Raw genomic sequence first — 126,596 nt, forward strand, 5'->3', positions numbered from 1 at the left:
TTTTGCGCTTAGAATTGAATAATCGAGTTGGGATGAGACATAAGGCCTTGCCCATAAGCATTCCCCAACCTCCAAGAACTGAACCTACCTACCTGAATGAGATTTTGTAGGCCGCTGCTTCCCCCTTGCGGGCTGAATAAAATAGCCGTTGGGTGGAACATACAATTTATCCGGCTGCTGTGGCTTCTTAGGAAGATATCCTAGTACTTGTTTACCCACTTCCAACTCCAATGGTAATTGGCTGGCGTGCTCTAGTGGTTCCAAGCTGTACGTGTCATAATAGAGCCTTAATGACATCACAATGCAGCTTTATAGAACATGTTGGGGCATGTTCAAGGGCGTCCGATGTTGATGACATCAGTGATGACATCACAATAGCAGGTGGCTTACTTATTCGATCTACGTGGGGGGGGGCGTAACTTTCGACGACGCTCGCGCGCCATTTATCGTAGGATATTTGTACTATGCCTATAATCTTCCCAGGAGTGTACTCAACAACTTCCCAAAGTTTCATGGCGATCGGATGAATGGTGTAGTAGCGCATAAAGGACAAACACGCACGCACGCACGCAGACAGACATACATTCAATTTTATATATATAGATTTATGGTGATCATCACCTCCGCTCCTGAAGAACTGTCCCCAACCAGGACAGGGAAAGGCGTCGAGCACTTCTGTACGATCGAACAAGCACTCTTATATGATCGAGTACTCTTACATCACTTACTTTACCGCATAATTACCCAAATATTAACACCCACAATCCCAGAATAAGGATTGGGTGAATATATTGACAGTATCGGACCTAGTCAAGGTTCAACTATTACTCAAGATTTCCCATTTCCTCTCCTTAACAGCGGTACCTCTAAGTTGCGTACTTTAATAACTACAAGTGGAAACACTTTATTGATATAGCTTCCCTAAAGTATACAGGGGATTAGCTATTTTTTCGACCAACCTACCAGGGTCGTTTCCTCATTTTAATTTTCTTCGTTAGTCCTATGTCTGTAAGTGTTATATGTTAGCCCACGATTTTAATTTCTATCTAATAAAATTCATTAAGTTTTATATCTATATCCGTGAAAGGTTACTTGTTTGTGCACGGACGGCCTAACCCTTTAACCAACACATGCATAGCATGGCAGAATGGGGATGAAGGGGTTACATTGTATCTGCTATTTTGTCTTTCAGTTTCCCACCAATTCAAAAATCCCTGCTTGCTGTCAGTGAACGGAGACATTGTTGTTTACATCCAGAGGTTGAAAAGTGTGCAGAGCTGCTACTTCTTCCAGCCGGATGCTAGGGGACCCTTCACAGGGTGGAATGGGGTCTCACTCACCCGGGGTCTGTGTCCGGCGTATTACGTGCGCACTATTCACTTGTGTAATGCGCGGCGCTGGAAGCCCAGTGATTTCTCTTGGACCCCTCAGTCTTGTGTTTTTTAAAAGTGCGTGACAAATCCCCGCTGCTGCGCAGGACATATCCGCCGTGTGAGTGAGCCCTCAGTCCCTGCGGATATTCCTGCGTCACAATGTCCTCCCTGCGGGGCTTCAATTCCTCATCTGTTAAAATCCGTGCGTCTTTACTTCAAAACCGCAAGATTAAATTCCACTGCGGAATGAAGGACGTCTTGCGTAATTGTTGTTGTGGGTTTCTAACGTACAGGAAATGGAATCACACAATTAGTCTGTGTAACAAAATGCAAGGAATTCCGCAAGACGAGCCGCAGAACGCACTGCGCAATTATAAACGGAAATTATATACAAAATCTGCACTCATTGACAAAACCCCCATCTGCGCTGCGGCTGGCGGACAATTCCGTCCCGTCTGAAAGGTCCCAAAGCAGCCAAACCCTCTGTGAGCGGAACGCAGCAGCAGCGCCGCCCCCTTGTGTCCTGACAGTTCGCTACAATGTATGATACAAAGTATCAGCCTGCAGTGCAGACTGTCCGCTCTCCGGTACCTCCTGTCTGACCTGAAGACGGATCCGCTGTTTCCTCGCTGTTGGATCCCGGAGATGTTTACAGAAGTGGTTCAAGAGTCACATGACATCATCAGGGGGAGGAGCCGCGTTCCTGAGCTTGTTGGAAATGTGCCGGTTCAGATCTCGTAGAAAGAGCGGCTCTTGACACTTTTTAGGTTTTAGGGCAGCGTGCGTTGTATTACTGACGCACAGAAGAGATTTAACCCCTTAAGGACGGCCTTTTCTTTCATTTTCGTTTTCTCCTCTCCACTTTCATAAATCATAACTTTTATTTATCCATCACCGTCTGCAGGTTGTTTTTTGTGGGCTGAGTTGTATTTTTCAGTGACGCTATATAATGTACCATAAAAAGCACTGAAAAACCTTTTAAAAATTAGAAGTGGAGTAAAATTGAAAAAAAAAAACGTTATTCCGCCGTCCTGTTTTTATAGCGCACACACTGCAGCAAAAAGGACCTAATAGTTTTATTCTGCGGGTCGGTACAATTACAATGATACCCAATTTATATAGATTTTTTAGCTGTATTAACGTATATACTCGAGTATAAGGGTGGCTTCATACGAGCGTGTTTTTGCGCGTACATATGTGCGCACCCATGTACACGCAAAAACACGTGTGAATGCAGGTCCGTACAGCTTTTTCAATGGTGCCGCGGCTGGTTCCGGTCTGCTGGCACCCCTGCACCCCTGCTTTACATATAAGTCCTTCCTTGAAAAAGAAAAATTTTAGGATAAAAAAATAAATTAATTAAAAAATGTACTTACCTCTCCACCGGTGCCGTGACCCCCGCGGGGATGAGGAACACGGCAGATGTTTCCTTCATCCTCGCTAGTTAAAAGAATTCTCTGCTGCTACATCTGCCACATCTGTGACAGATGCAGCAGAGGAATTCTTCAATTCTCCATCACAGCTGTCACACATGTCAGCTGCGGTAGAGGATTCTGCTGCCAATTGATTTCAAGGAAGGGCTTTAAATATAAGCCCTTCCCTGAAAATCAAGTAAAAGTGCTGTAAAAACAAACCAAAAAACATACCTCCCTTCGGCTGCCGGGCTCATCCGCATCTTCTCCTGGCTGTCCCCGCCTCTCTAGTGCTGATCTTTCACCAGCTGGGGATTTAAAATCCCCACCTGCTGAAAAAGCTGTTTGTGATTGGCTGACGTGCTCAGCCAATCACAGGCAGCTCTGGCCGAATGAATGCCGCATGCGGCAGATGTGTTCTTCATCCCCGACGGGGTCACGGCAGCTCTGGCCGACAGGTAAGTATATTTTTATTTATTTATTTTTTTACACTAAAATTTTTCTTTTTCAGGGAAGGGCTTATATTTAAAGGCCTTCCCTGAAAAAGAATGCAAGGAGACGGCAGCTCCATTGAAAACAATGCGTGCATTCCCAATGGTGCACGCATGTCCTATCTTTGCAGGCGCACGCCTGTAAAGCACGGACATGTGCACACACCATAGGGAATGCAATGTTGCAAATACAAGCATGTTTTTGTGCATGCATAAGCACGCACAAAAACACGCTCCTGTGAAGCCACCCTAAGCCGACTTTTTCTGCGCATTTTTTATGCTAAAAAAGCCCCCCTCGGCTTATACTCGAGTAAGCGGCCCGTGCACCATTGCTTTCATTGGTCTGACGGCAACCCCTGCAGTGAATTTCGGGGAAGGGCTTTAAATATAAGCTCTTCCCTGAAAAATCATCCCTAAAAAAATCTATACTTACCTCATCGCCGCTGCCGGGGCTCAGGCGCATCCAGCTGCTTGGGTCCCGTCACTGTAATGACGATCTTTCAGCAGACGGGGATTTAAAATAACATATACCCAACACTCCACCAGATGCAGCAGTGGAGAGTAAGGGTTAAGTGGATTTAAGTGCAACAGCCCATAAGTTCAGGGCACAACTTGTAGCACAAGCAGCTACATGGATAGAGGCAGCAATGGTAAGTGAAACTAAAGCTCCAACTTAAATACTTCTAGCTCCGCCCACATTGGTCATGTGGGGATGTCTCTGGCCCCAATCAGGTCCTTAGGATTCCAACACACCCCCCCCCCCTGTGACGTCAGTCCGTCGTTGCATGATCAGATGATCATTCCGAGTGCCTCCCACTCATCTCCTCAGTTCGTACAACGTGACCGCGTCATCACGCATGGCCGTGCCACGTCATGACGCCAGCGCCCTATCCCACTACAGGGGATGCGTTGCCAAGACGTCGCGTAATGATGCGAACATACTGCGACGAAATCCGTCGCGGCGTCAACGTCATCGATATCCACAGCCAATGGGAGTAGGTAACCACCCCCTCCCATGTCTTCGTATCTTAGCGCATGCGCATGACGCGAAGATACTGCGACGAAATCCGTCGCGGCGTCAAAATCATCGATAACCACAGTTAATGGGAGCAGGTAACAACCCCTCCCATATCTTCGTATCTTAGCGCATGCGCAGACCCTCCGATTGTAGACTTAGTCTTTGATATGTTAGCGCATGCGCATAGAGTTTCTAGTTGAACTTAGTTAATTGTCCGGTACTTGGACACATCCTTGATGCCGGAGATGTCCTGTGTTGATGAAAATGACGTGAAGGGGTAGGTGTTGTGCCTAGAGACATCTAGGTCCACAGTCCAATAATAAAAGAGGTCACAAATCTCCGTGTCTTGATTTCTTTAATTTAAATTTATGTCGGAATACCTGCACACATAAAGGTAAGTTTAATAATCCAGCCTAATATAAATAATAGCTGGAATATCCCACCAGAGTGTTACTTTTATTCTCTACATCATTTACCTAATCTATAATGCCCTCACTAGGGAGAATACAGCAGCACACGTAAGTTGAGATGGAATCTTAAAAGGGTCCGTTTTATGGACACCGATACATGTGTGTATACATAGTTGGTCATGGCCCTATGGTCTCAGCAAACTTTCATAGAGTAATGTACATTCATGGAAAAGGAGATAAATTAATCCCATTTCCATAGCATCATTACGGGGACTTTTATTACCATGCAATGAATGCACAGTCAAATGCAGGGAACAATGTATGTAAAGATATAGTTTGATGTTATAGTGATTTTCAAATGAATGAGGTAAATGAAAGGGTCTCATTCAGGCCCTTAGGTGCACATGTATCCAGTCTGTATATCCATGTGCATTCTTTCTGTAATAGCCTTTTGTCCAAATTACCTCTTCTTCCATTGTCCTAACGCATTCAATGCCTCGAAATGTCACCAGATCCGGATTACTGTCATGTACCTCTTTCATATGTACTGCTAAGCTTGTTTGCTCCTTTCTATTGATGTTCCCAATGTGAGCTAACACACGACGCCGTAGTTGCTGTTTAGTCTTCCCTATGTATACCAGAGGGCATGGACATGAAGCCAGGTATATTACTCCGCTCGTACGACAGTTAATGAACTCTCTAATACTGTACATTTTCTGTATGGAAGGGCTTGTGAAGGTAGTACTTTTTTGCATGTACTTGCATGCTTTGCAGCTACCACATGGAAAAGAGCCCTTTGGGGCTTCGACTGGAAGCCATGTTGGATTTATTGGTATATGGGACAGATGACTGTGTACGAGTCTATCCCGCAGATTTCTACCTCGTCTGTAGGTTACAAGAGGCCTACTGGGCAAGAATTCTCTCAGATCACTATCCTTCATCAGGATATCCCAATGTCTCGTAAGTATGTTTCGAACATCTTGTGATTTATCGTCGAAGCAACCGATAATTCGCGTTGACTCAGATGTGGATTTTTGCTTAGGTTCCAGTAGATCTTCTCTCCTCAGTTCAGTAACCATCCTCTCTGATTTTGTAATGACTCCTTCTGGGTATCCTCTGTCTCGGAATCGTCTATGCATCTCCGCAGCCTTAAGATTATAATCGCTCTCATTGGAGCAATTACGCCTTGTTCTAATAAATTGGCCTTTCGGTATTCCGCGCTTCAGCTGGATCGGATGATGGCTGGACCAATGGAGCAGAGTGTTTGTAGCCGTCTGTTTCCGAAAGATTGTGGTCTCAATGCAGTTATTCTCCGTACGTGAAATAGCCAGGTCCAAAAATGTTATCTTATCGTGGTCAATCTCTGCTGTTAAGAAGAGGTTATGATCGTTTCTGTTCAAATGTTCCACAAACTCAAAAAAATCCTTTTCAGGGCCCGTCCACAGTACAAGGATGTCATCGATGAACCTTATCCACAGTTCTACAAATACCGTCCATTTTTCATTTTCCTCACTGAACACCTTCACTTCCTCCCACCAGCCCAGGTACAGATTGGCATAACTGGGGGCACACGGGCTCCCCATAGCCGTACCCCTGGACTGGTGGAAGAACTTCCTGTTAAACAGGAAGTAGTTGTGTTTCAGTACGTATGACAGGAGGTCAAGTAATAAGATGTTATGTTCTTTAAGATGTAACCCTCTCTGTCACATTGGGAACATCAATAGAAAGGAGCAAACAAGCTTAGCAGTACATATGAAAGAGGTACATGACAGTAATCCGGATCTGGTGACATTTCGAGGCATTGAATGCGTTAGGACAATGGAAGAAGAGGTAATTTGGACAAAAGGCTATTACAGAAAGAATGCACATGGATATACAGACTGGATACATGTGCACCTAAGGGCCTGAATGAGACCCTTTCATTTACCTCATTCATTTGAAAATCACTATAACATCAAACTATATCTTTACATACATTGTTCCCTGCATTTGACTGTGCATTCATTGCATGGTAATAAAAGTCCCCGTAATGATGCTATGGAAATGGGATTAATTTATCTCCTTTTCCATGAATGTACATTACTCTATGAAAGTTTGCTGAGACCATAGGGCCATGACCAACTATGTATACACACATGTATCGGTGTCCATAAAACGGACCCTTTTAAGATTCCATCTCAACTTACGTGTGCTGCTGTATTCTCCCTAGTGAGGGCATTATAGATTAGGTAAATGATGTAGAGAATAAAAGTAACACTCTGGTGGGATATTCCAGCTATTATTTATATTAGGCTGGATTATTAAACTTACCTTTATGTGTGCAGGTATTCCGACATAAATTTAAATTAAAGAAATCAAGACACGGAGATTTGTGACCTCTTTTATTATTGGACTGTGGACCTAGATGTCTCTAGGCACAACACCTACCCCTTCACGTCATTTTCATCAACACAGGACATCTCCGGCATCAAGGATGTGTCCAAGTACCGGACAATTAACTAAGTTCAACTAGAAACTCTATGCGCATGCGCTAACATATCAAAGACTAAGTCTACAATCGGAGGGTCTGCGCATGCGCTAAGATACGAAGATATGGGAGGGGTTGTTACCTGCTCCCATTAACTGTGGTTATCGATGATTTTGACGCCGCGACGGATTTCGTCGCAGTATCTTCGCGTCATGCGCATGCGCTAAGATACGAAGACATGGGAGGGGGTGGTTACCTACTCCCATTGGCTGTGGATATCGATGACGTTGACGCCGCGACGGATTTCGTCGCAGTATGTTCGCATCATTACGCGACGTCTTGGCAACGCATCCCCTGTAGTGGGATAGGGCGCTGGCGTCATGACGTGGCACGGCCATGCGTGATGACGCGGTCACGTTGTACGAACTGAGGAGATGAGTGGGAGGCACTCGGAATGATCATCTGATCATGCAACGACGGACTGACGTCACAGGGGGGGGTGTGTTGGAATCCTAAGGACCTGATTGGGGCCAGAGACATCCCCACATGACCAATGTGGGCGGAGCTAGAAGTATTTAAGTTGGAGCTTTAGTTTCACTTACCATTGCTGCCTCTATCCATGTAGCTGCTTGTGCTACAAGTTGTGCCCTGAACTTATGGGCTGTTGCACTTAAATCCACTTAACCCTTACCCTCCACTGCTGCATCTGGTGGAGTGGTGGGCATATGTTATTGAAATCTATATGTTAGGTCAAAAACTGCTTAAGACTGAGAGACTATTCATCTAAGTCCCAGCCTTAGAGTATTGCTTTCTGTCCTGATGAAACAACAGGCGCAAGTACCTGTTGCGGAAACGCGTTGATCAGAAAGAGATTAACTAGAAAGAGATTAGAAAGATAGAATCACTAATATAGTTGGTGCAGTAACAGTAAGGAGTGTACTGAATGCAGTGATACCAGCCTGCATATTGGTACACTTAGTGCAGTAATACAAATATACGTGCTGAATAGGTGTACCTAATGCAGTAATATCAATCTGCATTATGCTACACGAGCGTCGTTACCTAGGGCTAGCGGAATAAAAACATACCCAACGGAGATACAGGTCATATTCGCCTCTTTGAGCATCTACTATCTAGGAAGTTTACCCTAGGGTCAACTGACTGTGAACCTTAGAGGTGACAATATAGTTCTGCTTTGCTCTATAAGTGAACCCTGATACATCCCACCTAAGATAAGGGGAGATGAAGGAGGCATAACCCATCGATGCATTGCCTCTTTACAACTCTGAACATTACCTTCCATATATACACTACAATTAGAGGTCTGTAGCCACACGTGAGAATATCACGATGACGTGTGACATATAGACAGTAGGTGATGTATGTTCAAGCACTTTGTGCCTGAGGAGTGACTCAGGTCTTAAACACAAGGTTGCGCTCATCACCCTTGGGTGCTGGATTTACTTTCTTTTAAATACTTTGTGTATGTACTCGTCCATGAATTTTATTTAATTATTGAATAAACGTTACGTTTTACGTACTAGTCAGACAGTTCTTCTCGGGGATAAAATTTGAATTTTGTTTGGAAGTATACTGTTGCCACGGTGATAAGCTTTGAAGACTTGCTGAATCACTGCACGCTCTGCTGCACTCCAGACACAGGACCTCCTCCTTTGACACCTCGTTGCAGACTCCCCTTCACTTCCCTTCTCTTCACGCACTTTTCTCTTCTCTTCCACCTCTACAAATTGGTTCTCTGTAGTGTTTCCTGCCTTGGGCTCTCCCACCAATTAGTGGAGGCATGACATACAGCCAATAGGCAGCCAGCTGATGACAAGCTCTAAGCTTCTAGCTTAGGAAGAAGAGAGAAACAAGGTTTCTCTGACGTACGGTACCTCATGGAAGCACATAGACAGGTGTGACAGGACAAATGAGTGCGACTATTCTGGGGAAACCCTCTGGGCCACTACAGTGCCATCCTGGATTCTGAGCTTCGCCGCAGCTCCACACCGCTATGTTCAGCAGCACACAGGTGGCGGCACGGCTCTGACAGACCACCAGAGTGCAGGGAGCTCCACTGACATGTTGGGGCTTGAACATATGATTGTGTTTTTGTCTTGTTATATGGCGGTGATAATTACGGACGCATAACGGGACAAAAAAACCCACTGATTTCAATTGATTTCAGTGGTTTCATTTTCACTATTGGAATTCTCGCCAATTAATTGTATGGCTGAGAAAAGAAGGGACCTGCCTTATCTTCCCCGCACGGAGTATTAACTAATCTCGCACTGTGCTCTGCCGTTCGCTCCCACACATATGCAGATAAGCTACTTGAATCTGTTGGACAGCTGATCTGCACTTGTGCTGGGAGCCGATGGCGCAGCGCAGTGCGAGATTTCAGAGTGGTGCGCAGTTGGCGCCAACTACATCACCGTGCATAGGGGCTGGAGAGGCAGACCGTGTTGAAATAGATGCAACTTGGGAGCTGGTTGGGCCCCAGACCGCTCGGCCTCATTTACATACGACAAAGGAGATTTAAAGCATCAATTATACAGGAATGAGTTTATTATCAACATTGATAGCAAGACCAGTGCGGTAATCACTGCAGCTCCAGTAATGCAGTGCGGTATTGGTTAATGTCTTGGTGTCAGGTTCCCTTTAATACAGTTTTCTTATTACTTTCTACTGTATACTTCAGGTAGTCACTACAAAACGTAATATGTGTCGGTGATAGTAAATACAGTTATATAATACACTCATTGTCAGGAACATCCCTCCCCTAGAAGTTGTCGGCGTGGAAGGACGTTTTCTCTGTGTGATTCAAACATTCATATAAGTAAGTGATTACACTATCATGGGCGGGCATGGAGGCTCTAGTACCCTGTTGTACCACCTCTAGCTTGGATTCAAAATGTGATACAGGGGGCATGGAGGCTCTAGTACCCTGTTGTACCGACTCTAACTTGGATACAAGATGTGATACGGGAGGGCATGGAGGCTCTAGTACCCTGTTGTACCACCTCTAAGTGGGATGGAAGATGTAATACAGACGGACATGGAAGCTCTAGTACCCTGTTGTACCACCTTAAGCTCAGATACAAGATGTGATACGGGCGGGCATGGAGGCTCCAGTACCCTGTTGTACGACCTCTAGCTTGGGTTCAAGATGTGATTCAGGCAACATGGAGGCTCTAGTACCCTGTTGTGCTGCCTGTAGCTTGGATACAAGATGTGATATGGGTGACATGGAGGCTCTAGTACCCTGTTGCACCATCTCTAGCTTGAATACAAGATGTGATATGAGTGGGCATGGAGGCTTTAGTATCCTATTGGGCCACCTCTAGCTTAGATACAAGATGTAATACAAATGGGCATGGAGTCTCTAGTACCCTGTTGGGCTGTCTATAAATTAGATACAAGATGTGATTTGGGCAGAAATGGAAGCTCTAGTACCCTTTTGTACCGCCTCTAGCTTGGATACAAGATGTGATACAGATGGGCATGGAGGCTTTAGTACCCTATTGGGCCACCTCTAGCTTGGATACAAGATGTAATACAGACGGGGATGGAGGCTCTAGTACCCTGTTGGGCTGCTTCTAGCCTGGATCAAGATGCGATACAGGCGGGCATCGAGGCATACAGGTTCCGCATGGTATCCTGCCGCATATTGGTCCAAAATAGATGGAGCTACTCGTGCTTGTCGCAAGAACAGATGCTCCTCTCTACTGGTGGTCTGTAGGGGGCATCCTGAGCCTGGTTAGCTTGTGCGCCCTCACACATCCACTGGTCCCAACACCTCCTAACAGTCTGGTCAGATGCTCCTCTCTACTGGTGGTCTGTAGGAGGCATCCTGAGCCTGGTCACCTTGTGTGCCCCCATCCACTGGTCCCAGCACCTCCTAACAGTCTGGTCAGACGCTCCTCTCTACTGGTGGTCTGTAGGGGGCATCCTGAGCCCGGTCACCTTGTGTGCCCCCATCCACTGGTCCCAGCACCTCCTAACAGTCTGGTCAGAATGGCCGATGGCCGAAATTCATCGATATGACCATCCAGCTTCTCACATCCCAATAATACGCCCCTCTCAGACTCTGGTAACGGGGTGAAATCTTTTCTCTGCATCGTAGAGGCATCTAGTGGTCAACAAGCTCTACAAGCGGAAGAAGAGGTCACTACACACAAGGAGCCTCCGAGAGCCTCTTATAGGCCAAAGGGGGAACCGCTTTTAGGGCCTCCGGTGACAAGACCGTTCATCTAATCACCATAACTCTCATCATTTGTATATCTGCCTGAGATGGAACTGCAGGACGGGGTCTGCAGCAAAATGACAACTTCTTCTGGGGGCCGGATTATTTTTGACAGTGTATATGCTATAATGTTCCTTTATGACTAAAGGTTTAAAGATTCACTGCAGTTACTAGAAATGCTATAAGTCACAGGTTGCATCCAAGGATCTTGTAAATGCACTGGAGTGTATTCGTCTTGCTGTATGACAACGACTAATGACTTTCTGTCTGTGCCTTTAAGTCGGACGTTGCGGCTGCTGAGTAGTCGGGAGGAACATCTCTGGTTGTATCAGGTACATTCACAGTCGTGGTTTGATAGATGACGACAGTCTGCAACAAAACACATTTCATTAGCCTTATCTGTATAATCATGGAACTCTATTGGATGTTGTGTGGCGGTAGGGAAGGGGACAGAGGGATCAGTGCGGTGCGGACACCGGGATTACAAAAATATATATATTTTTTATTTGAACAAACTTGTAGATGAAGTTGCTGTAGCTTGAAGCTTCTGGTAACAGATGAGCAGTATGGGGTTATTCAGTAACATTAGACAACCTGTCTGACTCTATATGATTAACTCCACCGTAAGTGGGGAATGGTAACAATCTGTTATACATCACAGACATCAGCAGCACACCTCACTGTAGAACACGTGGTAGTATCACCCAACGTTGCATCCCAGTAATGGCGGCCGCCCGCACACAGTCCAAAAGTAACACAAGTGTCTAATAACTTGTCTGCAACTGGCGGATGTATATGTCTTCCTCTGGCCTGCGTTCTAGTCACTGGTCGTGTGCAGACGTCGGGCCTTTTCCTGAAGGCCCACCTCACTTACATATGCCTGTTCAGTACTCTAATGTAAGTTACGCCTCTTTGAACGTCTATTGGGGCGAGTCGAAGAGCTGCAGGACGATGTAAACCTTTGTAGAAGTCTCTCCGGCTGTAGTCCCTGCAGCTTTGTTCTCTTAGCGGGTTCAGTTCTGGTGCGTTATGGGGCTGCGATTCTCAAACACCGGCTGCCTCTTTTTTTGTGCCTTTCTAAACAGGCACATATTCTCCAGAACACGTCCTCCATGGCTCCCTGGGCCGACTCCTCACTCCTTTGGCAGCTCTCTCTCCCGGCAATGCAGTCTCTCTTAAGGCTCACTACCACGGACATTGCTCCCCAGCTTGCAGCTCTCTGCGAACTCAAGTCCTCCAGACCTCCCACCTGACCTCTGCAGCCAATGGGTAGTCAAATGCAGCACTCCATAGAGGTAGACATAAATTGCAGTAATGTAGAATGGCCAGTAGAGGTCACCCTTATACCATCCAGATTGCATAACTATAGGAACCATAAGAGAGCTCATTACAGCACATACATAAACCTGGGCTCCTCCTTACATATTGTTAGGATACCAGGGAAAGCAGAAGACGGAGTTCCGTGCCACGTAGCCCACAACCCCTATCCCTGCCTACTTGTCCCCCTGAGCTAGGCCGCAGGGCGGCAACTGGGAGTTGGTCCCTACATTGAGATAGGGAAAACGACATAGGGCACACCAGTCCCTGGAAACAGAGAACGAAAATGCAGACAGACAAACAACCAAAGCGTAGCACCAAGGGAAGCAACAAACCAGTTCAGGAGCAAGCAAAAGTCCAAAGTACTAAAGTCAGTCCAAGAAGCGGAGTCAGGTCAGGGGGAAAGCCGAGGTCAAATACCACTATCAGTCAGAAATAGCAGGGAACGCTGGTGAGTGACAGGAAGCCTAATCAAACACTAGAAATGACAGGAAGAAACTGAGGGGTTTAAATGCTGTCAGAGCTCCCACCCCAGCAGCCGATTGGGCGGGGAGCCTGACAGCAGGAGAGGAAATCACAGAGAGGTGAGGGTACCGCCCCCAGCACTAGCAGAACAAACTAAGACAGAGGAGGTGCAGTTGGCTTTCATAGTAACATGAATGCGGTGCCGGGCAGTAGCTGCCACGCCCCTAGCACCTAGGAGCCACGCGGCCAGGAGTAGTAACCAGTGCCGGGGTAACCCTGCGCCGCACACCAGTCGCAGGAGCGACAGTACTAGCGTTGCGGGCACGGCGACCCCGAGAGCCGCCAACCCTGACAGTACCCCCCTCTTACGGGGGAACTCCGGACCTGGCTTGAGGGGGTAGGTCCTATGGAACTGGCGGACTAGAAGTGGAGCATAGACATCGTTGGCCGGAACCCAAGACCCCTCCTTGGGCCCAAACCCCTTCCAGTGCACCGGGCTAGTTGAGAGATGGTACCTTCAGCTTTAAATTGTTAGTGGACAGATAAACTAGTTGACCCACTACAAAAGGGTCAGACACAGTGCATTTCCCAGTGCCTTGTGTCCGTAACTTCTCCTGCGATTCCAGTAAGTTCTTACGAACCTGGACCCAGACTGCGTCCAGCCCCTCAGTAAAGAAATCAGCCAACAAATGATCCAACGGCGAGCAGGCAGATAAGGTAAAGCAAGGGTGGAACCCGTAGTTGCAGAAAAAGGGGGAACCTGTAATGATGAATTCGTATGGTTGTTTAAAGCGAACTTGGCCAAAGCCAAAAACTTCACCCATTGTTCCTAACTGTCCAAGACAAACAAATGAAGGTACTGAATAAGTTCTTGATTCATACATTCTGTCTGTCCGCTGGAATCTGGGTGAAAGGCAGAGGAAAAAGACAAGTTATCCTCGATGTGGTTACAAAAAGCCTGCCAGAAACGTGCTATGAACTGTACCCCCCCCGATCAGAAACGATATCCTCTGGGATACCGTGTAAACGGACAATCTCGTTAATAAACAGGTCAGCTAGGTCCTTAGCCAAGGGTAATTTACTCAATGAGACAAAGTGGGCCATTTTAGAGAACCTATCGACCACTACCCAAATAACAGTACCACCCTGCGATGGGGGTAAATCTGTAATGAAATCCATGGACACATGCGACCAAGGTTTAAACGGAGTTGGCAGGGGAAGAATAGGACCTTCAGGGCATCTCCTAACATTCTTTCCCCGAGCACAAACTGCGCAGGCCTTGAGAAAAACACGGACATCTGGGGCCACCAGTATAAGCAAGAACATAAATCCAACGTCCCCCTAATGCCAGGATGACTGGTCAGGACCAAAGAGTATCTCTTCTAGAACCCGTAGTCTCAGGGAGAGAGCAACAAACAGTTTGCCCTCCGGAAGAGCCTCCGTGGCAGCTTGCTGGGCAGCGTATAGCTGAGACAAGAAATCGGAGGTCAAGGCCGCTAAGACAAATCCCGGAGAGAGGATCCCCTCTGGCTAAGAATCCACAGGCTCGGGCACATCGAAGCTACGAGACAACGTGTCAGCTTTAATGTTCCTTGATCTAGGCCAGAACGTGACGATGAAATTGAAACGAGAAAAAAAACAAAGCCCAGCGTGCTTGCCGGGCATTTAGTCTCTTAGCCGACTCTAGGTACACCAAGTTCTTGTGATCTGTGAGAACAGTAATCTGGTGTCTGGCTCCCTCAAGGAAGTGCCGCCATTCCTCAAAACAATTCCAACAATTCTCTATTACCTATGTCGTAGTTACGTTCAGAGGGTGAGAACTTTCTGGAGAAGAACGCACAAGGTCGGAGGTTAGAGAGGGTTGCCGATCCTTGCGACAGGACGTCGCCCACGCCAAACTCGGAGGCATAAACCTCCACAACAAAAAGACTGGTTAATTCGGGTTGTATGAGGACTGGCGCAGAGGAGAAGGCTTTTTTAAGACACAAAAAGGCAGTGACTACCTCCGGTGTCCAACTGCTTACCTAAGCCCCCTTCTTGGTTAGATCAGTTAATGGTTTGGCGATCACCAAGAAATCTTTAATAAATTTACGGTAGAAATTGGCAAAACCCAGGAAACGCTGTAAAGCCTTCAGGTTAGTAGGTTGCGCCCATTTCATTATCGCCGTAACTTTCCCTGGATCCATTTGGATGACAGAATGGGTAATTATGTACCCTATAAACGAGATCTCCTGAACCCCAAACCTACACTTCTCCAGTTTCACAAACAGCTGGTTAGCCCAAAGTGGGGTGAGGACTACCCGCAAGTGACTAAGGTGTGACTCCCAGTTGGCGGAGAACACTAGGATGTTATCTAAGTAAACCACCAAGAATATGCCCATGACATTCTGGAATATAGCATTCATGAACAAACCGAAAGGCATCACTAAATACTCAAAATGCTCCAATGGTGTATTGAACGCCGTCTTCCATTTGTCTCCCTCTCTTATCCTGATCAGGTTATAAGCTCCTCTCAAGTCAAGCTTGGAGAACCACTTGGCTCCCGTTACTTAATTTAGGAGATCAGGGATCAGAGGAAGAGAGTACTGGTTATGGATTGTGATCTTATTCAAGCCTCTATAGTCGATACAGGGCCAAAGGCCGCCATCCTTCTTCTCTACAAAGAAGAAACCTGCCCCAGCAGGAGACTCAGATGGGCGGATATACCCCTTAACCAAACTCTTGGAAATGTATTCCTTCACAGCTTCCCCCTCCGGTACAGTGATGTTGTATATACTACCCTTCAGAAGTTTTGCCCCGGGAATAAGTTCGATCTTACAATCCCACTCTCGATGAGGTGGTAATGCCTCGGACAGCTGTTTAGAGAAGGCACCAGCAAATCCGGCCCAATAGTGCGGCAGGTTCAGATCCTTACATTCAGTAGAATGGACCGGAACTGAAGGCATGTGATCACTACACCTTGACCCCCATCGGACTAGCTCCATGGTCTCCCAGTTAATAACTGGGTTATGAATCTTCAACCACAGTAGACCAAGCACCACATCTACAGACAAGTTTTCCATGACTAGAAAGGTACAAAACTCGGTGTGCAAGGCCCCCACGGAAAACTTAAGCTCTGGAGTAGCCCGAGAGACCCGCCCTGCTAATAAGGGTGTAGAATCGACGGGAGGCTGGACGGGAGGCTTAAGGTTTCTTAACACCTTCGGTATGGGCGCTATGAACTCAAAATTAAAGGGGTTGTCCCGAGGCAGCAAGTGGGTCTATACACTTCTGTATGGCCATAATAATGCACTTTGTAATATACATTGTGCATTAATTATGAGCCATACAGAAGTTATAAAAAGTTTTATACTTACCTGCTCCGTTGCTGGCGTCCTCGTTCCCATGGAGCCCGACTAATTTTCGGCCTCCGATGGCCAAATTAGCCTCGCTTGCGCAGTCCGGGTCTTCTGTAATCTTCTATGGAGCCGCTCGTGCCAGAGAGCGGCTCCGTGTAGCTCCGCCCCGTCACGTGCCGATTCCAGCCAATCAGGAGGCTGGAATCGGCAGTGGACCGCACAGAAGAGCTGCGGTCCACGAAGACAGAGGATCCCGGCGGCCATCTTCAGCGGTAAGTATTGAAGTCACCGGAGCGCGGGGATTAAGGTAAGCGCTCCGGTAAACTTCCTTTACTTCCCTGCATCGGGGTTGTCTCGCGCCGAACGGGGGGGGGGTTGAAAAAAAAAAAAACCCGTTTCGGCGCGGGACAACCCCTTTAATGAAATTGGCGGCTGCCCCGGAATCTATGAAGGCCTCGACCAGAAAGAATTGAAAACAATAGAACATGGTAGCAGCAACTTGGAACACTCCGGAAGTATATGAGCTTCTAAGCGATCCTCCTAGGAGCGGAAGTTTTCCTGCCTCTTCTCGCAGGATGCAACCCGGTGTCCTGGTTCTCCACAGTACAGGCACAGTCGGTTCTTCAGATGGAACTCTTTGCGTTGTCTTGGAGACATGGACCCCAGTTCCATTAATTCTGGGGGTACGGCTGGAGAACCCTGGATGTTGGTCCCACGAGCTGATAATGCAGTACTGGTCTTGGGAGTGTGTCTCGCCCTAAGGCGATGGTCAGCCCTAATGGCTAGCGTCATGGCTTGCTCCAAACTGTCTGGCTCAAGATGGGAAACAAGGAGGTCCCACAGGGCGTCAGAGAGACCCATCAGAAATAAGTCCTTAAGGGCTCAGTCGTTCCAACCGGACTCAGCGCAATACTGTCGAAAGTGGGAACAGTACTCCTCCGCTGCACGTCTACCATGTCACAGTGCTAATAACCTGGAGACCGCATATCCGGCCTGATCTGGCTCATCATAGATCTGGCCTAGCACAGTAAAGAATGAGTCCAGGGACTGTCCAATAGGCGAGTCAGCGGGTAAAGAAAAAGCCCAATTCTGTGGGTCACCTCTCAAACAGGATATAACAATCCCAACTCTCTGGAAATCAGTTCCAGAGGAGTACGGACACAAACTGAAATACAGCTTACAGCCCTCCCAAAAAGAGAAAAACTGTCTCCGATCACTGGAAAAGAAATCAGGGAGGGTAGCCTTGGGCTCAACCTTAACCGCATGAGGCGGAACAGCCGGGCCGCTGGCCGCGGCCTGTTCCTGCTGTTGGAAGCGAGTGGTTAAATCTTGCACCATCCCTGTCAGGACCTGTTCCTGATTAGCTAAAGTTGTAACAGTCTCCATAGATGGACTAGTCTAGCTGGACGAATGTAGGAACCTGAATATGTTTGGGCCAGTGTTTCTGTCAGGGGACCAGGGAAAGCAGAAGTGGGGGGTCCCTGCAACGTAGCCCACAACCCCTGTCCCTGCCTACTTGTCCCCCTGGGCTAGGCCCCAGGGTGGCAACTGGGCAACGGTTCCTACACTAAGCTAGGGAAAATGACGCAGGACACCACAGTCCCTGGACACACAGAATGGGAATTCAGACAGACAAAACAACCAGAGCCTAGCACCGAGGTAAGCAACAAACCAGTGCAGGAGCCAAAGGTCCAAGGCGCTAAAGACAGTGCAAGAAGCGCAGGACGTGCAAGGGAACAACGGAGTCAGGTCAGGGGGAAAGCCGAGGTCAATACCACTATCAGCCAGAAATAGCAGGGAAACGCTGGTGAGCGACAGGAAGCCAAATCAAACACTGGCAGTGACAGGAAGAAACTGAGGGGTTTAAATGCTGTCAGAGCTCCCACCCCAAGAGCTGATGGGGCAGGGAGCCTGACTGCAGCAGAGGAAATTACTGAGAGGTGGGGGAACCGCCCCAGCACTAGCAGAACAAACTAAGACAGAGGAGGTGCAGTCGGCTGTCATAGTAACAGGAATGCGGCGCTGGGCGGCGGCCGCCACGCCCCTAGCACCCCTGCGGCATATAGGAGCCGCGCGGCCAGGAGTAGTAACTAGCGCCGGGGTACCCCTGTGCCGCACACCAGTCGCAGGAGCGACAGTACTGGCAGTGCGGGCACGGCGACCCCGAGAGCCGCCAACCCTGACACATATACTTTTGCTTATACTTCAGTTTACAATGTAGATAAATCCGTGTCTTGCCAACTGGAAACCATAATCAAGCATGTTAGAGTCTGTTCATAATCATATTTATTTATTATTGAAGTATTTAGCACTTGGCCATCTACACCCTTGGGCACTCAGTATGCTTTGCAGGTATGGTTGGCTCATTAAAGCAACCCTCCAGTCTTGGAGAGACATAGATGGCGGCACCGCTTCTCCGACTACCTGATGCACACTGTAATCTTAGGGCTCATTCCCACAAGCGGGATTTACTGCGTCTTACGTGCGCAGAATACTCAGTGAATGGAGTCAATGAAAATACAGTGATTTTCATTGATCCATTCACATTCGCATATTTACATTGCGTGTAACCTCGCATTTATTACATATTATTCACATGCAGTGCGGCTTTAAACGCCGGGGAAACCCAGGGTGGCAGGACCAATGTTGTTCACTTTTTAAGGTGCAGAGCAACTCACCGAACTATTATGGCGTCATTAATAGGTTGCTGGTCTGCATGGTGAACTACATGTATCAGAAGGTCTGGCACTCTGTATCTACTCTGTGCAGGAGTACACACCAAGCAGCCACCCCCTCTATATAGGAGGCTGTGTGAGTGGCTGTCTCATCGGTGTCCCTCACAGGTGTAATTGGCTCCCTCATTTAGCATATGGCTGCCTGCATGCTGAGGTTGCGCACATGTTTGCCCTCCTGTGTCAGTAAGTTTTCAGTGATTGTGTGTAATACGTGCATGAAAAAGATCGCAGCATGTTCTATTTTACCGTGTATTACGCGCGTACAGCCCTATTGTTCTTTATGGATAGCGTATTCCACGCTGTCCAGACGCAATACATTGCAAACACAACACAACTATGAGACAGAGCGGGAAATAATAGAAAAAGTCACACTGCGCATGGCCGCGTGCGTGAGATATGCTGTCATACGCTGCGATAGCCGGCTCCCACAGCTGTAAAACGCTGCATGATATGTCCGTGGGAATGAGCCGTAAGACACTGGACCTGCTTTGATTGACCAGAGCTGTTCATGTGAGCTGTTCTGGCCAATCAGAACAGCATGAGGGGTCATGGGGCGAAAACCTGTGATAATCACGGCCATATAAATGGGACAAAAACAAAACCAGTGATCTCCATAGGAATTCAATGATTTCATTTTCACTCCTGGGATTTCTCAGCCGTGAATACTACAGCCGAGAAAATATAGGACTTGCGCTAGTGAACATGGTGCAGGGAATATTGGGCAATACCTATCTTCCCGCCTCTTTTTTCAAACTCCTGCGCTCTGGCGCGGAGTTTGAACTGCCGGCAAGGGAGAGAAATGTTTCCCCGTTGCGGTGCAGCTACGCTCAGTACTGCCCAGTATATTTGCGCATACGGCAGTGTGTTTTAAGACTTAGACTAATGATGCGTACTATGCGCAGCGTGCATCAGGCAGTCAGAGAAGCAGTTCAGCCATCTTTGTCTCTCCGGGACTGGTGGATTTTCCTAAAGAAGAATCTCTCAGATCGGTCGGCCACCCTCTCTCCTAGCGCTGACTACCTGGCTTCAGCAGCGACACTCTATCCCCCGACTCAGGATCTCAATAAAGAGGTGGCCACTCATGCATTATCTAAGGAACACAATTAGGTCCAGCAGATAAAGAAGTTGCACTACAATTACAAGTCATCCCTTATGACGGGATAGGGCATAATTTGCTGATTAGTGGGGGTCACAGTGCCGAGACTCCCACTGATGTCAAGAATGGGGATCCCCTGTCCTCCTCACTGCACCTCCACAGTGAGGAAAAGACTGAATGTAATGTTGGTCCCACAAGTGCACTAGCGCCCCATTCACAATCAATGGAACTGCTAAGATAAAAACATTGAAATGAATGGAGGGTTGCTCGTCTGGTGCTCCATTCATCGTGACAACCCAGGGTGGGGAGAAGCGATCTCCACAGTAATAGGAGAACAAGATGTAGTGGCCCATGGACCACAGAGTGGTTGGATGGGCAGCTAGGGAAGCAGCGGTGTCTCCGCTACACTCCCTCTTGCAGCACAGTAACCGCAGGGGAACTGCTGCAGTGTGAATTGGGTGTTTTGGTTTAGTGTTTGGGTGCTAGACGCGGGGTCACATAGGGCAAAGTGGTAAGGTTATCAAGTTTGTGACGCTAGTCCATATGTAGGCTGAGAAACAGGAATAAAAGTAACAGAAAAAAAGGGAATGGTCCTTTTCCCCTGAAGTGTAGTGTGGTACCTCAGTGCAGATGTTAACGGTGGTGAGAAGGGACTCCAGGAGGCATGATTAATGGTAAAACAATAACAAGCTTTATTTTCTAGAGGGAGAAAGGCTGTTCTTCCAGATACTTCACACAAACAATAGACCTTACTTTTTGAGGTAGATAATTACAGGCAGAGTCATGCATTTAGACAAATTACATGGGAAGATAGGGCCTAGGGTCAGATTCCTTTTAGCCTTTTTCCTTAACTGTCCTTTTTCTTTACCCACTTTGCTATTCCTCTTCTTCTTCTCTTCTTCTCTCTCTGTCTATTTCTCTTCCTCCACCACAAATTCTGGGCTCTTGCTACTCACACTTTTCCCCTTCTTACTGCACTATCTCTTCTGGTCTTCCTTCTGCTACTCCATACTCTGAGCTCCCCCTTAACACCTCCCACTCTCTCCTTTTATCTCCCTGCTTTCCACCAACCTGTGCCGAGGACCAATCCCCCAATCACCAAAGTTCTTTCTCCCTGCTACCTTACTAGCCACTCCCCATGCTGTTGCTAAGTGATGGGAACCCAATGGGAATGGGACCTGTCAATGAAACGAGGGCCAGTGGTGAATGGAGAATCAAAAAATTTTTAGAAAATAAGTAGCAACCATTCAATTTAACATGTACAATAAATGAACACATTTACAGCAGAAGTGACCATATGGAGTGCTGTATTGTCTCAAAGCCAGTACACTACAAAGATACGGGAGTCCTGTTCTCGAGTTCGGCGTGGGTCTTAGTGGTGAGACACCCAAGGATCAACAAGTTATCTTCTATCTTGTGGATTTCCTGTGGAGGGGGATGGCTGGTAATTGTAGTACAACTCCTTTAAAGGGATGTTCCCATCTCAGCAAGTTATCCACTATCTACAGGACATTCACCGATCTCTAGCCTTCAGCCCTAAATCTTCTCGGGTTTTAGCACTATTAGATTAGAATCCTTAAAATATCACCTTTATTATGATTAAATAATAAACACCCAACAAAACAAAATCTGAATTAAAATGAGGACCCAGACGAGAAGCTGCAGTCTGTATGGACTCCTATAAAGCTGGGTGAAGTCACCACTGCAGTCGGGACCGGGCCAGTAATTATAGAGGCATGTGGAAGCCATGATTAAAACGCAAAAAGCCCCCCCACATGTTTCGCTACTAACGCAGCGTCCTCAGGATAACATACTGGGCTATAAGCTTCACCTTTATAATTACTGGCTTGGTTTTTGACATTTTACTACTTTTGCATTCTAAAAGTATTTTTACCAGAAACCCCCCCAAAATTCTATTCTGAGAGCCGTAACTTTTTCATTTTCCCATCGATGGAGGCGGGTGGGGGCTTGTTTTTGTGGAATGAGGAGACATTTTTCTCGGTTTCATTTTGAATACATACAACTTTTTGATCACATTTTGGCCTCATGCCTTCAGGCATGCACGGATTCTGCATTGACTCCTCCCGTGCCCGCTGCCTGCGACCCTGCGTACCTGTCAGAAGTCCTCTTCGTTGTGTATGCGGATGTGCCGCTGGTGCACATGTACAGTGTAGAGGATGCCGTCGCCTAGACGATCACGCGAATCCGCAACACTGCTGTAATGCTCGTTGCAGAAGTGCTGCGGCAGAGACGGCTTCCATTGACTTCAAGGCCTCCATACGTCCTGCATATCTGCTCTAAAAATAGAGCATGCTGCGATTTTATCTCGTCATGCAGCGGCAGCAAATAAAATCTGCTGGTGTGCGTAGAGAGAGGAATCTCCACCCACATCAATGGGCACATTGAGCAGCCGAACGCCCACGCCTGCTAACAAGTGCAGGATCCGCTGCTCAGTTCGCACCGTATGCATGAGGCCGCTATTGTGTTTATTTTGGAAGATGAAATAAACAGCTATTTTGCCCTTTTTTACAGCATTCACCATCTGGGCTGAATAAGGTGATCGTTTTATAGTTAATCTATTTTTGTTCAAATAATAAGCAGCGTTTTATTGGTAAAATGTTGATTTTTAATATATTTTTTACTTGAATTTCTTACTCTTGGAAATATTTTTGGTACATTTTTTTACATTTATTATTCCCACAGGGGTACTTTAAGATGCAATTGGTTGAATGCTTACATAATGCGCTGCACTACTTATATAGTGTAATTTGTTGTTTTTGTTGGCTGTTTAGTCGATCACGACCCTCGGCGACCATAAAGGTGAGCTCCCTCCATGTTTTTGGTTTTGCACGGTCCCAACCCCTCCAAATAGGCTTTCAGTCGTGTGATATCCAGTATCAGCTTTGACAGTATCAGCCATCGTGTCCTTTGGCCCCGGGTCTTCTTTTGCCACTGATCTACAAGAGATGGGCGTATCGGCACATCTAGTCAAGCTAATAAAATCACTTTAAACCAATGAAGAAGCCACTATGAGAACATATTATGAGGATATAGATTGGTTTGGGATCGGCAAAGGCGTCCGACAGGCCTGCATCCTCTCAGCCTTCTTGCTTAACCTATATGCGGAAGGGATCGTGTAAAATGGACCTAGATGTATTGGAAACCTGGGTGGAAATAGGCGGAAGAAACATCAACAATCTCCGTTATGCAGATGACACAACTCTGCTTGCAGAAACAGAAGCCAGTCTGAAGCCACTGATATGGAAGATTAAAACTGAAAGTGAAAAATGGGTCTAAATGTAAAGACTAAAATTATCTCAACTGGAAAAAATGGCCAAATTCAAATCTAAATCGACAATGAAGACACAGAATGTGTGCGAGACTTCATCTTCCTTGCCTCAAAAATTGACCAGGCTGGAGAATCTATGCCAGAGATAAAATATAGGACAGCATTGGCGCGAAGCACGATGTTAAACATAAACAAAATCTGGAAAAGTAGGGACATCGGTAGAGTAAGTAAACGCAGGAGAGGGCAAACCAGTAGCCATGTATGGATATGAAAGCTGGAGTGCCAAAAAAGGTGATAGAAGGAGGATTGATGCGTTTGAGCTGTGGTGCTGGCGAAAGCTGCTGCGTATGCCCTGGACAGCGAAAGTAACAAACAGAGAAGTCCTGAATCGAATAAGACCCGATATATCACTGGAGGGCAAGATGACCAGACTCAGGCTTACCGGAGGGCAAGATGATCGGACTCTGACTCATGTATTTTGGCCATGTGTTGAGTAGAGTTGCTGGAAAAATCTACAATGCTTGGACGGATCAGCCGCAAAAGAAGACCCGGCGCAAAAGAACACGATGGCCGATACTGTCAGAGCGGATACTGGCATGGATATCTCACAACTGAAAAAAGCAGTGCAAAACCGAAAAACATGGAGGGAGCTCGCCTTTAGGGTCACCGAGGGTCGTAAACGACTAATTGGCTAACAACAACATAATCAGTAACTTACCGTTTCTTCAAAAGACGTTCGGCAGACAGTTCTGCAGGCGAACACACTTGTGGATATACTAATGCACAACATCAGCATGTACAGCAGTATAATATTCGACACAAGTCCGATTCCAGCAGGCTGAAAGAGAGAAAAAGGAGACGTTCTGTAGACACACAGATAGGAATCTCTTCTGGGCTACTATATATGAAGGAGCAGTCAGGAATCTGCACACAGTGCAACAAACTGCAACTGTGAAGGAGCTGCACAAAACCATCATCCGCGGGAAGCTCAGGAGGTGCCCAAATACTTCGGAAGGTCACCCTGTCCTCTAAACTTGCCCTCTTTACTGGCATGAGGCTGAAATGGGAAGCTCCAGCGGTGGATGATCTCTGTCTCACGCAGCGCTGCCAGCAAGGCCCCAAGGCTTTGCGTAGTTGGAGAGTGCGACTGGAGAGACCCTGCAGGACAAGAACCGGAGAGCCATGAAAGGACAGTTCTTTGGCCCCTCTAGCCCTTTGGAGGATCTGATTCTTGATCTTGTAGAAATGGATTCTGCAGGCAATGTCCCTAGGTCTATTGAGATCCGAGGGTTCAGGGCGGGGTTTTGCGTGGGCAGCTGTTGTCTTTCCAACAAGGATAGTAATTCTTAGCCTTTTTGCGTTCTCTGTCTTTGTTCCTGCCCTCCTATTTTAGTGTTTCTTTTCTCTAGGCTTTTGGCCTTAGTTTTATTTGAAATGTCTTCCTCCTCTTTCCTCCCCTTCCCACCTTTCCGCAGGGTGTTGGGCGCCTGTTTTCGGGCTTTTCTCCCACACGGATATCATGGTTGGCATGACATTCTGTACTTTTAATGCAAAGGGCCTCAATATCCCCCAGAATAGGAGTCAGATTCATTACCATTTTCACAAGAAGGGGGTGATGGTGGCCATGTTCCAGGAAACTCATTTCTGAGCTGACGCTGTCCCCTCTTGCAATTCGAAATATTACCCTTCTTGGCATCATGGTCCCAACCCCTCCAAATAGGCTGGAGGAGTATCCATAGCCTTACACAGGGGGTTTCAGCACCAGGTCCTGTCTCCCAGGGTCAACCCAGAGGGGCGTTTTGTTTTCCTTAAAATTGACACTGTAGGGAATATACTAACTTTCGCAAATGTTTATTTACCTAACCAGGAACAGGTCACTTGCACCATCAGAGTTTTGAAAGAGCTGGCAGAGTTCGCAGGAGGGTCAAAGATTGTCCTGGGAGGCGAGCTTAACCTGGGGCAGAATCTGGAGCTGGACACGTCATTGGGTAAGTCCGCTGTCTCCTGAGCAGCTTTATGCTCTCTCAAAACAGCCCTGGATGCTGTACATTTGGTGGACATGTGGAGGATCCTTCACCCGGGGGTCAGGAACTACACTTTTTACTCCTCAGCCCACAACTCATATAGTAGAATTGACTTTTTTTCTGGTGTTACATAGTTTGCTTGATTGCACCCAGAGATGCTCTCAAGGGGACTTTATCTGGTCTGACCACGTCCCAGTTTTTAGACAGTTCCCTGTCTAGGTAAGAGTCCCAAAAGCCATTCTTGCAGGCTTAATGATAATCTCCTTAACGACCCTCTGTGTGTGCTTGACATCAAAAAAGCAATTGCGGATTTCGGAGATTTCTACCAAACTGATCCCACGGGAGCCCCCACTCGGTGGGAAGCCCTGAAATGCGTTCTCACAGGGGTCCTGATTTCCCATTGATCGAGGCTCAAAAAGGAGAGGTCTGCTGGTTTGTGCAACTTATTGGCAAATCTTCAGATCAAGGAGGCAGCCAACAAAAGCATCAATAGGATGCCCTTAAGGCAGAAATCTCTTCCCTGAGACAGCAAATCCTGGGAATTCTGGACCAATGCTCCCTTGTCTTTATGGTTCAAAATGTTTTTTTCATTGATTTATGCTTATTGATTAAGTTAACTAACACCATTAGCCATTGAGAACAAAATTGTTACATTACGCTCATCTCTAGGCAAGAAAACTGGTTTAGGGTGCATTCCCACGAACGTATATCGGCTCGGTTTTCACGCCGAGCCGGTATACATTGTCCTCGTGTGCAGTGGGGGAGGATGGAAGAGCTAGGAGCAGGAACTGAGCTCCCGCCCCCTCTCTGCCTCCTCTCCACCCCACTGCACTATTTGCAATGGGGAGAGGCGGGACAGGGGCGGGGCTAATTCTCAGAACCTAGCCCCACCCATGTCCCGCCTCCTCTCATTGCAATTAGTGCAGAGGGGTGGAGATGTTAAATCAAAAGAAGTAAAAAAGAAGAAGCATCACTACTTTCAAAAGGATATGTAGAGAAAGAAAAAGGAATTAAGATATAGAGTTGGGAAAGTAAAGGACTAGGACTAGAGGAAATAGGGAAATGGGGGATAAGGGTGTTACAGGGAATCCAACCTTTTCATCATCGCAAATGAAGCCCGGTGTTGTGGTGGACCATCCCTTCTCCCGGCTTGTCAACAGCAAATACATATGTCTGTTATGATCTAGGATTTAGGGCCCTAGCCAAACCTCTACCGCACTTGTCTCCAAATTCGTAAACCCCCCTTTTATTTTATCCCGCCGACATAGCGAGGCCTGATTCAGTATGCGGAGAATGTCGACATGAGTTGTTGAGATTTCTGCCACAATATTATCTGCAGGAGATGACTTGTTGGTTGTCTCTAACTTATCGAAGTGCGCTAACATAACAGCTCTTCTAGCCTAGCCGTTCTAGCCTTTTTAAGCCTGGTCCCAAGAGAAATAAAAATCCCTTCGGAGAACACACTTGAGGGCCTCCCATTTCATGGGGGCCGCGGTGAAGTCTGCGTCATGGTCAGTCCTAAAGTTATCTATGGCCTGCTGAATCCCCTGTATGCAAACTGCATCGTCTAGCAAGTTATCGTTCAAACACCAAGTAAAGTTCGCCCTGTCCCTCTGACTTGCCATCAGAGACCCCCAGATTGGAGCATGATCTGACCATATAAAGGCTCCTATTGAGGAGGAAGGGCACCTATCTAGCAGCCTGTGCGACACGAATAGGTAATCCAGTCTGTGGGAACTATTGTGGGCAGGAGAATAGAAGCTGTAGTCTCTCTTCCCTGGGTGTATTGTCCTCTACAAGTCCACCAGCCTAAGATTTGCCAGTTCCATTCTAGGTCTGCATGTTACCGAGGGGAAAACCCCCGACTTACCCCCAAGAGGAGTCGCGGGCAGGATCCATGCTGAGATTAAAGTCTCCTCCGAGGATGATTTTAGACCCATCTGCGAAGGCCGCCAGGGCCCCCAACACCCGGACTCCAAAACGTTTCTGGTCCTGATTCGGGAAATAAACGTTAGCCACTATTAGCCACTTCATCCACCTCTAAGGATAAAAGCTTATGTGGCAGACATTTCTGTATGGCTATGGAGGTGCCTCCCTCTTTCTCCGTTGGGTGCGGGCTGTGGTACCATGTAGTGTAATGGTGATGCTTGCATTTGGGGATTTTAGAATTTTGGAAGTGCGTTTCTTGAATAAAAACAATCATTATTCTTTTACGATGTAGATGATCTAAAATTTGCCCCCTCTTGGCGGATTTATTCAGCCCCCTCGTGTTAAAGGTACAAAAAGTTAGATTAGTCAACTGATTCTAGTGATAGAAGGTGTAACTGCAGGTCGGCGTCAGAGAGATGGTAGGGAAGGAAGAGAAAGGGAGAAAAAAAAGATGAAAGAAAGAAGGTTTATCATGAAAAACCTTGTGCAGCATTAGGCAGCTGCTAGTGCCATCTGAGTGAACTGCTGGCCTATTTATTGCCAGCATGCACACTAAATGCGATTGGTCACCCTGAGTGGGAAGCGTAGAAGTACAGACCAGGACAGGCATGGACCCCGTGCATCCCCCCCAGGACAATAAGACATAGTAAATGCAATAGACCCTTGTAAGAGGCCTTGGATGAAAACTCTTGAGGTACCAATATTAACAAAACAATACTATTGTCTCTGGACTCGCAGGAAAACATAGGGATAGCGACAGAGGAGTAACTTGAAGCTTCTGGGCCCCAATGCAAAACCTGGAATGGGGCCCCCAACTATAATGCTTTATTCATAGTACTGGGCTTCCTATATGGAGAAGAGAGGCCTTATGGGCCCCCCAAGGCTCCTGGGCCCGGGTGCAACCGCATCCCCTGCATCCTCTATAGTTACGCCCCTGGATAGCGAGGAACATGGGACAGGGTGACTCGAGGAGGAGAGCCTGGCGCCTCTCAGCTGTAGAACTGAGCGTAAGTAGACAACCACTGTTTAAGCCAGAAGCTATACGGCCTAGCTCCAGGCCAGATGTCTAGCATCAAACATGGTGTACCCTCTTCTTTCCCCGATCCACCCGACCACCACCCCCTGCACTATCAGCAGGAAAGCACAGAGAGAGGCAAGAAAAAAAAGACACCGCCATCTCCGCACCAACTGAACTTTAACTGTAAATGGAAATTGAAACCGAAGTCCCCTTCTGCATGTTCCATAGAACGTGAACACCTCTCAAGTGTCCATAAATTGCGCATTCAAGTGTTCCTCTCTGCTGGGGCATGTCTCTCCCGACGTGGTTGAGGCTGCATGGTCTGCAATTGCTCCTGGGCCTGAGTTTTCAGGGTCGTCAGGAGTGGTCTAAGGGCCCCTCTTAGGCGAAGAATGTGACAAGCAAGGTCCTGGAGTAGAAAAATAACCCTGCCTTTATAATGCAAGTCCCTTTTTTCTCTGGCCTTACGTAGGATTGCATCCTTAATTTTAAAATAGTGGACCCTGCAGATGATGTCCCTGGGCCGATTGGGGTCGGTGGACCTGGGTCCCAAGGCCCTGTGGATCCTGTCAATCAATATGGGGCTTTCTGGAGGGCGGTCTAGTAATTGTTGGAAAAATGATTGCGCCCAAGTATCAAGGTGTTGCCCCTCTACCTCCTCCGGCAGACCCCATATGCAAAGGTTATTCCTTCGGTTCCTGTTTTCCAGGTCATTGAGGTGCATGATGATGCCTGTTATTTGGTTGGCTTGTGCTTGGATTGCTTGCCTATGTGTTTCTAAGATAGCCGCCGTACCCTCTTGAGCCTCCTCTATTTGTAAAATTCTATGGCCTATGTGCTGCATATCAGTGTGTATATACGCTCAAGCACTTGTTTGATGCTTTGAATCTTTGGAAGAATTTATCGAGTTCAGTTTTTGTAGGGATCGCCATTATGCAACTTTTCCAGGCCTCTTCCTCCACCCCACTGGAAGAGCTTCTGGCCCCATTGTGTTCTGAGCTGCTGGAAATGCAGGGACCTGAGGTCTGAGACCACAAGGGGGGACTACTACTCCTTTCCTCTGCAGGGGTCTGTGCTAGTGAGAGTGGTGTGCTGTGCTGTATGCTGGGGCTGCTGCTCAGAGTACTCACTGCTCCCCCTCCTGGTATGCTCTCCGGTGTCTCCTGCTCCAGCGTAGCAGTTCCTAGGGGACTTCCTTTTGGCCTCTGCCTGCTAACAGGCGACTGCTTATGGGCTTCAGCCCGTTGAATTGTCCCCCTGCAATGCTGCTCCATCTCCTCCGTTGTGGAAGGCTCTGGTTCCCGCTCCTGTGATCTCGCAAGATCGGGCACCATCTTGGGCCTCGCGGAGGTCTCTCCGAGAAACTTCTGCATTGAGCCTCTTCCTCTGCTCGGTGTGAATGGCTATGACTGCAGCGTCTTCCTCTTCACCATGCTGTGTCATGAGGTGAGATTGCGCTGCTCGCTGGTGTCTCAGAGCTGCAGGCCGGGTAGTGGATGTGGGAGCTCGCCTGATGTGCGACCTATCCCACCATCTGCTGGACACGCCCCCTCCCTGGTCTTTAGAGACAAGTTACGTTTGGGATCCTTTGAGTATGGGGACAAGGGTGGTAAATGGCTAGCTAGAGCTCTCCACCTAAGATCGTCTCAGGCTCATATCTTTAAATTGCAGTCCGGTCGGAGGGGTTGCGTTCACTCCACTACAGATATCCTGGAAGAGTTTAAATCTTACTATACCAAGCTCTATAACATCGATGGGGATGTACAGACTAGACCCCAGAGTGCTGTGGATGAAACCGAGGCTTATCTCTCTGACAATGCCCCTAAACCCATGACATCGGAGGAGTAGGGGTACCTAGAGTTGGGCTTTTCCTCTTTAGAACTCTCAGAACTTATTAAAGGCTTAAAGGCAGGCAAGAGCCCGGGACCTGATGGTTTTACCACCAGGTTCTATAAAATGTTCCGGGAGGAGATCTCACCTCTGGTGTTGAAATCCTTTAACATGGTGGGCCACGGATGTCCATTCCTGGCCCAGGCCCTGGAGGCACAAATAACTGTCATCCCCAAACCGGGCAAAGACGCCTCGGTTTGAGGCAACTATAGGCCAATACCTCTCCTTAACCTAGACATCATACTATTTGCGAAATTAATAGCCTCGCAATTCCAAAATATAATCCCACGTTTGATCCACAGGGAGCAGGTAGGTTTTGTCCCTGGCAGAGAGGCAAGGAACAACACCATCAAATCCTTATCATTGATTGCTCGGGCTAGACAGTCGAGCAGCCCTTTGTGTCTCCTGGAGGTCGACACAGAGAACGCGTTTGACAGGGTCAGTTGGAACCTCCTCTTTGCCACCCTGGACAAAAAAGGTGTAGGCCGCGCATGCGGGATTGGATTTTGGCCCTTTATCATAGGCCCTCAGTCAGGATCAGACTCAATGCTGCTCTGTAGGACCTCTTTCTAATACGGAACAGGACTAGACAGGGTTGCCCCCTGTGCCTGTTCCTCTATGTCCTGACTATTGAGGCCCTTGCCAATGCTATTTGACAAAATGAGTGGATCGTGGGCATTCGCATTGGGAACATGGAACACAATATGGCACTCTTTGCGGATGACCTTCTGCTATACCTATCTAACCCACGTATAGGTTTACCGGTGCTTCTCCAAGAATTCAAACGGTTTGCCAAGCAGTCCCGGTGAAGCTTCCGAACACCGTCCTGAAGCGGCTGCACACCCTCATCACCTCGTTCATGTGGAGGGCAAGGAGACCTCGGATGCGCCTGTCCCTCCTCACGAGGTTCAAAGAGAGGGGAGGCCTGGTCCTTCCTGACTTTTCCCTCTACTACAAGGCTAGTATTGCCAATTGCATACTAGATTTACTCAAACACGAAAGTTCCAAGCTGTAGGTGGAGGCGGAGCACGCGTTAGTCCTGGGGTACCTATGGGGTGCCTTTTGGATCCCTGCCAGGTTTGTGAGTTCAGTGTCCAACATCCCACCCTTCCTTAGTCAATTAGTTGAATCCTGGGCAAGGTTTGTGCCTCCCAATGGCCTAGTTACGGTCTCTGGACCTCACTCCCCTGATCACCAATCTGCAATTTGCAGCGTCCATGTAGGATCCTCCCATTTTGGAACTGCCTACTTCCCCGATTCCTCGGCTACGGGACTTAATGTCACACTTGGCCTTGAGACCCCTAGTGGAAATCACAGGTGAGGGAGTGTGTGTCCCCAACCCCCCCCCCCCCCCCCCGGCTCATGGCTGCAATATTTCCAACTGAGCAGCTTTGTGGGGTCCCTGACGCCCTGGGAGAACCTGTTCAGGTCCCTGACTCCATTTGAGCAAATATGTGTGTTCCCAGTTTCTGAGTGTCACATGATATCCAGATAAGCTGCTGCTGTCTCGGGAGACAGGGGACAGGCCCCCAGGCTATGTGGAGGCCTGGGAAAAGAAGTTGGGTAGAAGTATCCCATAAGGAGATTGGGAGAGGGCCTGGGTCTTGTGCCACAAACTTTCTTCTTCTTGCAATACAATACAAGATCTTAACTTTAAAATCCTGTCCCGGTGGTATAGGACTCCAGACCACCTACATAAAATGTATCCTCAAACCCAGCCCACATGTTGGAGATGTAACAATGACAGAGGCACTATGTCTCACATATGGTAGGACTGCTCTCCGGTGGCTGTCTTGTGGAAGGAAGTAAGGGAAGTATATAACCATATCTGTGTTATGAGAGTGGGGTTGACCCTGGAGCCGGCCCTGCTTTTAATGTTCCCATGTTCTATCAAGACAGCCACAAGCAGCCTGCTGAGATTCTTCGTTTTGGCAACCAGAAGGATTATCTCCAGACTGTGGTGGTCTTCGACCTCCCCTACAAGAGTGATGTGGGTGGAGGAGCTTAATGACCTCATGCGCCATGAAGAAATGGGGCCTGTCAAGAATGGTGCCCATGGCGAGTACTACAGAACCTGGCAGGTTTGGATCTCGTTACGGTCCTCGGATAGGTTCAGGACCTGGATTGACACCGGTCAGCTTTAAGCCAAAAATTCATTATGTCCTGCCGCTGCTCTGCATGGGTGTCATTTGAACCAGACCTCGTTTTGAAATATGACTAATGCAATTAATGAATGTGATCTGCTGCAATACCAGAAACAGCCAACGGACAAGAGTAGCGCTGTTTCTGGAAGACAACAGCTGGGTTTTTCTAGACTTATACAATTTCTTTAAGTGGTGCTGCTCACAGCTGCTGCATAGTGACGGACTGATATAAGGGAATGATTCTTACCCAGGGAGTGAATGCTCCGAGGCACTGCGGATCATTATGATAAGATGCACAATATGTCCACCACTGATATCGGGTGCCGTAAGACCGTTGTATACTTAGATCAATTGCAAAAAGTATTACTCCACAGGCTGCGGCTAGAGAGCTGAAGATGTTCATCACCAAGCTGGCGGTTACCTGGAACACAAAACAACAATCATTACTTAACCTCTTAAGGTCACGGCCTTTTTTTGGCCATAAGGAAGCAACAATTTTGGGGGGATTTTCATCTCCACTTTACAAAAGCCATAACTTTTTTATTTTTCCGTCAGCACAGCTGAGGGCTTTTTTTTTGCGTGGTGAACTGTAGTTTTTACTGGTGCCATTTTTGGGTACATAGACTATATTGTAAAATTTGTATTATTTTTTTTATGATAGCAGGGAGAGAAAACGCATCCATTCTGCCATTGTTTTTTTTTTACAGCGTTAATCATGCAGCATAAATGATACAGAACATTTTTTTTGCGGGTCGGTATGATTACAACGATACCAAAATTCTTTTTTTTTTTTTTAGGACTTTCCACTTTTTCGCAATAAAAACGCTTTTTTTGGAAATGATTTGTTTTTCTAGATCGATGCATTCAAAGTCCTATAACTTTTTTTATTTTCCCATGGATGGAGCTCTGTGAGGGCTTGTTTTTTTGCGTGACAAGCTACAGTTTTTATGGGTACCATTGTGGGGTACATATGGCAGTTTTGATTACTTTTATTGCTTTCTTTGGGTGGCAAAATGAAAAAAATAAGCGTTTTTTATTTGGTTTATTATGCTTTTTGCCGTGCTGGATAAAAGTGTGTTTAATTTGTTGTACGAGTTGTTATGGATACGACGATACCAAATTTGTGGTATTTTTTTTTACTAATAGGAGGAAAAGCACAAAAGGGGGGTTTTGACATATTTTTTTTTTACTTTGTTACACTATTTTAATCTTTTTTTACACTATTTATGTCTTTGTAGGGGACTTGTACCATAGCACCTATAATTGCTATGATTGCTATGATAAAGCATTGCAGGACAAAAGTCCTGCAATGCCTTATCGCTTCTAATTGCAATCATAGGCAATGGCAAAGCAGGACGCCTGTATCTGACGTCCTGTTGCCATGGCAACCCGTCGGTTCTCCGCGATTACATCGCGAGCCCAATGACGTCACAGAGGGAGTGCCCATCCTCTGAGAGTCCTTTACATGCCACGATCTACATAGATCACGCGGCATCGAAGGGGTTAACGGTGGGGGTTGCTGTCCCGATGCACCCCCGATGTTGCAGACAGAAGCCGGCTATCGGTGACAGCCAGCTCCCACTACCTGATAGCGCGGGATCTCTTCTGATCTGGCACTATCCACGGGACGTAAGTGTATGCCCTGTTGCGTTAAATACCCCGCTGTCAGAACGTACACTTAAGCCCTGTGGCATTAAGGTGTTAAAGAGGTTCTTTTGTTGAGATGTCTCATTTTCACACATCCTACTAGGGATATCATAGAATGGTAGAGTTGGAAGGAACCTCCAGGGTCATCGGGTCCAACCCCCTGCTCAATGCAGGATCACTAAATCATCCCAGACAGATATTTGTCCAGCCTTTGTTTGAACACTTCCATTGAAGGAGAACTCACCACCTCCCGTGGCAACCTGTTCCACTCATTGATTCCCCTTACTGTCTAATATCTAATCTGTGTCTCCTCCCTTTCAGTTTCATCCCATTGCTTCTAGTCTTTCCTTGTACAGATGAGAATAGGGCTGATCCCTCTGCACTGTGACAGCCCTTCAGATATTTGTAGACAGCTATTAAGTCTCCTCTCAGCCTTCTCTTCTGCTAAACATTCCCAGATCCTTTAACCGTTCCTCATAGGACATGATTTGCAGAAGAGTTACCAAGATGGTGAGCGGTCTATGAACTTGCTCCAGTTTGTCTCTGTCTTTTTTAAAGTGGGGTGCCCAGAACTGGACACAGTATTCCAGATGACGTCTGACTAAGGAAGAGTAGAGGTGGATAATTACGTCACGTGACCTAGACTCTATGTTTTTCTTAGCTATCCCTCCTAGCTTTGTGTCGTCAGCAAAATTAATTAGTTTCCCCCCAATTCCCTCCTCCAGGTCATTTATAACAATGTTGACCACCACTGGGCCTAGGACAGAACCTTGCGGTCCCACTTGATACATTCTCCCACTTGGATGTGCAGCCATTTATGACCACTCTTTGAGTACAATCACTCAGCCAGTTGTGAATCCACCTCACAGTTGCCTTGTCAATCCCAGATTTGGTCATTTTTTCAATAAGTATAGTATGAGATACTTTGTCAAATGCTTTACTAAAGCCAAGATATACTATATCCACTGCATTTCCCTGATCAACCCAGTCGGTGATTCTGCCATAGAAGGAAATTAGATTAGTCTGGCATGACTTGTTTGTTACAAACCCATGCTGGATCTGGTTAATTACTTCATTTTCATCCAAGTACTTGGATACATGCTGTTTAATAATTTGTTCAAAGATCTTTCCCATGTATCGCCATAAAGGGGTTTATAAACACAACCATCTGTCTTATTAAAGTATATAGACATCATAATGAAGGCCACCAGCTCTGGAACCTCCTATGTAAGCCAGATTGCAGAACAACCTTGGACCCAGTGTGTCAGTGTGTTTCGTAGACAACTTTTTGATTTTAATGAATCTTGTGCAATACTTCATTTCACCTGTGGAGGCATTGTAGGGAAATTCAACACTTGCTGTCAGATCACTTACACTTTTTAGAGATCTTTTTACAAGAGACTGAGCAATCGGGAAATAATTTCCTTATTTATCATTAAACATGCTGACCAGCGATGACCTACTGAAGTCACCAACTAAGAAAAAACACTCTCTAAAGAACTATAATCGCAACACTTGACTACAAAGTGTCCAGGTGTAGCTTAAGCTGGTAGATCTCTTGGACTCTCAATGCATCAGGCAAGGCTATCGTTGAGGCTGCTGGTAGCCACCATTAGGCAGATCTTATCAAAGCTATATTAAGAAATTAACCCTTTAATAACTGTCCATACTGCGGTCCGTGTTTTCCTCAAGCAGTCATGTTTATTTCTTTCATTAGAAAGGCATCAGTCAGAAATTCCGGTATCAGCTCCTTGGCAAATTGAAAATTCACTCTAATCCAAATATGCACCCTCCTTGATTGCTTCTCCTTAACCCCTTCAAGACCAGAGATTTTTAATTTTCATTTTTTCTTTGACACCTTCCAGGTAAGGTTGGGACATCGAAAACCGATATATCGCTAATGCTTTGCTGATACTTTTCATCTATATTGTTATGTCCGATATATCGGTAACATTGAGAGTTTAAGGCGATATAATGTGGTCTAGTGACCATATTTTCTTCCTTTATATTCCGCCCTTTCCTTTGTGTTGTACAGGATGTAGTTTTGCACTAATGAACTTATAAACAAGTTCTAGAAACTTTTGGAAAGTGTGAGGTGACTCTTTGTCACCAATCAGGTTTGCTGCAGGCAAAACGACTCCCAGAAAAAGTGGGGTCTTCGGCCCCTCCTCCACATGCGTTTGTTCTTCGCGTTAGACCCAGGCTCTGAACGCTTGCGTCTAACACGATGGCTGTGGGCAATGCTTTCTAAATGAAAGATGGAGGGCTGCGCTGAAAAAACTTTTTTTCGTATAGCTAATTTTAATTCTAGGTTTCTTCTGTAAATTCTTATTTTCATTTGTAACTTTAATATATTTTCCTGTTATTAATAGTTTTATAAGTTAATAATAAATTCAGCAGTTTAAAGTTTTAAAAGAAAACTATAATTTGTTTGTTGATTATGTTGCCTTAGTAACCCTAGGAACTGTTTTATTTTTATACAGCATTTAAAAAATTTGATATATCGAAATATCGATAGTTTTCCACTGATATTTTATAATAATCGATAGTTTGTTCAGTGATAGTCAATACTATCGACTATCGATATTTTTGTGTCGATGTCCCAACCTTACTTCCAAGAGTCATAGCTCTGTTATTTTTCTGTTGACCTAGCTGTCGAAAGCTTGTTTTCTTTGCTGGACAAGTTGAAATTTTAAATAATACCACTTAATATACCATCAAATGCATTAAAAAAAGAGGGTGAAATTAGAAAAAAAAAAGCATCTTTTAAAAAAACCTTTTTATTTTGGGAGGGGAGTTGTTTTTTAATGGCGTTCACAGTGCAGTAAAAATGACATGTGCACTTTGTTCTGTGAGTCAGTACATTTACCAAATTTACTTATTTAATGTTTTACCGGTTTTATAAAAAGACAGCTTTTCTGTAGAGATTACAGAAAACAATGAAGATTTATGAAATTATCTGTGGTACTAGTGCATCTTGTCTCCACCACAAAAATGGGTGGAGACCTGGGATTGTGCTGTGGGAGGTAAAGTGTACGTCCACAGCTGCTGATTGGCTGGGCTCCTGTCTCGGCTGTATCTGTGATCTGGGTGACCGTCCTCTAATTGTGGTGATTCCATAATCTTTACCGGGGGTTGTACGCCCATAGTATCGCAATGTGGTAAAAACGAGCTGTTCATTGTATTCTGTGGTTCAGTACAATAACAGCGATACTGAATTCAGTTTTTGTTATATTTGCTTTTTTTTTTTTTTTTAATTATTTAGGAAAAATTTGCTTTTGTTACCACATTCTGACCTCCATGACTTGGTTATTTTTTCAACCATGGAACTGTGTGTGGGATTTTTTGTTTGCTTGTTTTTGATGGGGTGAGCTGTAGCTTCTAGTAGAACCTCGATGGGTTTCAACTTTTTTTTTGCATCATGGAGTCACAAAGAAACTGATTCTGGCATTACAGATTTTTTTTCTTATGGTGTTTATTCTGTTAAATAGTAAATGTTTTATTTTGATAGATCTGACTTTTATGGATGCGGTGATACCAAATACAGCATTTAGATTTTTTTTTGTTTTGATTTTTTGATATTAACAATGGGAAAAGGAGTTTTTTAAACGTATAATATTTTTCGCAATACTTAGAAAAAACTTAATCACAGAACTGGACCAAAACAAAAGGCAAAAAATAAATTCCCTAAAATGTAACTTTTGTTAGTATTATTAAAATGAAGACACTCGAAACACAATAGTCAATGGATAGCTGGAATGTGAGGCCGCCCGGCCGCGCAGTATCTCACAGTGTGGGCCAGCTGTTATGACAGATACTCCACTTCAGCTCTAGACACAACAAACATGGAAAAGATTTAGTTTTTTTTAACTCAAATATTCTGAAAAAGACTCCAAGCGTTCCTGTGTTGATGTAGCGACACGTCATTAGGAGTCGTTTACATAACCCGTCACTTAGTAAATACGGTGGACTGTAAAGAACAAATAAAGAAGCCATTCACGCTGATCTATTAGGCTGGGTTCACACAGGGCGGATTTGTGGTGGAATTTCCCTGCAGAATTTCGCCGCGGCAAATCCGCCTGCGGCCGCTAATCCCGGAATAAGGCAGCCATGTGCGTGAGATTTGTCAAAAAATCCATCCACGCGGGGCAGACAATCCGTTGCGGCAAAGCCAGCATTAGCCAGCGCTGCGGCGCGGATTCCCGGGATGTAGCATGTCATTTCTTTTTTTTTTTCTGTTGCCGCCTCGCTCCTCTCTATGGGAGAGTCGGCCACAATGGAACAGCATGTGGCGAAGCCGCTCCAATGCCCGTAGCAGAAATCTCGCGTTTTTTCGCTGCGTCCCTTGTGAACCAGCATTAGGGTTCAGTCTCTTATATGTTGCTTGTCAGGAGGCTCAGCCCATATTAACTGACATTATAAAGGGAAGCCAATTAGAGACCTTTTACCATCTTCGTCTTACCTTTCCCACTGTTGGCTTCCTTGAAGCAGAAATTGATAGCGATCCGGAGATGATAAACTGTAAGGATGAATTTGACAAAATTAGCTCTTATTTTACAGCAGAGACCAAGAAAAAAAATACTTTATCAATTACATAAATTCACGGAAATATCATCCCTTAACCCATTCCTAACCGCATAACCTAAATATATGTCATGTAGTCGTGAAGGGTGTATGGAGTGGGCTCAGGACCCAAGTCTGCTTCATACTCAGTGGCTACCAGCTGTTTTTGACAGCAGACAGTTGTCGGAAACTGCGACTATCAGCATAGGTCCTGATTGCGGTAGATGCTGTGGTCGGAGCTGACCGAACGTATGAACAGTCATTGGGAGGAGGATTCCTTCCCATGCCCATTATTACTGTCTTGGGTAATATAGAAGGAGAGTCTGTGTCAGGGATCAAACCCGGGGCCTCCTGTGCTCTGGTTTGTAGTTCTCCCCGCTGAGCCATTCAGCCCCTGCATAACTCTTTACCTTGTTCCCCGATCCTGCATACCCAGCCTCTTAGGCTCACTATAAAAGCCTGGCCCTGCCACTCCCTCAATGTATGATTATTGTGCTCCACAGCCTTGATCAAGCTTCACTTCTGCCTATTGCTCTGCTATTTCAACAAGACCTCCTGGTACAGACCCCTGGCTTTCTTCCTGACAATGTTACCCGCCTCCTCCATTTATACAGCGACACGAGACCTACAGTTACTGACTACTGGCTTTCCTTTATCATTCTCCAGACGTGTGGCTACTATACCTGCGGTTATAACCCCAGTGCCAAAAACACCACAGTTGTGCAAAGGACCCCCCTGAGGAAGCTTGGGGCGAAACATGTGTTGGCGTGCAGGTGGTAAGGTGGGCTTTATACATTATGTACTGCTGCTTATATGTATAGATTCAATGCTTTGTATGCTCGATGTGTCATTTTATACGATTAAATGTTTGTTGATATATAATTTTGCATATCTCTTTCACTGCGGCAGAGGAATCAAAAATATCTATATTAGATTCACTGCGTTACTCCTAAAAAGCAACTTTTATTAAATAATCTAAAATATTCAGATCATAGGGACTAACAACATATATAGGAAATTTGTTCCTATAGAAAGGTAGTGGTGAGGTCCACCAAAATAACAAAGCACCAGTCAAAGCCTATAGCCTCCGGTCATCAAGACTATTTTGGTGGACCTCACCACTACCTTTCCTACTTCTGGCTACTCAGTCTATGACCTTGTTCTGATAGTAGTGTAGGCATTAGGATAGTAGTGTTAATTAGAGATGAGCGAGCATGCTCGTCCGAGCTTGATGCTCGTTTGAGCATTAGCATACTCGAAAGTACTCATTACTCAAGCGAGCACCACGCGGTGTTCGAGAAAAGTTCACCCTCTCCTCCCCACATGTTTAGCGGCTTTTTTAGCCAATGAACATGCAGGGAAGGCATTGGCACCACCTGCTATGACGTGCCAACCCTGTGCACATCTATAGCAGTGATTGGCTGGCCGGATCAGGTGCCCTAGGATCATAAAAACTCAGGTCACCTGATGTTCGCCTCACACGGAGGCTGGATTAGCTGCGGGACAGAGCTGCTGTGAATGAGGGAGAGCATTAGTGTAGGTTAGAAGGAGTGTTTAGGCAGGGATCCATCTTCAAAGAAGCCAACAGTCCTTTATAGGACTACAACTCCACTTTTGTGCATCATCAGTTTGGCTGCCTGGGACTAGTAGTGCACACAAAGCATTCACAAGCATCCCGGCTGTATACTGCATACTGTTACTGGTTCTATACAGTATACTGCTACTGGTGTACACAGACTATATAGGAACTAACAAAACTCCTCTCATTTTTCATTTTTTTATTTGTTTTTGGCTGAAAGCATTTGCATAATAGGCCCAAGTGTGTCCTCTGGATCCGCACTATATAACGAGACTGTACACATTTTTCACTCTCTATTTTTGGCTTAAAGCATAAAGGGTCGAGGATGAGGATGTGGGCGTCCGAATGAGGGTGTAGGCAGAGGCCGAGGTCCTGGGCGGGGGTGAAACAGTGCCTGCTGCTGAGGGAGAAGTAGAAGGCGCGTATCTACACTCCCTAGCTTCATATCACAGTTTGCCGGTCCGTGTGGTAGACCATTATTAAAACCACAACAGTGCTTTCAGGTGATGACGTGGATAGCGGATAACGCGTCCAGTAATTTATCCACCACCCAGTCTTCCACGCAGTCCACTCACGCTAGCCAAGGGACTGGACCTGTGAATCCTCACGCTGATTCTCCTTCCTCCCAGCCTGGTCACTCCAGGAATACAGATTTAGAACAGGCAGACTCCCAGGAACTGTTCTCAGGTCCCCTCCCTGAGTCGCAAACAATGGTTCATGAGGCACCTGAGGAGTTTGTCGTTACCGATGCCCAAAATTTGGAACTTTCACAGTCTCAGGGTGATGAAGGTGGAGACTTCCAAGTAGTGTCTCAAGAGGTATTTGTTGATGATGAGACACAATTGTCTGTCAGTGTGGTTGTTGTTAGGGCATTAAGTCTTAGGGAGACTGAGGATTCTGAGGAAGAGCTCGTGGATGATGAAGTGACTGACCCCACCTGGGTTGGTAAGCCTACTGAAGACAGCGCTCCAGAGGAGGAGGCAAGTGCAGCACCAGAACAGGTTGGAAGAGGCAGTGGGGTGGCCAGAGGGAGAAGCAGGGCCAGAGCAAGTAATCCCTCAACTGTTCCCCACAGCACCTCGTCGCGGCAAGCTCCCGTGCAGAGGGCTAGGTGTTCGAAGGTCTTAAGGTTTTTTAATGAGAGCGCAGATGACCAATGAACAGTGGTGTGCAACCTGTGCCGCACCAAGATCAGCAGGGGAGCCACCACTACCAGCCTGACCACCCCCAGCATGCGCACGCATATGATAGCTAAGCACCCGATGAGGTGGAACGAAGGCCATTCACCACCTGCGGGTCACACCACTGCCTCTTCCCCCGTCTCACATGCTGGCACTGAGATGCAATCCCCCTCCCAGGACGCAGGCACGAGCGTCTCCTGCCCTGTATCCACCCCTTCTCCTGCACGGTCCTCCACTGCCTCCACAAATGTGTCCAAGAGCAGCGTTCAACTGTCCATAGCACAAACATTAGAGCGCAAGCGCAAATATGCAGCCACCCACCCGCATGCACAATCGCTAAACGTGCATATCTCCAAACTGCTAAGCCCGGAGATGCTGTCACATAGGCTGGTAGAAAATGAGGCTTTCCACAACCTCATGGCGGCGGCCGTCCCTCACTACTCAGTCCCCAGTCGCCACTATTTTTCCTACTGTGCCGTCCCCGCCCTACACCAGCACGTGTCACGGAATATCAACCGTGCCCTCACCAACGCGGTTACTGGGAAGGTCCACTTAACCACCAACACGTGGACAAGTGCTGGCGGGCTGGGACACGACATCTCCCTGACGGCACATTGGGTTAACGTGGTGGAGGCTGGGACCAAGTCTGACCTTGGGTCCGCTCATGTGCTACCCACACCGATAATTGCGGTTCCTACCTCGGTCATGGTTTCTCCGATATATTATGCCACCTCCTCCAACCCCCCTCCTACTCCTCCTCGACCTCTCAATTACCATCTGTGAGCACGTCACCTTCAGTCGGTAGCTCGAGGCGCTGCAGCACTGCCATGGTGAAGCGTCAACAGGCCGTGCTGAAACTTCTGAGCTTAGGTGACAAGAGGCACACCGCCCAAGAGCTGTTACAGGGTTTGATAGAGCAGACCGATCTGTGGCTTTCGACGCTGAACCTCCAGCCAGGCATGGTCGTGTGTGACAATAGGCGTAACCTGGTGGCGGCTCTGCAGCTTGGCAGACTAACACACATGCCATGCCTGGCCCACGTGTCCAATCTGTTGGTTTAGCGCTTTCTTAAAAACTACCCCAATTTGTCTGAGCTGCTCAGCAAGGGGAGTCGCGTGTGCGCGCATTTCAGAAAGTCCACCAGAGATGCTGCCACCCTCAGAACACTGCAACATTGCTTCCAGCTGCCAGTTCACCATCTGTTGTGCGACGTGCCCACACGCTGGAATTCAACTTTGCACATTTTGGCCAGGGTTTACGAGAAGCATAGAGCCATTGTTGAATACCAGCTGCAACATGCCTGTCGGAGTGGTAGTCAGCCTCCGCACTTCTTCACAGAGGAGTGGTCATGGATGTCTGACATCTGTCAGGTGTTAGGAAACTTTGAAGAGTCAACACAAATGGTGAGCGGCGATGCCGCCATTATCAGCGTAACCATCCCACTGCTTTGCCTGCTGAGAAGGTCGCTGCTAAGCATTAAGGCCGACGCTTTGCGGATAGAACAGGAGATGGGGGATGACAATACGTCGCTTGATAGCCAGACCACCCTCAGGTCTGTTTCTCAGCGCATATTGGAGGAGGAGGGGGAGGGGGAAGAGGAAGAGACTGCTGCCCACACTGCAGAGGGTACCCATGCTACTTTCTGCACATCTGTTCAGCATGTATGGGCTGAAGAGCAGGAGGAGACTGAGAGTCATAGCAATGTGTTGCATACTGGGACTCTGGCACACATGGCTGACTTCATGTTAAGCTGCCTTTCCCGTGACCCTCGCGTTAGACGTATTCTGGCCAACATGGATTACTGGGTGTTCACCCTTCTTGACCCACGGTATAAGGAGAACCTTTCCACTCTCATTCCCGAAGAGGAAAGGAGTACGAGAGTGATACAATACCACAAGGCCCTGGTGGAAAAGCTGATACTAAACTTCCCATCTGACAACGCTAGCGGTAGAGGACGTAGTTCAGTAAGCCAACTAGCAGGGGAGATGAGGGGAACAGGCAGCATGTCTAGCGCAGGCAGGGGAACACTCTCCAAGGCCTTTGTCAGTTTTATGGCACCCCAGCCAGACTGTGTCACCACTCCCCAGTCTAGGCTGAGTAGGAGGGAATACTGTAAAAAGATGGTGAAGGAGTACATAGCTGACCGTACCAATGTCCTCCGTGATCCCTCTGCTCCATACAACTATTGGGTGTCAAAGCTGGACACGTGGCATGAACTTTTGCTGTACGCCTTGGAGGTGCTGACCTGCCCTGCCGATAGCGTGTTATCAGAGAGGGTGTTTAGTGCTGCTGGGGGATTATCATGGATAAGCGTACCCACCTGTCAACTGACAGCGCCGACAGGCTTACACTTATTAAAGGGGTTGTCCCGCGATAGCAAGTGGGGTTAAGCACTTCTGTATGGCCATATTAATGCACTTTGTAATATACATCATGCATTAAATATAAGCCATACGGAAGTTATTCACTTACCTGCTCTGTTGCTGGCGTCCCCGTCGCCATGGTGCCGTCTAGTTTCAGCGTCTAATCGCCGGATTAGACGCGCTTGCGCAGATGGGTCTTTTACCTTCGGCTCCCTCCGGCAGCAGCGCCGTTTTGGCTCCGCCCCCTTGTACGCGTCATCGCGTAGCTCCGCCCCGTCACATGTGCTGATTCCAGCCAATCAGGAGGCTGGAATCGGCACATGTGACGGGGGCGAAGCTACGCGATGACGCGTACAAGGGGGCGGAGCCAGAACACCACTGCTGCCGGAGGGAGCCGAAGGTAAAAGACCCATCTGCGCAAGCGCGTCTAATCCGGCGATTAGACGCTGAAACTAGACGGCACCATGGCGACGGGGATGCCAGCAACGGAGCAGGTAAGTGAATAACTTCTGTATGGCTCATATTTAATGCACAATGTATATTACAAAGTGCATTAATATGGCCATACAGAAGTGTATAACCCCACTTGCTGCCACGGGACAACCCCTTTAAGATAAACAAAGCCTGGATTTTCCCAGACTTCTCTTTTCCACCGGTGGAAAGCAGCTTAACATAAAGTATCTTTAAGCTGGAACTGGAGAACCATGCACCCTCTATCACCCCAAAAAAGGGTAGAAGTAGCTTGGTCTATCCTTCTCTGATCTTCTTCCTCCTCCTCCTAAACAAGCATGTCAGCACGCGGAACGCCAATTCTTCAGAGGGCCAAAAGGCTCTGTAAAAACTATTTTTTTCAGAGGGCTGTCCCCAGGCTTTGTCAAAACAATTTTTTCTGAGGGCCGCCTCCAGGTTTTCGCTCCCAATTTTGAAGAGGTTCACCACTAGAGTTCAGCAAAATGCTGGTTCCAGCTACATACGCCCACAGAGTCCACAAATGTATCCCAGCACAGTGTCCAGCTATCTGACACCGAGACAGAATGAATTGTCCTGGCTTGGCCACTCTAATTTCTTCATAGTACTGCTGTCTTTCCCTGGGGCATTGGTTAAAAAGCCCCTCGAGGAGAGGCAGGGGCTGGGACAGGCGGTAGCTTGCGTGTCGGTAGATCGCCACCCGGATCTCATTAAGCAAGTGCAAGCTCTATGTTAAAAAAATATTTCAGGGGTTCACCTGCACTCTGGGTAAACAAATCTTTCAGGTGTTTGCCTATACACTTGGTACACAAATCTTCCAGGGGTTCGCCTATACTCTTAGTAAACAAATCCTTTTAGGGGTTCACCCAAACTCTGGGTAAAAAAATCTTTTGTTTGAGAATGGGTTGTTGAATTGCGGAGATGTGTAGAAGTGCTGGCATCTGAGTCCCCTTTATGCCCACGTTTGTGGTTCATGAAATTTTGCGACGGAGGTGGCATGGGATTGGAATTATGCTCATACGTTAATTTATTAGCAATTCTCATCAGCATTGGGGGCTATCGCCCACAATTTCAAAGAGGGTCGCTGCCAGGCCCTGCCAACCCTCTGCAGTGTGTGTCTCCGGTTCCTCCTTATCCAATACGCACTTATAAATAGACATGAGGGAGGTGTGGCTGTGAAGCGCCCATGTGGCATGAGGACAGCTGAACGCTGCCCTGGGAAAAATTTCAGTACGCTGTAGACTAATGAGTAGGCGAAGGGGCGCCCCTTACCCCATCTGGAATGGGGATAGCTGGACACTGTGCTGGGAAAAATTTCAGTACGCTGTGGACGCAGGCTCATGCCTGTGTCCTGGGGGGGACTGGACAACAATGCCAGCATGTAACACAGGAGAAGAGGCAGTGGTATCCCTCGCAGGCGGTGATTGGCCTTCGGTTCACCTAGTGTGGTGCTTAGCTAAGATGTGCCAGCGCGTGTGCCTTGCTGATTATGGTCTGGCCCAACTAAATTGTTAGGGGGGTGACCACCAGGCTCTTGCCCACAATTTGGCTTAATAGTGCAACCTGGGAGCCTCAGATGCTTCCATGCATGCTGCCCCTGCTGTTCCTTATCCATTTCTGTGGTGTTTCCATCACTTTCTGATGTTTTCAGGTGAATCACACAACCTCCCCTATGCGGAGCATGGGTCACCTTGAAAAATGCTCGAGTCTCCCATTGACTTCAATTGGGTTCGTTACTCGAAACGAGCTCTCGAGCATCGCGGAAAGTTTGGCACAAGTAACGAGCACCCAAGCATTTTTGGGCTTACTCATCTCTAGTATTAATGTTAGGGGGGTACTCTCTTTTTTTCATACTGGCTTATATACTGATTTTGGCCAGTTCAGGAATTATCAAGCTCTGTTTTTTATGATCTAAGGCTACTAATTCGTCTGATCACTTGGATACTAAGTGGATTTATATCTAAAAGGACACCCACACAACATAGTGGGAACGGCCCTTGGTATCCACCTGGTTGCCTTTACCCCTGTCATTAAGGCAGCTCATATCTGAAGAATTTCTTTACCTATGTGGGTTTATTTTCTGCTTCTACCTCACAAGGACTAAAGTGCAGAGTGGTTCATTGTTCGTTTTGCACTTCTATCATGATATAGAGGTTCTATTGTGGTTCCTGAAGAGCCAATTGTACGGCAGAAACGCGTTGAACTAACTACTTGAAGAACCATACACTGCCCTCAGAGTTCACACTGTGTAGGCAGTGTGGTTTGGTAGGGTATTTGCCATTATTAACCCTTTAATATACTAAGACTTTAGTGGACGTTTTAACTATGTTGGGTTTTCTACCTTTTATACAAGTTCCATCTTCGCTACTCTCTTTTTTAGTCCTTCATTATTCCACTATTTACCTAGTGTAAACCTCAGTGGAAATTTCCTATATAGTTAGTCCCTTTGATCTGAATATTTTAGATTATTTAATAAAAGTTACTTTTTAGGAGTCACGCAGTAAATCTAATAATTTTGCATACATTCATTTTTTGAGCATATATTTAATTCTATGACCTTGATATGTTGTATGCCCTCCTTCTGCCTGTCTGCTGCACATTGGAGACTCATCTCTGTTGTATTGTAACATTTTTTTTAATTGTAATGAGTAAAATATAGAAAAGTTTTTTTCATGGAAGCTTTGCATGCTGACCTATTATTTTTGGATTGATTGTGCGGCACAGCGTGTGCTGCTGGTTGTGAGATGCAATCCTGATTTATTATATTACAAAGGTGTAGATAATGTAGTGAGGGTTTGGTAAAACAAGGAGCCAAAGATGTCTGTCAAATTCTGCAGAGACAAGTTGTGGTCGGGAGAAGTCATCATTGTGGTCTGGGCTGGATACAGAAGAAAAGGGAAACTGAACTCCAGTCAGGGAGTACATCACCTGTAATCTCTGGATATAACAGTACTCTAATCACTTTTATGGTCTGCAAAGCACCTGTGTTGAGCTAGTACCTACTGTTACATAGCCACTGTATGCACTGTTGCAGATTTACTACCGCATGTGTCGTGGCACATTGCAAAGAAGCCCACTGAGACTGTTGGCCTGGGACTCATGTAAGCCTGGAGCTAACCCTAGTAGTCATGTCCGCTGCCTCTATTAAAGGTTTAACATTCACCCCATAGCTAATATATATAGAATATAACAATGTAACTGATATAAAAAGCAGCCAAGTCCTGAGGGAAGAAAATAGCAGGTAAGTGGCACAACTAGAAGTTCACTTTACATGTATGTATCTTACCAGTATTCCAGACCATATTGGGGCCCCAGTCACAGTCACAACTCCAGGGGGATCAATCTTACTCTCCACTATTAGCAAGACAATGCCGATGCTCAGAAGAAGAATCCCTACAAATATCTGTGTTGTCTGCAGAATAAGAGAAATTCATTTTGACCTTTTATAGTATAACTGTAGGAGACCAACAGGCGATACTATAGAAGTAAGGATACAAGCCCATAAGTATACTAAATGTGCAGCCATTACAAAATGTATAGCGTCATTATATGATGTAGCGCTGAATAATCCGGCAAAAAAAACGGGATAAATATAATACAAATACAATTTTCAGAACAAAAAACTGGTTTGAAACCTCATTACTGTATATCCACATTTACAACCATTGTAGGTCTCCAGTGCGCGGTACACAACTAGTGATGCAACTCTTCTAGTAACCTTCAATAGAAATATCGTACCATCTTGTGCCTACAGCTCCTATGCAGACCTGTGTATCTCCATGGTAACAGACTACAAACTAGTTTTGCATAGACTGATTCTGTAACCATGTTCCTTCTGTCTGCCCTAGCTTCTTCCTAAACTACCAACTCTATGCTAGGAAAATGTAGGACAGATTGAAGGAGTGGCATACATAGAAGTCATGGGGCCCCGTAACAAAATTCAGAATTCGACCCCCACTTTCCTCAAATAAAAAGTTTCTTTGCAGACAGCATATCAATAACACTGTTGCTCGTGCAGCAGGTGGATTGCAATTGGGTTCAGAGTAATAGCGATGAATAGTCTGTGTGATGTCTGATGTGACACCAGTGCCTTTGAGCAGGTGTGTTCTTGCAATAACAAAATAAAGAAACAAGTCAGCGAGGGTTGTAATAAACTAAAGGCACACAGTTTACTGATTCTTAAGGTTTAAAGTACAATGTACATATTTGGCAGTTTAGTTGGTGGTAGCAACTTCAACAATTCTTCAAATGCACGTAATAGCAGACAGCACCTTACCCATAGAATTATAGAGTGGTAGAGTTGGAAGGGACCTCCAGGGTCATTGGGTCCAACCCCCTGCTCAGTGCAGGATTCACTAAGTCATCCCAGACAGATATTTGTCCAGCCTTTGTTTGAACACTTCCATTGACGGAGAACTCCCCACCTCCCGTGGTAACCTGTTCCACTCATTGATCACCCTCACTGTCTAATATCTAATCTGTGTCTCCTCCCTTTCAGTTTTATCCCATTGCTTCTAATCTTTTGTTCTGCAAATGAGAATAGAGCTGATCTTCGACTTGCTCTCTCTCTCTCTCTCTACCGAGGTGGATGCTAAACCAAGTTAATTTCTGGTTGTGTCCAGAGGTTATTTGTGGAGAAATGGAGGGACTAGCACAGACTCACTGTAACCCCACTGACTTCTAAGTACTCAGGGATGAATTACACTCACGTTTGAGCTGACCACTCTCCGTGCAGCCTCCGCAGGATTTGCCCTGGCTCCGGTTCCTTCCAGCAGGAATGAAAAAGACTCCACTCCCACTCCGGGTGCTGTCGGACCAGGGTGCTACGCTTCTGCACTTCTCCAATGCTCTCCAGCTCCTCACCCAGCCTCCTCTTCTCTTACTCTCTGTTCTCCATCTGCGGACTTCCTCTCATTTCCAACACTTTCTCCTCTCTTGCTGACTCATTTCCTCTCCTTCTAGCTTACTTTCCCGGGCTTCACTCATCTCCTCCCACTGCCAGCAGCTAACCAGATAATTAGCTGTTGCTAGGCAGACTAGTTTTAACCCATGGTTCAGGGAAAGACAGTGTCTTTCTCCTGCAGGGTTCCCCCTATGTCCCCTAAAGGCTCATAGCCAGTTCCCTAGGACTTATTAACCCTTTTGATTACCCTGTCGCACCCTCCAGGTCACTACATGGGCTTGTGTAGTGGCCCAGAGTTAACGGGGGCCGTCCATAAGTATGCATATGATTGTCTCGTGCCTTCGTATTGTCAGTGTCTTCTATGTGTATGTATTTGTGATGTGTATTGCACCTTTGCAGCATAGAATGGGTTATGTCTGAAAAATGTATCATGTTGTAAATCATGTGATCGTGCTATGTATATGTGATTGTAAGAGGTTGTGCAAGTCAGTCAGTGCAAGGTAAAGAGTTTAGAGTTTGTCTGACAAGTCTGCAAGTTAGGTGGAGAGGAGTCTTCTTCTTGCAAGAGAGAGGGAGCCTTTTAGTGAGTAGGAGAAACTGTGCCTTGTCCTACGAGGATCCCCAAGATCAAAGAGGCTGAGCGATGGCCTAATGTCTACTCTGGAAGCAAATCACCCAAGCCTCCTTGGTGCTAAAATGGAGAACTGAGAGATAGTAAGAGGAACCACCAGGCAGCACTGAGTGTAACAACTAACTGTGAGTGTGGACCGGTAGAGAGCTGGATAGAGTGAAGGGAGTTGCAGGGAGCAGAACCCCACAGATAACTGGGACTGTGAATTTGTTTGCCATCCTGTGAATCCTCCCTGTCACACCACTATTGTGTTCACACCAGTGTCCTGCTGGCTGATGTAAAGTTTGTGAACTGTTGACTGTTTATTCAAGTAAATGGGTACTACCGACCGTTCCTGGTTTTGCTCAGAAAGTTATCCCTGTGTGTGGACTATTTTATTTTCAACGTCTGAATTCACTGCAAAGGACGGAACAGTGGCGTCACAAATGGCTAAAGACCCTAAGGTAAACCGCCAATTATGTTTCTCCTGTGAAATTCCCCCAGCAGTAACTTGGTTGACTCCCGTGCTACCCCAAAAGGGAGGAGATGGTAGATCCCCGTGACAAGGCCTCAATCTACCCTGCTATCTCCTCGGCTGTGGGCCTGCTCCTCAGCTGCTGCACGCGGATGCCAGTCAGATTTCAGCTCTACACAGTGATAGTGATTAGAGTGCAGTTACCTCCAGTGTTCATAGGGAAAGTCTTCTCTGATTGGTGACATCCATTTCCCCTTTTTGTCATGTTGTGCTACTGGGACCTGTAGTAGTATGGGTTTCCAGGAGCACACTTCCACAGGTATGAGAGGATTGAGCTGACTGATGGTGTGGAGTTCTCCAGCCAGCCAAACACCATCAGTCTGTGCACCCTTACTAGAGGGTGCTGGTCATTTATCCATTATCTCTTTCCCACACAGACTTTTGGGTTATGCATGCTACTAGTTGTATTTGCTTTACTAAAGGAAGCAGCAGTGGAAATTGCTGAACCACTCACCGGGATCTTTGAAAAATTCTGGAAAACAGGAGAAGTCCCAAAAAATTGGAAAAGGGCAAATTTTGTCCCTATCTTCAAAAAAAGGAAGAAGGTGGACCTAGGAAACTACCATCCTGTGAGCCTGATGTCTATACCGGGAAGGATCTTTGAATTATTAAACAGCATAAGATATAGTATGTCTTGACTTCATTAAAGCATTTGACAAAGTATCTCAAGCCATCCTTATTGAAAAAATGACCAAATATGGGATTGACAAGGCAACTGTTAGGTGGATTCACAACTGGCTGAGTGATCGTACTCAAAGAGTGGTCATAAATGGCTGCACATCCAAGTGGAAGAATGTATCAAGTGGGGAACCACAAGGCTTTGTCCTAGGCCCAGTGTTGTTCAACATTGTTATAAATGATCTGGAGGAGGGAATTGATGGAAAACTGATCAATTTTGCAGACAACACAAAGTTAGAAGGGAAAGTTAACACTAGGGAAGAGAGAGGATTCAAAAAGATCTAGAAAAGCTTGTACAGTGGACAGTAAAATACAGGGTCCTACATCTGGACAAGAAAAATGAAAAAAAGCAAATATAAAATGGGGGAAATTGAGCTAAGCAGCAGCACATGTGAAAAAGACTTGGGTATACTAATAGATCATAGACTGAACATGAGTCAACAATGTGATGCAGCAGCAAAAAAGGCAAACACAATTCTGGGATCTATTAAGAGAAGCATAGAGTCTAGATCACATGAGGTCATTATCCCCCTCTACTCTTCCTTAGTCAGACCTCATCTGGGATACTGTGTCCAGTTCTGGGCACCCCACTTTAAAAAAGACATAGACAAAGTGGAGCAAGTTCAGAGAAGAGTTACCAAGATGGTGAGTAGACTGCAAATCATGTCCTATGAGGAACGGTTAAAGGATCTGGGAATGTTTAGCAGAAGAGAAGGCTGAGAGGCGACTTAATAGCAGTCTACAAATATCTGAAGGGCTGTCACAGTGCAGAGGGATCAGCCCTGTTCTCATTTGCATAAGGAAAGACTAGAAGCAATTCGATGAAACTAAAAGGGGGGAGACACAGATTATATATTAGACAGTGAAAATGATCAATGAGTGGAACAGATTGCCGTGGGAGGGGACGAGTTTTCCTTCAATGGAAGTCTGCAAACAGAGACTGGAAAGACATCTGTCTGAGATGATTTGGTGAGCCTTCATTGAGCAGGGGGTCAGATCCAAGGTCCCTGGAGGTCCCTTCCGACTCTACCATTGTCAGGACTCGAGCCCAGGGTCTCTTGTGTGTCAGACAATTGCTCTCCCCAGTGAGCTATTCATCATCCTGGACAGCTCCCTTGCTGAATCCATCCCTGGCTTTTGTTCCTGCAAGTCTGGTTCTTGTTTTCCATTTAGCTCCCCCTGCACTATTTGGACATCCTATATAAACCTGTCCCTGTCCCTCCCTCATTGCATGTTTATTGTGTTCTGAGCCTTTAACCAAGCTCTCTCTCTGTGGACCTGTCTTTCTTACAGTGGATCATCATCTTAGTGTACCAAACCTTGGCTGCCTCCCTTGACTACATCCCTGCTTAAACCCTTTGTGCTGAATCATCATCTCTGTGCACTGGACCTCTGCCTCACTCGATTACGCTACCCCCCAGCAGCGGTTACAATCAGGAGAATCCAGTCCTGCGCCAGAATCGTGATAGAATAAACACGCCTCCCTACAAACATGGAGTCCATCATAGCCACCAAGTTGCGGAACTGCAAGACCTCTGTGCCACCTATCAGGAGAGGGTTACAAAAAGAGATAGATATGTTACAGCGACAATTACTTGAGTTGCGCTCTTCAGATGCAGAGGTTTGCATGCCTTTACCATCAAAGTTTGGTGGGGACCGCCGCCAGTACCGAGGATTTCTGAATCAATGTCGCATTTATTTCCACATGAAACCCGTTCCATTTATCAATGATAGACAAAAGGTGATGTCCATTATTAACCTGTTAGGAGATCAAGATGACTGCCCAATTGAGCTGCTTCCAGGAACCTCTATTTCGTCTGGGCATAAATACAATCTTTCGGAACCGTAGTTGAAGGTTCTCCGGGAATATTTCTATGAAAATCTACAGAAGGGCTTCATTCGGCCCACTTCCTCGCTGTCTGGGGCATCCATATTTTTCATAGAGGAGAAAGACTCCACTCTTCAACCATGCATTGATTACCGGGAACTAAATGAAATTACTATTAAGAATCGCCACCCCCTCCCTTTAATCCCAGAATGGCTGGAGAGGCTCCATGCAGCTACAATCTTTACCAAATTGGATCTCAGAGGGGCATATAATCTGGTGCAGATCCGCCCCGGGGATGGAATGGAAGACTACTTTCAGAACAAGATATGGACATTTTGAATGTCATGCCATTTAAATAAAATAAATAAATCTTGGTATTTGTATAGCGCCAACTTATTCCGCAGTGCTTTCAGGTAATAATTACTTATTACACCCTACCAAGCTGGGTTCTCATTTTACCAACCTCGGAAGGATGGAAGGCTGAGTCAACCTTGAGCCGGCTACCTGAATCATGCGGGGATCGAACTTGCAGCCTTCAGGTCGTAGGCGAGAGCTTACACTCTGCACCACACGAGGCCCTTTGGCCTTTGCAATGCTCCTGCCACCTTTCATCATTTTATTAACAATGTGATTCAAGATCTGTTGGTGGCCTACTTCGATCTCATCCTTATTTTTTGGGATATCTTGGAGGAACATCATAGCCACGTCCAGTTGGTGTTCGAGCGACTCCGGAAGAACTGTCTCTATATCAAATTAGAGAAATGTGTATTTGAACAGACCCAAATGCAATTTCTGGGGTATATCATCTCTCCAAACAGTCTGAGTATGTGATTGCTTCCCCTCCCCAGCTGGCAGAGCTAGCCATTGTACTCTCTGGCGCTTTTACCTCCCAACTATCAAAAGAATCATAAGGCTTTCACTTATCCATTGGCGTAGCTGTCTGAGAGTTGTTTTTTGTGAGAAGAGTTGTATTTTTAATGTTACTATGTAATGTACCAGAAAATGAACTGAAAAACTTTTAAAAAATTTGTAAGTGGAGTGAAATTAAAAAAAAAATGAAATTCCACTATTTTTGGGGGTAAGGAGTTCTTGTTTTAATGACGTACATACTGTGGCAAAAATTGCATAACTTTATTATGTGGTTCATACCAAATTCTGATAGTTTTCTTTGCTGTACTACTTTAAAAAAAAACAAAAAAACTTTGGAAAAACATAAATTTTCTACATAACTTTTTTACTTTCCATTCGCAATTGTGTGAGAGAGATTTTTTTTTTACTGGATGTCCTGTAGTTTTTATTGGTATCATTTTGGAGTGCATGCAACTTTTAGATTCATTTTTATTACATTTTTTTCTTGGAGACTGGGTGACCCCCCCCAAAAAATATAACCCTGGCATTGTGTATTTTTTTTTCCCCAGACGACATCCACTGTGTGGGATAAATAATGCACTACTTTGATGGATCAGACTTAGGGCGCCCACCCACTGGCGTTTGCGATTTCCGTGCGTGAAAAACGCAGCGTTTTCGCGGCGTTTTTCCCGCATTTTTCGTGGCGTTTTTTGCCGCGTTTTCGCGGCGTTTTCGCTGCGGTTCCATTAATTTCCATTGACTTTCATGGGTGCATTAGGAGAAAAATAAGGACACATATGCAACTGACAGTTCCTATGTTAAAAAACGCCACGCAACGCAACGCAAAACGCCAGTGGGTGGGAGTACATTCAATTCTAATTGCTCTGCAGAAAAAACGCAAAACGCAGAGAAACGCAAATCGCCAGTGGGTGGGCGCCCTTACTCGTATGCAGCAATACCAAATAAGTTTTTTTTTTAATTATAAATATGAGGAAAAGGTTTTTTTAAAAATAAATAATAAAACTTTATAGACTCATTTTTAGATTTCTTTCTTAGGCCTTAGTCAGATGGGCGTTTTTTCGCGCGATTTGCGCATCGCATGTCGCATGCGCAAATCGCGTGACCAGAGGCGAAAAATCGCGGGAAAAATCTGCACCTAGCCGCGTTAATTGTCGCAGCAAAACGCCCGTCCGACCGGAGAAAAATCGCCGTGCGCATCAAAATGCGCATGAAACTTAGACTGGCCGGCGAAAAAAATGATTTTGGTGCGCTCATAAAACGCAGAACGCAGATAGGCGCGATCTGCGAATCGTCGTGTCCTATAATTTTTCACATATCCGCATAAAAAGCGGACATGTGACTGATACCATAGCGAACCATTGGTTCTATATATGCGCGAATCGCATGCGCAAATCGCGCGAAGAAACGCCTGTCTGACTAAGGCCTTAGGCCCGGTAGGGGACTTGAACTCATCATCTTTTTTTGTTCTCTACTGCAGTATAATGTGATACCATAGTATTACATTATAATGTATTCTGCCAGGCAGTCTATTTGCAATGGTAGCCTTGGGGAATTCTGGCAGTCCTGGCTGCCATGGCAACCAAACGGCACCTCACAATCTCATCACAGGAGGGCTGTTCGGGGCCCTGCAAAACTGATTTGGGCATTATTTACAGGGTTCACAGCCACAATCCGTGTTAATGTTGATCATGGCTAATGACAATAAGTGTCAGCTATGAGAAACAGCCGGCTCCCGCATAAATATACGTCCTGTGTTGTTTAGGGGTTAAAGGTGTCATATAAGCAAAATTTTCCTACATATTAACCAGCAACCCAACTGTTACGGACGTGGTGTAGCTCGGCGAGAGTGGTCGGTCTTGGCACTAGTCACTCTACTTAGTAGAGTCTATAAGAGCTCCTGGTCTTCACCCTTGCCCACCTCCAGGATGGTTGGATGTGGCTATAAGGGGCCTCCTGGTTACATCGTAATACAACAGCGAAGCTCAATAAGTCACCGGATGGTTGCATGACCATATTTGCCGATCGGAACGGTGAAGTAAGTCTGTGACGCCAGTGACCATCTCTAATACCAGCTATGTAACAAGCACTTACCCCCAGAACGTCCGGTTCTCCGCTGTAAAATCTAAGAAGCGGTTTGGGTATGTTGGCTGGAGCGTTGTGGGACTGTCCGTCAGCATTTTGTGGTCTCACTTGAGAGATAACCACAGATCCTCCTGCATCTGGTGCGACCGCAGACATGGCTCTGCAAATGCACAGACAAGCGGGGGACCAAATTAATGTTACACATAAAAATCCCATTCCTGCAGCCCATCTGGATTCTGTTACACATGGAAATGGTTCAACCCCTTCCTGCAAAAGCGCATATTACATCCCATTGTGCTGCACTGAATCCAATAGGGCATAATAGTATGTCCAGGAGCCATGTCCATGCCATCAGGGGATCAGGGATAACTACAAGCCCAGGCATTTAACCCCTTAGAGCATGTGTGTCAAACTTAAGGCCCAAAGACTGAATCCGACCCCCACGTAATTTTATGTGGTCCATGACAAGGTCTAGATGCAGAAGGAGCGGCTCTCCACTTTCCCTGGAGGACACCGCCTTCACTTGGCAGAGGGGGCAGCACCAGCAAAGGGGGTGGAGACAGTCTTTGATTCTGAGCTCGCACATGGGGGGAAAAATGAAATTAATTATTACATGTTATTCCAATAGGTAATTCCTGAACAAAATCACCCAAATACAAGACATGCTGTCATTTTTCTATCGCAGACTTTCGATCCAAGAGAAAATCCATTCATGTGTATAAATCCGTTGAAAATAATGGGTTCTTTACTCATGCGAGTTCCGTCCATATTACAAGTATCTCACCCATGTAAATACACCCTAAAGTAAAAGATATTCAAAGACACACATACAGGGTTATTACAAATGATCTTCCCGATGTGGAACCCTCATAGCTGTTTGATGACACTCGGATATAAAAATTTAATATCAATTGAAACAGAAACTCCAAAATTTTCAATTAGCTAAACTGTCTATTTGGAAGATGTCCTTGTTGCCCAGCCAATCACAGAGCAGCTCTTATTTCTCAAACTGCTGAGATAAAATGAAAGCTGTGATTGGTTGCTATTGGCAACAAGGACAGTCTTACTGTTAGAAGGTTTGGCTTAATGAGGCCCAAAAAGTTTTATTCTGCCACAGGCATCACTAGGGGAATATGAGAGAAAATGACTGCGACACAAAGATAGGAGACCAGAGATGTAGCTAAAGGCTCAGGGGCCCGGGTGCAAAAATTCAGCTCGGTCCCGAACCCCTTTACCGCACTTGATGACTGCTAGTCGTGGTCTGCTAGGAGCTTTCTACAGCATCACTGGGTCTCTTAAGAGGCAACACTAGAACCAGGGATGGTGCTAAAGTCTGAAAAGATTAAGGGCAAGAACTCCAAAATTCATCACATCTCCTCCTTCACCAGTATAATAAATAAATACACACCCTCTTTCTAGCTATACCTTTTATCTATCTATTGTTTTAGTAACCCTTTAAATTTAGATTTGGTAAGAAGGTTACTGGGACCGGAGTTCTCTCATGTGTCCAAATAATTAATAATGATCATTGGGGAAAGAGCAAGAGACATCAACTGTGTGAAGTCACCACTGAGCTCTTTCCAAAGAGTCCAACCCAGTTTTACCTTTATTTATAGTGTGAGTAGACAAACACTAGTAGCCTATCATGGTGGAATGCCTGGACTTAACAAATCATGACAAAGTCTAATGAATATTTATGTGACTTGTTGCCCACACCATCCTAGTAAATGAATGTGGACACAATGACCAAACATGGTCTTCAGGGAACACAGCTTCTACTAGTTTAAAGAACAGCTCAGTGAGACTAAATATTAACACTTAAATAAAAATGTAACACAGATCATATTAATACTTTCCGACTATCTATTTACCTACCATCTCACAGGCACCATATCTACAGGATAATTTATATAACAGTGGGCTTAGTTAGATCCAATGGGTTAGCTCTAGGATTTTGAAAAATGCAGTCACCATATAAGTCAGACATCAGCTCTATACAGTGAGCTCTCTACATACCCAAAACATACAGCCTGCGGTCATCTGCACCCATACCTAAACCATACAGCCTGCAGCCATCTGCACCCGTACCCAGACCATACAGCCTGCAGTCACCTGCACCCGTACCTAAACCATACAGCCTGCAGTTATCTGTACCCATACAATACAGCCTGTTATCTAAGATATCCAGGTTATACCAGCATGGCCCATATCACTATATACAGCAGATGTATAACATATACCAGATGTGTATATATACAGGGGAGTCACCGCAACCCTGGGTTATTATCAGCAAAACCCCCGACCAATCCTCCTGATTCCCCGAGACATAACACCCCAAGTATTGCTCCAGACTCCGGTTGCATCTCTCTGTCTGGCCATTAGTCTCTGGATGATATGTCTAGGAAAAAGAGCTGAATTCCCAACCAAGAGCAAAGAAAACGCTGGAATCTAGAAGCTGGACCCCACGATTGGAGACGACATTTGCTGCTAACCCATCTAATCTCACAATATGAGTAATGAACAATCTAGCCAAGGTTTTAGCATTAGCAAGACCGGGAAGAGCCACAAAATGACACATTTTACTAAAATGATCAACCACAATGCAAATGACAGTGTTACCCGCAGAAGGCGGGTTCTGGCTCCGCCCCCTTGTACGCGTCATCGCGTAGCTCCGCCCCATCACATGTGCCGATTCTGGCCAATCAGGAGGCTGGAATCGGCACACGTGATGGGGGGGCGGAGCTACGCGATGATGCGTACAAGGGGGCGGAGCCAGAACGCCGCTGCTGCCGGACCGAGCCGAAGGGAAAAGACCCATCTGCGCAAGCGCATCTAATCGGGCGATTAGACGCTGAAGTTAGACGGCACCATGGCGACGGGGACGCTAGCAACGGAGCAGGTAAGTGAATAACTTCTGTATGGCTCATATTTAATGCACGATGTATATTACAAAGGGCATTAATATGGCCATACAGAAGTGCATAACCCCACTTGCTATCGCGGGACAACCCCTTTAAACCTAAACCAAGGAAAAATCTATCCACAGAGGACAAAGCTTCAGAGAAGGGAGGCAAGGAAAAAGCCCATGCCTGGACTTCCAATTACTATTGGAAATGAGGATGCCCACCTTCTGTAACTTATCCCCCGAGGAAACAGGACGCAACCTGAAGTAAAGCCTGCAAGACTCTCTGAAAGAGACAAATTCTTGTCTATTCCTAGAGAATTGGTCAGGTAACTCAACCTTAGGCTCCTTAACTGTAGCCACCAAAATCTGATGCCGCTGCTAACTCTCAGCAACTTCACTTGCCAGCATGCTTAGCTGGTCTGCCAAAACCTTAATGGGATCCATACCAAGATGAAAGCAAAGGTATCCCACCAAGTAAGTGTAGGCGGTTTATGATGCCGCATCTAAACATGATGTGCTGGATCCGTAACCTAAAATAATAACGCAATGCTGCAACAAGGGAAATACTGTCCCTAAAGAACCTATCCAGGGAAGGGACCTGCCTATACACAGGTAACCCGCCCTGACAAGGGTGAACCTGACCACATACATAGGACACTAGCTGTCCCTACGAGGAATTGGAGAATACCACAGCAAAGAACATGTAACAGATAATAACCGCTGTACTTAGCTTCGTGAAGACTCAGGTAAACAGGAGAACCAGCTGCAAGCTCTATCTTCCTCCACAGCCAGAGGAAAACTGCAAATAAACTGCACTGAAGCCAAGCACCAGGTTAGTTCAAATAGTCCTGACAAATTACCCACAGGTGAGGCCAAGCACGTCTCACCTAACATCACTCCCACCAGAGCCAGAAGATGGAGAAACACCTACAAGACCGGTACCAGATTACTTAGACAGGAAGCGGTCCCAGAACCACCGCAACAACGACTCTAACAACAAGACAGCATGCAGGACTCCAACCACCAGCGTTCTGAGAGGAAATGGATAATGAGCAGCGCACTATAGCAAGAGAGGCTGGTATTTATATAGACAGAGGCATGGTGATAGGTTGGCTGGAGAAATCCAAATTCACAGCCAGCCAAATCAACCACATCTACAGCAGTGTGCTCCTGTAAACCCATAGCACTACAGGTCTTAGGAGCACAGCCGGACACTAGAGTTGGGAGGAGGTGGTGTGCTGGGGGAACTTTCAGAGCAAGCAGAAAATTGGACGTCCCACAGCCGACTGTGTGGAAGATTCTGCGCAAATGTTTGGGATCTTATCCCTACCGAATGCAGTTTTTACCGGCCCTGAAACACCAAAGCACGGCAACGTTCTTTCGGTGAGAATATACAAACTTATGGAAAGCGATGGCTTCATGGAGTCTTTAGTGTTGTGGGATGAAGCCGCCTTCCACCTTTCGGGCAACAAACATTATGTTAGAATGTGAGGGAGGGGAAACCACCTGTCTACATGGAGTGTATGCGCTACTCCCCCAAGGTGAATGCGTTTTGTGCTGTAACTTGTAGGAAAGTGTGCGGACCCTTCTTTTTCCATGGGGAAATGCAGCATCCTGTAGGGTGACCCCGGACACAGGGCATACGTTGAGGAGCAGGGAGGGTAAGATGCTGGCTTGTCACAGCGGCACTTACCATGCTCCCTCCTGGTGGGATGCACGTAGCCTCAGCCAGGGCAGTGCTGGGCCTCTTCCGGATACCCCTAGGAGAGGGATGCCCAATAAACGGTAGAACAGGGATAGGTATTGTCACGGGTGACGCCACCATTCCATCACACACTGGAAGGACCTTCGGCGAAGAATAAAGGAGCCGCAGATAGATATAACGTACCTCAGGTCCCTGGGAACGGTCAGGGCCTGGCAAAACTTTACTTGAATAAAACTCCGCAGTACAAGGCAGAATAAACAATGTTCCAAGTGCAGGCATTAAGACAGACTTGAGTAAGAGTACCTCCACAGGGTGATCCCTGACTTTAGGATGCCCATGTGTGAACAACTAAAGACGCGTACCTCCACCCAGCGATCCCAGACTTCAGGGCGCCGGATGTGTGAATTAAAGAAGAGTACCTCTACCCTGGGCCTTGGGAAGAACTCACTCACACTCTCTCTCCACTTAGGGGCTCACTCTTCTCTCATGCTAGAACAGTCAATCCTGGAAACCTCTCTTCTTCTTCCATTCTTGAAGGTTGAAGGTCATGTAGCTGGCACTCTGGATCAGGAACCCAGAAGACATGGACCTCTTCCCGCTCTCAGACACTCCTATTTATAATCACACTCATACTATGTGACAGGACAGAAACTGATACATTCACAGGCAATCGGCAGGCTTTTGCAAACACTTAACCCCTCACATGCTGCAGCTGGCACACGCTCACAGGCAGCGCTCAGCTGTCAATCAATACCTGAGCGTTGCCTGTAATTGGCTGAGCGCTCAGCCAATGACACCAGCGCTATCTGGAGGTGGGGATTTTTCAATCCCTGGCCTCCAGAACACAGAAGACAACTACCGGGGCAAGAGAGAAGAGATGGACGGCTCTTCTAGGTGAGTATATATATATATATATATATATATTTTTTTTTTTTATAGCTAGCCATGATTTTCAGGGAAGGGCTTATATTTCAAGCCCATTCCCGAAAATCATCGCTGCAAACCCACTGCTTTCAATGGCACTCGATCTCGCATCGCTAGAGAAAAAAACGCTAGTGGGTAGAAGCCCTAAAAAAGTCGCTTGGCTTCCTCCATATTCTCCACACACCCGCCGATCTCACGGACTCTTGCAGTCTGCAAACGCATACATAGAACATCATCACGTTATCACAAAGCGTTACACCAAATACGATACATTTTCCAGACAGAACAGAGCAGAACATACCAGACAGTTAACCCTTTCAGTCCTGCAACCAATCAATCCACCTAATGCATTCCACAAATAAGACACTGACAAGACATTGACACAAGGCAGACACAGAACATTATGGAGGGTCCGACTAACTCTGGGCCACCACAATTGTTTACGGCATCAGCCATTTTTCCCTGGTAACACTTAATGTACCATATAATGTACTGCAAAAACTATTACAAATTTCTAAGTGGAGTAAAATGAAAAAAAAAAAAACAATTGTGCAATTTTATTGTTTTCGGGGGTGGGAAGTAGTTACAGTGCTCAAAATTACATGACAACTTTAATCTGTGGTCCGGTACAGTTACGATGATACTAAATTTGTATCAGTTTTTTGGTTGTACTAATTAAAAAAATATATATATTTTCTGTCGCCATCTTCTGACCACCGTGTTCTGCAGACGTCACCAAGGGGTTAACACAATGCATGCACGACAATTAGGCCACCTGCACATGGGTGAATTTTTGCTGCAGAATCCGGTGCGGGCATCCGCTACGCAGACCCTTAGCATGTACCATCCATAGCATGCTATAGGAAATCGATTCTTCCTGCACACGAGCAGAAACCAATTGCGATTTCCGCTCGCGGAGGAAAAATCGCAGCGTGCACGATTTTTGTGCAGTTGAAGGCCTCATTCACCCGAGTGTGTTTAGGTGCGTACATACGCGCGCACAAAACCACGCGTCTATTTAGAACCATTGGTTCCCTATGGTGTGCTCACGTGTCCGTGTTTTACAGGCGTGCAAATGCACGTACCTGTAAAACATAGGACATGCGTGCACCATAGGTTCATGCTGCGTGTCAATATTCCCTGTGGGAAGACCCCTTGTCACTGAACACTGTGACAGCAATGTCACAGTGTTCAGTGACAAGGGGACTCCCCACGGGGAGTAAAGAATCCCGTTACAGCTGTGGCAGAGGATCGCGATGTTCTCCCATTACACTAAATGGGGCCACCGCTGCTGCCAGCGGCCTCTTTAAAAGCAATGGGCTCCCGGCAACCCCTGCAGTGATTTTCAGCTGAAGGGCTTTAAATATAAACCCTTCCCTGAAAATCATCCCTGGTTTGTGTAAAACATAAAAAAACATACACTCCCCTCTCCGCCACTGTCGGGGCTCAGGCGCGTCTAGCCACTTGGGTCCCCGGCAGTGTAGGGAAGTTCTTTCAGGAGGCGGGGATTTAAAAAAGGATTGTATCTGATTGGCTGAGCGCTCAAAGAAAGACCTCTGTAGTACGTCCCATTCAAAAGAATGGGGTTCACATAAGTGCGAGATTTATGCATCTCGCAACATACAAATTTTGCGTGATTTTCCCGGCCGTGTGATGCCAGCCTTAGCAGAGCGTGTAATTTCCAAACAACACTATTTTTTCCCTACACTTCATAAGTATTTCTGCAGTGAGCTCAGTTTTGGTGCTGTAGCTTTGTAGTAAGCTCGGTTCTGATACCATATCTATGCAGTAAGCACAATTCTAGTCTTATCTGTGTAGCCTGCTTAGATCTGGTATCGTATCCATGTAGAAAGCTTGGTCGTGGTATCGTATCTATGTAGTGAGCCTATTTCTGATACCGGTTTAATAAGCACCAGATCCTTTTAAGCTTCAGGTTGGTAGAGGCTCACATTCTTCATACAGCCCAGCGCGCATACAATGTGCCAGGAAGGGCTTGTTCACATCTGCCTAGGCCGGCCTTTTACAAGCGGGTCAGACTCTGTGTGTGAAAATCCACAGCAGAAGACCTGCAAGTGATCGCACAAACAAATTCTGGTCATGTATGCATGCGGTTTTCTGCATGGATGTACGTGGATGCGCAGCATATCATCTGCGTGGAAGAGAGATCGCAAGAAGAGAATGACATCATGAAGTTGCCCCCCCCCCCCGGAAACACTCTCGGACCCCCCATCTATCACTCAGGTGACATTCTCTTGTGCTGTCGTGGTGAGTTGTTCGGAGAGCCCTGCATCCATAGAGATCAATGGAGCTCAAACACGCGGAATCCACGATACAACCGAGCGTGCTGCGATTTTTCTTCCATTCGCAGAATCCGCAATTCCTACCCGCAAGTGTAAGCGACCCGGCGGAAGTCAATGCATTTCAGTGCCCGTATGTTACCGCGTATCACATTCACAGCCGCTGATTATGGAATACACGATTTAAATCCGCCGTGGAGACCCCTATAGGGCTTTCTGTGTCTCTGTTTCATTTCTGCATTTTTTGGTTTCAATGGGTTTTCAGAAAAAGGGAACGCAAGCAGCTTTCAGTTCACTTCTGTTCCATGTTGGTTCCTGTTTTTTGCACAGATCAGACAGCAGAGGGCGCTATTAGTCTGCAGGTGGCACTGAGAGGGTCAGTAGCGGCTGGATAGGGAGAGCATGCAGAGCTGACTGGCGGCTGGAAGACGTCATAGCGGTCAGAAAGAAGAAAACCAAAAGTGGACGATGCCGATAAAAGTTAGCTTCACCTGTGATCCGTTTACTAACAGATGGATCCTGTATAGAGATGAGCGAGCACGCTCGGTAAGGTCAGTTACTCCAGCGAGCATCGCTCTTCTCGAGTAACTGCCTTCTCGTCTGAGCGTGCTCGGGGGAGGGGGGGGCAGGGGGGAGAGAGAGAGAGAGATCTCTCTCACTCTGCCCCCTTCTCCCCTCCGCTCTCCCCCGCTGCCCCCCTGAGTACGCTCGGACGAGAAGTCAGTTACTTGAGAAGAGCGATGCTCGCTGGAGTAACTGACCTTACCGAGCGTGCTCGCTCATCTCTAGTCCTGTAGCTCTATTTTGCCCTTCTCTTGGCGGGGTGATGCATGTGTTCCGGAGCTCGTGCCCTTAATCTTTTAAAACCCTTTAAAACCCTCGCTGTTAGTTCTGCGTCATTGGGGCGCATTGGAATTCCAGAGATGCAACATTTCAGGCCACGGGGGCTAGGCGCGCAAACATCACGCACATAAAAAAAACTTGTGGCTATTAGAACCAATGGTTTCCCGTGGGAACATTCAGATGAAGGAATTATAGCCACAAGTTTTTTACACGCGTGATTTTTGCGCACGTAGGTCTCCGTGTGAAAGTGGCCTTAGGCGGATCACAGCGTTCTCCTCGCACTGTAAGCAGCAGTCCTTCAGTCTCTGCATGCATTTACACGGGACGACTATCGTTCAAGACCCCGCGGGATGATCAGCCCGTGTAAATGGGCCTTAACTGTATAATACTAGATGTCTGACTAGCTCGGCTCTGCTACATCCGTACGTCAAAAACAAGGTGATGGCCGCTCCTTTACGGAGGCGGGAGAGAAACTGGTCAGCGCAAAAGCATCTAGTAAGAACTTGTAACCGGAGCTACACTGACAGAGTATCACAGGGTCTCCCGAAGGGGTTTCTGTTTATTTGGGGGACATTAATAATAAAAACAGAAAAAGCTAAATAAACACATTTGAAAGAAGATTAAAGGGGTTGTCCCGCGCCGAAACGGGTTTTGTTTTTTTTCAACCCCCCCCCCCCGTTCGGCGCGAGACAACCCCGATGCAGGGAAGTAAAGAAAGTTTACCGGAGCGCTTACCTTAATCCCCGCGCTCCGGTGACTTCAATACTTACCGCTGAAGATGGCCGCCGGGATCCTCTGTCTCCATGGACCGCAGCTCTTCTGTGCGGTCCATTGCCGATTCCAGCCTCCTGATTGGCTGGAATCGGCACGTGACGGGGCGGAGCTACACGGAGCCGCTCTCTGGCACGAGCGGCTCCATAGAAGACTGCAGAAGACCCGGACTGCGCAAGCGCGGCTAATTTGGCCATCGGAGGGCGAAAATTAGTCGGCTCCATGGGAACGAGGACGCTAGCAACGGAGCAGGTAAGTAAAAAACTTTTTATAACTTCTGTATGGCTCATAATTAATGCACAATGTATATTACAAAGTGCATTATTATGGCCATACAGAAGTGTATAGACCCACTTGCTGCCGCGGGACAACCCCTTTAAGGGCTCATGTCCACGGGCAAAATATGATTTAAGATCCGCAGCGGATCTCCCGCATGCGGATCCGCATCCCATAGGGATGCATTGACCACCCGCGGGTAGATAAATACCCGCGGATCGTCAATAAAAGGGATTTTAAAAAAAATGGAGCATGGAAAAATCCGGACCATGCTCCATTTTCGTGCGGGTCTCCCGCGGGGACGGCTCCCGCGGGCTTCTATTGAAGCCTATGGAAGCCGTCCGGATCCGCGGGAGACCTAAAATAGGAATTTAAAGTATTTACCATCCGGCGCGGGCGGGGAAGGTCAGCTGTTCCTCACGGCCGCATCTTCCTTGCTTCGGCTCGGCGGATGTGCCCGGCGCATGCGCGCGGCACGTCGGCGACGTGCCGGCGACGTGCCGCCGGCGTCAGGAATTCATCCGCCGGCCGAAAATGAAGATCCGGCCGTGAGGAACAGCTGATCTTCTCCGCCCGCGCCGGATGGTAAATGCTTTTAAATTCTTATTTTCGGCGCTCATGTCCGCGGGGCAGGAGGGACCCGCTGCAGATTCTACATGGAGAATCTGCAGCGGATCTGATTTTCCCCGTGGACATGAGGCCTAAGTCTGTTGTGCGGAAAAGACTTAAAAATCACCTTGTTTATAAACAAAGAGGATAGATTTTAATAATCCTATCTCCCGTGGGCGGCTGCACATGATTTCCCATTGGGGAATCCGCGGTCGTCACCGGCGCGGGCAATTCGTGGTATTCCACACCCACTGTAAAAATAGAACATTCGCATTCACACCCCAATAAGCGGACAGTGATTTCCGTGAGCGAATCTATAATCGCAGCTTTCTTTATTTTTGTGCGGATTCTGCGCAGTCGGCTCCCCTTGAAGTCAATGGAATCCGTTGATCTACAGCCCATCTGCAATTGACATTGCATATGGGTGCAGGTACCAGCGTCATCACCTAGCAACGGTGCGGGAAAAGCAGATATTAAAAAAATAAAAATCTATTCTGCGCTTAACCGACGGCAAGGGGCCGCGGTCATCTGCAGTACAGGACAAAAAAGGTATGTGGGGTCGCCGGCTGGGTCAGAGCCGGACTCCGTTGCGGGGTCCTGTATGCCAAATCCAACTTGTTTGTGTGCAGACAGCCTAACAACCAACACATGCATAGCATGGCAGAATGGGGATGAAGGGGTTAAATTGTAGCTGCTATTTTGTCTTTCAGTTTCTCACCAATTCCAAGATCCCTGCTTGCTGTCAGTGAACGGTGACATTGTTGTTTACATCCAGAGGTTGAAAAGTGTGCAGAGCTGCTACTTCTTCCAGCCGGATGCTAGGTGACCCTTCAGAGGGTGGAATGGGGTCTCACTCACACGGGGTCTGTGTCCGGCGTATTACGTACGCACTATTCACTTGTGTAATGCGCGGCGCTGGAAGCCCATTGATTTCTATTGGACCCCTCAGTCCTGTGTTTTTTAACGTCTGTGACAAATCCCCGCATGCTGCGCAGGACATATCCGCCGTGTGAGTGAGCCCTCAGTCCCTGCGGATATTCCTGCGTCACAATGTCCTCCCTGCGGGGCTTCAATTCCTCATCTGGTAAAATCCGTGCGTCTTTACTTCAAAACCGCGAGATTAAATTCCACTGCGAATGAAGACGTCCTGCGTAATTGTTCTTGTGGGTTTTTAACGTACAGAAGATGGAATCACACAATAAGGGCTCCTTCGCACAGACAGATTTCCGCCGCGTTGCCCACAGCTATTAGGTTCTATTGAATTCCGCACCGTAAAATCACCCGTCCTCACCCGCAGCATGCTCTATTTGCCGCGGGCGTATGCACGGACAGCTTCCATTGCAGTCAATGGTAGCCGTCCGTTCACGCTATCGTGAAGCCACCTCTCCGCCTACCGCCAGCCGCATCATATTACGCGGCCTGCGCATCATGTGACGCTGTGGGCGTGTCATATCACACGGACGGCGCGTCACGCGCTCTATTGCGCATGCGCGCCGAAGCGTCATGTGGGATGTGGGACTCCGGAAGTATTGGGGTCTCTGGGGGGCGCCGTGACGGGCTCCTCCACGTAATTCCGTGGCAGAGCCCGTCACTGCCATGTGAAGTCGGCCTTAGTCTGTGTAACAAAAATGCAAGGAATTTTGCAAAACGAGCCGCAGAACGCAATTATAAACGCAACAAAATCTGCACTAATTGACAAACCCCCATCTGCGCTGCGTCCGGCGGACAATTCCGTCCCGTGTGAAAGGTCCCAAAGCAGCCAAACCCTCTGTGAGCGGAACGCAGCAGCAGCGCCGCCCCCTTGTGTCCTCACAGTTCGCTACAATGTATGATGCAAAGTATCAGCCTGCAGTGCAGACTGTCCGCTCTCCGGTACCTCGTGTCTGACCTGAAGACGGATCCGCTGTTTCCTCGCTGTTGGATCCCTGAAGCTGTTTACAGAAGTGTCACATGACATCATCAGGGGGAGGAGCCGCATTCCTGACCTTGTGGGAAATGTGCCGGATCAGATCTCCTAGAAACATGTGTACGTCTATTGTATAACTGACTCATGGAAGAGATTTAACCCCGTAAGAGCCGTTTTTTTTCATTTTCGTTTTCTCCCTTCACATTGATGTCTGCGGGTTGTTTTTTGTGGGCTGAGTTGTATTTTTCAGTGACGCTATATAATGTACCATAAAAAGCACTGAAAACCTTTTTAAAAATTAGAAGTGTGCCTATAGCCTAATGATAAGGAGGGGGCCTGAGGGAGGCATCGACCTGCCCAACATAAGCGATTATTACAGGGCTTCACAACTAGGTTACTGGATGAATCTAGTGAACCCGATAGGAGACAAGTTACTAGCAGCAATGGCCCTGCAATATAACAGGGAGGCTTCGGAGGGGGATTTATGGCTACCCGAAAAAACCCGCTATAGAGCACAAAACTTTAATCCCTTGCTGAGAGGCCCGTGTGAAGTATGGGACGGGGTAAGAGAGAGATTGGCTCCGTCACCCTCACCAACCTTTCCCCTGAATACAATACACAAATTACTGGACCTCGGAGCTGATCCAGTCACTGAGTCGGTCTGGAAAAAATTCAGAACCCTCAGGATTGGAGACTTGCTTTCCATAGCGTATCTTTCCCCTTCAGAGATACTCCAAACCCTCCTGCCCTCGCATAAGCTATCTTTTCTACACCAAGCAATGGTGACCAGCGTAATAGGAGAATTCATTAAGAGATATAAAGGGGCTAGACCTATGCTTCCCTTTGAGACTACCCTGAATAACAAAGACCCAAAAGTAAGGAAAATTGCTCCTCTACGTAAACGCTACATAACACCTCAGAGTAAAACTAAACCAGCTTTCATTAGCTCCTGGGAGAAAGAGCTTGGCGTTTCTTTATCCCAAGAAGACATCAATTCAATATTAGCAACTTTATTTGGTATCTCCCCCTGCATTATGGCTCAGGAGGCGCACTATAAACTGCTTGTAAGGTGGTATAAGACCCCGCAGTGGCTCTATGCTTATAAATTAGCCTCCCACGATAAATGTTGGAGGTGCGGTAGAGAGGAGGGGTCATACCTCCATCTATGGTGGAACTGCCCCCCCCTAAAATCCTACTGGAGGGGAGTTGAGGAGATCCTGAGGAAAATTAAACCAAACTTCACACTCTCACCAGAGATTCTGTTCCTCTGGAGGCCTTCCGCAACTTTCCACCCCAGAAAGGACAAACTGATGGCATTCCTGATAGACTCAGCTAAAGCATTAATACCACTGCACTGGCAATGCGAAGCACCCCCCTCACTAAAACAATGGAAAGAAAGAGTAGATAGTCTCTTTAATCTAGAAGAGCTGTCGAGTTGGAAGAATGGCACACATAACAGATTTACCAAAATCTGGAACCCCTGGCGCAGCTTGAGGCTCCTGGACATCTTTTCTCATAGAGGTACCTCTCCTACTACCACCACCACCTGAACTCCCCCCCCTTCCCTCCCGTCCCCCCTCCTCCCCCCCCCCCCCCATTTACCCCCCCCCCCCCCAGTCTCCACTTAATTGTTTATTAAGAATTTTATGTTTGATGTTTTACCTCAACGCCTTGGTCTCAGGATTAGCGCTAAGTAGCGCGAAGCACCGGGATGATTGAGATGCAAAATGCGTACTTAGTATGAATGTAAGCAAACAGCTATACCTCAACCTAAGCTTGTAATTTGATCCAAATGATTGTTTGTTTCTTGCATTGAGTGAAAAGATAACTGTTTTTGATATCCTAGACGATTTGTCTGTTAGAAAACTTGAATAAAAATTGATTTAAAAAAAAAAAAAAATTAGAAGTGGAGTGAAATTGAAGAAAGAAACCCGTAATTCCACCGTCTTGTTTTTATAGCGTACATACTGCAGCAAAAATGACCTGATAGCGTTATTCTGTCGTTACAATTACAGCGACACCAAATTTATATAGATTTTTTTTGCTGTATTACTTAAAAAAAAAAAAATATATATATATATATATCTTTGTAAGGCCGCCTGCAGACGGGCAGGTCGGATCCGGCGACGAGGATTCTTGCCACCAGACCCGACCCGAGTGCCTGCAGAGAGTAGCGCGTACTCACCTGCGCCCCGCAGCTCCGGCTCTTTCATGTGCCGGCTGCCGGTGCATGCGCAGACCGGAGCCGGCGGCGGGTGAGTGACGTTTCTGTGTGGGGCTCTGCGAGCCCCGCACAGTAATAGAACATGCCGCGGTTTGTGTGCCGCGCGACAAAAAAACTAAATATGTAAAGCGAAGATCAAGATTGCTAAGGAGGAGGCAGAAAGACTGATCGCCAAAAAGAGCAAAAACAACCCGAAACTATTCTTCAATTGTATTAACAGTAAAAGGATTTGCACCGAGAGTACTAGCCCTTTAACAAATAATACAGGAGAGATCATAGAAGACAATGGGGGGGAAGGCAAATCTATTAAATAGTTTCTTTTCAAGCGTATTCAAAAATGAAAAAGAAATGTCACACGAGATACAGGGGAATAAAATGACCCCCCCCCCCCCCCCGCTACATATTGCATGCCTAACACAGGAGGAAGTGCAGAACCGGTTACAAAGGATTAAAATAGATAAATTGCCATGTCCAGATGGAATACACCCAAGGATTCTAAGGGAACTAAGTGATGTGATAGCTAGGCCGCTATTTCTAATATTTATGGACAATATCAAGACTGTGGTTGTACCATTGGATTGGCCCATTGCAATGTGGTTCCAATTTACAAAAAGGAGTCCAAAAGAGAGCCTGGTAACTACAGGCCAGTAAGTCTGACTTCAATAACTGGAAAAATATTTGAGGGACTTCTGAGAGACGCCATCCTAGAATACCTCAAGGAGAACAACAGAATAACTTGTCACCAGCACGGGTTCATGAGGGGTCGATCATGTAGAATCAATTTGATCAGCTTCTACAATGAAGTAAGTTCTAAGCTGGACCTGGGAGTGTCTATTGATCTTGTATATCTGGACTTCTCTAAAGCATTTGACACCGTGCCGCATAATAGGCTGATATATAAAATGAGGCAGCTCGGATTGGGTGAAAACGTGTGTATCTGGGTAAAGAACTGGCTCAGAGATAGAAAGCAGAGGGTGGTAATAAACGGTTTGTACTCTGATTGGGCCACCGTTGCTAGTGGGGGCCACAGGGCTCAGTATTAGGCCCCATTCTGTTCAATATATTTATTAACGACTAGAGATGAGCGAACGTACTCGTTTCGAGTAATTACTCGATCGAGCACCGCAATTTTCGAGTACTTCAGTACTCGGGTGAAAAGATTCGGGGGGCGCCGCGGGGCGGGGGGAGGCGTGGCGGCGCGGGGGGTAGCAGCGGGGAACAGGGGGGAGCCCTCTCTCTCTCCCTCTCCCCCCCACTCCCCGCTGCAACCCCCCACTCACCCACGGCGCCCCCCAAATCTTTTCGCCCGAGTACGGAAGTACTCGAAAATCGCGGTACTCGGGCGAAAAAGGGGCGTGGCCGAGTACGGTCATCTCTATTAACGACCTGATAGATGGTCTGCACAGTAAAATATCAATATTTGCAGATGACACAAAATTATACAATATAATCAATGCAACGGAGGACAATGTGCGGCTACAAACGGACCGAGATAAGCCGGGGGCTTGGGCAGAAAAATGGCAAATGAAGTTCAATGTTGATAAATGTAAGATTCTGCACATGGGCAGGAGAAACGGATGTCACCAATATACACTAAACGGGGTACTGCTAGGGAAAAGTGATATGGAAAAAGTCCTCAGACCGTGTATGTGTGTATATATATTTGTATTGTGTAATTGTAATTTTATTATGAGCTTGAAAAAGGCAGTTATGCCGAAACGCGTTGCTCTACGTATGAATAAAATAGTGTCTGACGTCATCGGGCATCTTTTAGATTCATTGATAGTCAGTCCGATCCACATGGGCGCAGAGCTCCTTTTTTACTTTCTTGGCCATTCTGATGTTGTGTGTTTTTTTTCCGGACGACTTTCACCTTGTGGGATAAATGCGTTATTTTGATAGATCGGACTTTTACAGACGCAGCGAAAACAAATATGTTTTTTTTGTTTGATTTATTTTTTTTATTAGAAATATTATTATAAATATTTTTTTAATTTTACTACCTTTGTATTTTTTTTCTAATTATTAAAACTTTGTAAAACTAACTTTTACATCTTTTTTTAGTCCCCATAGGGGACATGAACTTGCGATCATTTGATTGCTTCTACCAGTGATTCCTAAGGCTGTATTTGTCTTCAGTATTTAGTGAGCCAAAACCAGGAGTGCAGAGAAAGTATAATGGAAAGATTTGCATTTCTTCCGTATTTTGGATCCGCTGCTGGTTTTGGCCCACAAAACCCTGAAGACGAGTACAGTCATGTGAATAAGCCCCTCGGGGATGTTTACGGGGGCAGAAATGCTGCAGATATTCCACAGCGGAAAGGAAACACCACAGAACCATAATACGCGCCATCAGAGTGGATTTCCCCTCAATTAGCTTCGCTTCTACAGCTGATTTTGCAGTGACCGAGGAGCAGGCCCTCAGCCGAGGAGACACCGGGGTAGAGAGATAACCTTGTCACGAGGCTCTACCATCTCCTCCCTAAGGTTAGCTCGGGACCCGACCTCGCTACTGCTGGGGAAGATCACGGGAACAGTAACCGTGGTTACCTGTAGTCCAACTTGTCACTAGTGATGCCAACGTTCCATCCTGTGCGGCGGATTTCCTCTGAAGTCAATTCTGGGAAATAAAGTAGTCCACTCACAAAGTACACTTTTCTGAACAGGAATCGGGAACGTTCGGTTCTGCTCGTTTACTTAAACAGGTAGAAATGCTAACAGTCCAATGATTCTTACAGTGGTGATGCAGGGAGGATTCACGGGGTATTTATATCTCCACAGTCCCAGTTATCTGTGAGCATTAACTCTACTGGAAACTCTCTCTCTCCTGCCAGTCACTCACACGTCTCTCGCTTACTAGCGGTTCCTTTCTCCCTCTTTGGACTCATGCGGTTTCCACTCGTTAATTCCAGTCCAAGTACATTCACTTCTTCTAGAAATGGAGGCTAAGGGGAGTTCCTTTGAAAGGGCTAGGCCCAGGCGGGAGCAATGGACCACCTCTCGAACTCATCCATTTTTCCTACTCCTCCGCATCTCTTCCTCAGGCCAACTGACTCCTACACCGACTCTCTCTCTTTCTCTCTGGCCTGGACAACAGCAACAACTGCAGCAGACTGACAGACTCGGAACCAACTTACCACACATCACATGGCCATACTTTTATATCACACCAGACAAAACGATACATTTACCAGACATTAACCCATTCATGCCTGCAGTCATCCAATACACATAACTGATGTATTCTACAAACAAGAAAATGCACGAAAAAAATCTAGAACATTCCTAAGTGCTGGAGGGGACCCCATTAACTCTGGGCCACTACAATTTCAGAAGCTAGCGCACTCCCTCTCGCGTCCGAAGTCTTTGCGCTCTCGGCGCCTCCTTCACCGGGCAACCGGCGGCCTCTATGTCAGATGATGGGGAAGTGGCCAGCGCCATTGCCCTCACTACAGGCGACCAAACAATCACGATGGAGGGGGGGGGGGGCCTTCAGGATCCCACACAACAGATCAGGGGATTTAATGCACCAATACACATGCATATTTATCTAGTCCATAGCACAAATAAATCGCACTGAGGCGTGCACATTTGCGCATAAACTTGTCTGAAGGAGCCCTAAAAGCACAGAAATGATTATCGCTGGGACGAGCTGTCAGGCATCTGCCTCACATAGATCGTCCCATGTAAAACATCCCTAAGTCAACTTGGCCCCTGGACCACAGAAATTCCATGTTTCTACCTTCTTGTATTCCAGCCACAACTTTGTATTTTTCCCCATTTATGGCTGCATGAGGTCTTTCTTCTCTTCTTCTGTGGGATGTGCTAAATAAATTTTAGGGACCATTTAGAGCTCGTGTGGAACCCGTCAAGGCCCGCGGGCCGAATCCCATTTTATGTGACTCATGATGAGGTCCAGATGCAGAAGGACCGGCTCTCAATTTTCCCAGAAGAAGCAGCCGGCGTTTGGCAGAGGGGGTGGTGCCAACACAAGGAGCGGGTGCCATCCTGGATTCTGTGCTGTGGCGCACTACCACATCGCTCCGTCCAGCAGCTCCCAGATGGCGGCACGGCTCTGACAGCCCACCATAATGCAGAGAGCTCCACGGACATGTTAAGGAGGAATTACCTTAAGAACTCATTCACACGGGCAGATGGAGTTTTGGTTCATGAAATGCGTATTTAGACCTTCTTCCTGTTTTTGTGTTTTTCCTCACGCACTCACTGTGCAAAAAAAATGCAAGAAGGTCCCATAGACTTCTCCTGCCTTCATGAGTAAATACATATACATGAGTATTCACTGTGTATGTATGCAATCCCATTGACTCTGATGGACAATTTTGGTCTGTAATATGGACCCAAGTGGGACATGTGATTTTTTTTCACCAGCGTATAAAGCGTGTTTTTGAATTCCCCAGTGCAAATCAATGGAGAATAAACTGTCCATATTATATGTGTACAGGAGTGTGTGCGTAATACAGAGCGCAAATATATCCGTGTGAGTGAGCCCTTAGAAGTGACGCTGTGAAGTCAACCATAATGCTGAAGCGGCCTTAGTTGGCAGAGTGAGATTCCACGATGGTGCGTGGATGACGCCAACTATGTCCCCATGCACAGGGGCTGGAGGGGCGGACTGTGTTGAAATAGACACAACTAGGGGAGCTGGTCGGCCCCCAGACAGCTCGGTCTCATTTACATACGACAAAGGAGATTTAAAACATCAATTATACTAAAATGAGTTTATTATCAACATTGATAACAAGTCCAGTGCGGTAATCAGTGCAGCTCCAGTATTGCAGTGCAGTATTGGTTAATGTCCTACAAACTGGTGTCAGGTTCCCTTTAATGTTTTTTATGACTTTCTACTGTATACATTGGATAGTCGCTACAAAATATAATATGTGTCGGTGATGGTAAATACAGCTATATAATACACTCATTGTCAAAACCCATTCCTCCCCTAGAAGGAGTATATATATATATATATATATATATATATATATATATATATACACTCATTGTCAGTAACACCCCCTATCAAAAGTTTCTCTGTGATTGTAACGTTGATATAAGTGATTACAATATCAGAGCAAAAGGATCATTTACTGTGGAGAACCAACCCCTTGTAGGGAGGCTCTAGTACTCTGTTGTACCGCCTCTAGCTTGGATACAAGATGTGATACGGAGGGGCATGGAGGCTCTAGTACTCTGTTGTACCGCCTCTAGCTTGGATACAAGATGTGATACGGAGTGCATGGAGGCTCTAGTACCCTGTTGTACCACCTCTAGCTTGGATACAAGATGTGATACGGAGTGCATGGAGGCTCTAGTACCCTGTTGTACTGGCTCTAGCTTGGATACAAGATGTGCTGTGGGCAGGCATGGAGACATATAGTTCCATATGGTATCGAGTGGCATATCAGTCCAAAGCAGTGGGAGCTCTAGAGAGGATCATCTGATCATCTGACAAGCACAGGGCCGGTCATCTAATACGCATGCCCTCACACATCAACTGGTCCCAACATCTCCTAACAGTCTGGTCAGACGCTCCTCTCTACTGGTGGTCTGTAGGGGGCGTCCTGAGCCCAGTCACCTTGTGTGCCCCCATCCACTGGTCCCAACATCTTCTAACAGTCTGGTCAGACGCTCCTCTCTACTGGTGGTCTGTAGGGGGCGTCCTGAGCCTGGTCACCTTGTGTGCCCTCATACATCCACAGGTCCCAACATCTCCTAACAGTCTGGTCAGACGCTCCTCTCTACTGGTGGTCTGTAGGGGGTGTCCTGAGCCCGGTCACCTTGTGTGCCCTCATACATCCACAGGTCCCAACATCTCCTAGCAGTCTGGTCAGACGCTCCTCTCTACTGGTGGTCTGTAGGGGGTGTCCTGAGCCCGGTCGCCTTGTGTGCCCTCATACATCCACTGGTCCCCAAACCTCCTAACAGTCTGGTCAGACGCTCCTCTCTACTGGTGGTCTGTAGGGGGCGTCCTGAGCCCGGTCACCTTGTGTACCCCCATCCACTGGTCCCAACACCTCCTAACAGTCTGGTCAGACGCTCCTCTCTACTGGTGGTCTGTAGGGGGCGTCCTGAGCCCGGTCACCTTGTATGCCGTCACACATACACTGGTCCCAACACTGCCTAACAGTCTGTACAGAACGGTCAGTGGTGGACAATTCATTGATACGACCATCCAGCTTCTCACACCCCAATAATGCGCCCCCTTCTGGTAACGGGGTGAAATCTCTTCTCTGCATCGTAGAGGCGTCTAGTGGCCAACAAGCTCTACACAAGCGGAAGAAGAGGTCACTCCACACAAGGAGCCTCCGAGAGCCTCTTATAGGCCATGGGGGGGGGGGGGGGACCACTTTTAGGGCCTCCGGTGACAAGACCGTTCATCTATTCCCATCATTTACAGATCTGCCTGAGATGGAACTGCAGGACGGGTTTGTAGCAAAACAACAACTTCTTCTGGGGTCTGGATTGTTTTTGACAGTGTATATGCTATAATTGTGCTTTACAACTGAAGGTTTACTGATTCACTGCAGTTACTATAAATGCTATAAGTCACAGGTTGCATCCAAGGATCCTGTAAATGCACTGGAGTGTATTCGTCTTGCAGTGGCTGTATGACAACGACTAATGACTTCCTGTCTGTGCCTTTAAGTCGGACGTCACGGCTGCTGAGTAGTCGGCAGGAACATCTCTGCTTGCATCAGGTACATTCACAGTCGTGGTTTGATAGATGACGACAGTCTGCAACAAAACACATTTCATTAGTCTTCGGCCTCGTGTCCACTTGCTGAATCCTGCAGTGGAATCCGTGCGTGCCCGCAGCCATGGAGGGGGAACATACATTTCTCTTACCTCTCTGGACGCTGCGGGGCTCTCCTACATGCCGGCTGAATCTTCTTTCTTGCCATGCACAGCATTTAAAAAAAACATTTCCTGCTCTCCCGCGTATCAAAAACAGCTCTCTGCCACACGGACGACTCTTATTGAAGTCAATGGAAGCCGTCCGTATCTGCGGCACAGCCGCAGCTGTTTTATAAATTAAATCCGCACGTGGACATTTAGCCTTATCTATATAATCATGGAACTCTATCGGATGTACGTGTGGCGGCAGGGAAGGGGACACAGCAAGCTTGATGAGCAAAAGCTAAGCAATATGCGGTTATTCCAAAAACGTAGACAACTCGACTGACTCTAAGGGCTCATTCAGAAGAACGTAATTTTCACGCTATTAGCAGCGCAAAAAAAAACCCGCTGCTAACACTGCTGTGAAGAATGTGCGAACAGGCTGCTTCCAGCTACTTGAAGAAGCCCCTTTATACAAGCGCAGAGGAGCGCTGAGCACTATCCAACTATGCGGCACGGACAGGACAGGTCCTATCTTTTGTGCGCACCACGGAGCTACATGCGGCCTGCACTCGCATGTCCTATGTTTGTTTGGTGCGCGCCGTTTTGTGCGCCTAACATTCTCTCATGTGAACGCTTTTATAGAATCTATTGGTTCCTAATAGAAGTGCATTCTGTGCGTTGCTAGCAGCGCCAAAATTATGTTCATGTCAATGAGCCTCGAGAATATGATTTACTCTAACGTGAGTGGGAGATGGTAACAATCTATAGTAAGTCACAGAGATCTCTTTTTATGCAGCACGGGCATCAGCTGTTTATTACAATTGACACCCACGGGCAATAGCTGCAATCAGCCGCTACTATCCCTTTATATGTCAATTCAGCGGCATTTAAATCCCCCGAACGATGTTTTGGGGGTCACGCAGGGAGCCGTGCAGGTGTCATGGCAACCGAGGTCCTCCTGAAAGGTCCCAGGGCTGTCTTGGCAGACTGCCTATCAAGCCGTCCCCGTGGGGTGGCTTGACAGACAGCCTGGCAGATTGCAGTATGACGTAATGCTATGGCGTTACATCATACTGCAGGAGCAATCAAAGCATCGCTAGTTGTGGTCCCGTAGGGGGGCTAGAAAAAAGGAAAAATAAGATCAATAAAGTTTTACTAATTTAAAAAAAAAAAGTAATAAAAGTTTAAATCACCCCTCTTTTGCCATATCTATAATAAACAAATCTAAATCATAAAGCAAAAATACATATTTGCTATCGCCGCATCCATGAAAGTACAACCTATCAAAGTAGTGCATTATTTACCCCACATGGTGAATGTCGTCCAAAAAAAAATAAAACAACTTGTCCCACAAAAAACAAGCCCTCATACAGCGACGTCGATGGATAAATAAAGGGGTTACAATTTTTTAAAAGGGGGGAGGAAAAAAATGAAAATGGAAAAAAAAAACGGTCGCATCATTAAGGGGTTAAACACCGGCTGTCTCCTTTGTTTGCCTCTTGAACAGGCACAGATACTCTGGAGCATGTCCTCCATGGCTCCCCGAACCGAGTCTGCACTCTTTTGGCAGCAGTGCAACGGCTGAGCCAAGCGCGCCAAAGTGAGGGAGACCACGGGGTTTGCAGAAGGGTTGTCACGGGTGGCTCTGTGGTCCCTTCTGACAGTGGCGCTAAGAGTGCTCTGCTCGGGGGTTGAGCTGCGACTCAAAGAATGTACCGTGGTACGCTTAACAGGAAGGCCTGTTTTGTCACATATGACGCCAGTACTCCAACCGGGACCCTCGAGATGGAATGCCGATGAAACAACTAAGACAAGTCCGGTAGCTTATGGTGGTAATCTAGGAGTATGCAGATTTACTAAGCTGATATTTGCAAAAGTGAATATACAATCTCCAAAAGCGGTGCTTGATAATGGTTCAGGTAGATACAGCAGTGAACTGAACACGATGAAGAATACAGCAATACTGATTTGAATAGGAACTGAATTCAATGCTCTCGCCTTTCCTTTATCTGAAACTGATTTGTAAGATGATTTCCCCGCTAGTGTCTCTAGGTGAAGGGATGATTAAGGTTTAACAAAGTGTAGATGAAGCAGAGTGTAAGGTGGTCACTAGACTAATCCTGGCTTTGAGTTCACCGGGTAGCTTTAGACTCACTGGTTTAGTGGAAGATCGACCTCGGAATGATTCTCCTCCTCTGTGCTGTGGATCACCAAGGGAGCGGAATGAGACCTCGCTCAACCTCAGGAAGAACGTGTTGATACTGCTTTCTCTCTCTCTTGCACGAGTACCTCCTCCTCTCCGACACGACCTCCCTCCTCCAACGCCTGACTACAACCTCCCCTAACTGCTCACTGACTCCTTTTATCTCCTCTTCTGTTTCCCACACTTTCTCTACTCCTCCTACTCTGCATAGGGACTTGTGTTGCTGCTTTCCCTTGGACTCTGCCCCAGTGAATTTGAAGCTGACTATCTGCCAATAGGACACCAGCTGACATCAGGGCTAAGCTCTAAGCTTAGTGGAGAAAAGGGGAGAAACAGGGTCTCTCCTATAGATGGCACCCTCTATGTCCATGGACGGCACATAGACAGGTGTGACAGGACAGGTGTTGCTGTCAGTGTTCTGTAGGACCCGCTGGGCCACCACAGCAGTTTCTCTCATCAATGCAGCCTCTCTTAAGGCTTAGTACCACATACATTGCTCTTCAGCTTACAGCACTCTCTGATCTCAAGTCCTCCAGACCTCCCACCTGACCTCTGCAGCCAATGGGAAGTTGAATACAACACTCCACAGAGACATACATAAACTGCAGTGATATATAACGGCCAGTAGAGGGCACCCTTATACCATCCAGATTGCATAACTATAGGAACTATAACAGAGACAAAGATGGCCGACCGCGTGAATTCACCATGTATTAAGGCACGTAATACTCAGTGAATGGAGTCAATGGAGGCATTGAGTTTTATTGATCCGATCACATTAGCGTATATATATTGTGTATAATACGCATGTGAAAAAGATAGCAGTATGTTCTATTTTACTGCGTATTACGCACGCACAGCCTTATTTTTCTCTATGGGGTAGCGTATTCAGCACTGTCCATACACAATACATTGCGTATGGCCGCTACTGCATACACAACACCGCTATAAGACAGAAACGGGAATAAAAAAAAAAGAAACAGGTCACACTGCACATGACCGCGTGAGGAGACACACTGCCATACGCAGTGCACTATCGCTACCATATACTGCGATAGCCGGCTCACCGCCCGCTCCAACGGTGATAAAACGCTGCATCATACGCCCCCAGGGGACTGAGCCCTAAGACACTACACCTGCTTTGATTGACCAGTGTTGTCCATGTGAGCCGTTCTGGCCAGTCAGACCAGTATATGGGGTCTCCAACTAATGATGCGTACTATGCGCAGCGTGCATCAGGCAGTCAGAGAAGCCGTGCGGCCATCTTTGTCTCTCAGGGTTGCTTTAAAGTAGAATTTCTCAGATCGGTCGGCCACCCCCTCCCCTAACGCTGGCTACCAGGCTACAGTAGCGACACTCCATCCCCTGACTCATGGTTTCAATGAAGAGGTGGCCACTCCTCATCCACAGATTATCCACAGGAAAGGGCATAACTTGCTGACTGGTGGGGGTCTCAGCGCTGAGACCCCCACTGATCTCAAGAATGGGGGGGTCCTCTGTCCTCACTGCAGGGTTACTGTACCTCCCCAGTAAGGAAAAGACTGAATGTAGTGTTGATCGCACATGCGCCCCACTTACTTGGGTTTTAGCACTATTAGATTGGAATCCCTAAAATATCACCTTTAAATAAAAAAAACACCCAACAAAAGAAAAATCACCATCTGTGTAGCTGCAGTCTATATAGACTCTGCTATAAAGCCGCGTGAAGCCACCACTGCAGCTGGGGACCACGCCAGTAAGTGTAGAGGCGAAGCATGTGGAAACCATGATTAAAGCCCCCAACTAACACAGCGCCCTCAGTGATAACGTACTGGGCTGTGGGCTTAGCCTTTATAATTACTGGCTTGGTTTTTTCACATTTTACTACTTTTGCAAAATCAAAGCATTTCTAACAGAAACAAATATAATTTTGCCCTATTCTGGGAGCCATAACTTTTTCATTTTCCCATCGTCGGAGCGGGGCGGGGGGGGGGGGGGGGGCTTGTTTTTGTGGATGAGTTGACCTTTTTATTAGTATCATTTTGAATACACACAACTCTTTGATCACATTTTGTTGCATTTCGTTTTTTGAAAGATGAAATAAACAAAAACAGCTATTTTGCCTCTTTTATAGCATGCACCATGTGGCCTCAATAAGGGGATCATTTTATAGACAATTTTTTTCGGTTCAGATAATTTGCATTTTATTGGTAAAATGTTGATTTTTTTTTAAATACCTTTTTACTTGAATTTTCTACACTTGGAAACATTTTTTGTACTTTATTTTAAAAACATTGATTAGTCCCACAAGGATACTTTAATATGCAATTGGTTGAACATTTCCATAATGCACTGCACTACTTATATACGTGTCTATTGCCCCAACTGAAGTGCCGAAACACTGTGCTGCTCACCTCTGCCTAATCTGCACCATTGCTACCTCCTTGCTTCAACTGTTATGTGTATGGTACATGTCTCTTGCCTAGATTGAATATTTCCCTTATTTTGAGTATTTTTGGTGCACCCTCCCCCATATAGCATCAACCCAACTTAGTGTGACGGTGTTGTTTATCTAAGAGAGTCATATAACCTCTGGGCGGGTTACTGGCTAGTTGCTTAATGAATGTAATTAAACTAGTCCCTCCCAGCTGTTGGCTGTTGCCTGGTTTTAAAAGTAGTTTTAATTCACTGACATGCATGTGTTCCCTGGATGAAGTGTGACGGGGATCAAGTGTACTGTAATGCAGTTAAACATAGCAGTTCGATATGACAAGACACAGGTATGCCGCATAAATTGCCCGAACACCTTGCACTTCCTGGCCATCACTACTACTGTAGCCTCTATTCTCATCTTTACTGTTTTCTTTCAAACCTACCTCCAATGCCCAAATCCGATGCATTCTATCCATATCAGCCCCTCTCTCCTTTCTTCACCCATGCACAGTTCACACGCACTCTTCACTTCCCTAAAATGCCTCAATCCCCTTAAAGCCATAGAGAAACATAGCAGCCACCCTCAACAATCTCTTACCCACCTGCTCACCATCTCTATCCTGCTGCTACTACCAACGGGAAATGTTTCTTCCAATCCTGGTCCACCCTTTAATGCGCCTAGCTATTAGTCCCTACCTGCCCAACTGAGTCACCCTTCAAGCCCAACCACTAGTCCATGTATAGCATCCCTGGTTTCCTTTCAATATGCACTCTGGAATTGCCAGTCATCATGCAACAAACTCCCAACCATCCACAACTTTTTCACTGCTAAACCCCAGAACCCGGTGGCCTCCCTCTGGAGGTATACTTACAGTATAGGGAGTTGTTGGTCCTGCAGCTGCCCCTGCTATATAATGGTGCTCTGGATAGGGAATGACCCCCAGATTCCTTTAAGGAGGCCAACATAATACTCATTCCTAAACCTGATAAAGACCCAGAGGAGTGTGGCTCATATAGACCTATTGTTAGAGATGGGGTTACCACTAGGGGCACCAGGGTCCGGTTGGTGCGGGCTTCTCATCCTGGCGGCTCTGTCCTAGGTTTCCCCACTCTGGTGGTTGGTCGCGGCGGCGTGTCTTGCGTCCTGCACGGGCACGCCAGTCTGCTGGTTGGCCGCGCGGTGCTCGGGTGGGTGTGCGCTGCCGGGGGGAGGTGGCTTTATGACTCCCTCCAGTCATTATGTGACTTATCCCTGCCCCTCTGCATATAAACCCTACTGCCCAGACTCCAGTGCCAGTGTTTGTTTTGACTTGTCTGACTACACTGACAATCTTTGACCTGACTATAGTCTGTATGACCTCTGCTTGCATTTGACTCTGCTTCTGTTTTTTGCCATCCTGTACTCCGCTCGTGACTTTTTGGTTTGACCCTGCCTGTTTTCTGGACTACTCTCTGGTCAGCTTACGGTTCCCAACTGTCTGTCTCCCAGTTCCTCCTTCTTGGAGTCCCTGACACTAGTGCAGCGCAGGGACTGTCGCCCAGTTGTCGCCCTGGGGCCTAGCCCAGGGGGAAGGGAAGGTAGTGACATGGGAGACGGCTGGCTTGGGATCCCCTGTCCATCTGCCCCTGCCGGCCATAACACCTATCTCCCTACTAAACTTAGATTCTAAAATCCTAACAAAAATCTTGGCACTTCGCTTAAACTTAGCTATACAGGACATTGTTTACCCGGATCAATCGGGATTTATACCTGGGAAATCCACTTCAGATAATATACGAAGAGTGCAGGTAGTCACACAGGTGGGGTGGAGGTGGCAAGCTAATTGGGCTTTAGCTTCCCTTGATGCTGCCAATGCATTGGGCTCAGTCGAGTGGCCGCATCTACTGGTGGTGCTCCAAAGATTTGGGTTTGGAGAAACATTTATTAAATGGATCTCTATAGTATATAGTTCTCTGGTCGCTACAGTTTCAGTAAATAATATGACTTCTACCCCCTTTCAGTTGACCAGAAGAACTTGCCAGGGCTGTCCTTTTTCCCCTCTCTTGTTCGCATTGGCCATAGAACCATTAGCATTACTCCCTCGTCAAGATCCCATTTATGAAGGCATAGTAATAGGCCCAATGGAAAACAGAGTCGGAATATAAGCAGATGACTTGATTTCGTTTATGTCAAACCCTAAGAAATCTCTGCCACATGCTATCTACCTGATTAATAGGTTTGGTCATTTTTCAGGACTTTACGTAAATTGGCCAAAGCCCACGTTTATGCAGCTGCGAACAAGAGACTGGACCATGGGGATAAGATATGTAACCTCCAAGTTTTAAATACCTGGCAATTCACATATCTAGAGACTTTGCTTGCAGCTTTAATATGAATGTGGCCCTTCTATTCCCCTTCCTTCAGAATAAATTTAGGATTTGGAGTTCATTGTCTCTATCGGTAGCAGGCCAAATCAATCTTATCAAGATGATAATCCTCCCAAAACTCCTGTACTGCTTGGAACACGCAGATACGATAGTATCGCAAAAGTTTTTTAATAAAACAAACTCTCTATTCACCCCCTTCATCTGGGGTAAGGCCAGAGCAAAACTCTGTTTGGAAACCTTACAGCGCCAAAAAGACATGGCAAGCACGGATCATGGAGTCACCTCCTTGGAGCATGTATACATTAATGGAGTTTTGGCCCCCTTTGAACAGCTGCAGCAGCTTTACCAGATCCCTAGAAGCAGCTTCTACAGATACCTCCAGCTAAGACATGCACTCAACACCCAATTCGCAGAGCCACCTCAATCCCTTTCCACCTTTTCCTTGATAGGAACCTAGGGGGTTAATCTCACACGTGGAGCTGGGTGTCTTGGACAAATGGCGATGAATGATCCCCGCACTCTCTGAAGAGGAGTGGAGTACCGCAATGTCCTCCTACACTTCAGTCTCACCAGCAGCTAACAGCAAGATGTTCAATTGCACATTATACATCAATGTTACTTGACCCCATCAGACGCTTTAGGATGAATAGAACCCCCAACACACAATGTCATCGCCGTCAGACACCCAATGCTAACTGTAACCACCTGATGTGGAGCTGTCCGAAGGTATACTCCTTCTGGATGGAGGTTACAGACTTATGGGGGTGCCACTTCTACCAAACCCCGCTCAATGTCTGCTAGGTATACTTACACCGTTCTGATTATTGAGATTGTATATAAAACATAACTTTTAATGTTAGAAGGTTAAAAAATTGCCTGGACACACACCAACATACAACTACTATTGCTGGGGATACTGTGGGGGTCACTATTATTGTGGGGATACTGTGGGGGGGGGGGTCACTGCTATTGCTGGGGATACTGTGGGGGTCACTATTATTGCTGGGGATACTGTGGGGGTCACTACTATTACTGGGGATACTATAGGTGTCACTATTATTGTGAGGGGTTACTACTATTGCTGGGGATACTGTGGGGGGGGGGGTCACTGCTATTGCTGGGGATACTATGGGAGTCACTACTATTTCTGGGGATACTGTGAGGGTCACTACTTTTGCTGGGGCTTCTGTGGGGGTCATTACTATTGCTGGGGCTACTGTGGGGGATCATTAGTATTGCTGGGGATACTATGGGGGTCACTATTATTGTTGTGGATACTGTGGGGGGTTACTATTACTACTGGGGCTACTGTGGGGGTCACTATTATTGCTTGGGATACTGTGGGGGTCACTATTATTGCTGGGGCTACTGTGGGGGTCACTATTATTGCTGGGGCTTCTGTGGAGGTCCCTATTATTGCTGGGGCTTCTGTGGGGGTCACTATTATTGCTGGGGCTTCTGTGGGGGTTACTATTATTGCTGGGGATACTATAGGGGTCACTAATATTGTGAGGGGTTACTACTATTACTGGGGATATTGTGGGGGTCACTACTATTACTGGGGATACTATAGGGGTCACTATTATTGTGAGGGGTTACTACTATTGCTGGGGATACTGTGGGGGGGGGGGGGTCACTGCTATTTCTGGGGATACTATGGGAGTCACTACTATTTCTGGGGATACTGTGAGAGTCACTACTTTTGCTGGGGCTTCTGTGGGGGTCACTACTATTGCTGGAGCTTATGTGGACATCACTACTATTGCTGGGGCTACTGTGGGGGATCACTAGTATTGCTGGGGATACTATGGGGGTCACTATTATTGTTGTGGATACTGTGGGGGGTTACTATTACTACTGGGGCTACTGTGGGGGTCACTATTATTGCTTGGGATACTGTGGGGGTCACTATTATTGCTGGGGCTACTGTGGGGGTCACTATTATTGCTGGGGCTTCTGTGGGGGTCACTATTATTGCTGGGGCTTCTGTGGGGGTCACTATTATTGCTGGGGATTCTGTGGAGTGTCACTATTATTGCTGGGGATTCTGTGGGGGTCACTATTATTGCTGGGGCTTCTGTAGGGGGGTCACTAATATTGCTGGCTATACTGTGGGGGGTCACTATTATTGCTGGGGCTTCTGTGAGGGTCACTATTATTGCTGGGGATACTGTGGGGGGTCACTATTATTGCTGGGGATACTGTGGGGGGTCACTTATATTGCTGGGGATACTGTGGGGGGTCATTATTATTGCTGGGGCTACTGTGGGGGTCACTATTATTGCTGGGGCTACTGTGGGGGGTCACTATTATTGCTGGGGCTTCTGTGGGGGTTACTATTATTGATGGGGCTAGAATAGGGGGGCACTAATTCTACTGGGGTACTGTGGGGGTCACTTATTGCTGATATAGGGGACACTATCACTAGTGAGGCCAGTCTGCATGTGGCAGCATACCTCAAGCTGACTTAGGGTGTGTTTACACATGGTGGAAATGCTGCGAAATGTCCACAGCGTAAATTTTCGCAGCTAAAAAAAGCTGTCAAAATCTGTATCATTGGTGTTTAGCGGCGCTCCCCCTCACCTCCTCTGAGCGCTTCCCGTTGTTAGTGCTCCTCAGCTGCTGGTTCCCAGTGGGAAGCCTTTGAAGGAGGTGAAGGCAGCGTCACATAGTATGAAATCAGCTGCAGATATGCAGCTGATTTCCAGTGTAATTCTGCACCAATGGTACATATTCTGACTGCAGCGGAATTTGCTCCCTGTCTTTTTTTCTAATCGGACTTGTACTTTTTATAACGACGGAGGTAGAATCATGCTTTGTGATAAGCCCCTCCCCCTGACCACACCCCTATGTCCCGCTTTGACCCTGGGAAAATATGGTCACCTTATAATCGGTAACTTACCGTATCTTCAAAGGACGTTCGGCAGACAGTTCTGCAGGCGAACACACTTGTGGATATACTAATGCACAACATCAGCAGGAAAAGCAGTATAATATACGACATGAGACCGATTCCAACAAGCTGAAAGAGAAAGAGGAGATGGTCTGTAGACACACAGATGGGAATATCTTCTGGGCTACAATATATGAAGGAGCAGTCAGGAATCTTTTAATAAAATAGGAATGTTCAAATTCAGTGAAACACGGAAACTCATTTTTATTTATGTATTTTTAAGCAACAATCTGGAAGAAATTATTATTTTTTTAAATTTAATATTACATTTTTTGTGATAATTAAAAAAAAAATCATTATTTTAATTCTTTTTCTTTTTTTTTTTTTTTTAATCCCCATAGTGGACTTGAACTTGCGATCCTTTGATCGCTTATACAGTATACTGCCATACTATTCTGTACTCAGACAGTGTCCTTGATTTTCACATCTGCCAGTCTGTTATAGTGGGCAACGTTATTTTTGAATAAAGTTTGATGAAGCTCCGCCCAGCGGGCGCACATTTCGTAAGCGGTACTCCAACTTTATGGAAAAATGTTGTATCTGTAAGCGAAAATCACCCGTCTGTCCACCAGTAAGCGTGGAAACAATGGAACGTGTCCGTGCAAGTTTCATAAAACTCAAAAATCCACTGCCGGAGCGAGCAGAGAATTGGACGTCCCGCAGCCGACTGTGTGGAAGATTCTGCGCAAATGTTTGGGATGTTATCCCTCCTGACTGCAATTGAATTGGCCCTGAAACCTGATGACAAAGCGCGGCAACGCTCTTTCTGTAAGGGTATGGAAGCTAATAGAAAGCGTCGGCTTCATGGAGTCTTTAGTGTTTAGTGATGAAGCCGCATTCCACCTTTTGAGCAATAAACATAATAATGTCAGAATGTGGGGGAGGGGAACCCACCTGCCTACTTGGAGAATAGGCGCAACTCCCCAAAGGGGAACGCGTTTTGCACTATAATTTGTAGGAAAGTGTCTGACCCATCTTTTTCCTTGAGGAAACAATCCCGGGGATTTCGTACCCGGACACTACAGATATGGCTTCTCTTCCAGCCAGAACAGGAAATACCAACAGGACGGGGCGCCCCCCCCATCATCACAATAAAGTCAGAAGTGCACGGCAACTACCAAACAGATGGATATACCTTACAGGTGGTGACCATAGTGAACTTCTTCCATGGCCTCCATGTTCCCCGGACCTTACACCTTGTGATTAGAGCCCACATGCCCCCCTATCGCCCACCATTATAGGCGGCATCTCAGAAGCCATTGCATCAGTCATTGTGATCCGCTACAACGTGTACGGCAGGAACCTACCTCCAGGCTCCCTGCGTGTCCGGTGACAATGGGGGTCACACTGATCACCTCTGAGGGGGAGAACATCTTTGATGTTGTGCAACAAAACGTATTGAGTTTCTGCTTCCATTGATATCAAATTTCTGTATCTGAGTGTCAATAACGGGAGTTCTGGGGGTCATACATTGGGGTCACACATCGGGGGTCACACATCGGGGGTCATACATCGGGGTCACACATCAGGGTCACACATCGGGGGTCACACATCGGGGGTCACACATCGGGGTCACACATCGGGGGTCACACATCGGGGGTCATACATCGGGGTCACACATCGGGGTCACACATCGGGGGTCACACATCGGGGGTCACACATCGGGGTCACACATCGGGGGTCACACATCGGGGGTCACACATCGGGGGTCACACATCGGGGGATCATTTGTAGTAACCTGTATGTAGAAATAACCCCCTATGTGATAAATGTCCGGTGTTATATTATTATTGGTGGTGAAAACTAATAAAAAACATCAGGGAGAAAATGGACGGGAGTCGGACTGCAGGAGGGAATTACAGGGGGGTTGGCTTTTTTGCCTGTATCAAAATCCTAAATTGACCGCCCTTCCAATGTAACTGGATGCTACATAACAGTGTACTGCCTGGCATAGATTCCTGGATGATGGAAGTCAATGGCAGACATCCGGGGATATGGAAACTGAATATAAACCGTGATGTGAGCAGAGCCTTCGTCAAAGATGAATATTTACTGAAATATGACTAATGCAAGTAGTGAATGCGATCTGTTGCAATACCAGAAACAGCCAACGGACAAGAGTGGCGCTGTTTCTGGAAGACAACAGCTGGGTTTTTCTAGACTTATACAATTTCTAAAAGTGGTGCTGCTCACAGCTGCTGCATAGTGACGGTCGATATAAGGGAAGGAAATGAAATGATTCTTACCCAGGGAGTGAATGCTCCTAGGCACTGCGTATCATTATTGTAATACGCACAACATGTCCACCAGTGAAAATCGGTGGGGTCAGTGTGTTCTATGCCTACACTAAGAGCAAAAAGTATTCCTCCACAAGCTGCGGCTAGACAGCTGACGATGTTCAACACCAAGCTGGCGGTTATCTGGAACACAAAGTAACAGTCATTACTTAAAGGGGCTCTCTGGTGGAGACGTCTCATTTTCATGCATCCTATTAGGGACATCACTGTAAAGGAACACAACCATCATCCATCTATTAGGGTATGTAGACATCATAAAGAAGGCCACCAGTTCAGGAACCCCCTACGTAAGGCAGAATGGAGGACTACTTTGTAAGAAGGGCTCCCACTCTGCCAGAGGCTGCAGTCCCAAAATGTTTGTCTCTGATGAGACAACCCAATTAGTAGAGGGGAGTCAGGCATTCTGGTCCTGCCACAGTGGAGAGCAGCTGTGAAGAATATGAAGGAGGACCCAGTGTGTCAGTGTATTTTGTGGACAACTCTTTGATTTTAATGGACCTTCTGCAATACTTCATTTCACCTGTGGAGGCACTGCAGGGAGATTGAAGACCTGCTGGCAGGTTACTTTACACTTTTTAGAGATGTTTTACAAGAGAATGAGCAGTAGGGAAAGAAGGCTGACCAGCGACGTCCTACTGAAGTCGCCAACTAAGAGAACCACGCTTGAAAGAAACAATCTCAAAAATGATAATTGCAACACTTGACTACAATTGTCCAGGTTTTTACCTTAGGCTGGTAGATCTCTTGCACTCTCAATGCATCAGGCAAGTCTACCATTCAGGCTGCTGGCAGCCACCATTGGGGTGCCTTTACACTTGCGATCGCGATATTGCAGTTTTTTTTACCGCAAATGTCAATAGGACTTTCTAATGTTAGAAATGCGCAATTTCTGTGTGATGTGATATTAACATTAGAAAGACCTATTGACATTTGCAGTAAAAAAAACTGCGATATCGCAATCGCAAGTGTGACGGCGCCCTTAGGCAGATATATCAAAGGTACATTAGGAACATACCCCTTTAAGAACTGTCAATACGGCGGCCCGTGTTTTCATCAAGCAGTCATGTTTATTTCTGTCATTAGAAAGGCATCAGTCAGAAGTTCCGATATCACCTCCTTGGCAAACTGAGAATTCACTCTCATCCAAATATGCACCCTCCTTGATTGCTTCTCCTTAACCCCTTCAAGACCAGAGAGGTTTTATTTTTTCATTTTCGCTTTTTATTTGACGCCTTCCAAAACTTTTCTTTTTCCGTTGACAGAGCTGTCGAAGGCTTGGTTCGTTTATTTGATGGACAAGTCGTAATTTTCAATAGTACTATTTAATGTACATAAAGTGCATTACGCCTTCTTAAAAAAAAGAGGGTGAAATTGAAAAAAAAAGGGGTGTGTGGAGGGGTATGGCATTCACAGCGCAATAAACATGAGGTGCACTTTGTTCTGTGGGTCAGTGCATTTAGCAAGTCTATTTATTTTATGTTTTACCACTTTTTTAAAAAGAGAGCTTTCCTGCAGACATTACATAAAACAACGGGGAAGATTTCTGAAAGTATCTGTGATCGGGGTGACCGCCCTCTAATTGTGGGGATTCCATCATCTTTACTGGGGGTTGTATGCCTATGGTTAATTCTACCGGATCGAAGACTTTAGTCTTCACCTCTTAGACCGGTCCTGTGTCTTTTTGTGTCTTTTTGTCTGCATGTTCCAAGAACTATAATTTTTTTTTACTTTTCCATCTACAGAGTCGTATGGGAGCTTGGTTTTTTTTTTCGCAGGGCAAGCTGTATTTTTTATTGGTACCATTTAAGATACCACGTAATGTATTGAAAGACTGAAACATTTAAGTGGGGTGAAGTTAAAGGGGTTGTCCCGCGGCAGCAAGTGGGTCTATACACTTCTGTATGGCCATATTAATGCACTTTGTAATGTACATTGTGCATTAATTATGAGCCATACAGAAGTTATATAAAGTTTTTTACTTACCTGCTCCGTTGCTAGCGTCCTCGTTCCCATGGAGCCGACTAATTTTCGCCCTCCGATGGCCAAATTAGCCGCGCTTGCGCAGTCCGGGTCTTCTGCTCTCTTCAATGGAGCCGCTCGTGCAGAATGCCGGCTCCGTGTAGCTCCGCCCCGTCACGTGCCGATTCCAGCCAATCAGGAGGCTGGAATCGGCAATGGACCGCACAGAAGAGCTGCGGTCCACGGAGGGAGCAGACCCCGGCGGCCATCTTCAGCAGGTAAGTATGAAGACGCCGGACCGCCGGGATTCAGGTAAGCGCTGAGCGGTTTGCTTTTTTAACCCCTGCATCGGGGTTGTCTCGCGCCGAACGGGGGGGGGGGGGGGGTTTAAAAAAAAAAAAACCCGTTTCGGCGCGGGACAACCCCTTTAAGTAAAAATGCAATTGCAAAGATTTTTCTTAGTTTTTTTAGGGGGTGTTTGATTTTACAGCATTCACAGTGGGGTAAAAACGAGCTGCTCATTGAATCCTGTGGTTCAGTACAAAAACAGCGACACTGAATTCAGTTTTTATTATATTTTCCTATTAAAAAAAAAAAAAAAAAAATATTTAAGAGAAATTTGCCTTTGTTACCACATTCTGACCTCCATAACTTGGTTATAATTTCAACCATAGAACTGTGTGTGTGTTTTTTTCTTTTTTTTAATGGGGTGATCTGCAGCTTTTATTGGAACTTTGATGGGTTACATGACTTTTTGATCACTTTTTTTTCAATTTTTTTTTTTTTTTTGCGTCATGGAGTCACAAAGAAACTGATTCTGGCTTTAGAGATTTTTTTCTTGGTGTTTCCTGTGTGAAATAGTAATGTGTTATTTTATTAGATCTGACGTTTACAGGTGCGGTGATACCAAATACAATATTTTGATTTTTTTTCTGTTTTGATTTTTTTGGTATTAACAATGGGTAAAGGAGATTTTTAAACTTCAAAAAAATTTTGTAATATTTTAAAAAAAAACTTCATTTAATTTTTTTTAGTTTTTTAGTTCTCATAGGGGACTTGAACTAGTGACAATTGGATCGCTTATACAATATACCACAATACTTCAGTATTCCAGTATATTGTACTTTCGCAGGCATTCTATTCAGCCCTGCTAGAGGCGAGGCTTAATAGGCAAATATCCATGATAGCCTTAAGGGTCTTCACTAGAGATGAGCGAACGTGTTCTTCCGAGCTTGATATCCGTGCGGATATTAGGGTGTTCGTGATGTTCGTTATTCGTAACGAACACCATGCGGTGTTCGGGTTACTTTCACTTCCTTCCCTGAGACGTTAGCGCGCTTTTCTGGCCAATTGAAAGACAGGGAAGGCATTACAACTTCCCCCTGTGACGTTCAAGCCCTATACCACCCCCCTGCTGTGAGTGGCTGGGGAGATCAGGTGTCCGCCGAATATAAAAGTCGGCCCCTCCCGCGGCTCGCCTCAGATGCGGTGTGAGTTAGTGAGGGACAGTGCTGTTTGTACCGGAGCTGCTGTAGGGAAAGAATTGGTAGTTAGTGTAGGCTTCAAGACCCCCCAAAGGTCCTTATTAGGGCCACTGATAGCTGTGTGTTGGCTGCTGTTAGCAGTGGCAATTTTTTTTTTCTCAAAATCGGCTCTGCAGAGCGTTGCACCCGGCATTAGGGACAGAAGTGCTGCATAGGCAGGGAGAGTGTTAGGAGTGAGTGTAGCCTTCAAGAACCTCAACGGTCCTTTCTAGGGCCATATTTAACCGTCTGCAGTACTGTGCTGGCTGCTGTTAGCTGTGCTGCATATTTTTTTACTTCTCAAAATCGCCTCTGCAGAGCATTGCACCCTCCATTGATACTGCAGGGAAAGAATTGTATAGGCAGGGCCACAACACAGTTATTATTCATAGAATATACGCAGTGCTGCCTTTTGGTGCAAAAAAACGGAAAATATTTCTATTTGTCCTGCCTCTGTCCGTCCTAAGGGCGGTGGACACGTGTCGGCTGCGTGTGCAACCTTTAAAAATCAGACGCACCCAGCTACGGTTTACTGCTGGCTTCGCCACTTGCTTTCCTTAATTGGGAAAAAAAATACCTGCTCTGCCACAGTTAATAACTCTGCTACCCTCACGTTCTGTGACACATTAGCAGGAAAACAGCACAGTTATTAAACTTAGATTATACATTCACTAGAGGCAGTGGGGCCTTTCGTTTTCAAAAAAGGGAAAAAATTATATTTGGCCTGCAGTCTTGCGCCAATTTATTAGCTGCCTGTGAAATCAAATCACTGGTAATACAGCATGCTGAGGGGTAGGGGAGGCGATTAGGAGAGAGGCACGTTTCTGGCGTCCCCACATTCATCGCCCAATTAATGGGTCCACGCGGGAGACGGTTATTAGAAAATGAGCAGTGTGAGCAGGTCCTGTCCTGGATGGCAGAAAGTGCTTCGAGCAACCTATCGTCAACACGCAGTTCTGCGCCGTCCACTGCTGCAAATCCGAATCCTCTGTCTGCTGCTCCTCCTTCCTCCCAGCCTCCTCACTCCACTACAATGACACCTGCTCAGGAGCGGGAACACTCCCAGGAACTGTTCTCGGGCCCCTGCTTAGATTGGGCAGCAGCGGTTCCTCTCCCACCAGAGGAGTTTATCGTCACTGATGCCCAACCATTCGAAAGTTCCCGGGGTCCGGGGGAAGAGGCTGGGGACTTCCGCCAACTGTCTCAACAACTTTCTGTGGGTGAGGAGGACGATGACGATCAGACACAGTTGTCTTGCAGTGAGGTAGTAGTAAGGGCAGTAAGTCCGAGGGAGCAGCGCACAGAGGATTCGGAGGAAGAGCAGCAGGACGATGAGGTGACTGACCCCACCTGGTGTGCAACGCTTACTCAGGAGGACAGGTCTTCAGAGGGGGAGTCAAGGGCATCAGCAGGGCAGGTTGCAAGAGGCAGTGCGGTGGCCAGGGGTAGAGGCAGGGCCAGACCGAATAATCCACCAACTGTTTCCCAAAGCGCCCCCTCGCGCCATGCCACCCTGCAGAGGCCGAGGTGCTCTAAGGTCTGGCAGTTTTTCACAGAGACGCCTGACGACCGACGAACAGTGGTGTGCAACCTTTGTCGCGCAAAGCTCAGCCGGGGAGCCAACACCAACAGCCTCACCACCACCACCATGCGCAGACATATGATGGCCAAGCACCCCGCAAGGTGGGACGAAGGCCGTTCAGCGCCTCCGGTTTGCACCCCTGCCTCTCCCCCTGTGCCCCAACCTGACACTGAGATCCAACCCCCCTCTCAGGACACAGGCACTACCGCCTCATGGCCTGCACCCACACGCTCATCTCCGCTGTCCTCGGCCCCATCCAGCAGTGTAGTTCAGCGCACCGTCCAGCCGTCGCTTGCGCAACTGTTGGAGCGCAAGCGCAAGTACGCCGCCACGCACCCGCACGCTCAAACGTTAACCGTCCGCATAGCAAAATTCATCAGCCTTGAGATGCTGCCGTATAGGGTTGTGGAAACTGAGTCCTTCAAAAGTATCATGGAGGCGGCGGCCCCGCGCTACTCAGTTCCCAGTCGCCACTACTTTTCCCGATGTGCCGTCCCAGCCCTGCACGACCACGTCTCCCGCAACATTGTACGCGCCCTCACCAACGCGGTTACTGCCACGGTCCACTTAACAACGGACACGTGGACAAGCACAGGCGGGCAGGGCCACTACATCTCCCTGACGGCACATTGGGTGTATTTAGTGGAGGCTGGGACAGAGTCAGAGCCTGGGACCGCTCACGTCCTACCCACCCCCAGAATTGCGGGCCCCAGCTCGGGGGTGGTATCTGCGGAGGTGTATGCTTCCTCCACTAAAGCACCCTCCTCCTCCTCCTCCTCCTCTGTCTCGCAATCAAGATGTGTCAGCAGCAGCACGTCGCCAGCAGTCGGTGTCGCGCGGTGTGGCAGCACAGCGGTGGGCAAGCGTCAGCAGGCCGTGCTGAAACTACTCAGCTTAGGAGATAGGAGGCACACGGCCCACGAACTGCTGCAGGGTCTGACAGAGCAGACCGACCGCTGGCTTGCGCCACTGAGCCTCCAACCGGGCATGGTCGTGTGTGACAACGGCCGTAACCTGGTGGTGGCTCTGCAGCTCGGCAGCCTCACGCACGTGCCATGCCTGGCCCACGTCTTTAATTTGGTGGTTCAGCGCTTTCTGAAAAGCTACCCACGCTTGTCAGACCTGCTCGTAAAGGTGCGCCGGCTCTGCGCACATTTCCGCAAGTCCCACACGGACGCTGCCACCCTGCGCACCCTGCAACATCACTTTAAGCTGCCAGTGCACCGACTGCTGTGCGACGTGCCCACACGGTGGAACTCTACGCTCCACATGTTGGCCAGGCTCTATGAACAGCGTAGAGCTATAGTCGAATACCAACTCCAACATGGGCGGCGCAGTGGGAGTCAGCCTCCTCAATTCCTTTCAGAAGAGTGGGCCTGGTTGGCAGACATCTGCCATGTCCTTGGTAATTTTGAGGAGTCTACCCAGGTGGTGAGCGGCGATGCTACAATCATTAGCGTCACCATTCCTCTGCTATGCATCTTGAGAAATTCCCTGCAAACCATAAAGGCAGCTGCTTTGCACTCGGAAACAGAGCCGGGGGAAGACAGTATGTCGCTGGATAGTCAGGGCACCCTCCTGTCTATTTCTCAGCGCGTACAGGAGGAGGAGCATGAGGAGGATGAGGAGGAGGGGGAAGAGACAGCTTGGCCCGCTGCTGACGGTACACCGGCTGATTGCCTGTCATCCTTTCAGCGTGTATGGCCTGAGGAGGAGGAGGAGGAGGAGGATCCTGCAAGTGATCTTCCTAGTGAAGACAGCCATGTGTTGCGTACAGGTACCCCGGCACACATGGCTGACTTCATGTTAGGATGCCTTTCTCGTGACCCTCGCGTTGCACGCATTCTGGCCACAACGGATTACTGGGTGTACACACTGCTCGACCCACGCTATAAGGAGAACCTGCCCACTCTCATTCCCGAAGAGGAAAGGGGTTCGAGAGTGTTGCTATACCACAGGACCCTTGCGGACAAGCTGATGGTAAAATTCCCAGCCGACAGCGCTAGTGGCAGAAGGCGCAGTACCGAGGGCAAGGTAGCAGGGGAGGTGCGTAGATCGAGCAGCATGTACATCCCAGGCAGTGCAACAGTCTTTAAGGGCCTGGACAGCTTTATGGCTCCCCACCAAGACTGTGTCACCGCTCCCCAGTCAAGGCTGAGTCGGCGGGAGCACTGTAAAAGGATGGTGAGGGAGTACGTAGCCGATCGCACGACCGTCCTCCGTGACGCCTCTGCCCCCTACAACTACTGGGTGTCGAAGCTGGACACATGGCCTGAACTAGCGCTGTATGCCCTGGAGGTGCTTGCTTGTCCTGCGGCTAGCGCCTTGTCAGAGAGGGTGTTTAGTGCGGCTGGGGGAATCATCACAGATAAGCGTACCCGCCTGTCAACCGACAGTGCCGACAGGCTAACACTCATCAAGATGAACAAAGGCTGGATTTCGCCAGACTTCTCTTCTCCACCAGCGGACAGCAGCGATACCTAAACAATACGTAGGCTGCACCCGCGGATGGAAGCTACGTTCTCTTTCACCATCCAAAACGGGGACATTTCTGCTTCATCAATCTGTGTCTAATATTCCTCCTCCTCCTCCTCCTGCTCCTCCTCCTGAAACCTCACATAATCACGCCGAACGGGCAATTTTTCTTAGGGCCACAAGGCTCACTCAAATAATTTTTCTAAACAATTTTTATATGTTTCAATGCTCTTAAAAGCGTTGGAACTTTAACTTGAACCAATTTTTCGTTAAACTGGGCTGCCTCCAGGCCTAGTTACCACTTAAGCCACATTAACCAAAGCGATTAATGGGTTTCACCTGCCATCTTGGTTGGGCATGGCCAATGTTTACTGAGGTACATTAGTACTGTTGGTACACCAATTTTTTGGGGCCCTCACCTACAGTGTAATCATAGCAATTTGTATGTTCTTCGCCTGCACTCATGGTACAGAATTGTGTGTGGGGTTGGCCTACACTTTAGCTACATAAATGTAACTTGGGCCTTGGCTATACTAAGGCTACTGAAATGGAACTAAGACTGCGCTCCCACTATACTGCTGCTTCAGAATTGTTACTGGGGCCTGTCTTGAGTGCTACTATTGCTGACATGGAACGAAGACTGCGCTCCCGCTATACTGCCGCTTCGGAATTGTTACTGGGGCCTGTCTTGAGTGCTACTATTGCTGACATGGAACGAAGACTGCGCTCCCGCTATACTGCTGCTTCGGAATTGTTACTGGGGCCTGTCTTGAGTGCTACTATTGCTGACATGGAACGAAGACTGCGCTCCCGCTATACTGCTGCTTCGGAATTGTTACTGGGGCCTGTCTTGAGTGCTACTATTGCTGACATGGAATGAAGACTGCGCTCCCGCTATACTGCTGCTTCGGAATTGTTACTGGGGCCTGTCTTGAGTGCTACTATTGCTGACATGGAACGAAGACTGCGCTCCTCCTATAATGCTGCTAGTGATATGTTAGTGGGGCCTGTCCTAATGCTACGGCTGAAATGTTACGAATTATGGGCTCTGCCTATACCGCTGCTAATGGTATGTCTCTGGGGTGTGGAAACAGAGGCTTCCCAAAGATATGATGGCGGCGAGGCCATTTCCCACCAACGCGGTTACTGTTAAGGTGCATATAACCACGGACACGTGGAGAGGACACGTAGTGCCTCAAAAACATCCCCCTCCTCCTCCAACAGGGAAAACATTCTTGGCAAATGCCTTTGCATTGGTTCGTCTGGTGGCAGTCCAAGAATTTCACCTTTACCGACACTACAAGAGAGCCCCCCCACCATCCCCCCGCCACGGCCCACTTAATCCTGGCCACATTCCGAAAACCAACAAAATAAAAACGCGCTACTAGGTCCGCAGTCACCACCACATTACCACCAACGCGGTTACTGTTAAGGTGCATATAACCACGGACACGTGGAGAGGACACGTAGTGCCTCAAAAACATCCCCCTCCTCCTCCAACAGGGAAAACATTCTTGGCAAATGCCTTTGCATTGCTTCGTCTGGTGGCAGTCCAAGAATTTCACCTTTACCGACACTACAAGAGAGCCCCCCCACCATCCCCCCGCCACGGCCCACTTAATCCTGGCCGCATTCCGAAAACCAACAAAATACAACCGTGCTACTAGGTCCGCAGTCACCACCACATTACCACCAACGCGGTTACTGTTAAGGTACATATTACCAGTCTGATTGGGGCATGCAGACACCTTGACAGAATGAATAGTGTGTGGCACATAGGTTCCCCATTGCTATGCCCACGTGTGCAGCTCCTGATGGCGGTGGCACAGGATTCTATTTCTCATTGCTTCTGTACAGCATTGTGGGCTATCGCCCCGCCCCTTTTAAAGAGGGTCGCTGCCTAGCCGTGCCAACCCTCTGCAGTGTGTGCCTGCGGTCCCTCGTCGTGGCAGACGCACTTCTAAATAGACATGAGCGTGGTGTGGCATGAGGGCAGCTGAAGGCTGCGCAGGGACACTTTGGTGTGCGCTGTGGGGGGGAGGGGGGGCGGTTGGTCAGCATGTAACCCAGGAGAAGTGGCAGCGGAGTGTCATGCAGGCAGTGATTGTGCTTTGTTGGAGGTAGTGTGGTGCTTAGCAAAGGTTTGCCATGCTAATGAGGGCTTTTCAGAAGTAAAAGTTTTTGGGAGGGGGGGGGGGCCACTCTTGCCGCTATTGTGGCTTAATAGTGGGACCTGTGAACTTGAGATGCAGCCCAACATGTAGCCCCTCGCCTGCCCTATCCGTTTCTGTGTCGTTCCCATCACTTTGTTGAATTGCCCAGATTTTCACACATGAAAACCTTAGCGAGGATCGGCGAAATACAAAAATGCTCGGGTCGCCCATTGACTTCAATGGGGTTCGTTGTTCGAAACGAACCCTCGAACATCGCGGGAAGTTCGTTTCGAATAACGAACACCCAAACATTTTGGTGTTCGCTCATCTCTAAAAGTAACCCAAAGCCGCCGCCAACCAAAACCGTTGCGTCCTGTAAACCAAAACCATACATACTATATATCAAAGCATTCGCAACAAATAGAGGAACCCGTTCCCATACTTTATTTTAGCATAAATATACTAAATTTTAAAAAAACTATAAATGTTAAAAAACATATTTTTTTTAGCATTTAACCCACAATAAAACTAAAAAACGGAAAGAAAAGTCAGTGTAAAAGATATTTTAAAAAATTGCCTTATATGTCACAGAAAAAAACGCAGTAAAAATAATTTTGGTAGCTAGAAGAAACAAAATAGGGCAGTAAAACCGCCACACGGGTAAAATCCCTAAAAAGTGTCTGGTCCTTAGGGTACAAAACAGCCTGGTCCATAAGGGGTTAAAGGAGGAGGGAAAGATGCCTGAAGAAAGAGACAGGTTGAATATTATTAGGTGACCAATGACAGTCAGGGAAACAAACTTAAGGAGGTGAGAGGGAATAGGGTCATTAAGGGGTCAAAGTGGAAGGAGATCAGAGGAGATACAGGAAGGAAGGGATCCCTAACAGCTTCGCCGCCATCTCCTGTGGGCCATCTCCGAGGCGGTCACTGCAGTAACGGCTGGATAGGGAGAGCGTGCAGAGCTAACTGGCGGCTGGAAGACAACATAGCGGTCAAAAAGAAGAAAAATCAAAAATGGATAATACCAATAAAAGAAAGCTCCACCTGTGATCCGTTTACTAACAGATGGGTCCTGTAGCTTTATTTTGCCCCTCTCTTGGCGGGGCGGGGTGATGCATGTGTTCCGGAGCTCGTGCCCTTAACCCCTTGAGTGGCACGCCCGGAAATTTTCCGGGACGAGCTCCACTGCTCATAGCGATATAGCCCGGAAGATTTCCGGGCTATGTATCACTATGGGAGCTGCAGAGCACAATGCCACAAGCTGTGACATTGTGCTCTGCCTGCACAGTCCCACAGAGAGCAAAGCAAGGGCTTTGAAAAACCAGCAGAAGATATTGCCGATATGCCGGCAATCTCCTGCTTTGTATACAGGTTGCCATAGAGACCATCGGCTTGTCAGAAGCAAGCGGATGGTCTCTGTGGCAGGGAGAGCTGGTTGTTAGCTGTCAGAGGACAGCTAGGTACCTGCTCTTACAGCAGAGATCAGAGAAAGCCTCCGATCTCTGCTGTGTTAACCCTTTACATGCTGCAGTCTATGTGACTGCAGCATGTAAAGGGCTGTGACTGCAGCATGTAAAGGGCTGTCACCATCGGACCCCCGGAATGTGATCAGGGGTCCTGATGGGTCCCTGTGGAAGTCCCCTAAAGGGACAAAAAAAAAATTAAATTTTTTTTTAAAAAGTCAAAAAATTATAAAAAAAATAATAAAAACACTTGTCTCCCTTTACTTTGTAAAAAAATCAAAAATACAATCACACATGTGGTATCCATGCGTCATAATGACCCAGAGAAGGAAGTTAATGCATTATTTAACCCCTTAATGACATGGCCCCTTTTTTTCTTTTTTCCCCCATTTCTTTTTTTCCTCCCCCCTGTTTAAAAAATCACAACTTGTCCCGCAAAAAACAAGCCCTTATATGGCCATGTCAATGGAAAAATGAAAAAGTTATGGCTCTTGAGACGCAACTGCAAAATTAGTTGAAATTCAATGATTAGACCATTTTAAAAAACCTGCCCTGGTGGGCACGACAGGGTGGTAGGAAACCCGCCACTCAAGGGGTTAATCTTTTAAAACTCTTACAACATCCCTCGCCGTTAGTTCTGCATCATTGGGCCGCTTAGGAGTTCCAGCGATGCAACATTTCGGGCAGATCGGAGCCAGCAGCCATGAAGAGCAATAGGGTGGGGGGGCAAGCTGAACTTTCTGCACCCGGGCCCCTGGGCCTTTAGACCCGCCACTGGTTTAATGCCAGGTATTCCACAACGAACGTACCCTCCTCAGGATAGGAATACCGTATACCGCATACGTTCAGTAAAGAACTTTTTGTAAAAAAATAATGTGCCGTCTGTGCCTTGGTTTGACATTAACGCACCGTCCTAAATCTGTGTTGTACCGCCACAGGGGTCACCAGTTACAGTGTTCTAGCTCAACTCGTTGCTAATCTGGATTTAGCCTTCTGATTTGGCTTCTATAGATTTTCGCTATAGCTGGTGTTCACTCCCGGCTTCCCACGCTCCACGCTTCTCTTGGTCGTTGACGTAACCAGGAGACTCCTCCCACCTGACTCCTCCCACCTCTCCCCACAGTTGCTGTGCGGCACCGTCCTCCTCCTTCGCAGCAGTCTCAGAGCAACCGTGCTGTAATCAGAGGGACCGCAGTGGGAGGAGTCTCCCTCCTGGGGGGGGTCAATTCTAAGTTTTGCTATGAAGCGCCGTAAGTTCTATGTACTCCACTGCCAATTTTGACAAGTGTGTCCTTTTCTTTGGCTTGCTGGCGGCACGGTTTCTGGAGCCGTGTTCTAGTAACCGCCCATACATGTAAGGCTGCTTTCACACCAGCGTTAGGGTCAGTTCAGGGTCTTTGTCTCTCTGCTCCGTTTTTGGAGGAGAGAAACTGAAATAAAACTCCTCCAAAAATGGAGCAGAGAGACGGAAACCCTGAACTGTCCCCAACGCAGCCTTACAGTATCTGTATAATACTGTACTAGAACCAGACGTCTGACTAGCTCGGCTCTGCTACATCCATGCGTCATAAAACAAGGCGGTGGCCGCTCCTCTATGGAGGCAGGAGAGAAACTGGTCAGTGCAAAAGCATCTTGTAAGAACTTGTAACCGCAGCTACACGGGCAGAGTATTACAGGGTCTCCTGAAGGGGTTTCTGCTCCTTTTGGAGAACATTTGTAATAAAAAGATATAAAGGAAATAAAAATTTGAAAGAAGTCAAAATATCGTCTGCTGTGAAGAAAAAACGTAAAAATCACTTTGCTGATAAATAAAGAGAATTTAGAAGAAAAAAAATTATATCAGTATAACCCTTTAACCAACACATGCAAACCATGGCAGGATGGGGATGAAGGGGTTAAATTGTTTACCTTCAAAAGCACAAGATGTAATTTCCGCTGTGCAATGAAGGACGTCTTGCGTAGTTGTTGTGGATTTCTAACATACGGGAGATGGAATTCCACAATTTAAGTAAAGAAAAAAGCAAGAAAGTCAGCAAGGCGAGCCGCAGAACGCATTCTGCAATTAAAGACACAGCAAAACCTGCACTAATTAACTAAACCCCCATCTGCGCTGCGTCCGGCGGACAATTCTGTCCCGTGTGAAAGGTCCCAAAGCAGCCAAACCCCCTGTGAGCGGAACGCAGCAGCAGCGCCGCCCCCTCGTGTCCTGACAGTTCGCTACAATGTATGATACAAAGTATCAGCCTGCAGTGCAGACTGTCCGCTCTCCGGTACCTCGTGTCTGACCTGAAGACGGATCCGCTGTTTCCTCGCTGTCGGATCCCGGAGATGTTTACCGAAGTGACATCAGCGGAGGAGGAGCCGCGTTTCCTGAGCTTGTGGGACATGTGACGGTTCACATCTGCTCGTCCGTCTTGAATAAATAGTGGCTCTTGTCACTTGTGGCGCGCAGATACTTAAAATTTTTGGGCAGAAACATCTGTGTATTGTAGTACTGACTCATGGAAGAGATTTAACCCCTTAGGCCCCTGTCCATGGGCGTTGCGGTATCCCCTGGCAGATCTCCATCGCCTGGACGGATCTCTGCTGTCAGCCTAATCTGACAGATAGGCTGACCACGGAGAATAGCGGCAATTCGCCGCATTCTGCAAATTGCCGGCCGCGAGCGGAGAATCGCAATAATTCTCTGCTCATGGACTCGGGGCCGGCGCTTTCCATATCAACGTTCTGAAAAACTTCAGATGGTGTGATTTACCGGCTATTTACCGCAAGCGAAATCACGGCCGTGGACAGGGGGCCTTAAGGACCGCCTCCTTTTCTTTAATTTTTGCATTCTTGTTTTTAATGTGTACACATTGCAGCAAAAATGACCTGATAACTTGATTCTGTTAACTGGCTGCCGGCTCCCCGGGTAACAGTCCCTCCCCTTCCTTTCCTGGGTGCCACCCACGGTAGGGGCACAGGCAACATTTGCTAAAGGGCAGGGTCGCAATTGTGACTCCTGCGACACCTGAGTATATTGTACCAACAGTTTAGCACAGCGGAGGTTCCCTTATGGTCTGGGGATGTTTTACTTGGCATGGTCTTAGCCCGTTGCTTGTAGTGGCAAGAACCATGATCACAGAGGTGAACCCTGACATCCTAGACAATAATGTGCTGCCAACAATGGGGTAATACTCTGGGAATGGTCGGCCATACTTCCAGCAAGACAACGCACCTTGTCACAGATCCAGTGAGACCCCAACCGATCAGCAAGTTATCCCCCATATGGTGGATAGAGGGTAACATGTTATTGTGGGAAGCCGCACGTTTCCAGACATTTTCCACTGGCCGAGGCAATGTTAAAAAATGGCATACGTTTCCACACGTTTTTTGAGGGACAGAACACAGCAAGCTGCGCTTCTCAGTCCAGTAAAAAAAAAAGCTTAAAAACCTACACATATTTTGACTACGTTTGACCCATTATAGTCAATGGATCCGTTAAATACTGTGCTTTCATCCATATTTGGAGAACAGACTGCTGCATTCACAGATGAACATCTGCCAGTATGAATAGGCCCTAAGCCAGCGCAGAGATCAGGCAGCGCTTCCTCTGTTCACGGGAGGAGAAGATGCAGCGATCGCGGACCAGACACATTACACACAGGGCCAGGTCTCCTCTCCTTCTCCATCTGATCCGGTAAGGACAAGGACGGCTGCTGTATCCAGGAGTGATTTTATATATTATATATATATATATATATATATATATATATATATATATATATATATATATACTAGCTGATATACCCGGCTTCGCCCGAGTTAATTTGGTACTGGTGTTTATCTGGTGTTCACATGGAAAATCTTATGAAGTCGTGGTTACTTTAGAGATACTGAGGAAAAACATATGTTCACCATTTTGCATAGTTCTCTGCGTTACCCAGGAAACACCACGTGGAGGTAACCATGCAACGTTTCCTTTATATAAAATGACATTGGGAAGTGAGAGATTTAGATTATGTACGTAAAATTTGGACGCTAATTCTTTTGCGCATAGAATTGAATAATGGAGTTGGGACCCATTAGGTTTTCCTATTTATGACATAATCAATGCTCGTGCCAAATTTCCCGTTTCTATGACACCGGAAAGTGAAGAAATTACATTCTGCACGTAAAATTTGGACGCTAATTCTTTTGCACATAGAATTGAATATTCGAGTTGGGACCCATTAGCTTTTCCTATTTTTGACATAATCAATGCTCGTGCCAAATTTCACGTTTCTATGACACCGGAAAGTGAGAAAATTAGATTCCGTACGTAAAATGTGGACGCTAATTCTTTTGCACATAGAATTGAATATTCGAGTTGGGACCCATTAGCTTTTCCTATTTTTGACATAATCAATGCTCGTGCCAAATTTCACGTTTCTATGACACCGGAAAGTGAGAAAATTAGATTCCGTACGTAAAATGTGGACGCTAATTCTTTTGCGCATAGAATTGAATAATCGAGTTGGGACCCATTAGCTTTTCCTATTTCTGACATAATTAATGCTCCTGCCAAATTTCGAGTTTCTATGACACCGGGAAGTGAGAGAATTAGATTCCGTACGTAAAATTTGCACGCTAATTCTTTTGCGCATATTATTGAATAATCGAGTTCGGACACACTAACTTTTCTTATTTATGACATAATCAATGCTCGTGCCAAGTTTTAAGTTTCTATGGCATTGGGAAGTGACAGATTTAGATTATGTACGTAAAATTTTGATGCCAATTCTTTTGCGCTAGAATTGAATAATCGAGTTGGGACCCAATTACTTTTCCTATTTTGGAGATAATCTATGCTTGTGCCAAATTTCATGCTTCTACGACATCGGGAAGTTGGAGAACTTTTGGCGAGTCAGTCAGTGAGTAAGTCAGTGAGGGCTTTCGTCTTTTTATATATATATATATATATATATATATATATATATATATATATATATATGTGTGTGTATATGTATATATATGTGTATATATATATATATATATATATATATATATATATATATATATATATATATATATATATATATATGTAACCTGTTTCCCCGGAAATAACTATTAGTTACATTACATTAAAAAAAGAAAGAATACGTTACCCAGCAGCCTTGGACCGGGTCCCTACTGCTGCTTCCTAGAGGTTTCCGCAGTCCTCAGCCGCTCGTACAACATCGCTTACTGGTTACAGGATTCACCTCCAGAAAGCGATGGCTCTGATTGGTTCTTCAACCACTGCTCACCCAATCAGTGCAGCGCTGGATGAGCCAATGCTATGGCTGTGATTGGTTTATCTGCTACTGTATACTTCTGCTTTGTGTCGGTGAGTTAGGTCTTATTCACAGGAACTCATTTGCGCTGCGTATTATGCTTGACGTCCGCGTACAATACGCAGTGACTAGAACCCATTGGTTTAAATGGGTTCGTTAACATGTACAAATTCTGTTCGTGCAAAAAAATACGCAGCGCGTTCTATTTTCATGCGTATTGAGCACAAAAATAGCACATATCTAACTAATTAAACTTAATTGCCCATTAAAATCAGTGGGAGCATGCTTACGTGTGTTTTTGCGTGCGCAAATACGCAGGAGCATATGTGAGCAAATATATTTGTGCCATGTACGAGGCTTTTTTGCATGCATAATGGCGCATTTTACTGTACTTTTTCCACATGTTCATTTGTGTCAATACCCGTCAATGGGTTTTATCCTCTATGTATTGTGCATGCGAATATGTCCGTGTGAAAGAACCCTAGGAGCGGCTTCAGATGTGGTGTGGGAATATAGTTCAGAGCCCCTTCCAGAACCCGCCACAGACCCCACATAAGGACCCAGTGATACAATTGATATAACGCAACATCTGACATTTCACGTCTCTGATATTGTCCATCCGGCCGTTGTGGTGGATTATCATATTGTTTGACTGCAGCCTTATATTATATCGGGATAGAGGATGATGGACTATGGAGAAGTCTTGTCTAACTCACCATGGTAAATGTGAGATATAATAACTAGAGATGAGCAAACGTGTTCGTCCGAGCTTGATATTCGTGCGAATATTAGGGTGTTCGGGATGTTCGTTATTCGTAACGAACACCATGCGGTGTTCTGGTTACTTTCACTTCCTTCCCTGAGACGTTAGCGCGCTTTTCTGGCCAATTGAAAGACAGGGAAGGCATTACAACTTCCCCCTGCGACGTTCAAGCCCTATACCACCCCCCTGCAGTGAGTGGCTGGGAAGATCAGGTGTCACCGAATATAAAAGTCGGCCCCTCCCGCGGCTCGCCTCAGATGCCGTGTGAGTTAGATGAGGGACAGTGCTGTTTGTACCGGAGCTGCTGTAGGGAAAGAATTGGTAGTTAGTGTAGGCTTCAAGACCCCCAAAGGTCCTTATTAGGGCCACTGATAGCTGTGTGTTGGCTGCTGTTAGCAGTGGCAAATTTTTTTTTCTCAAAATCGCCTCTGCAGAGCGTTGCACCCGGCATTAGGGACAGAAGTGCTGCATAGGCAGGGAGAGTGTTAGGAGTGAGTGTAGCCTTCAAGAACCTCAACGGTCCTTTCTAGGGCCATATTTAACCGTGTGCAGTACTGTCCAGGCTGCTGTTAGCTGTGCTGCATTTTTTTTTACTTCTCAAAATCGCCTCTGCAGAGCATTGCACCCTCCATTGATACTGCAGGGAAAGAATTGTGTAGGCAGGGCCACAACACAGTTATTATTCATTGAATATACGCAGTGCTGCCTTTTGGTGCAAAAAAACGGAAAATAATTCTATTTGTCCTGCCTCTGTCCGTCCTAAGGGCGGTGGACACGTGTCGGCTGCGTGTGCAACCTTTAAAAATCATACGCACCCAGCTACGGTTTACTGCTGGCTTCGCCATTTGCTTTCCTTAATTGGGAAAAAAAATACCTGCTCTGCCACAGTTAATAACTCTGCTACCCTCACGTTCTGTGACACATTAGCAGGAAAACAGCACAGTTATTAAACTTCTCATGTTCATAGAATATACGCAGTGCTGCCTTTTGGTGCAAAAAAACGGAAAATAATTCTATTTGTCCTGCCTCTGTCCGTCCTAAGGGCGGTGCACACGTGTCGGCTGCGTGTGCAACCTTTAAAAATCAGACGCACCCAGCTACGGTTTACTGCTGGCTTCGCCATTTGCTTTCCTTAATTGGGAAAAAAAATACCTGCTCTGCCACAGTTAATAACTCTGCTACCCTCACGTTCTGTGACACATTAGCAGGAAAACAGCACAGTTATTAAACTTAGATTATACATTCACTAGGGGCAGTGGGGCCTTTCGTTTTCAAAAAAGGGAAAAAATTATATTTGGCCTGCAGTCTTGCGCCAATTTATTAGCTGCCTGTGAAATCAAATCACTGGTAATACAGCATGCTGAGGGGTAGGGGTAGGCCTAGAGGACGTGGACGCGGCCGAGGACGCGGAGGGCCAAGTCAGGGTGTGGGCACAGGCCGAGCTCCTGATCCAGGTGTGTCGCAGCCGACTGCTGCGCGATTAGGAGAGAGGCACGTTTCTGGCGTCCCCACATTCATCGCCCAATTAATGGGTCCACGCGGGAGACGGTTATTAGAAAATGAGCAGTGTGAGCAGGTCCTGTCCTGGATGGCAGAAAGTGCTTCGAGCAACCTATCGTCAACACGCAGTTCTGCGCCGTCCACTGCTGCAAATCCGAATCCTCTGTCTGCTGCTCCTCCTTCCTCCCAGCCTCCTCACTCCACTACAATGACACCTGCTCAGGAGCGGGAACACTCCCAGGAATTGTTCTCGGGCCCCTGCTTAGATTGGGCAGCAGCGGTTCCTCTCCCACCAGAGGAGTTTATCGTTACTGATGCCCAACCATTCGAAAGTTCCCGGGGTCCGGGGGAAGAGGCTGGGGACTTCCGCCAACTGTCTCAACAACTTTCTGTGGGTGAGGAGGACGATGACGATCAGACACAGTTGTCTTGCAGTGAGGTAGTAGTAAGAGCAGTAAGTCCGAGGGAGCAGCGCACAGAGGATTCGGAGGAAGAGCAGCAGGACGATGAGGTGACTGACCCCACCTGGTGTGCAACGCTTACTCAGGAGGACAGGTCTTCAGAGGGGGAGTCAAGGGCATCAGCAGGGCAGGTTGCAAGAGGCAGTGCGGTGGCCAGGGGTAGAGGCAGGGCCAGACCGAATAATCCACCAACTGTTTCCCAAAGCGCCCCCTCGCGCCATGCCACCCTGCAGAGGCCGAGGTGCTCTAAGGTCTGGCAGTTTTTCACAGAGACGCCTGACGACCGACGAACAGTGGTGTGCAACCTTTGTCGCGCAAAGCTCAGCCGGGGAGCCAACACCAACAGCCTCACCACCACCACCATGCGCAGACATATGATGGCCAAGCACCCCACAAGGTGGGACGAAGGCCGTTCAGCGCCTCCGGTTTGCACCCCTGCCTCTCCCCCTGTGCCCCAACCTGCCACTGAGATGCAACCCCCCTCTCAGGATACAGGCACTACCGTCTCCTGGCCTGCACCCACACCCTCACCTCCGCTGTCCTCGGCCCCATCCAGCAGTGTAGTTCAGCGCACCGTCCGGCCGTCGCTTGCGCAACTGTTGGAGCGCAAGCGCAAGTACGCCGCCACGCACCCGCACGCTCAAACGTTAACCGTCCGCATAGCAAAATTCATCAGCCTTGAGATGCTGCCGTATAGGGTTGTGGAAACGGAGTCCTTCAAAAGTATCATGGAGGCGGCGGCCCCGCGCTACTCAGTTCCCAGTCACCACTACTTTTCCCGATGTGCCGTCCCAGCCCTGCATGACCACGTCTCCCGCAACATTGTACGCGCCCTCACCAACGCGGTTACTGCCACGGTCCACTTAACTACGGACACGTGGACAAGCACAGGCGGGCAGGGCCACTACATCTCCCTGACGGCACATTGGGTGAATTTAGTGGAGGCTGGGACAGAGTCAGAGCCTGGGACCGCTCACGTCCTACCCACCCCCAGAATTGCGGGCCCCAGCTCGGTGGTGGTATCTGCGGAGGTGTATGCTTCCTCCACTAAAGCACCCTCCTCCTCCTCTGTCTCGCAATCAAGATGTGTCAGCAGCAGCACGTCGCTAGCAGTCGGTGTCGCGCGGCGTGGCAGCACAGCGGTGGGCAAGCGTCAGCAGGCCGTGCTGAAACTACTCAGCTTAGGCGATAAGAGGCACACGGCCCACGAACTGCTGCAGGGTCTGACACAGCAGACCGACCGCTGGCTTGCGCCGCTGAGCCTCCAACCGGGCATGGTCGTGTGTGACCACGGCCGTAACCTGGTGGCGGCTCTGCAGCTCGGCAGCCTCACGCATATGCCATGCCTGGCCCACGTCTTTAATTTGGTGGTTCAGCGCTTTCTGAAAAGCTACCCACGCTTGTCAGACCTGCTCGGAAAGGTGCGCCAGCTCTGCGCACATTTCCGCAAGTCCCACACGGACGCTGCCTCCCTGCGCACCCTGCAACATCACTTTAAGCTGCCAGTGCACCGACTGCTGTGCGACGTGCCCACACGGTGGAACTCTACGCTCCACATGTTGGCCAGGCTCTATGAACAGCGTAGAGCTATAGTCGAATACCAACTCCAACATGGGCGGCGCAGTGGGAGTCAGCCTCCTCAATTCCTTTCAGAAGAGTGGGCCTGGTTGGCAGACATCTGCCATGTCCTTGGTAATTTTGAGGAGTCTACCCAGGTGGTGAGCGGCGATGCTACAATCATTAGCGTCACCATTCCTCTGCTATGCATCTTGAGAAATTCCCTGCAAACCATAAAGGCAGCTGCTTTGCGCTTGGAAACGGGGGCGGGGGAAGACAGTATGCCGCTGGATAGTCAGGGCACCCTCCTGTCTATTTCTCAGCGCGTACAGGAGGAGGAGGAGGAGCATGAGGATGAGGAGGAGGGGGAAGAGACAGCTTGGCCCGCTGCTGACGGTACACCGGCTGATTGCCTGTGATCCTTTCAGCGTGTATGGCCTGAGGAGGAGGAGGAGGAGAATTCCTGAAAGTGATCTTCCTAGTGAAGACAGCCATGTGTTGCGTACAGGTACCCTGGCACACATGGCTGACTTCATGTTAGGATGCCTTTCTCGTGACCCTCGCGTTGCACGCATTCTGGCCACGACGGATTACTGGGTGTACACACTGCTCGATCCACGGTATAAGGAGAACCTGCCCACTCTGATTCCCGAAGAGGAAAGGGGTTCGAGAGTGTTGCTATACCACAGGACCCTTGCGGACAAGCTGATGGTAAAATTCCCAGCCGACAGCGCTAGTGGCAGAAGGCGCAGTACCGAGGGCAAGGTAGCAGGGGATGTGCGTAGATCGAGCAGCATGTACATCCCAGGCAGTGCAACAGTCTTTAAGGGCCTGGCCAGCTTTATGGCTCCCCACCAAGACTGTGTCACCGCTCCCCAGTCACGGCTGAGTCGGCGGGAGCACTGTAAAAGGATGGTGAGGGAGTATGTAGCGGATCGCACGACCATCCTCGGTGACGCCTCTGCCCCCTACAACTACTGGGTGTCGAAGCTGGACACGTGGCCTGAACTAGCGCTGTATGCCCTGGAGGTGCTTGCTTGTCCTGCGGCTAGCGTCTTGTCAGAGAGGGTGTTTAGTGCGGCTGGGGGAATCATCACGGATAAGCGTAGCCGCTTGTCAACCGACAGTGCCGACAGGCTAACACTCATCAAGATGAACAAAGCCTGGATTTCCCCAGACTTCTGTTCTCCACCAGCGGACAGCAGCGATACGTAAGCAATACGTAGGCTGCACCCGCGGATGGAAGCTACGTTCTCTCTCACCATCCAAAACGGGGACATTTCTGCTTCATCAATCTGTGTCTAATATTCCTCCTCCTCCTGCTCCTCCTCCTGAAACCTCACGTAATCACGCTGAACGGGCAATTTTTCTTAGGGCCACAAGGCTCACTCAAATAATTTTTCTGAACAATTTTTATAAGTTTCAATGCGCTTAAAAGCGTTGGAACTTTAACTTGAACCAATTTTTCGTTACACTGGGCTGCCTCCAGGCCTAGTTACCACTTAAGCCACATTAACCAAAGCGATTCACCTGCCATCTTGGTTGGGCATGGTCAATTTTTACTGAGGTACATTAGTACTGTTGGTACACCAAATTTTGGGGCCCTCACCTACAGTGTAATCATAGCAATTTGTATGTTCTTCGCCTGCACTCATGGTACAGAAAGGTGTGTGGGGTTGGCCTACACTTTAGCTACATAAATGTAACTTGGGCCTTGGCTATACTAAGGCTACTGAAATGGAACGAAGACTGCGCTCCCGCTATACTGCTGCTTCGGAATTGTTACTGGGGCCTGTCTTGAGTGCTACTATTGCTGACATGGAACGAAGACTGCGCTCCCGCTATACTGCTGCTTCGGAATTGTTACTGGGGCCTGTCTTGAGTGCTACTATTGCTGACATGGAACGAAGACTGCGCTCCCGCTATACTGCTGCTTCGGAATTGTTACTGGGGCCTGTCTTGAGTGCTACTATTGCTGACATGGAACGAAGACTGCGCTCCCGCTATACTGCTGCTTCGGAATTGTTACTGGGGCCTGTCTTGAGTGCTACTATTGCTGACATGGAACGAAGACTGCGCTCCCGCTATACTGCTGCTTCGGAATTGTTACTGGGGCCTGTCTTGAGTGCTACTATTGCTGACATGGAACGAAGACTGCGCTCCCGCTATACTGCTGCTTCGGAATTGTTACTGGGGCCTGTCTTGAGTGCTACTATTGCTGACATGGAACGAAGACTGCGCTCCCGCTATACTGCTGCTTCGGAATTGTTACTGGGGCCTGTCTTGAGTGCTACTATTGCTGACATGGAACGAAGACTGCGCTCCTCCTATAATGCTGCTAGTGATATGTTAGTGGGGCCTGTCCTAATGCTACGGCTGAAATGTTACGAATTCTGGGCTCTGCCCATACCGCTGCTAATGGTATGTCTCTGGGGTGTGGAAACAGAGGCTTCCCAAAGACATGATGGCGGCGAGGCCATTTCCCACCAACGCGGTTACTGTAAAGGTGCATATAACCACGGACACGTGGAGAGGACACGTAGTGCCTCAAAAACATCCCCCTCCTCCTCGAACAGGGAAAACATTCTTGGCAAATGTCTTTGCATTGGTTCGTCTGGTGGCAGTCCAAGAATTTCACCTTTACCGACACAACAAGAGAGCCCCCACACCATCACCCCGCCACGGCCCACTTAATCCTGGCCACATTCCGAAAACCAACAAAATACAACCGTGCTACTAGGTCCGCAGTCACCACCACATTACCACCAACGCGGTTACTGTTAAGGTACATATTACCAGTCTGACTGGGGCATGCAGACACCTTGACAGAATGAATAGTGTGTGGCACATAGGTTCCCCATTGCTATGCCCACGTGTGCAGCTCCTGATGGCGGTGGCACAGGATTCTATTTCTCATTGCTTCTGTACAGCATTGTGGGCTATCGCCCCGCCCCTTTTAAAGAGGGCCGCTGCCTAGCCATGCCAACCCTCTGCAGTGTGTGCCTGCGGTTCCTCCTCATGGCAGACGCACTTCTAAATAGACATGAGTGTGGTGTGGCATGAGGGCAGCTGAAGGCTGCGCAGGGACACTTTGGTGTGCGCTGTGGGGGGAGGGGGGGGCGGTTGGTCAGCATGTAACCCAGGAGAAGTGGCAGTGGAGTGTCATGCAGGCAGTGATTGTGCTTTGTTGGAGGTAGTGTGGTGCTTAGCAAAGGTATGCCATGCTAATGAGGGCTTTTCAGAAGTAAAAGTTGTTGGGAGGGGGGGGGGGGCCCACTCTTGCCGGTATTGTGGCTTAATAGTGGGACCTGTGAACTTGAGATGCAGCCCAACACGTAGCCCCTCGCCTGCCCTATCCGTTTCTGTGTCATTCCCATCACTTTCTTGAATTGCCCAGATTTTCACACATGAAAACCTTAGCGAGCATCGGCGAAATACAAAAATGCTCTGGTCGCCCATTGACTTCAATGGGGTTCGTTGTTCGAAACGAACCCTCGAACATCGCGGGAAGTTCGTTCCGAATAACGAACACCCGAACATTTTGGTGTTCGCTCATCTCTAATAATAACCCCTGAGAAGAACGACCGAGAGCCGCTTGTTGTTACACTTTTATTTATTAGCAATAAGCAGTGAAGCCAATAATAATAATGACTTAAAGGGGTTGTCTCGCGAAACCAAGTGGGTCTATACACTTCTGTATGGCCATATTAATGCACTTTGTAATATACATCGTGCATTAAATATGAGCCATACAGAAGTTATTCACTTACCTGCTCCGTTGCTAGCGTCCCCGTCTCCATGGCTCTGTCTAATTTCGCTGGCTTCTTGCTTTTTTAGACGCGCTTGCGCAGTCCGGTCTTCTGCTCTGAGCACGAGCCGCTTCAGCATGCTCGCCACTACAGCTCTTCTGCGAATGCGCAGACGAGCTGTAACTTCTCGGGAGCACGCTGGAGCGGCCATTCTGCTACCATCCTCTCTTAGAGAGGGGTGCAGAAACTTGAGCAGCCCAGCAGCCCTGCCGTGAAGCCGCCCAGCCGCTCAGCCGTGAAGCCACCCCGCTGTGAAGCCGCCCATGTAAGTGAGGGGTCGGGGGTGATGTGTGCACAGGGGGGACTGTACCGCTGTGGCCCCGGAGCCTACCGCTGGGCCCCGGAGCCTTCGTCTGTGGTCAGGGGACTGCCGCTGGGCCCCGGAGCCTACCGCTGGGCCCCGGAGCCTACCGCTGGGCCCCGGAGCCTACCGCTGTGGCCCAGGGGCCTACCGCTGGGGCCAGGGGCCTAGCGCGGGGGAGTCGGGGCCTAGCGCGGGGGAGCCGGGGCCTAGTGCCGGTTACCTGCTGCCTGGCGGTGGGTGACTGTGGCCCAAGAGCGTGTGCCGTGGTTGGCCGCGTTCAATCCCGAGGCCCGGTCGGTGGCTGTGGGGTCCGGTCGGTGGCTGCGGGGCGTCTGGTTGTCAGGGAAACACAGCTGGTAGCGTCTCGGGAGCGCGCACGTCGGGCTACAGCAAGTGCGGTGCACCATGGGAGAAAACCGCAGTGCACCTTGGGAAAAGAACCGGCGGCCATCTTTGGGAACCGTTTTATAAGTTGATGAAACACCAGAACTGTGAGTAGAAACCCGGCTTTAAAAGCCGTTTACACTGCTGCATAGTAATGTATGCTTAAGAAGGGGGACTGGGCAATAAAAAAAAATCACTGTTGCCTCGAGACAACCCCTTTAAATCCTATGCAATAATGAGGGTTGTGAATCCTAAGTCAGATCCCAGGTCCCATCTGCAGCGGAGGATCCTTTTGGTGCTTGGGCACAGATCCAGCATGGCGTCACGAACAAGATAGCACAGTATGCTGCACTATGTCATCCAGGAAACATTCTGTCATCATGCAGGAAGCCAAACAGATCCCATTATAGTCAATGAGGTCCAATTGGCGCCGTCCAGGTTTACATGTTGTTCAGCTCCTAGCATGGAGACAAACAGAACAGCTCAGCGCTGGTGTAAGCCCCCAAAATGTGAGCATCCAGCACTTCTCATATGTAAGGGCTGCAGAAAATGGACTCCATTTTGTCTCTTTGCTTGTCTGTTCTAATACTTTTAATACTCACTGTATGGTTTCTAACATTCACTTAGAAATATGATAAATTTCACCTTGACTAAAGCAGCTGGAAAAATTAATTGGGACTGCCTCAAAGTTTCCTATACTCTTATCTTAAGATATGGCCTGCCAAAACTCACTAACGAGCGTCAGATGATGTATCTCAAGGCTATGCATATGGAGTGAGAAGGAAACGTTTAATAAGAAACTGATGTATTAAGAAACAATATTAATTGTATTTTTAATTGTATTTGGCATAATGCCACTCGCTTTGTAAAATCCTATAAAGATTGAGTATATTGTATAATAAACCAGAATGCTACACAGAAACTACCATCTCTGTGTGTCCCTGCGTTCTCATGACCGGTCATATCACTATAATTTGGAGCCCGTCAGCATACCAAGAGTTATTGAAATTTCCCTAACAAACTGACGCCCAACTGTGGGGATCGAGATGAAAAAGGATGATCATTGTACCCCGATTCTCGGATCAAGGAGGAGAGCAACCTGGAACCACAGACTGAAAAACAGCGCTGTACGGTAAGACATTATCTTGCCGATCTTATCTGTGTTTCCTGGTTGAACTTTCTCCAGATCTGAGGGTAGGTGTGCATGCTTCCTTGTAATACCTCGAGTCCATAAGAACCTATGGGCTGAGTATGCTGTCTGGGTGGTAACAGGTTTGCATGATAGTGGGTTTTTGTTTCTGGTTTTGTTTAGTCCTATGGTTAGCCTGTAAAATATGGGAAAAGTCAAAATATAGTGACGAACCATTTAACCCTTTAACCGACCTCTGAAGTGCACGGTGTTAAACTGCGGAAGCCATAATAAAAGGGGGAACAATAGTTTAGGAACCCCTGGGAGTCTCTAAGAGAAGTAGTGGAGGTGGAGGGAAGAAGGGTGTAGGCTAGAAAAATAGGAAAGTAAAAACCAAACAGACCAAGATACGCTTCTGTTTTGTTTTTATTGCATGATTGTTTGTGTATGAGTGAGTGGCTGAGATGAGCGGAACTGATCTGTGAACCCTGACCTCTAGGATGCAAATATAAATCTCTGTGTCCCACGTTAACAGAACCATCAGATCAGCAAAGCTGTAAGGAGTTCCTGCCGCCAGGGCAATGAGTCTGGACATGGCCCCCTGTATTTTCACTGTATATCTCAACGGCCAGGGGATTGTTTTATGTGTATGAATGATTAAAAACAATAAGCCTCTTGGTATACATGAGCCACCAGCCATGGGCAATATTGCTGGTAAACAGGATAAGGTATGGAAGACTGCAAGGATGCAGTAGGTAAAAGATGTACTAAATTGTTAGAGCAGGCGGGGTATAGCATTAGACCCCCAGCATTGGAACAGGTTTGCAGAAAACATCTAAAGGGGCAGCAGTGAGCCCTGGAGCCCCCTTACAATTTTGGTTTGCGAGGAGCCTAGATAGAACAGGACTAACTTTAAATAGTAACTCCTTGGGAAATCTTCTTTTGTAAAAGAGGAAAAATAGAGTCAGGGAAGAGTTAAGGGGGCACTAAGAACAGACAATATGGGAAACGTACAGGGCAAGGAGTATGCTTATATGGAAAACAGCTAGAGAAATAGTAAAAGACAGAGAAAGCAAGTTAGCCGTGGGTAGAGAATGTAGTAAGTTGTTGAGGAAAGCAGTTGTTTAGAATTTTGGGAGAATGGAGTCTTAGACCAGCAAGTTTGGGAAAGATTCAGAGATAGTCACGAAGGTTAGATAAATGTATGTTAGACAGATGAATTAAGGCAAGTGTAGATTATCAGAGAAAGGGAATTCTTTTATAGTCTGTGTTCCCCTGTGACATAAAGCAAGTTCATGCAGAATCTGTGGACAATTACGTGACAAATAACCATTATTGTTTGTCTTGTATGTCTTGATGTTATGTAATCTAATCTTTGTTGTACATTTTAGTCTCCTTCATACAAGTGTAAGAAAGCTATACCCCACTCACATCTGTGGGGGCTTTTAAGAATACAAGGGTTAAAAATGCAGAAAATGTTGCACTGTTAGAAGCGCTTAGCAGGTTTTCTTTTCCATGTGTTTAACTATTTCCTGCCATTTAAACTAAAAGAACTTTGTTCAGTCTGTGTTTCAGATTCTCAGAGAAATATACCTCTTGTAATGACTAATGATTAATGTTGTTTAAAGTCCGAATATTCTGACTGTTTTCTAATATCTTAGCTATTATGCTGTTTTGCAGAGAGATAACAGAGTTAGTTAGAAAAGGTGGGGGCTGTCATTCTCGGACCGATTCAGGGTCATAGAAAGAGAAGGAAGCCAAGCATTAATGAAATAAGAAACTTGTAATGAATTAAGTGCATTATACTGTCTTAAAAATAGAAAACATATAGGGATTTTAAGGTATATTCTTGCTGTTCTTTGTGTAAATGTCAGTTCACTGATTGGTTGGACGTGTGTATAACTGCTAAATGCTGATAGTATTGTACTCTGTCTCTGAGAATGTTCTGTAGGAGAAATGTCTCTAGTCAGCCTTTCTGTGGAGGCTTAATATTAATATGAGAGAGACAGACTTGACCCCATGGATGGATGAGAGTTAATGACCAGTCTTAAGGCTGTGATGAATGTAAGTGATGCAGATATTGACTGGGGATAAAAGTTTTTCTCCCCCCCCCCCCCCCCCCTTCTCAGCATATGGATGTGCAGATTGTAAATTTCAAATGAAAGCATGAAGAATACAGATGAGCGAGCACCAAAATGCTCGGGTGCTCGTTGCTCGAGTCGAACCTTCCGCGATGCTCGAGAGCTCGTTTTGAGTACCGAACTCCATTGAAGTCAATGGGCGACTCGAGCATTTTTGCATATGACCGATGCTCCGCATAGGTCATGACTTGTGAAACTCTGGAAAACATCCGAAAGTCATGGAACACCACAGAACTGGATAGGAAAGGGCAGGGGCAGCATGCATGGCTGCATCTCAGGCTCCCAGGTCCCACTATTAAGCCACAACGGGGAAAAGAGTCTGCCCCCCCTAATAATTTTTACTTCGGACAAACCCTCATTAGCAAGGCACACCTTAGCTAAGCACCACACTACCTGCAACCAAGGACAATCACTGCCTGCGGGTGACACCGCTGCCTCTTCTCCTGAGTTACATGCTGCCCACCCCCCCGCATGACCCTGCGTCCACAGCGCACACAAAAGTTTCCCTGCGCAGCCTTCAGCTGCCCTCATGCCACACGCTGGCCTCATAGCCACACCACCCTCATGTCTATTTATAAGTACATCTGCCATGAGGAGGAACCGGAGGCACACACTGCAGAGGGTTGGCAGGGCCAGGCAGCGACCCTCTTTGAAAGGGGGGGGTGATAGCCCACAATGCTGTAGAAAATCGATGATAAATTGGCGTACAATCATTCCAATCCCATGCCACCTCCGTCACAAAATTGTCAGGAGCCACAAATGTGGGCATAAAGGGGACTCAGGTGCCAGCCCAGCACTTCTACACATCTCCACAATGCAGCAATACTCTGTGTGGGAAGCACGTGAGCGGGCCAAGGGTCAGGCTCGGTCTCAGCCTCCATCTTGTGTGACCCAAGGTGCCGCGAGTTACATAGCAATGGGAAATCCATGTGTCCACAATCAATTCATTCTGTGTAGGTGTTAGATAGCTTAACACCGCAATGGAAAGTCTTTGAGTTCCTTGGGCTTGCCTATGCTGTCAGTGCACAAAGATGGTATTACACAAGAAGAAATCAGAGCGCCCAAACATGGCAGACTTTCACCCCGCCAAGGACCTCGGCCCACATTTTTACCCTAGTCAGTCAGTGTATTTGTGCCAGACAGGTAAAGCAACACAATGGGAACTCATTGTGCACTCACAGCATAGGCTAGCCCAAGAAACTCAAGCATGGTATTAATAACACATGAGGAAATCAGAGTGCCTAAACATGGCAGTGTTTCACCATGCGAAGGGTCTCGGCCTACTTTTCTGCCCTAGTCAGTCAGTGGGTTTGTGTCAGACAGGTAAAACACCGCAATGGGAAGTCTTTGTGCACCCACAGCAAAGGCGAGCCCCAGGAACTTAAAGATGGTATTACGCATAAAGAAATCACAGCGCCCGAACATGGCAAAGTTTCACCCCGCCAAGGACCTCGGCCCACACCCTCAGCAATCGTGGGCAAAAAGCGGACTTCAATGCTAGTACAGCTGTGAACGTCTCATTGAATTATTTGCGGTTGCTTTCACCGCTCCAAAGACTGGATTAACCAGGAACAAATTCCACAGGCCCAACCTGGCGCAGTTGCATTTCCCCCAGGACATAGGCCTCTGCCCACACGCTCAGCAATCGCGGGCATGAAGCGGACTCCGATGCTAGTACAGCTGTGAAGTTCTCATTAAATCAGTTATGTTTGCTTTCACGGCTCCAAAGACTGCATTAACCAGGAAGACGTTCCACAGGCCCAACCTGGCGCAGTTGGATTTCCCCCAGGACATAGGCCTCTGCCCACACTCTCAGCAATCGCGGGCATAGAGTGGACTCCGATGCTAGTACAGTTGTGAACGTCTCATGAATGCAGTAACGGTCCTCTTCTTTGGCCCAAACCAGTGCCGCCGATAACTGTGGTAACACGAGAGAAAATACATGTTGCCCGGTGCTGATCCCATGACCCCAAGCAGGATGAGGAGGTGGCATTACAAGGCCATGACTAGGACCCGCTATAGTCTGTGTAGGAAGTATGTGAGTGGGCCCTGGGTCAGCAAACACCTTGTGTGACCCAAGGTGCCGCGAGTGATATAGCAATGGGAAATCCATGTGTCCACACACTATTCATTCTGTGTAGGTGTCGGATACGTCAATCGACAACGCAAGGGGAAAGCCATCTGCACTCTGCACGCTACCCAAGTCAGTCAGTGTCTTTGTGCCAGACAGGTAAAACACTGCGATGGGAAGTCTGTGTACACCCACAGCATAGGCAAGTCCAAGGAACCCAAAGACAGTATTAAACATGAAGAAATCACAGTGCCCAAGCATGGCAGACTTTCACTGCGCTGAGGACATAGGCCTCTGCCCACACCCTTAGCAATCGCAGGCATAGAGCGGACTCCGATGCTGGTACAGCTGTGAACGTCTCATGAATGCAGTAACGCTCCTCTTCTTTGGCCCAAACCAGTGTCTCAGATAACTGTGGTAACATGGGAGAAAATACATGATGCCCAGTGCTGATCCCCTGACCCCAAGCAGGAGGAGGAGGTGGTATTACAAGGCCAAGAAACCATGACCAGGACCCGCTATAGTCTGTGTGGGAAGCACGTGAGCGGGCCCAGGGTCAAGCTCGGTCCCAGCCTTCACCTTGTGTGACCCAAGGTGCCCTGAGTTACATGGGAAATCCATGTGTCTCCATACAGATAGCTTAACACTGCAAGGAGAAGTCTTTGAGTTCCTTGGGCTCGCCTATGCTGTCACTGCACAAAGATGGTATTACACAGGAAGAAATCAGAGTGCCCAAACATGGGAGAGTATCACCCCGCCAAGGACCTTGGCCTCGGCCCACATTTCTGCCCTAGTCAGTCAGTGTATTATTTGTGCCAAATAGGTAAAACACCGCAATGGGAAGACTTAGTGCACCCATAATACAGACAGACCCCTGTAACATTCCTGTAGCAAAGGTATAAACAGACCCCAGTAACATTTCTGTAGTAAAAGTAGAGGCAGACCCCAGTAACATTTCTGTAGTAAAAGTAGAGGCAGACCCCAGTAACATTTCTGTAGTAAAAGTAGAGGCAGACCCCTGTAACATTTCTGTGGCAGAAGTATGGGCAGACCCCAGTAACATTTCAGTAGCAGAAGTATAGGCAGACCCCAGTAACATTTCTGTAGTAAAAGTATAGGCAGACCCCTGTAACATTTCTGTGGCAGAAGTATGGGCAGACCCCAGTAACATTTCAGTAGCAGAAGTATAGGCAGACCCCAGTAACATTTCTGTAGTAAAAGTATAGGCAGGCCCCTGTAACATTTCTGTAGCAGAAGTATAGGCAGACCCCTGTAACATTTCTGTAGTAAAAGTATAGGCAGACCACTGTAACATTTATGTAGTTAAAGTATAGGCAGACCCCTGTAACATTTCTGTAGCAGAAGTATAGCCAGACCCCTGTAACATTTCTGTAGTAAAAGTATAGGCGGACCCCAGTAACATTTCTGTAGCAGAAGTATGGGCAGACCCCTGTAACATTTCTGTAGCAGACGTATGGGCAGACCCCTGTATAATTCCTGTAGCAGAAGTATAGGCAGACCCCAGTAACATTTCTGTAGTAAAAGTATAGGCAGACCCCAGTAACATTTCTGTAGCAGAAGTATAGGCAGATCCCTGTAACATTTCTGTAGTAAAAGTATAGGTAGACCACTGTAACATTCCTGTAGCAAAGGTATAAACAGACTCCAGTAACATTTCTGTAGTAAAAGTAGAGGCAGACCCCAGTAACATTTCTGTAGCAGAAGTATGGGCAGACCCCTGTAACATTTCTGTAGCAGAAGTATGGGCAGACCCCTGTATAATTCCTGTAGCAGAAGTATAGGCAGACCCCAGTAACATTTCTGTAGTAAAAGTATAGGCAGACCCCAGTAACATTTCTGTAGCAGAAGTATAGGCAGATCCCTGTAACATTTCTGTAGTAAAAGTATAGGTAGACCACTGTAACATTCCTGTAGCAAAGGTATAAACAGACTCCAGTAACATTTCTGTAGTAAAAGTAGAGGCAGACCCCAGTAACATTTCTGTAGTAAAAGTAGAGGCAGACCCCTGTAACATTTCTGTGGCAGAAGTATGGGCAGACCCCAGTAACATTTCAGTAGCAGAAGTATAGGCAGATCCCAGTAACATTTCTGTAGTAAAAGTATAGGCAGGCCCCTGTAACATTTCTGTAGCAGAAGTATAGGCAGACCCCTGTAACATTTCTGTAGTAAAAGTATAGGCAGACCACTGTAACATTTATGTAGTTAAAGTATAGGCAGACCCCTGTAAAATTTCTGTAGCAGAAGTATAGCCAGACCCCAGTAACATTTCTGTAGTAAAAGTATAGGCAGACCTCAGTAACATTTCTGTAGTAAAAGTATAGGCAGACCCCAGTAACATTTCTGTAGCAGAAGTATGGGCAGACCCCTGTAACATTTCTGTAGCAGAAGTATGGGCAGACCCCTGTATAATTCCTGTAGCAGAAGTATAGGCAGACCCCAGTAACATTTCTGTAGTAAAAGTATAGGCAGGCCCCTGTAACATTTCTGTAGCAGAAGTATAGGCAGACCCCTGTAACATTTCTGTAGCAGAAGTATAGGCAGACCCCTGTAACATTTCTGTAGTAAAAGTATAGGCAGACCACTGTAACATTTATGTAGTAAAAGTATAGGCAGACCCCAGTAACATTTCTGTAGCAGAAGTATGGGCAGACCCCTGTAACATTTCTGTAGCAGAAGTATGGGCAGACCCCTGTATAATTCCTGTAGCAGAAGTATAGGCAGACCCCAGTAACATTTCTGTAGTAAAAGTATAGGCAGACCCCAGTAACATTTCTGTAGCAGAAGTATAGGCAGATCCCTGTAACATTTCTGTAGCAGAAGTATAGGCAGATCCCTGTAACATTTCTGTAGTAAAAGTATAGGCAGACCCCAGTAACATTTCTGTAGCAGAAGTATGGGCAGACCCCTGTAACATTTCTGTAGCAGAAGTATGGGCAGACCCCTGTATAATTCCTGTAGCAGAAGTATAGGCAGACCCCAGTAACATTTCTGTAGTAAAAGTATAGGCAGACCCCAGTAACATTTCTGTAGCAGAAGTATAGGCAGATCCCTGTAACATTTCTGTAGCAGAAGTATAGGCAGATCCCTGTAACATTTCTGTAGTAAAAGTATAGGCAGACCCCTAGAACATTTCTGTAGCAGAAGTATAGGCAGACCCCAGTAATATTTCTGTAGTAATAGTAGAGGCAGACCCCAGTAACATTTCTGTAGTAATAGTAGAGGCAGACCCCAGTAACATTTTTGTAGTAAAACTATAGGCAGACCCCAGTAACATTTCTGTAGCAGAAGTATAGGCGAACCCCTGAAACATTTCTGTTGTAAAAGTATAGGCAGACCCCAGTAACATTTCTGTAGCACAAGTATAGGCGGACCCCAGTAACATTTCTGTAGCAAGAGTATAGGCAGACCCCTGTAACATTTCTGCCGCAGAAGTATAGGCAGACCCCAGTAACATTTCTGTAGTAAAAAATAGAGGCAGACCCCTGTAACACTTCTGTAGCACAAGTATAGGCAGACCCCAGTAACATTTCTGTAGTAAAAACATAGGTAGACCCCTGTAACATTTGTGTAGCATAAGTATAGGCAGACCCCTGTAACATTTCTGTAGTAATAGTAGAGGCAGACCCCAGTAACATTTCAGTAGTAAAAGTATAGGCAGACCCCTGTAACATTTCTGTAGCAAGAGTTTTAGGCAAACCCCTGAAACATTGGTGTACCATGAGTGTAGGCGAAGGCCGGATAAATCAGTTAGATAACAGTATAGGCAAGGGCCAGAAAAATTTGTGTATCAAGAGTACAAATGTACCCCTGAAAAAGTTCTCAACCGAGAGGGCAGGTGAAACCCAGAAATATTTTTTAAAGATACAGCTCGCTGTTGCTTAATTTGCAACAGAGCCTAGAGGCAGCCCTGTGAAAAAAAATTGGTTCCTGTTAAAGTATCAATACTTTTGAAACTTTGAAAAATTGTTACAAAATTGTAAGCAGAGCCTTTTGGGCCGCAGAAAAATTGGCAGTTCAGTGTGATGACATGATGTTTCAGGAGGAGGAATAGCAGGAGGACTAATATCCGAGAGTGATTGACAAAGCTAATTCCCCCTTTTTTTCCGGTGATAGAGAATGCTTATTTCTCTGGTTGCAGTGAAAAGAATCTTTAGGTACCGCTGCTTTCCGCCGGTGGAGAAGAGAAGTCTGGGAAAATCCAGCCTTTGTTCAGCTTTATGAGTGTAAGCATGTCGGCACTGGCAGTTGACCGGATGGTACGCTTATCCGTGATGATTCCCCCAGCTGCACTAAACACCCTCTCTGACAGGTTGCTAGCGGCAGGGCAAGCCAGCACCTCCAGGGCGTACAGCGCCAGTTCGTGCCAAGTGTCCAGCTTTGACACCCAATAGTTGTATGGAGCAGAGGCATCACGGAGGACAGTGGTACAATCAGCTACGTACTCCCTCACCATCTTTTTACAGTGCTCCCTCCGACTCAGCCTTGACTGGGGAGTGGTGACACAGTCTTGCTGGGGAGCCATAAAGCTGGCAAAGGCCTTAGAGAGTGTTCCCCTACCTGCGCTGGACATGCTGCCTGATCTCCGCACCTCCCCTGCTACTTGGCCCTCGGAACTGCGCCTTCTGCCACTAGCGCTGTCAGATGGGAAGTTTAGCATCACTTTTTTCACCAGGGCCCTGTGGTATTGCTTCACTCTCGTACCCCTTTCCTCTTCGGGAATGAGAGTGGAAAGGTTCTCCTTATACTGTGGGTCGAAAAGGGTGTACACCCACTAATCCGTGTTGGCCAGAATGCGTCTAACGCAAGGGTCACGAGAAAGGCAGCCTAACATGAAGTCAGCCATGTGTGCCAGGGTACCAGTATGCAAGACATGGCTGTCCTCAGTAGGAAGATGACTTTCAAGATCCTCCTCCTCCACAGCCCATACACGCTGAACAGATAAGAGGCAAGCAGCATGGGTACCCTCTGCAGTGTGCCCAGCTGTATCTTCCCCCTCCTCCTCCTCCTGCTTCCCCCCTCTTCTCCTCCTCCTCCAAAACGCTCTGAGATATAGACATGAGGGTGGTCTGACTATCAAGCGACATACTCTCATCCCCCGTCTCCTGTTCCAACCGCAAAACAGCGAACTTCATAGCAGGCATAGCAGCGGGATGGTAACCCTAATGATTGCAGCATCGCCACTCACCATCTGGGTAGACTCCTCAAAGTTTCCGAGGACCTGGCAGATATCTGCCATCCAGGCCCACTCCTCGGTAAAGAATTGGGGAGGCTGACTCCCACTACACCGCCAATGTTGGAGTTGGTATTCCACTATTGCTCTATGCTGGCCAACATGTGCAGCGTAGAATTCCACCGTGTGGGCACGTCGCACAGCAGTCGGTGCTCTGGCAGATTAAACCGATGTTGCAGGGTCCTCAGGGTGGCAGCGTCCGTGGTGGACTTGCGGAAATGTGCACAGATGCGACGCACCTTGCCGAGCAGGTCTGACAAGTGAGGGTAGTTTTTCAGAAATCACTGAACCACCAGATTGAAGCCGTGGGCCAGGCGTGGCACGTGTGTGAGGCTGCTGAGCTGCAGAGCCGCCACCAGGTTACGGCCATTGTCACACACGACCATGCCCGGTTGGAGGCTCAGCGGCGAAAGCCAGAGATCGGTCTGCTCTGTCAGACCCAGCAACAGTTGGGGTGCCATGTGCCTCTTGTCACCTAAGCTGAGTAGTTTCAGCACGGCCTGCTGACGCTTGGCCACCGCTGTGCTGCTGCACCACGCCATACCGACTGCTGGCGACGTGCTGCTCAAACTTCTTAATTGAGAGGTAGAGGTTGCGTAGGAGGAGGGGGAGGGTTTAGAGGAGGTGACATAAAGTGTTGCAGATACCAGCACCAAGGTAGGATCCGCTATTCTGGGTGTGGGTAGGATGTGAGCGGTCCCAGGCTCTGACTCGATCCCAGCCTCCACCAAATTCACCCAATGTGCCGTCAGGGAGATATAGTGGCCCTGCCCGCCAGTACTTGTCCCCGTGTCCGTGGTTAAGTGGACCTTCCCAGTAACCACGTTGGTGAGGGCACGATTTATGTTGCGGGAGACGTGCTGGTGTAGGGCTGGGACGGCACACTGGGAAAAATAGTGGCGACTAGGGACCAAGTAGCGCGGGACCGCCGCCGCCATCATGTTTTTGAAAGCCTCCATTTCCACAAGCCTGTATGGCAGCATCTCCTGGCTGATTAATTTGGTAATGTGCATGTTTAAAGCTTGTGCATGCGGGTGCGTGGCGGCGTATTTGAGACATTGCTGGATGGGGGGGAGGACAGTGGAAGTGAGGGTGTGGGTGCAGGCCAGGAGTCGCTCGCGCATGTGTCCTGAGAGGGGGATTGGATCTGTGTGGCAGGTTGGGGCACAGGGGAAGAGGCAGTGGTGTGACCCGGCGGCGGTGAACGGCCTTCGTCCCACCTTGTGGGGTGCTTGGCCATCATATGCCTGCGCATGCT

At 47.3% G+C, this 126,596-nt stretch overlaps 1 protein-coding gene across 4 annotated transcripts; it reads right to left on the reverse strand.

Annotated features, from left to right (window-relative positions):
* Positions 1–9,708: 9,708 nt before the first annotated feature.
* Positions 9,709–103,065, reverse strand: LOC136631803 (membrane-spanning 4-domains subfamily A member 4A-like). 4 transcript variants are annotated; one of them, XM_066606174.1, is made up of 8 exons: positions 102,949–103,013; positions 102,583–102,649; positions 55,979–56,129; positions 47,750–47,875; positions 38,772–38,828; positions 32,910–33,083; positions 24,376–24,495; positions 9,709–11,786 (listed from the first exon to the last, which is right to left on the reverse strand). In XM_066606174.1, the coding sequence occupies exons 3-8, from the start codon at positions 56,123–56,125 to the stop codon at positions 11,670–11,672; spliced, it is 741 nt and encodes a 246-aa protein (XP_066462271.1). In that variant the 5' UTR covers positions 56,126–56,129; positions 102,583–102,649; positions 102,949–103,013; the 3' UTR covers positions 9,709–11,669. The 4 variants fall into 4 exon arrangements, with proteins under 4 accessions (XP_066462271.1, XP_066462269.1, XP_066462270.1 ...); XM_066606172.1 differs by lacking the exon at positions 102,583–102,649 and having other exon boundaries at positions 102,961–103,065; XM_066606173.1 differs by lacking the exons at positions 102,583–102,649; positions 102,949–103,013 and adding an exon at positions 68,176–68,241.
* Positions 103,066–126,596: the final 23,531 nt, after the last annotated feature.

This window comes from Eleutherodactylus coqui, chromosome 6, assembly GCF_035609145.1.
Source record: "Eleutherodactylus coqui strain aEleCoq1 chromosome 6, aEleCoq1.hap1, whole genome shotgun sequence".
NCBI classification, from domain to species: Eukaryota; Metazoa; Chordata; class Amphibia; order Anura; family Eleutherodactylidae; genus Eleutherodactylus; species Eleutherodactylus coqui.

Coding starts and splice junctions, on each gene's coding strand:
- LOC136631803 (XM_066606172.1), bottom strand. CDS start 103,061: ATGTCCCACAAGCTCAGGAAACGCGGCTCCTCCTCCGCTGATGTCACT. Junction 47,876..55,978: donor GAGAACCGGACGTTCTGGGG/GTAAGTGCTTGT, acceptor CTTATTCTGCAG/ACAACACAGATATTTGTAGG. Junction 33,084..38,771: donor GGAAGCCAACAGTGGGAAAG/GTAAGACGAAGA, acceptor TTTGTGTTCCAG/GTAACCGCCAGCTTGGTGAT.